The sequence below is a fragment of the Dasypus novemcinctus genome, chromosome 15, assembly GCF_030445035.2.
Source record: "Dasypus novemcinctus isolate mDasNov1 chromosome 15, mDasNov1.1.hap2, whole genome shotgun sequence".
NCBI classification, from domain to species: domain Eukaryota; kingdom Metazoa; phylum Chordata; class Mammalia; order Cingulata; family Dasypodidae; genus Dasypus; species Dasypus novemcinctus.
In genome coordinates, this window is record NC_080687.1 from 60,031,939 (window position 1) to 60,176,117 (window position 144,179).

The following is a 144,179-nucleotide window of genomic DNA, read 5'->3' on the forward strand; positions in this document are numbered from 1 at the left end:
GCATGTGAAGCTTAGTCTGTCACTTGTACTCTATTCTGGACAGAACATATTTAGAGTATTGTATTCATTTTAGGGCCTCCCATGTGGTGAAAGAGACTCCATCGTGCTGAATTCCAAACCTGGCTTTGCCGCTGACAAACTGGGTATGCAGGGAACTACCCAGGACCTCAGATCCCCAACTCTCTTAATTTCCAGAGCCTGTAAATTGAGAGCATCAGGCCAAAATTATACTCAAAGGACAAGACAGATCTAAAACCACGTGTTCAATAGGAAAAGACAATTTTTAAAAGACTAAAGGATCTAATCTCAATATCTTTGTAGGCAAAGATATATTTTATAGGAGATGGTGAGCCACTATCCACAGATTAGCTATCACAGGCCTGTGTCAGGGGCCCTAGCTCATAGGGCTCTGTGGTTGAGCTATAAGGTTTTCCCTCACCTTTGAGTGAGCACATGGCAGAGAGGCTCCACTTCACAACCTCTCTTGCAGTTAGGCAGGGCCAGTGGCACGTGAGTGGAAGGAATGAGTGCCGCTTCTGCTTCACATCCTTTCTTTTCTTCCTTCCTGAGGCTAGCATACCACTTATGGTGCTGGCGAGCCAGCTTTGACCTAAGATAATAGAGGATGCCATGGCAACAATATGCTTGGGACAATTTCTTAGAATAGAATATATTTCTGTTCTGCTATGTGAGAGAGAAAAAGTTTTCTATCTTGTTTGGACCAGTGTATTTTGATGTTTCTTTGTTACAGCAGCTTAGTTGTGCCCTTAAAAATGATAGAAACGGGTCCTGGAAATAGGGTGTTACCAAACAAACACCTAAACCACATGGTATTTTGGCTAAGTGGTTGTACATAAAAAAGGAGGAAATTTGTTGACTATTTTTATGCCATGGCAAAAATTTGGCAAGTTTGCTGCTTCTCTTCATTAGGGAGCCCATAGTTCTAGGGTAGTAGAGAAGCCAGGTATACGAGGTATCGAAGGCAAGGACACGAGAATTCTGAGAAGGAAGTTAATTTATTTTGACTGGCCGTACTCGGTGGACCCCTGTCCTAATAAAAACCGAGCCCCGAATAGAATTTTGCGTTTTCTTTTATACAGAAAAGATATAAGGGTGGGGAATTAAATGGTGCTTTTATGAAAGAAAATGACTTTCTTTGTTAGTTAAGTGTTAGAGTACTAGATAGGTTTTGAATTAAAGTACTCCCCACATTTCAGGTGAGCTTGAATTAGCATATTTTGCACATTTCAGGTGAGTTTGAATTAGCATATTTTCCACATTGCAGGTGAGCTAGAATTAAAATCTCCCCCACATTACATCTGGATGCAATTCTGAATACACATTTAGTCTTACATCATTTCTGAAAATTCAAAGATTGTAGGGCTTATATTACTTATTTGGAATTCTAGAAACTGGGTACACTTGGATAGAGAATTAGACAATTTTGAATTTATTCATAGGCTATATTACTAGGAGAAGAGATTGCAAAACAAACAAACAGAATATTCATATCTGTTGGCTATTCCTTATCACATTTAACGAGATAGTATGAGAAAGATGAAATATAAGGCAGAAATTAGCTGGTTTGCAAGCATAGATGCTTGGACATAGAGACCTGCTCTGTCTAAGGCCTATAATCTACACCGACTTTGGTTTCACTAATGGGGGCATAATGGCTAGAAAAACCAACAGCCACTTTGCCACAAAGAACAGATTTCAAAGTCTCTCAGGACTTCACCAGGGCCTCCCAATTAAGTATTATTCCTCAGACAATGGGAATCAACTCAGCTGCAAAGATCTTTTCATTGAGGGAGAAAGGGAGGATGGGCTTAATACAGAGGCCAGTATGTAAAAGAGGTGAATCTATAAACTGGAGAATTATGACCACTGAGAGCTTTGTTCAGATTAATTCACATGCCACTAACCAGAAGCAAATAGGTTGGAAACCTAACTTTTTTGAGAAAATTGTACTGCTGAAAAATAAAACTTAAAAAAAAAATATCACAGAAGCCCGTGAGATTTGCCACTCCCCCACCCCCATCCTAAGCAACTTCCTGGGCCCCAAACCCACCCCAGCAGGTAGCAGGCCATAAAAGCTTTACAGCCCCAAGGAGGCCAGACTCCTCCATGCCCACTTCAAAAAGGCCCAGGAAGATAGTGGAGAAGGGAGTCCTTCCTACAGAGCAGAACGGGGGCAAACCAAAGGGGACCTTTCACAATTGCTTCCTAGCAAAATGTGTTAACTGCTGCAGACCACTGATTGCCATACATTTCCCACTCTTCCCTTTTCTGACCTGGAGTTTTTATTGTAACTCCACTGTCCCTAAACCACAGTTGTTCATTGAATATGTGGAGGAACAGATAAGTGATCTTTTCAGTTTATAGGTCCCTGGGCTGGAAGGAGTCATATCAGGGCCTGATTGACAGAGGCACTGAGAATCAACTGGAATTCCTAGCCTTTTTGCCAGGTGAGTACCTGAATGGGACCTGGAGATATCTGACTTGAGGAGTTTTCTATGTGAGGGAAAAAAGGTACACATGGACCTTTGAGCAGGTGGACAGAGGAAAAGCTTTGTGATAGAGCCTGCTCTTTGTCCCCAGTAGCCGTTCATCTTCTTCCTTTAGTAATAAAAACCCCTCCAAATTTAATTGGAACTCATGGTTAAGACTACATTTCCCATCTTCCTGTGCAGCTACACCCGACCATGTATCCCAAGTTCTGCCAAATAGGATGTGAGTGGAAGTTTTGTGTGCAAATTCTGTGTCACATTCTTAACAAAGGAAGATGGCTGCCTTTCATTCTCCTGTGCTGGAAAGGGGATGAAGTGCCAGTGAGTCTGCTTTGAACGTGAAGTGAAAGCAGCTTCCTAAGGGATGGTGGAACAAGATAGAAGGAGCTTAGTTCCCTGGATGACGTCAGAAAGGAACCAGAGCTGGTTCCTTTCCTGGTCCACCACCTAACTCCAAGCTATTCTTGGAAAGAGAAATTTATCTTTTTTTAAAAGCTGTGCTATTTTGGATCTCTTTATTACAGCATCTTAGCCTATTTTCTAACTAATACATTATTATTTGACAATGTTTACATGCCCAACAACAATGACATGGAGTAGAAATTTTAATACTAACTCCACAATTAAATTTACTAACAAACTTATATTTTAAAGTAGTTTTAGATATATAGTAAAGATCCTACAGAGTTCCCTTATATACCATACCCAGTTTACCCTATAATTATTATCTCACATTGGTATGTGTGACTTTAGGCAAATCAGCTTAACTCTTTTTTCTTTTTTTTGGTCTTTATTTTTTTAATGTTACATTTAAAAAGTATTAGGTCCCCATATACCCCCCACCCCCCTCATCCCACTCCTCCCCTCGTAACAACAATCTCCTCCATCATCATGAGACATTCATTGCACTTGGTGAATACATCTCTGAGCACCGCTGTACCTCATGGTCAGTGGTCCACACCATAGCCCACACTCTCCCACAGTCCACCCAGTGGGCCATGGGAGGACCTACAATGTCTGGTAACTGTCCCTGCAGCACCACCTGGGACAACTGCAACCCCCAAAAATGCCCCCACATCTCATCTCTTCCTCCCACTCCCTACCCCCAGCAGCCACCATGGCCACTTTCTCCACACCAATGCCACATTTTCTTCGATTACTACTAATCACAATAGTTCATGAATAGAATATCAGTAAGTCCACTTTAATCCATACTCTATTCCTTCATCCTGTGGACCTTAGAATGGTTGTGTCCACTCCACATAAATATATCAAGAGGAGGCTTAGATTTTACATGGATGGTGGATGCAATCCTCCTGCTTTCAGTTGTAGACACTCTTGGATCCCTGGTGTAGTGGTTGACCTTCTTCACCTCCATGTTAGCTGAGTGGGGTAAGCCCAATAAACCAGAATGTAGGAGTTGCAAGTCTGTTGAGGCTCAGGGTCTGGCTATCACATGGTCAGTCCAGAGATTCAGGTCCCCTGAGTATACACTAAAACCCAGCACCAATTACAGTTCCGGTAAAAGTAACAGGAATCAGCTTGCTTAACTCTTAAAGCTAAGTTTCCTCAGCCATAAAATAAGATTTGGATTTAGATGATCTCTAAGGCCCCATTCAGCTTTAGATTTATATGATTACACAGGAACCACAAGTTGTCTTTTAAACCTTTTAATTTATATATGTTAAAAAGAAAAGTATGTATATGAAAAAATTTTGTTTTTACAATTAATGGACCAATTGTTAACTAAAGAATATTCTTATTCTGATTTCCTTCATTTTTACTTAATGTCATTTTTCTGTTCCAGGATCTTATTCAGAATACTGTATCACATTTAGTCCTCATGTCTCCTTGGCATCTTCTTGGCTGTGACAATTTCTCAAAATTTCCTTGTTTTTTAATGACCTTAACAGTTTTGAGGAATGCAGGTTAGGTATTATGTAGAATGTCCCTCGATTTGGATTTCTTGATGATTTCCTCATGATTAGACTGAGGTTATGGGACTTTGGGAGTTAGACCACAGAAGTAGAGGGCCATTCTTAGCACATGATATGATTTATTACTGCTAATGTTAAACTTGATTATCTGGCTGAGGTTATCTTTGTCAGGTTTCTCCAGTATAAAGTGACTTTTTTCCCCCTTTCTGCACTGTGCTGTTTGGAAGGAAGTTACTATGCACAGCCCACACTTTAAAAAGTAGGAAGTTATGCTCCATTCTCAAGGGTAGAATATCTACATAAACGGTTTGGCATTCTTCTACACAGGGACTTTGTATCTTCTCCTCCATTTATTAATTTATTCAATCATTTATTTATACTAGTTTGGACTCAGGGATATTTACTTTAAATTTTGGGTTATAATTCAATATGTTACTTATTTTGTTGTTCCAGATTATTCCAGTTTGTTCACTGGAAGCATTTTCAATTGGGACCCGTGATGCTTTGATGTATCTGCGCTACTGTATGTGTGTGTATGTGTGTGTTTATGACCTTCGTTACTTTCTCCAGGCTCATCTTATATATATCCTGCCCCAATCATTGAATCCACTATTTCTGCAGGGTGCCCTGGTTCCTTTCAGTGGAGAATGGTATTGGAAACCAAGAAATCAATGCTAAGTCTGCTCATTGCTACTGAAGTGTCATTGCTTCTAGGCACTTTCAGCTGACAGAGCAAGGAAATATATATGTGATTCTTAATGCATGTATAGATACATATCTGTAAATATTTCTGTATATAAACATCTGTATCCACAACAAATTAAATATGCATTCATACTGATGTCTCCAACTCTGATCGCTTACCACGTGGGTCATTATAACCTCCTACCCTTTCTTATCTGAACTCTCCCACTCCAACAGAGGGAATCCTGGATCCCATCTACCATATATTTACTTAATTGTTCAATTCTAATATACATAACCCCACAGGAAGCAAGTTTATCAACTAGAGTACAATGCTTATGTACAGTTGCTTTTGCCTTTAGTCTTACAGTCTCTACTCGCTTCCACATTTACTTAGGTTAGTGCCTTTCCCCCTGACTTCCTTCAGTCAGGCTTTTCCTACATTTATAACACATTTAGTCTTTTGTCGCATTCTGTATTCTATCCTGGTATCTCCCTCTCCTGCTCTCCTAAATAAGAGTTTAAATTTAATTTAGTAAGTAATTAAATTTGGCTAATTTAGCCAATTAATTTAATAATTTAATTTTTAATTTAATTTAGTAAGGCTCACTCTTTGTACTGTAGGTTCTACAGGTTTTGACAAATGCATGCATACACCACTACAGTATTATGCAGATTAGTTTTACCACACTAAAAATCCTTGGCTTTCAACTATTCAATTTCCACCCCAAACCCCTGGCAATCACTGGTTTGTTTACCATTTTTATAGTTTTGCCTTTATTCAGAAAATCATATAAATGGAATCATATATGTCATAGTCATTTCAGACTGGCTTTTTTCAATTAGCAACATGCATTTAAGGGAGCAAATGTGGCTCGAGAGGTTGAACTCCCACCTCCCACATGGGAAGTCCCTGGTTTGATTCCTAGTGCCTCCTGAAAAAAAAACAAAAACTAACAACAAACAAAACAAATGAAAAAACCAACTCAGGGAAGCTGATGCAACCTAGTGGTTGAGTGCCGGCTTCTCATACATGGGGTCCTAGGTTCAATCCCCGGCCCTCGATACCTAAAAAAAACACATTTACAGTCCATCGATGACTTTGACTGGATTGATAACTCCTTTTAAACTTCTTTAACAATGAATATTTTCCATTGTATGTATGTATCCACAGTTTGTTTACCCATTTACCTATTGAAGGACATCTTGGTTGCTTCCAGTTTTAGGCAATTAGAAAGAAAGCTACTATATATGTTCCCATGCAGGGTTTTTTTTGTGTGTGTGTACATGAGTTTTTAAATCTGCTGGGTAAATACCTAGGAGCATGATTGCCTGGATCAAATAAGACTATGCTTAGTTTTGCAAAGAAATTGCCAAACTGTCTTCCAAAGTAGATGCACCACTTTGCATTCCTACTAGGAATAAGTGAGAATTCCTATCGCTCTACGTCCTTGTTAGCAATTGGTGGTGTTGTCAGTTGTTTGGATTTTAGTCATTCTTTTTTTTTTTTTTTTTTGAGGACTGACTTTTTATTTAGAGCATCCTCTTGCTGAATGCTGGCCAGCAATAAAATTACTATCAAATTACATTTTATAAATTATCAAGTACTATATATTCATTATATAGAGTGTATACATAGTCAATATTCATATTCAATTAATAAACAATATCAGCACACTAAACATATGATTCATTTTAAGTGAATGCTGTTTCCAGATAAATTTAAAAAACACAAACTATATGGCAACAACTATAATATATGCATCGTTCTTTGAAAGATAGTTTTACAGTCACCCCAAAAACTTAATACTTGAATTCTCAAATGTTACAGGTAGTCAGTTTCTCACTTTAAGTAATTCTTCACTTTTCTGAGGAGGATTTTCTTCTTCATCAGGGTGTTTGGGAGGCTTGCTTTCAGACCAAGAGGTGGGGAATCTGCAGATACTTTGTTACTTGTGTTATCCTGTCCCACTTCACAAAAATAAACAGCAATAGGTCCTTTGACGCTCCGTATATGTACTGTTAGAGTCTTCTCTGGGAGCTGGAACATCCCATCTGGTTTCTGCTGGAGTTTTAACTGCAATAACAATCTGTTCAGGGAGGCTCGAATGCCATGAATATCTTGCAATGCACATATGCTAGTCTTTCATTTTCTTTGTCATCTGTTAATTCACACAACTGATGTGCACAATCTTTAATTAACTCATCCAAAGCGTCTTCCATTGCTGATAAGTCAGGAAGCTCCTTCTGTAGCTTCTTTTGCTGGGGTATTGCTCCAAAATTGCTTAGATCAGATCCTTTCCACCAAATATGATTCTTAGATTTTTTTTTTTCTCCCCACTATGTGGATTCTAAGGCATTCGTGATGTCATATACTCTTGGTTTTCCTGCACCCAGTTTTCTTGCAACCTAGTTTAAGTCAAGAATATCTCCAGGAGCAGATCAGACATGATCCACACATTTTTTATTTAAATAAACCAGTGATATATCAAAACGAGATGTCTTCACTTTGACAGTTCTTCTCCTGGACACATATTGCACATTATCTTCTAAATTAACCCTTAGTGTAGATAGCAGCAGGCTGTCCACATTGATGGGGTCTCCCACCGGCGACACCCCGCCTCTGCCAAGGGCACCTGTAGGCGGGGGAGGCCCTCGCCGCCGCTGCTGACTCACACTGCCCGGCCCCACGGCCCTGGCCCCTCGCACCGCGCGCAGCCGCCTTCTCCCTCAAGCCTCGGGGCCGCGCAACCCGCGGGTGTCCAGGGCTGGTCCCAAACCTCGTCCCCTGTGAGCACACGAGCACACGAGCACACGTGCACCCCCTGCCGCGCAAACCTGAGCAGCGCTGCGGCAGCGCCACCGTTTTCCCCAAGACGACATTTGGTAAGGTAATGATGTTTAGTTTCCTCTTTTATAGTAAAAGGACAGGGCACCATTACTTAACACATGCATTTGAAAATTCCAGTAATATCTTAGGAGCCAACATTCTAAACTCCGCATTTTATTTTATTTTTGAAGATTTATTTATTTTATTTTTCATTTTATTCCCCCCTGGCCCCAGTTTTCTGTTCTCTGTGTCTGTTTGCTGCTCGTCTTCTTTGTCCACCTCTGTTGTTGTCAGTGGCATGGGAATCTGTGCCTCTTTTTGTTGCATCATCTTGCTGTGTCAGCTCTCCGTGTGTGCAGCGCCATTCCTGGGCAGGCTGCACTTTCTTTCGCACTGGGTGGCTCTCCTTACGGGGTGCACTCCTTGCGCGTGGGGTGGCACTCCTTGCGCGTGGGGTGGCACTCCTTGCGCGCATCAGCACTGTGCATAGGACAACTCCACACAGGTCAAGGAGGCCCGGGGTTTGAACCCCCCGACCTCACATGTGGTAGGCGGATGCCCTAACCGCTGGGCCCCAAGTCCGCTTCCCAACTCCGCATTTTAAACAGGAGGGCAAATGCGTGAAAGTGACCTTTCCGAGTTAAGTTAAAGCAGGTCCGTCTGGAAACTGTTGAGTCTATGGATTAGGTGGGACTCTAAAAGCAATTTATTTACACTGTATACCAAAGTAATCAATAAAATTTAGTAATCCAAAGAGACACTAACACCATTGTTAGTTTGCCTAGATGTAGACCAGTCACTTGTTTTGATAAAGTTCTGAATCAAGCTGGTAGGAAACTGTGTTGCTCACTCACAGTGTTCTATCATAGTAATCAAGCCAAAGAAAGAAGACCATACCATCACTCCCTCCTAATGTGCAGATGATTGCAATCAAACAATTAAGGATGTACAGACTACTTCTCAAATAAATTCTTATTTCTTGGCCTTATTAAAAGAAAGAACACTCTTAATCGATTTCTGAGATTGTTTCATTTTAATTTTTTAGAAGAATATTGCCATGTTGCAGCAATTCATTCTCTTTCAGAGACATCTCTTAATTAGTAATAGAATTCAGGACCAGGTATTCCTCAATTTAGACAACTGTGTCCAGGAAAAGACTGCTAATCATAACATAATTACTTGGTTGGGGAAAAAACCCCACCACTACCACAACCAACAAAAACACACACACAAAAACCCACTGAGATCTTCCAGATAGCTTTAGGGGTATGTTACTCCTATGGTGTGAATTAAACCAGACATGATGAAGTGGTTTTGGTGAATCAGGAGCCTTTCCATTCCATATTTGTTCCATTTTGACAACCAGATTTTGTTTTAATTTAGTACATTATTGTAGAAAAGTGCATTAAGCAGCTATAGAAAAGTGAAAAATGTGTTCTTTTTAGGATCTTTTAATGAAGCATTAAAAGTAGAATACTTTTAAAATGATATTCAAATGATTTTTAATTACTATAAAGGCATTGAGATGTTAATATCATTTATATAAAAAGGACGGAACTATTCCATCCAACCTTCTCTGCAATGAATTTTGGCTCTTAGGAAATTATTTCTTTTGATCCACTCTGAGAGCATGTAATAAAAGAACAATAAAACATATGGCTCAATTACCACTGCATCTCATCAAGCATGAATTAATGAATATAAAATTATTATTAATTGTTTCTCTGACTCCCTCTTCATAGGACAAAAATTATACATTGCTGTATTTTGATAACCATTCTTTGTTTAATTCTTTGTGGACGAGTATCAAAAAGGAACAGATATTTGAAATCATCATACAGAAGAATAATTCTGAGAATTTATCATTATTTGGATAATAGATGGTCATTTTTAAATTTCCACAGTTTATGTCAGTTTTTTACAACTGCCTTACAACTTTTCTGGAATTTTCCCTTCCTTCAGTGTTTCATTCTTCTCCCTTTGAGAGACACTTGCAAGTTATATATAGAATAGTTTAAAAGTTCAATTTCTCAGTTTTAAATGGTAATACTAGTTCCTCACATATAATTATTAAATTTTCAATTCCCTAAGAAAAATCTGTTTAAAAATAAAACTAGAGTTTGTACACCTAAAAAAAAAGCTGGAGCGCAGATGTGGCTCAAGCAGTTGAGTGTCTGCTTCCCACATGGGAGGCCCTGGGTTCAGTTCCTGGTGCTTCCTAAAGAAGATAAAACAATCAACGAACAGACAATGAGCAAAAACAACAAGCAGATGAGCAAAAACAACGAACAAAAACAATGACTAGACAATGAGCGCAGACAACAAGTGAAAAAACAATGAGCAAACAGACCAGGGAACCATATGGGACCAGGGGGAATAAGTTAACCAAAATATCAGAGCGTATAATAAATTGTTTGCTATAATCGATACAATTGATGTTAGAAAATGATCTTTATAGGTACTCCACAAAAAGATTCTGTGTCGGTTATCATTCATTTTATTTTTATGTCTTCTGTAAACGTAAAGTGCTTTATAATATGAATATATTTAACATGCTAAAGGAAGTGCCTTTGTAGACCATAACCATTATTTCTCATTTATTACAGTATTCACAGATTTTTGAAATACATGCAAAGAAAATTTAACAAATCATAATATGTAAACTATATGTTGATCTGATTTTATCTGTCACCCATAAATCTGTTTCTGTTTTTTAAAACGCATTCTACAATAATTATAACTGTCACAAGCTAAAGTATAACAAAGGTTAAAAATCTCTAGATGTTCTGCCTAGTTCAATATGCTTAACACATATACAGATATGTTTCTAAAGAGCAAACTGAAACTTGCTTTTTTTTTATCCCCTCCCCTTTGCTGCTTTTTTGGTGTGTGCTGTCTGCTTCTGTGACCATTTGCTGTGCATTCTTCTGTGTCTGTATTTATTTATTCCCCCTCCCCTCCTTGCGGCTTGCTTGCTATCTGCTCTCTGTGTCCATTCGCTGCAGGCTCTTCTGTGTTCTTGCTTGTCTCCCTTCTTTTTTGGTTGCATCACCTTGCTAAGGTGGCTCTCCACAGCGTCTGTGGGCCAGGTGGCATTCCACAGTGTGCAGGTGGGCCTCCCTTCACAAGGCGGCATCGGGACGTGAACTGAAGCCCTCCCATATGGTAGACAGGAGCTCTTCTGATTGAGCCACAGCCACTTCCCTGAAACTTGCTTTTGAATCAGAGAATTTGGGTACAGAAAGGGACTATTAAAATAATTTTGTCCAAAGGCCCTCACGTTACCAGTAATGCCATACAAAGTCAGAAAGTTTATGTTAATAGCCAAGATTCATGCCACTCGATGTTAACATCCTTCTGTTTCACTGGAAAATTTTTATCAATATTTCTTTTTCATGTACTGGAAATGTATCTTGCTTCCTTGACAGTTTTTTAGTATGTTTAAAATGTCTGTGAATCCAAATTCTTAAGGAAATAACTATGAGAAAATGAGAAACTTGGTTATAATGGAAACCATGACCCACGACCTGAATATGTAGCATGAATGGACCTGGTTAGAGTTGACAACAGTGGACCTGGTTAACGTTGACAATACCCACTGTCATCAGAGGCAATGTTGTTTTGACACTGGTAACTGGAACCATTTGAATTTTTTATTTCTAAATCTAGCCAGTAACAAGATAGTTCCCCCTATGTATATGACTTATTAAAGATAATTAGATTATCGGCACAGTTGCAAAGTGTTATTTTTATATGAGCCAACTTCAGTGTAAAAGCTTTTATAGAATACATATTATTGAAATAAATTTTTACGCCTTTAATTCCTTATTGAATGAATACTTTTCATCTTGATCTCCATGTGTCAGATTTATTGAATCCACTTTGCTGAAAAATTTAAAGAGGAAAACAGTTAGATATACAAATTCAAGACAAAAATGAACCCATAAGTAAAATTTTAAAAAATAACCATTTATCAAGGGGACAGCAGTGGATTAAGCATACAACTCTTTCCTTCTATTCCTGAATTTATCACTATGGCTTTTGATCACACTGTATATGTACCAGATGCTTCGTATGCATATTTATGAGAAGCCTGATAGTCATGTCTTAACAATTTATACACTATATGCCAGCATGTACTTAAAAAAGGTAAGGCCTATAAGTGAATTTAGGCAGGGAGGAAAACACGAAGACTTCTGAATCTCTGGGTAACCACACTTCATAAGCCATATCATGGACTTCTAGGTGACTGGAAGTTTTAGAGCTGCCAGCATGCACATCAAGACCCTTGATATAATATTTGGATCATGATGAGGGCACTGAAATTAGGACAGAAACTGAATATGAGAACTGGCTGGGGAAAGCAGAAAATAGAAGGCAAAGCATGAATATAATTAGGCTTATTTTTGTAATTGATTCTGCAGCCTGATGGAACGTGGGTTTCTGAATATTTTTTGGAGCATTTTCCAGATGTAGCCTCTCAGTACCTCATTAGTATCAACATTTGTCATTAAATTCCATACTTTGGCTCCCACGCAGGAATTTCACATGTGCCTCTTCCATTCACTACACCGACAGGACATTAGGAAAAATGCCTTTTATATAGTGCTGCATAAAATGCCTTTTATATAGTGCCAACTACTCAATACCATTTTGGTTATTTTATCCACTTACTATTGAATTTTTAAAGAGAATGTTGATACTGGCTTTTAAAAATCAAGTTTCTTAGTATTTTATTTTGCTAATTTACTGTGCACTGTGCAGATCTTTTAAATCAACTTTTAAAATTTGCTTATTTTATAGAAGCAAAAATACAGATCCTTAATGTTTTCTTCTCATGTTATTTATGCTAACTGAGTCCTAATGATAGTAATGTTAGTCTTTTTTTAATATCTCTCCCCTCCCCCCCCACCCCCCCAGTTGTCTGCTCTCTGTGTCCATTCGCTGTGTGTTCTTCTGTGACCACCTCTATCCTTATCAGCAGCACCGGGAATCTGTTTTTTTTTTCCTTGCATCATCTTGTTGTGTCAGCTCTCCATGTGTGCGGTGCCATTCCTGGACAGACTGCACTTTCTTTCATGCTGGGCGGCTCTCCTTATGGGTGCACTCCTTGCGCGTGGGGCTCCCCTACAGGGGGGACACCCCTGCATGTCACAGTACCCTTGCACGCATCAGCACTGCGCATGGGCCAGCTCCACACGGGTCAAGGAGGCCCAGGGTTTGAACTGCGGACCTCCCATGTGGTAGGCAGATGCCCTATCCATTGGGCCAAGTCTGCTTCCCAGTAATGTTAGTCTTGAACTGATAAAATACTTAGATGCTCTATTTAGCATAAAATTACACAGAATTATTTTTCTTTTAAAAATAACATTAAAAGGCATTTAGCATAAAACAAAAAGTATATTCAAATGCATGTATAAAAGCTCATGAACAGAAATAGACTTTGATTGAGGGGGCATTGAACTATGTAAGCAACTATTTGAGCAGAGAAGATTTGTTTTTGTTTGGGAAGAAAATGGAAACTTTAAAAAATAAATCCTCTACTTGCTTAGGTGTATCTATGTCTGATCTGATATCCAAAGACAATATAAATGTTGGCTGATGTTATATAACATAAAATGAAATACTACCATAGTATAACTATTTGCATCTGAGTTCTTAACTAAACATAATTAATAAAATATCTCTACTTTATTGAAATACATCATTTTGAACAATACTAAATGCTCATTGACGTTAGCAAAAGTGATAGTTCCTTACAGAGCTACAGACTTACCCAAAACCTTAGAGTAACAGGGTTCACAGTGTATTGTCTGTCTATAAATCCAAATACTGTCACCTGCTTGTAAGTTTTCTAAAGGCTGTTTGCATATTTCACACTAAGGGAAAAGAAAACAATATATAAAGTTTGCATTATATACGAAGTCTAAATTCTTAGATTAATAGGATTGAAATTCCCTTTCAGTTCACTTAGTACCATCCTCCATGAATGGAATTTCAAGAGAAACCACTGGGAAAGTAAGCATACTTGTCTGTAATCCACGTGCCTAATTTTTCACGTAAATTCTCACAGCATCTCTCTCTACCATGAAAGTACATTTCAGGGTATATCTACTGCCTGAAAATTTGTACCTAACTCACAATGGAGTTGTTAAAAATTTTTTTAAAATTGGCTATAACAAGGACAAGCTCACCTCTAGATATCTGAAACAAAAACACAAAGCTGCATTTATTGTTCTCTTATGCAAGGGAGAAGTCTGCTGTCCAGGTAGATCCTCACTGAGCAAAACAAACTGCTGATATTAACATGGGGTTTGGAGAAGAGTTTGCTTTAGTTTGTGTTTGGTTACAGAAGTAGGAGAGGGTTGACATTTACTTTAGAGGTGTGTGCTCTTGGAGCAGATCCACAGTTGATTGGCTGACTTTGAAAGCATGAGGCTGCCACTGATTGGCTGGCATTGGAGGCATGTTCTCTGAAGCAAGTTGTCATTGATAAATTCAATATGTTTAAACCCATTTTGATGGTTCTCTATTACCATGACTATGTTAAGCTCATCATTCTTTTCCTAGGTGTATGGGGACATTTTTATTCTTAGTTCATTTGTATTTTGCAATTAAATTAAAAGTGGAAATGAATCCTCCAAAATCCAAGAAATGAAAATCATTTCTATTTGTTGAAAGCAATTATCAGGAGAATTTTCTTTTTTTAAAATGTTTTCTGCATGATAATTTTAAACAGAGCGCTACAGACTATCTTGTGTTTAATTGGGTAAATTTCATTAACTAAAAGAAATTTCATTTTCTCATAATTAATAGTTATTCAGGCTTCAGATTATATTTTTAATGAATTATATATATTTATATAGTCTATATATGTCTATATAGTATCTCTATAAAATTCTATATACAATGTCTTGAATAAAACTATTTAAAATTGGCACCATAAAAAAATTCTATATATTTATGTTTGCATTGAATTTTGTATAAAATAGAACCTTTCATTTTTGCTTAAAATGAGGCATTGTTTTCCTGACTGTTGTATGCCACTGTTTGAAGCTAATTGGATGAGAAACAATCAGGTGACAAAAGTATGACATTTACTTGGCTGAATTAGATCATTGCAATCAATCATAGAATGTCAAGCACTAGAAAGGACTCATAGATGTGGCAACTGGTTCTCAAACTGGCTGCAAATTAGAATGACCTATGGAGCTTTTAAAAATATCAATGTCCAGGAATCATCTTTGAGATCCTGATTTAAGTGATTTGGGATGGGCCTCAGCATCCATTTTTTTCTTATTGTTCCAGATGATTATAATGTTCAGTCAGAGTTGAGAACCACTGATGTAGTCAACTATCTCATTTTACAGATAAGGAAACTGAGGCCTAGGTAATTTAGATGATGGGCCAAGGCCACACAGCCACAGTTAGTGCAAGAGTCAGAATGAGAACTCAGGTCTTTGACTCCCAATTCAGTGCTCATTCAGTCACAACAAAAACTATGTTGTTGAACCACCCAGTTATACTGGGAGAATTAAAAGAGAGAGCACAAGAAAGCACAAACACTGAAGCACTCTACTAATGTAAGCTTTACTATTATTTTACTAGGCCACAATTAATTAGAGTTAAACATGCTTTCAAAAACAGACTGTTTCAACTATTGTTAAGCTCATCAGCACTAATTTCGTGATGAAAAGACCTGGTAGTTTTCTTCCCAACAATTCCCTTTTCTTTTTGGATTTTATTATATATTTTATGTAATAAATGATTCTTAAGATGTTACAAAAACTTTCATCAAGAGAGTAAGTGTTTATCTTTTTCACAGATTTAAATCTTGGGAGAAAGGGAATGTATGTCTTAGTAATTAGCTTGAAGCCTAAAGCCAAGATGGTAATGGCAAACTTTTGAGGTTCAGGCTGAAGAACTCTTGAGAAATATTGAAATGTACATTATTAATAAGGATGATAAGGCATCTGAAACCTCTAAATCTGTTGCATGTATTTCATTAATTACTTATTTTTATTTCAGTCATTATGAAGTTTTATATTGAGTTAAACAAAATAAACATATCCTTACCTTAAAGCAAGTGGAATGGCAGCAAATCTGTAATTCATCTAAAATCATTTTAGTTTCTGTGCCCAAAGGTTTCCGACAGTAAGTGCACATATCTCTTTCAATGACAGACCTATAGCGACACAAACAACTAAAATTAAATTTGTCATCATACAAAAGACAGATGTCATTCCCCTTAAAATCCTATGGAAATAAGTTAGTTTTGAAATTGTGTAAAATCAAGGAAAGTTCAGGGTTTACTTATTCTAGTAATAGGATTGACTTTTCTAGTAACCTTGAAATGATGTCAAAGAATTAACATGAGGGAAAGGCCCAACTCCTTTGTCAGCAATCAAGAGTGCATCTGGGTACCACAAAGATGCTCATAGTTTCCTAATTGGACTAGGTATTGAGTATCCCTTTAGGCTAGAAGGAACTTGTTTATTTATTTTTAGAAGGGTTTTTAATTATTCATTTACACATATCATTTTACAGATTATATGGAAAAATTTTTCTGCCAATTTATATAAATTTTATTTCTCGAAACATTCAGTAGACCAGAAATGGACATCCCTTCAAGACTGGGTTGGTAAATTCTTGGATGATGGGTCTATAACACTCCACACTCTAGGGTCATGAGTTATCAAATCACTCGACTAACACCTATCTTGTCATTATAAGACTTTGAATGTTGGACTGCCGATTATGACAAAATTTATAGTCTTCAAGAAAACATAACCCCACCATAAATTCAATGGTAGAAAAAAGTTTTGTTATTTATTTTTGGAAAAAAAATGAACAAGAATAAATGAATTATAGATGTAACTGGCAGAGTCCAAAATACCTTGAGTCACATCAGAGCCTTAAGAAAGGCCAGAAATGTTGAATTCTTTTCCTTCGGAAGTCCTGAGGTCTGTCCTAACTAGCACTTTGTGGAGTTTACTAGATTCAGGGCTTTAGCTTGTGGTTCTGAAATTTTCAGAGCAGGATACATGATGGGGTGGTGAAATAAAAAGAACCAGGACTTAAATACTGTGTTTAATGTGTGCCAAGCATTTTTCTATGCATTGTAACACATATACACTCATTTATCCTTCTCAACAGCCCTAGGAAGTGGGTGCTTTTGTTTTTATCATTTTACCAAAGAGGAAATGGAGCCACAGAAGGGTCAGTAACTTGTCCCTGTCATACAGGATTTGAAAGGAGGCAACCTGGCGCTACAGCTTGGTAAGAAAGAAAGGGAACTGGAAGGGAAGAGAAGGTAGGAGAGGAAAGGGATTTACAGTAGATAAACCTTATCAGGTTTTATCCTTTTAGTCATTTTAGTAACCTCTTCCTAACTCTTAGGTATATAAGTAAATATTCCCTCTTTCAATGAGCTCTATAGCTACTTTATAATAGATTCATGGCAAATATTTTCCTATAGATTCCTTGAATGTATACATTTGTATGTGCACACTTGCACACATACCTAATTTCCCACTGAAGACTGTAAGCCCTTCAAGAGTTAAAAACAGTTGCTCTATATCATTCATCCTTTCCACAGGCCCTTGGGCAGGAGCTGAGAATACAAAGAAAACTAAGACAGTCTCCTCCCATGAGAAGTTTCTTTCCACTGGGGAAGCCAGATGTGTGATCCTGTGATGGCAGAATGATTGGAATATGTGGAATGAGTTAGGAGAGCACAGCCAAGAGAGCAACCAATCCCTGGAGTGGAGTCAGGAAAGACTTCTCAGAAAAAGTGCCATACGAGTTAAATTTTGAAGAAAGCATTCTCCAGGTGGGCTTGTGGGGGGTGAATTGGGGCATGATGGAGGAATTGCAAGCAGAGCAAGTGGCATTTGGAGTGACTGGACATTAGTCGATATTCAGCAAGACCAGGCTCTGAAGGGCCGTAGCGGGAATTCAAAGGAATTTGGTCTTTATCCTGTAAGCAATGAGAAGCCACTTTATGTGGGTTTGGGGTGCTTAGAGAAGACCTATAGGGATATAGCTAATTTTGCACAACAATCCACAGCAAATTTGCTTGACTGCCTGGACTAACAGAGGACTTTTTTTTTTTAATAATTTTTTCCTTTAGATTTAAAGGAGCTTTAGATTACATAAATGTTATATAAAAAATATAGGGGATTCCCATATACTCCACCCCTCCCCCTCCCACACTTTCCCCCATTAACATCATCTTTCCTTGGCGTTGTACATTTGTTACAATTGATGAACACATATTGAAGCATCACTATTTATGGTCTATAGTTCACATTATGTTTTAAACTTTGCAATGAGCAATTTATAAGTTTTGACAAAATGTGTAATGGCTTACATTAACATGACCTGTGTAAGAATTCAAACTTATCTAATTCTATATCCAAGTTTGCCTAGTTTCTGGAAAGCCAATTAAAGGATATAGGCTCTATAGGCTTTGAATATTCAGGAAGGAGGCAGACTGAATGTGTATTCAAACTTACATCCAGATGGAATGTGGGCAATATGTTAATGCAAGCTTACCTGGTATGTGGGTGATATGTTAATCCAAACCTACCTGGTATCCAAACAAACCCCTTAAACTCTAAGAAACTAACAGAGAAAGTCCTTTTTGCATAAAAGTGCTGCTTGACAACCCCCTGCACCCCCCAACCCCCCCCCCCACACACACACACCCTGTATATAAGGGACCTATAAATCCTGTTCAGGGCTTGGTCTTTGGACAGAAGTCCTCTGGACCTGGCTAGCTGTTAATAAACCTTCCTTCTCAGAAGAGTTTTGCCTCCTGGCCCTCAATACCACAATCACCCGATTTCTCTCTGCTACATCACCTGTCATTGTAATACCATGCAAAACAATTTCAATGTTCTGAAAGTGCCCTGTGTTACACCTATTGTTTACAGAAGACTGACTTTTGCACTGATGCCTCAGAAAAGTTTCAAGAACTGCTTTAGGAAATACCTCATATTATCAGGAATACTTTTATTATGAAGAATATTTTCCTTCCTTCCTTTTTTTTTAAAGATTTATTTATTTATTTCTCTCCCCTCTCCCCCTCCCCCCCTCCCCACCCCAGTTGCCTGTTCTCTGTGTCTATTTGCTGCCTGCTTTCCTTTGTCCACTTCTGTTGTCAGTGGCACGGGAATCTGTGTTTCTTTTTGTTGTGTCATCTTGTTGTGTCAGCTCTCTGTGTGTGCAGCACCATTCCTGGGCAGGCTGAACTTTCTTTCGCGCTGGGCGCTCTCCTTATGGGGCGCACTCCTTGCATGTGGGGCACCCCTACACGGGAACACCCCTGTGTGGCACTGCACTCCTTGCGCGCATCAGCACTGTGCGTGGGCCAGCTCCACACGGGTCAAGGAGGCCTGGGGTTTGAACCGCGGACCTCCCATGTGGTAGACGGACACCCTAACCACTGGGCCAAGTCCACTTCCCATCCTTCCTTAATTTAATAATAAAAACACTAGCACAGGGAAAGCACTGATGCTGGCACTGTCCTTATTAAGGTCATACTGCTCATCAAGGTCTTTTCAAAGCAGTATGTCAAAACTAGGCCTGGGTTTTGGTGATCTAGGCTATATCTGTAGGTCTGTCTAGCACTTGTGTGTGTGACATTACTCCTCAAATGTTGTGGCTTAAAGGCACAATACTCAGCAGAGCACTGGTGACAAGTAAAAGTAACAGAGGGGCTATCATTTTGATGGCTGGTCTAGGTTTCCCTTAGAAAATGGGATATTGGTTCATTTTTACAGAAAATTTTATTGAGCACTTCTCAGTGCCAAGCACGGCATTAGAAACTGAGGCCATACACCCTCACCCTCAACAAACTGTGTTTCCAGGCCCTGCTATAGAGAAACACCATCAGTGGAATATCGGGCACTTCCATTACATCTGGTTTCCAGTGGCTGGGTTGAAATGTTAATTGTGTATTCTCATTTCCTCCATTGGAAAACTGCAGGCCACACTCATGATGTCATCTGTGTGCCCCGTGGAACATTAAATGGTAAAAGAGGATAGCCAACAGCAAAAGCCTGGAATGGGGCCAGTTTACCAGCACTCCGTCAATATTTATACTGACCCCACTCCTGGCAGCTGAGTGGGGGCAAGAGGAGGTCATTGCAGCTTATCCAAGCAGCTGTTGGTAAAGTGTGCTGGCTTTGGAAAACCACAAGGAGGGAGGGCTGAGACCACAGTTTAGTGATGCATGATGCCTACATGCTAGTAACATGACTATATTGGAGATTCCTGGGAATCACCAACAGCAGAGGGGATGGCCTGGGGGGCAATGGGAAAGCACAGAAAGTCTTTTGGAATAAAATGCATTAAAAGCAAGAAGGAAGGAAGCCAAGAAACAAATTCCTGGATGCAGAGGTTGTTAATGAGTTCTACTGTGCTTTGTTCTTACACATGTAGAACAATCACCTTTAGGACTGTTATCACCAAGTATGAAGAACAGCAAGAATACACACACACACACACACACACACACACACTCACACTTTTTATTTTTTTAGGAGATACTCAGGATTGAACCCAGGACCTTGTACATGGGAAGCAGGTGGTCAACCATTTGAGTTATATCCACTCCCTATATATATACTTTTCCGTACAAAAATATATACATACTCACCTATCAGAGGTCGAATAAACAGTTTGTATGACTTTTCCAGAGGTAGTCTCCTGATATCCATCCTTTGGTGATTTGCTAGAAATAAATATATTACGTGGACATGTGAGAATTCAGCCATGTTCCCTAATACTGCTGTACATGCTCATATGCATGGAAGGAAACACACTGACAGCCTCACATGGCCATGTTATTACTATTCATTGTGATGTTACATGCCAAGACAATGTACTGGCATCATTACTTTTTTTTAATCTGGAGACAGATTGATACACAAGCCATCTCCAACTTGACATATCCACCAAAGTAAATAGAGGAGGGACTAAGGAGAGCAGGAACAAGTTTGAACAGGAACAAACATCATGAAATTTATACTTGCACCGTAATTATTTACTAAAAGAAAGTTATATATACTCTCGACCCAATATACACACAAAACATGAGCCAGTGCAAGCACATTCCCACACAGACCATACCCAGGGAGAAAGAGAGACTCTTGGACTTTGAGAAAACTATACAAATATTCGTCTTTATCTGAAAACATCCTAGAAAGAATAATTTAAAATGATAGCAAAACTATTATTTTTAAAAGTCCCTTTTTTTCCATTTCTTATATTATTCCAGTTTGTAAATGTCTATTTCCTGGAGACAAATGAAATCTCGAATTCACTAACCAGTTGGCTGCACATAATTACTTCCCAAATACCCATGTGAACTGGGAGTATATTAGGGTTGGAAGAAATATGCTCCCATTATTTTAATGGTGAAATAATGTCTATAGCTCATTTGGGATTTTTGAAAGGGGAAATCTATCTCTCCTTTCAAACTATCCCTGGGCAGACTGCTTTCAGAACTGGAATCTACTTCATGGAACTTGTAACCCCCAAAATGCTAAATAAGAGTTTGCATGTATTTATGTGTGATCTATCAATACCCCTCTTGTACAGATGAAGAAACCAAGACTTGAAAAAAGGGACATAATTTTGCAAAGGCTACATGAAGATTTAATGACAAACAAGGACTCAAACACAATCTGATCCCAGGGCCTAAGGTCTCCAGATAGTATGGACTGTCATTGATCATATTTTTAGGGAAATGAAGGATGTTTGCAGGGAATTGCCATCCATGTTAGGTTAAGGTACAGGAAGGCAACCAATATTTCCAGAGTTTCCTGACTTACAGTCTATTAGCCTGATAGGGTGTAATATTCTGTCTTATATTAATGCTTCTCAAACTTGAATTTGAATTAGAATCACCTGGAGGGCTTGTTAAACCATACATTACTGGGTTCCACCTGCAGACATGATGATTCCAAAGGTCTGGAGCCAAACAATGTGTATTTCTAATAGGTTCCCAATTGATCCTGGTTCTCTTGAGCCAGGGACCACACTTGAGAATTATGTTTATGGTGGATTGAATTATTGTACCCCTGTTTGGAAATGTTCATCCACATTCTGATATGTGTGGACCAATTTGTGGCAGTCTGAGATTATTTTATGAATCCCAAAAAGAGAAAGATTATGTTTGTAAACTAGTCCTCTGGGTAGGATACCCATTGGTTGCATTGAATTCATTTGAGGGGCCTTTGATTAGATTACTTGATAAATGAGGTATGACTCAAGTTGAGCCCTCACCCTCTTGGTGAGCCTGATGTAAATGGATTCACTCAGACAGACAGGCAGAGGGAAAAGGGAGCCAGTATATCTGATTCTGCCATGTGGGAGAGAGGATTGCTTAAGCACGAAGCCCCCAAGAGACTGAGTCCACCTAGCAGCTCAAGAGGAGACTAGCCTTGCTATATGCCTGATAGCTTACAGTTGAACTTGAGAAAAATACGGAATAGCCGAGCCTGATATAGGAGGCCTGGAAAGAGACAAGCCTCATGCCTGGTTGCTCAAAGCTGAGCCCCAAGAGATGGTAGATTCTAGAAGGGAAAGCCGAGACCTCCACAGAGATTGGAGGCCATCTTGCTTTACCACGTAGCAATAATGCCAGTATCAACAGCGGCTGACTTGGGTAAGAAAGCACCTATTATGGTGCCTTAAGCTGTACTTTTCACAGCCTTGGAACTGTGAGCTTTTATCCCAAATAAATATCTTTCATAAAAGCCAACAAATTTCTGGTACTTTGCACTGGCAGCCCTTTGGCAAACTAAAACACTGTTGTAAATAGGATCTCTTGAAGCTGTTACTTCAGTTAAGGTGTGGCCCAACTGTATAAGGTTGGGCTTTAATCTGGATAACTGATTAAAAAGAATAACAGAATGAAATTCAGACAGACAGAGGAAGCCTTGGGAAGAAGCCAGGAGTCAAGAGAACCGAGAGGAGAAAGGAGAAGACATCACCATGTGCATTGCCTTGTGACAGAAAAGCCAAGAAGCCCCAAGGATCACCAGCAACCAGACCCGGACTGCCTCAGTTTTTGGGGAGAAAACATTGCCTTGCTGATGCTTGATTCTGGACTTCTCCTGGCCTCCAAACCATGAGCCAATAAATCCCTGTTGTTTAAGCCAACTTTCTGTATTGAATTTGGTTTAGCAGCCAGGAAACTAAGACACTGTTCTATGTGATTCTGTTTAACATGATGATGCCATTATTTTGGAGACTGTCGAATCACTTTAGTTTTACAAAACAAATAAGAACCACTATAGTTTAAAAAAAAAAAAGAATAAAATATAGTCACCATACTTAAATACTTTAGGCATTCTTTAGTTTTTGCATGTCCATGAATTAAGTTAATGTTCTTTTATCCATCTGTTCAGGAAATCAAAATTTAGACTATGATGCTTAATAGAATGTTTCTAATTCTAAAAAAAAAATCACTGTTTCTTAAGTAGCAATTTGGTTCCCATGAGACTTATTTCTTTAAAAAACAAAATAGATTGGTGTGATATCTCAGAGGGGTGGCAGGGTTTGAGAGAGATCATTATATAAATATAGAATAAATGTCTATGCTATTTTTATTCCATTAGCCAGTATTTGTGCTATTGCTTTCACTTTGTTATTTCAGTGCTACTTATCTACTTATTAATTTTTTCAGACTTAGTAATTACTTGCTACTTTAAAATTTTCTCTGAAATGTTTTATCTTTTAGAGTAATTGAATGACAGTGGAAATCACTGCTTTGATCACACCAGAGTGAGAAGTAGATTAAAGAGAAAAATCAATCTTTAGTTGGCATTTTTACAAAGTAAAATTGTACATGAGTGTGGACATTTGCTCACCTCATACTGAATGTCTTGGAGCCCCCACAGAGCCCCTCACCTCTTCTGTGGAATGCTCTGCTCCTTGGCTTCTTTGAAATGGGCTCTGATTAACATGTATCTTGTATATCTGCATGTGTATGCCCCACAATTGCATTTCCCCACAACTATGCTAATCTTTGTTATTATACTCCTTGAAAATCAAATGGATTGTGAATCCTTGACCTTGGTTGACATCTTCCTCAACATCCATCACTCCAGGCAGCAGTTTTTATGGGGACATCAGTTTTCTGTATTTAGAACTATGGTATATCTACTGAAACTTACATCCATTAATGGTAGGTGGAACCATGTAACTAGGGACTCCAAATTAGCACATTAGCAATATTTGTGTCATTGTATAAAGCCTATTATATAATCATATAAGTTTATGTGAGAACTTTTAAGTGGCTATCCTACTACACATATATGCATTATATTAAAATATTACTTAGTTCTTAGTTTCGTAGACTGCTTCTACAAATACCATGAAATGAGTTGGCTTTAACAGTGGGAATTTATTAGCTTATAGTTTTGAGGTTGGGGAAATGTCCAAACCAAGGTATCATCAAAGCAATGCTTTTTGCCGGAAGACCGAAGACTGGCTGCCAGCAATCCTTGGCTCTTCTGCCACATGGCAAGGCACATGGAGGCATCAGAGGGTCTCTTCCTTCTCTTCCAGATTTCATTGATTTCAGTTTCTTACTTCCATGGCTTTCTTTTTCTTTGTCTGAATTTCATTCTGTTATAAACTAAGAGGATTAAGACCCATCCTGGTTGAGGTTGGACATACCTTAACTGAAGTAACCTCATCAAAAGGTCCTACTTACAGTGGGTTTACACCCACAGGAATAAATTAAGTTTAAGAATATGGCTTTCTGGGGTTTAAAGAGCATCAAACCACCACAGTCCCTCCAATGATTATTATTTATTAGCTATGTAGCATTAGAAACAGTATAAAGACCTAAACACTTAGAATGCAATATACCCTTAACACATCTTCTACTTGAAAGAAGTAAACCTAAAAATAATAGCATCTCTTTTTAAGCACATTATTTCAAATTATCTATATATTTTATAATTATAAATTATATATGTATTTTATAATATATACAGCAAAATATTTGAAATAAATTTCTGATACCTGTTCTCCATATATGTCCTTGTGTATACAGCAGTATCCTTTGGTTCTGTATGTCTGGTTCCAGGATAGGAGCTGTAATAAAAAGCATTTTACTTCATGTTTAAAGTTCATTTGCAAAGATAGCAAAAACAACAAGGTTATTATTTCACTTAATGCAAGACAAGGAATGCTTTACTATTTCTTCTAAAATATAACTTTGAAATATAAATGTTAAAGTTGTATTAATCCACTTCTGCAAAATTTCTTTATTTTATATCTCTCATTTTGTTCTTAACTTCCACTATTTTGGCCTACTTCCAGAGTATTGTTATGAAAATTGGTCACTCAGGAAGTCTGTTGTAGAGCATGAGGATTATTTGGAATATTTGTGTCATATGTTTTAGTACCTGTTATCCTGATATCCCATTCGTATTTCCAAACCATAAATTTATCAACAAACCTCAAATCAAGAGTAGACCTTAAGTAACTATCATGACAACTTGTGATTTAAGGAAACCTTTAAATCTACCTAAACAATATCAAAATCAAGGTCCCAAGTGTATTCTGTATAAAAATAGTAAATGGAGGTTATCTTTTTTAAAGAATTACTTTTTTTTAAAGAGTTTTCTTTTAATAAGAACCCCATTCTTCCTCTTTGTACTCTTATCACCTTTAAGATGCTCCATTCCATTTTCTCCTTTTGAGGAGCTAGAATAATGCAAAATAGCTTATTTTTTAAAACTGTTTTTACCAAACAATGAAAAAGTCTACAAAGACTGGTTGCTAATGCAACACCTTTGTGTAAGGCTGTTTTTACCCAGCCCGTGATCGAATCTGACTTTTCTATATTTCAAAAGCAGGTCAGGTTGACTGTGGGGAGAAGAGTCCTGTCATTTATTTTGTAAGCTGTACCTGAGATTGTTTCTGGTTTTGTAAGAATAAGCAGTGGTTCCAGTAGATGAGCTGTCAAGAGCATTGGCAAGTCCACTGACTTGACCCCCTAGGCTGAAAGAGCAATGCAGATCTTGATACCAAGATCTTAATATCAAGTCACTTAGAGACTTTTTGTTTTATCAAAATTCTATTCAATCAATATTGTTGTGCATACAGTGAACCTTTTTTTTTTTTTTGGTCTGGTTTCTTCACATACACACACACGAATACCTGCACTGTTTTACTCTTTCCACAGAAATCACTATTTTACTAAGATTATTCCAGACACATGTACCACATTAGCTAACTCTAGGGTTAGAATACTTTTTATCATGGAAGGAAATCGTCTGAATTTGGTTCCAGTCACAGTTTCACATCAGTATTTTAGAAAGCTTTCCATGTGCAATATATCTGAGATGCTATCTATTTAATGAAAATGATTCGGAGGTTGTTTTGAGAAATGCCAGTTTCCATTTAGTCTTTGATGGAAAATAATACTTTAAAGATTGCGCAAGAATTCTGACCTAGATTTCTGCTCATCTAAAATGTCACTAAGATTAACAAATACAAGCATATTTAGCATTTTCCTATGAAATAGAGGAAATTCTTAATGTCGGAATAGTGAAAGTTTTAGCTCCTATTCTTCCTCCATGTGAGTAAACTTTGATATAGGAGAGGCATGAAAACCAGAGAGGCTTAGAACTTATCAACCCTTATCATTCTCAAACAGGCTTTTCCCTCTATTTCCACATAGCTCTTAAAGAAGAGGAAAACATTCATTTCCGTATTATCATCTCTGGAATAAAGAAAAATCATCTTCTGGTTTTAAAGACAGATATTTCACAAAACATATACAGCTGAGTTAAAATGATACTAAATAATGAGAAGATGGAAATAATCTGCAAACTGTACCATTTCCTAGTTGTGTTTATGAGAATTATTATAATGCCTCTGTGAAAGATTTAATTTTTATACTTTTGAATAAAATATCAAATACTAGTAAGTAAGTTTGGACTATGGTTCAACAAACTCTTTGATGTATTTGCCCCTTATGTAGGTTTTTAGGGTGACAGTTTTTTTTCTTTTTTTTTATTTTAAAAAAGCTTTAGATTACATAAATGTTACATCAAAAATATAGGGGATTCCTATATGCCCTACCCCTTACCTTTCCCCTACTTTCCCCCATTAACATCTTTCATTAGTGTGGCACAATTGTTACAACTGATGAACACATATTGAAGCATTGCTACTAACCATGGTCCATAGTTTACACTATGATTTACACTTTGCACCACACAATTTTATAGGTTTGACAAGATGTATAATGGCCTGTATCCATCATTGCAATGTCATGCAGAACAATTCCAGTGTTCCCAAAATGCCCGTTACATCAATTCTTCCTCTCCCTTCCCTCTCGTGGCCACTGACCCTTTATTACAATAATACAAGTTCTTCCATTGCTAGAAAAATAATGTCTACTTTAGTTCATAGCTGCATTTCCCCCTTATGTTTGTTCATTCCTCAATGTTGAGGATTTTGGGATGGTGATGACTTTTCTGTTTCTTATTGAAAGGGGGTTTAGATTCCGTGGGGCAGATGAGTGGAACTGTCTTGCTTGCAGTTGTAGATACTCTCTCTTTTTAGGATGGACTTTGTCCATTACCATCCTTTTTTTAGTTGTCCTAGATGAGTCCAATGAACTGTGGAGTAGGTATTGAACTCTACTGAGATTCAGGTCTCAACCAACATGTGAACAGCCAGAAGATTTACGTCTTTAGGACTCATATTTAATGAGTATAGTGCTATTTACAGGTTCAAATAAAAGAGGCAGAAGAGCCATGTGTAGGGAAATTATGAATGAGTCTAACTCTGATACACTGGAGAGCAAATATTCCAAAGTAAGGCAGGGTATATGGGAATCCCTTATATTTTTGATGTAATAATCTAAAGCTTCTTTAATAATAAAAAATTTAAAATAATGCTGCCTGGATGCCACGTCCAGATATACTGGTTTAAACAGTTTGAGGTACAGCTTGGACACTGGGATTCTCTAAACATGTTGAGAGTGAGAACCACTGCAATCCAGTGTCAACAATAAAGCAGGGGCTCTCAAAGTGTGATATCTGGGACAGCAGCAGCAGTACTTGGGAATTTGTTAGAAATGCTAGTGTTAGAAATACTAATTCTCAGGGTTCCACCTCAAACATACTGATCAGAAACTCAGGGAAGAGGCCCTGAAATTGGTGTTTTAACAAGCCCTCCAGATGATTATGATGCACACCAAAGTTTGAGAACCAGTGCAATAGGGGAGCTCTGCCCCAGTTTTCCTCCCAGATGCCTTGAATAATCCTTGGGATGGAGAACTCATGCTTCACAACACAGCTTATTTGTTGCCTGCCAGCTTTATTGTGAGGAAGTTATCATCATTGAATCAAACTACTGACTAGTAGTGTCCAATCCATGATTTTATTTCCTAATTAAATTGCTACAAAATATAAATTCAAACATATTCTTATTCTTATAGAATTTCAAATGGAATTACATTTGAGAAATGTTTCCTGCAGTGGAAATCCACCTGGAAAATTTATCTATCTGAAGATAATAAGGTTATGCCTAGAGAAGTTATTAAAACAGTCCTCTTATCTGTCATTCAATATAAACTGAGACTTTCTTTCAAAATTGCATGGCTACCATGTCTTTATGTGATTAAAATGTATTACACAACCCTTATAATCTCTGAAGTGCCTCTGCGAAATTTATTTCACTCAGGATCACTCATTTTGTTTAGGGAAAGACTTCATTACTGCAAATGTGGTAAAAAGTTAAAATTGAAAATAAAACAGAAAAAAAAAACAAAGAAAAAAAGAATAAAAACAAAAAAGAAAAGAAAACAAAAAAAGTTATAATTGGTAGATCTGGGTATCTGGGGGTGGGTGGGGAGTAGTATACTGGAGTTCTCTGTGTGGATACTGTATTACTTTTTGCAACTGTCCTGTAAGTTGAAATTACTTCAAGATAAAAAGTTTAAGAAACCATGAAAAAAACCTTGAAGATTTAAAATTCAAATAAAAACACAGTTATTCCTAATAAATCAAATTGGAAAATAGATACTTACTTGGGCATACAAGTGGCCTATAAAGTGAACACATTCATAAAGTGAATCATCTTACTTTAGCAGATTTACTTAGGACTTTTTTTTATTACTAATTTATACTGTCTTTTTATCTTAACCTGAGCAATCTGAAAATAAATAGCATAGGGGTATTTCAGCATATCCATTTCACCGCAAAACCTTATAAATCTCTTTTACATGAATAATGAAGACATAAAAGCTTGCTATCTTGAACACTTGTATATATTAGGGTTTACTTCTAGAAAATTCTAAAGGTCTTGAGTTCTTGTAAAAATTACAAATTTCAAATGTGAAAAATTACTCTATTTTAGAAAAATAAAAATAAACAGGGAACACCTGGCAGAACACCTGGATTCATTCTATCTCATGAATTTACTAACTTTCAGAACCTGATAACGTCTCTTAATCTCTGATCTTCAGGGCTTTCTTCTATAAATATCTCCCTATTTTGAGAAATGAAGTAAAATTTCCTTTCTGTAGCCAGAATGCAGGTGTCCAGAAATTAGGCCAGAGATTTCTTTCTTTTCTACTCTTTCTCAAATGAGAATTTTATTGCAGTTGTTTTACTGGTGCTGGAGTGGCAGTTATACTTATTTAATTTGTAGATAGCAGAACAACAAGAAATCACAATTATATGGGATTTAATGAAACTGAGGTAGAACTGAATGCCTCCTAGAATTGGAGCTGAGGGCTGTTATGGATAGAATTATGCCCGCCACGAAGACACATTCAAGTCCTAACTCCATGTCCTGTGAATGTGACCTTCTTTGGAAACAGGGTTTTTGAAGATGCAATTAGTTAAAACTGGTCAGGGTGGGCCTTAATCGAGCATGCCTGGAGTCTTTATAAGCAGAGAAAATTTGGACACAGGACTAGGAGACAGGAACCAGCCAGGTGACGGTGGTAGAGATTGATTTACGGACAGCTGGCAAGCCACCACGAAAACACTGCAGACTTCACTGAAACCGTGATCCTGCTGACACTTTGAATTTGGCCATCTGGCTTTCAAAACTATGAGACAGTAAGTTCTTGCTGTTGAAGCCAAAAAGTCTATTTGTTATAGCAGCCCTGGTAAAGTAAGGCAGGGGTCAACAAATGGTTTTGTGAGGCTGCTAGTTAACATTTCTGGAGATAATAACTGAATGTGGTGTTGATCACCATCCCACCGGGGAAAGAGTGGCTGCATTTGTGATTATAATCGTTGGATGATGTCAGGCAGGAGGCATGGATTGAAATTGCAGGAAAGGAAAGGAGAATGAGTGTGCCTTACAGTCAAGCATGGTGTTCTCCATGTACACATGCTCTTCTATGCAGCCTGCTGCACCTACACTGCCTTGCTGAAGGCGGCCAAAGAGATCGTGAAAGCTAGAGTAGCTGAAGTTATGAGTTAGCAGACACTGGGAGGAAGCACGACTCTTGTTTATCAAACTGATAAAGAGTAGAGAATAAGAAAGCTGATAGGTAGAGGGAAGAGCAGGAGAAAGATGAGCAGACATGTCTCAGAGTGATCATGTTAGTGTCGGGGATTACTGGTGCTATGGATTCTAGAACTGCTGGTCAAGAAGGGACAACTTAATTCCCAGGCCTTGATGAGGCCTGGCCATGCCACCATTCCTGCTCCTGAATTTCCAGGAACTTCCATCTTCTCATTAATCCTTTGATTAAAACACCCTTTCATAAACATTTTGTCATTTACTTGCAATTTTTGACCTTGATAACACTCAAAAACAATTTGAATCAGGTTGGTTATTCGTAAGCCCTGTCATAGTCCCAATATTGTGAATTTTTTTCCAAGATAATTAGACCTTACTGAAAATTTAGTCTCCCTCATTCTATCAATGGCTCTTTTGGGATCAGAAGGAAGAGGGCAGGGGATGATGTGGGGAATTAAGAGAACAGAAACTATCCACCTATTAGAGGCAAGAGTCTTTTGCAGGCATTATGAAAAACATAAATGAGTCAGTTCCTTTCCTAGCTTTTCCATTATCTGCATGCAATATCAACAAAATAATTTCTTTACATAAAAAGGCATTAAGAAAACAAAAGGCAGTTCACCTTAGTAAGAAAAAAAACAGGAAACTTAGGGGAAAAAATAGGAAACTATTGTTTGTAGAGTTCCTTCATATTAGGGGAAAGAATTGTTAATCATGGAAAATTTATTAGTTTCTTCCTAATTTAAACAATATGTAAAACAATGACATAGAGCTTCTATTCTAACTCCCTTGTACAAGCAAATAAAGTGCAACATTTTAAAAGCCACTATATTCTGTGGTGTAAAGAATTTTCAAAATCCTGTTTTGTGCCTGTGATGAATTTGTGCACTCCTTTAGCACTTGGTATCCAAGGAAGAGATTTCCAGAGTTCTTTTTGCACTGCTGAAAACCTACCATGCAAAAGTAAAAAACAAAACAAAACACCAACTTTCTAGCCCAAGTGAAGAGCTTTGAATTTCTGTGATGCTCATTACACTAAGCTATAGAGCAGCAGGTCCTGAGTCAGGAATTCTAAAAGTAGTCAAATTTTGTTAATTTTTTTCAATATCAGCTATTCGGTATGCTATACATAGTTCTTTGTATTTGGATGGTATTAAACTCTGTAATACAATCCAACTCTTCAGAAAATCTGATAATATATAATTTATGAAAGTGCATATGGAATTCATAAGAAAGAAAATATATTAGAGTAAACCTTACCTTCCATTCTTTTTAGAAGACACACTAGAATTTACTTCCACTAAGTTTTCTAGGTTCTGGTCTCTATAAGAAAAAAATATATATCTTAATATTGTTACAAAATAATTTTAGGAAATAATAAATATGAGATTAAAAATAAAAAGTATCAACCCATAATCTTAGACGAGTCATTTATGGTCTGTAAGCTATGGGACATTGGAAATCTGGCATTGAGCTATTTGATCCATACAGCTACATCGTGAGAGAAAGAAGTAAGTCATTGGAAGGTTTGGGAAACCTGATAAGAAAAAAACATTTATATCCACATTCAGCAAATGAGTATTTAATGAGTATTAACTTTGTGTTGCAACATGCTAACTTTGGGTATTTTCACATGGATTATCTCATTCAGATCCACAAAATTCTGCTGGCAACAGCTGAAGCTCAGAAAGGAGAAGTGACTCTTTCAAGGTTAATTAACCACTTTGTAGCAGAGTGAAGATTTGAGTCTAAGCCACCAACCCCTGAGGATATCGGTTCTTAGATCTTTCATTAGAGACTTCATTGAGGCTTTTTGGGTCAGAAACATGAGAAGTTAAACCAAAACTTGAATAAACTATTCATGAGGAGGAGGAGAAATGGAGCTATTAGGTTCTTAAATCTTGGGCTGCATTAATGATTTGACACCCTTACATGAGATACAATGTCCTCTGGAATGTTATTTATGGATGTGATACAATACTGATAGCTCTAGTTTTTTGGTTTTGGCTTTGTTTCTGTTGTTTGTTTTCTGTGAGTTTGGAAAAGTCTTTGGCATGCACCGCATTGGTTAGAAGCATTGTTTAGGAGTCAAAAGAAAGTTTCATCTTTCCTTTTCCTTTCCTTGGGCAAGTTATTAAATCTTTCTTACCTTTGATTTGTAAGGAAGTATAAATCTAATTTCATAATGTTGCAGTGATAATGAATGGGTTAATGTAAATACAATTCATAGCTCAATATGGGTTAACTGAAAAAGCAAGTATTAAATGACAGCAACTAGACGTGTGGTCATGCAGCAGAAAAGTCGGTGTCAGCACTGGCAGCAGTAGCAGCAGCATGGGCCACGAGCACTGAGTCCCCAGTTTTAGGGGACTACTTGTCCATTTTCACTTCTGTCCTTACTTTCATTTCTTTGAAATTGACTCCAGTTCTTATAAATCTCCCTTCTCATAGTCTGGAATAGTGGATCTAAAAAAGTTTTAGGCTCACCTAATACATTAATTTATTATACATGGAATCAGAATATGGAGTCCTACACAAAAACTAATATTGTAAAGGATAAAAAATACTGTAAAAGTCTGCATAATTATGTAGAATGAAATTTAATACCTTTTAATGTAACAGCCAAACCATCAATAATTGATAAAATCTGCAAATTAGGCAGTATTCCATAGGTATGTTTAAACCTCATGTTTAAATACTGGCTTCATACTTTCAAAACTGCAGAAATTAGGGTAAATTATTTTTTAACATGAGTTACAGCAGAAAATATGCCACTTAATGTGTCTATGTAAATAGTACAGGATTTCAGAAGTAGCTCAACAGTATCAAAATCACTTGATTTTGCAATCTGAATGATGTAAAATTCAAAACTGAATTTCTAAACATAACTGCTAGTACTTGTGTAAGAAATCCTCACTGTTTGCATCCTTCAGGTTTAGACAAAGGACAGAGAGTTTTGGATTTGCCTAATCCCTGACAGTCTGTCACTAGAGCCAATTTTTTGGCCTTGGGGGTCATCATACTGTCTTAATGGCCTAACAAAATTAGGTGTTCCTACCTTTAATGTTTTAAATAATACTTTACTAAATACTTGGGGATGATGGAATAATATTAAATGGAGTCTCATAGTATTCCATAATCCAGTTTCCTGGGAATGCCAAACTGGGATGTTTTGGCAGTGATAAATAGTGAGAAATTAGCGAAAATTGTAACTTTTGGCAGAACTAGAATCTTATCACATAGGGTTATTCTCCCTCCATTGCTGACTTTGGGGGCACTGAATTCCATTTTTTAAGGAAGTTGGTACTTGAAAAAAAAATCAATTTTATTGAGACATATTAATAAAGCATGCAATTCATCTAAAGGGAAAGCTGGTAGTTTAATTACAGCTTTAGAGTAGGGTCATATCAGAGCCTAACATGGCTTTGCTCATAGTAGCTGCTCAATAAATACTTATGGAATTAAATCTAACTTTTTCTTCTTTGGGTAGATCAGTTACTACCTTAACTGGCTCTGGAACAGGGGCCCCAAAGGGAAGATGTCAGCCTAAAGACTCCAAACCTCTAAGGCAGTCAGTTCCCTCCCCATCGAGGATGAAGAAAAAGTCATCAAAGCCAATCATGGAATCTTCACCTCCTTTTGTGGCAATCAGCCAGAGCCTTCCTCACTTCACCCTGGATTGTGCATATTTTTCTTTCTCACACAGTTTCCAAGCCTGGCTTTCTTTCCTATTTTTGGATCTGCTCTTGCCCTCACAAAAGGGTAACAGTTTCTCAGCTGATGGTGGACTGCCCCACTTCTGGCACTTTCCACTTCTGGCTGCTGTAGAAACCACATCTTTGCTTTGTTTATACCTATTTCCCCTCCCCACGGATCCAAGTCCTTTTTGACCCTTTAGTTATGGTGAGGAGGAACAAGAAAATGTTCAGACCTGAGGAAAGAGAAGTGAGAATCTCAAAAATCCAACAACTACAGCTAGATAATTTAACTTATGTCTGTCTTCAAAGAAGCATACTACAAAAGGGGTACAACTACAAATCAATGAATAAACTATAATACCAGTGGTTTCATAGAATTTTTCTTGTTTTCATTAAATAGTATCACTTATAAAGTTTGGCAGTATGAATTTTAAGATCTTAATCTGAATAATCTATACTAATACATAAAGAAGGTTATGAAGTTCCAAATTATGAAAAGTAAAAAACATGTATTTGTTTTGGTTGTTCACCCTGACTAATTTCATCAGCTAGACTTGAAGATCTAATAAAAGTAGTTCAGACTGCCAATTAAATTTCCAAGTTAAAGGACATAAAAGTAATTTTTTATTCTTTAATTAAGACCAGAACAATCACATGGTGTCTTTAACACTCTGGTAGAAAATGAAGAACTGTGAGTCAAAGTGTGAAAATGGATTTTTATAGAAGCCCAGCCAAATGCTGCCGGGTTGAGCAAAGGTTTGAAAACCCTTTCCATGGCAGTGGTATATTTATGAGGAGTTGGAATTAGTTCCAATGACACCACTAATTCTCTGTAGATACAGTGAGACATGCCAAAGAACAAATTGTTGTTAAATGTTGCAACCAAAAAAAGTTTTTTGTATATTTCAATGCTTCGGAGAGAAAATATGGTTATCTGTGGACTAAAACCACAACTGTTGCAACTAAACTATGTTTTGTTATATTGATTTCAAAATGTTGGAGGGAACAATGTGTTATTTATAGACTAAAGCCATAGCACAATTTTTTAATATAAACATTTACCCATGTTTAATTTAATTTATTTCCCTTATTTATTTAAGAAAAAAGGAGAGATACTAGGGACCAAGGAATAATGTCTCTTACCATATAAATTTTCCTGGGATAAGCTCTGCATATGAGAAAGTTATCAGTTCACTCCTGTGATTCCTCTCTACTGTGAAGGTGGGAGGTATGTATTAATAAAGCAGCAATATGTTTCTCTCTCCACAGCTTACTTAAATTGCTTTTGTAGAGTACTGAACACATTTACAAAATTAAGAGCCTCCAGATGAAAAGTTCTGATACCTTTTTTATACTTACAACTAAATCTCAGGCATGAAGCTTTAGTCCAAAAGGATTATCTGTCTCTCTGAAAGGAGTATAGAGTACAATGAGATAACTGGTATAATTCTTTATCTCTACTGATGTGGGAAAATTGGCCCAGTTTTACTATTTTTATAATTCTTTTCAATGTGGGCATCTTAAAGATTTTACATTAAGGAAATTAACAGTTCAATAGAGAATTTGTACAATTTAAGTATTTTAAATATAAGATATAATGAAGAATTTCAGTGTCTCTAATTCACCCAGTCAATGCGATTGTCATGAACAAATGACTTTGATTGGTCTAAGCAGGAGACCAGTCATAAAAAATTAGATTCCTTAGTCTGGTTTCCTCTGGAAACCACTCATTCACCTTGTTAGAGCTGGAAGGCAATGGGCTTTATTTAGGTGGACGATCATTAGAGCCTTATTAGCTTTGATATGGGCTGGATGTGTATTCAAGCTTACCTAGTTCCCAGAAAGCCTCCAAGCCCTGAGAAACTGAAACTTAAACTTTTCATGCCAAATGTTTTTTAACCCCACCCCTCCCATGCTCTCTGTATAAAAGCAACCTAAAAGACTGGCTCAGGCTCGATTTTTGGACTCAAGTCTGCCAGGCCCAGCTGGCTGTAATAAACTTCTTTCCCACAAAGGTTTTGAGTCCTGACTTTCAATACTGCGATCATAGAATCCTCCTTGATGCCACAACATTTCTGGGGGCTCATCCGGAATTGCTGAACAAGTCAGAGGTAGTAACATTTAGTTGCCCCTTTCAGATCCCCTGTGGAGACTGGGAGGGTCCTGGCAAATCCCCTGCCTGAGGCACCTCTGGACTCTTAGTCTAGTATAAGGTAGCGGACCCCACTGAGGCCCTCCCAGGGAAACAGAGGTGAAAGGTCCGGGGAAGACTCTGGGAACAAAGTAGAGGAACTCTGAGCATTGGGCAGGTAAGTCCCCCAGGGGCATAGGGAAAGCCTGACTCTGAAAGCCAGAACGGGAGCCTGATCACCTCCCAAGAAGACTCAAGTACTCCCAAGAGAGGAGGAAACCATCTTCTCCAGGTCTGAGAAAGAAAGGGAAGGAGGGTGGTTGTGTGCATGTGACTGAGAAGTGAGAATTTGTGAGATGCAAAGAACACTTGTGGGGTGAATGAGAAGTCCCAATCCTTGGCTCCATGGTGACCCTCTACGGTGAAAGGCAGTGGAGTGGCTCTGATAAGGGTCCTTCATCTGAGACAGGGGTTTTTACCATCCTGACATACTAAGAGGTGCTCTAAGTCCCTGCGAGGGGAGCAGCCAGAGATGGACAAAGCAAGAGGCTGAACATGTGTTGCACAACACCAACACACGGTGGGAACATGGGAAACACACAAAGTAGGACCCCACTAGGTTGCATGCTGAAAACGTTTACCCATGTTTTTACCTTCCTACTTCTTGACACTGAATTTCCCTTTACAGATTTGTGTTAGAATGCGTTGGAATGTTTTAAAAACATTTAATAAAAATAGTAACACCACGAGTTAGTGTTTGGTTTATTTTTGTAAGGTAGTGAAGTTTTGGTGGTAGTGGGAGAGGTTTCATGGATTAGAGTCCTACTCCCTCACTCCCTTTAAGGGGAAGCCTGCTGCTTTTGCCTTTATTTTGGCTGTTCTCTCTCTCCCTCTTTTTCTGCCATCATGGGGAATGAGGCAATGGTACCCCAGTTCTCCCCACTAGGATGCATCCTGAAAAATTGATCTAAATTTGGGGGATCTTGGTTACAGAAAAATAAATGAATTTTTGTAGTGAAGCTTAGTCTATATATAGATTAGGTGACAGAAAAATTTGGCCAGAAATAGGTCTTTGAATTTTAATACTATATTGCAATTAAACTTGTTTTGTAAACAGCAAAAAAAAAAAAAAAAAAGCAAAAGGTCCCATATGTTCAAATATTCTTTGAGTTGTAGAAAAATAAAGAAACCAAAAAGTTGTGAGTAGATGCTGTGAGAGTTCCCTTTAGCCCAAGTCAAAGATCTTAAAAGCAATAAAAATTAAAAATGTGAAATGATGAAAGCTTGGAAACAACCATACCAAAAGAGTAAAAATTATGAATCAAATTAGTGAACTTTATGTTTCTGTATTGTATTTTAACTCTTTTGTGTTTGCTTATTTGTTCAGTGTATCAGTGTATATTTTCATACCTCTGGATGGTAATATTAAATTATGTGGAGTGGTGAACTTTAGTCAGATGAAGACTCTGGGATGCCATATCAGTCAACTAAAAAAGTGTTTTTTCATTTTTCCTAAAGCAATGGGCATGGCCTCTAGCATACCAGCAAACTCCCCATAGGAGTCTCTTCTCAGGAATCAGGAAATTCTGCCTACTGCTGGTCCATGTGGCCACAGTATAGCCAAAACAGTCTCTGTATAAAATGCTGAATTCCAGTTAAACCAGTGTAAGAAAAGAAGACAGATAAATCCAAGGCCCAGAAACCTCAGGTCATGTCTCCTTAAAAAAAAATAAGGAAATATTCCTCAGACTTCTCAGTTTAAACTCAGTTGTGCCTATAAAAGGTGTGAATAGTGATCAAGATAAAGAAAGCTCATATGCCATCAATTAAAATCGAAGGGTTCCTAAAAAGGCTAAAGGTATAAAATTCTCTCTTCAGTTTTAATCTGTGCTTAACTCTTTGTTCAGTTTTGAAATCTGCATTTAGCTTTGTCAGTTTGCTTATGCCTAGGAAATCAGATTTAGGATTCACCTATTAGGAACCATATAATGGTGAAATGTAACCTAAAAATGAATCTTTAAATGTCAGTACTGTCTTGCTAGGGGATTTAATGCATAAATCACAAGTAGAATTTACTTAATTGCTGAAAAAGCAGAGAAACTTCACAAAGTTGGTACTGATAAAATTCTTGTGGCTTAGTTAATGAGAGTACCCAATTCACTTTGAGACTGTAACTAAATTCTAAACTGACCTTACCTTTGTTTATGGTCACTTCAAGCTTGACCTCACCCCTTGTCTTTGCTTATGGTTATTTCAGAGTTAAGATTATTTATAGATGCCTTTATATTATAAAACAACAGAAGGATAATAACTAAAATTATATTTGGGTAAATTTAGCCTAATAGCCTCTGCCTCTACAGCTCAGGAGAAAGCAAACTTAAGACATCCCTGTCTCCTGTCCTACTGGTCCCTGAGGCTTTAATAGCCTCAGTGAGTATATATATAATTAGTCTTGCTCATCCAAAGTCTGCTAAAGTCAAAGTAAAATATAAGGTTAGAAAGCAAAAGAAAATTGTAAGAAGGCATTGGGGACATTTTGATTATAATCCATTAATTAAGAAACAAAATTCTTGTGCAAAACTGCATGGTCATAGTGCAAATTAAAGGAAAGCCTTCACTCTCAAGTGAACTCTCGTAGAAGCACCAAGCCTTGGGTTCCCGGACCTCAGCAAACCATTCTACCACCTTTTATAGGAAGCCACAAAGACGGGAAACCGTGAACCCCTAGTCTGGGGAAGTCTGCAAAGAAAAGCCTTCAAGGAGATCTTCCAAATATTGTTTTACAGTTAAACTTTTTTTGTAAAAATGAAAGTTTTAAGTAACTTTAAGTTGTATTTCCATGTCAAACTATTCATGTCTGCCTATTTGCTTAGTGTATATCTTCATATATCAGGATGGTAATATCAAATTGACAAATAATTCATAAAAGAGCATTATTCAAATTGTTCATATAAAAATCTAAATATTGCAACTGTTGAGAAAAGGAAAAGGATTTTCCTGAGCTGTTTGACCTACCCAGCCCCCACGGCCCTCTCTTTGTAAGAGCTCTGAAGGATAAGCCAGGTGTAGCAGATTAAAACTCTTCTAAGCAGAACTAATTAAAAATCAGTTTGTCCTTGTAAATTCATGTTTAAAGAGATAAAGCTAAAAAAGGAAAATGTAAATCTGCCCTCTCTTAAATGCATAAAGTAAATTCCATCAGTTGCTAATTATAATCTAAGGTAAATCAACCAGTGTATATGGTTGTGGTCAATTATAAAGAGTTTGTAAAAGCATCTTCTAAACTAAAGCATTTAAGTGGCTAGTTCTAAGGAGCCATTATTAACTAGAAACCTAGATTAATGTTAACGGCAAAAAGTAACTTCAATAAAATCTGTCTGAAAGTCACTTCAATGTGCATATTCAAGTGGTGGTAATGAAAAATTACCCTGATTCCTTTGAAAATCTCCAGTTTTCATTTAAAAATAAATAAATAAAAAGTTTTTCCTCTACTGCTAAAATAAGAAGCAAAATACTAAAAAGTTCATTTGATATATTACACATTGCATTGGAAGTGTTTAAAAGGTATATATAAAAATCAAGAAATAAAATTCAGCATTGTCAAACTCTCTTGTGCATTCAGACCAGGCCTTCAATACACTGTAGGCTGCCTCTCCATTTAAGTCATTGGCTAGGTTGTTCACTGACCCCTAAAACAATAAAAGTATCTACTACAGCTCTGGTTGTGTTCCTGAAGTCAATGAAGAAAATGTCGACTCCTGCAGCAGCCAATGATGGCTCAATACAGCCAAATGGATATTGCCTCCAGACTGGCACTGTTTCTTAGTGCCAAAGGGCACTGTGCACCAGGCCAATGGAATACTGAAAACTACTTTCCTTGCTTCTCTCTAGAATCAGTGGTGCTGCAGCTTCTGTGAAGAACATACCAAGTGGAGCAATGAATACCAGAGTACTGTGAGTAGAACTTAAACACAATTGGCATTATAGTCTGCTTCCGTGGAGAGATAACATGTAAGGTATTGCAAACCTGAAACTTAAATCTATTAATTGCAGCTCAAAGAGAAACTTATGCATTGAGAAGTATGTTAATTAGTATTAAGTTCTGTACCTATATCCTATTCCCCCAATCTTCTAATAATTATGGTGATATTCCTATTAGATCATACACAGAAGGACATTGAACTTGTTAAAAGTCCTGGTAAACTTCATCTTCTGAGTAGTTAATGAACATGTCTATAAAATAAAGAAATGGCCACCTTGCCTGAAAGCAGTGGGGCCAATAGCCCTTTTAATTGAAAAAGTCACCAAACTGACTTGGGAGCAACCTCTCACAGTCTTCACCCCACACCAGGTAAAGAAGGTGCTTGAGGCCAGGGGCTGCCAGTGGCTTACAAGTAACTGGTTAATTAAATACCTTGCTCAATTACTAGAGACCCCAGAGGTGCAAATAAGGGTGTGTCAAACTCTCATCCAAGCCTCCCTATGACTGGTAGAGGGCCCAAAGCCAGATCCTGAGGGACCCCTTCTCCACTCCTGCCTTGAGACTCTTAATCAGCTTAACCAAATGAGTTTTCAAAAGACAAAGCCTGGTAAAAACAGTCAAAAAAAATTACCAGGAGTTACTCAATTAAAGCCAAAAAAGTAAAGAACTTTACTCTGTAGATCTAATTACTCCCACAGCTATTAAAGTTAAAGGAATGTCCAGCTTGGTGCACTAATCCTAAATAAAGCCAGCTGCCCAAGAAAGAACCAGTTCACCAAAAGCACCTGACAGGAAGCACAAATACCAGTCATTGGACAACTTGAAAAACCTCCTCAAGAGACAAAGCTAAGTAGTGTCTATGTCAAAGTCACCTATTCCCTCTAACCCTAGCCCAAAAGCCTATTGCTAAGGGGAATACAAACCAAACATCTCATTTAAAAAAAACTTATCTGTTTTCATCTATAGCTTAACTGAAAAGGGAAATGCTTGGCAATTTATACCTAACTCCATTGTCTATTACAATTTCTAGAGTTAACTAACAGCATAAAATAACTCTAGGAAAAATACTATTTTCCATCAACTTTGGGAAAATGCAGCCTTTGCAAGTACCTGGCCTTTTCTACTTCTGTAGTCCAGTGTCCTCTTAGTGAAATCATCTATTCTCAAAATTCTAACTAAGTTTATTTCTTCCAGAATCAACATCTTGTTAGTCATATGGGAACTGCATCCAGCTTTGCCCAGGATGCCAGATCCATCTTCCTCCAGCCAAGATAGAATAGCAGGAGGGTTTTATACCTTGTTAGGCAGGGCCTCCTGCCCCTAACCAGCAGGAAGTAGCCAGAAAAAAAAGATTATCTCCTTTCAGCACCCATTCAAGATTAAAGGTGTAAACTGTCTGAGGGGGAAATGAAACAAGCTAGTAAGATAGGGAATCAATAGATGGATCTGGAACCTTGCCAGAAGTCCATGCGGACATCAATAACCCCCAAGATGGCTGCCAGAAGACTCTCTCCAAAATTCTGCCACTTGGAAAAAGACTTCCTCCAGAAGCCAAGAGAAGCCCCAGATATTCCCCAAGAACTTTATCATTGGGCCCTTCTGGGAAATTGATGAAAAAAATAAAGAGTCAAAGCAGCAAGCAGCTAGAACTCCTCCCATGCTCTCATCATACTTCCCTGCTTCCTCCCCTTAATAAAAGCTAGGGTATGCACTTTGATAAATAATGCAATAAGAACACAGACAACCATGCACCTCATGACTCCAACAATAGTGATGCCGAAGCTTAATGAATTTAATCGTGCATCAAAGGGGGAATGATATGGGCTGTGTGTATACTCAAGAACAATATGGGCCATGTGTATATTCAAGCTTACCTAGTTCCCAGAAAGCCCCCAAGTCCTGAGAAACTGAAACTGAAACTTTTTGTGCCAAATGTTTCTTATTCCCATCACTCCCATGCTTTCTGTATAAAAGCACCCTAAAAGACTGGTTCAGGGCTTGGTTTTTGCATTCAAGTCTGCCAGGCCTGGCCAGCTGTAATAAACTTCCTTCCCTTGAAGGTCTCGAGTCCTGGCTTTCAATACCACGATCATAGAATCTTCCTCAGTACCACATTTTGAAATTTAGCTTTAATTCACTGAATATTTGTTAAGCACCCGTTATATGCTAGGTACTGCAGATGAAGTAATGAATTAGACTCTTGCCCTTAAAGATCTTATGGTCAGTTCCTTCTAAGAAGGAAAGTTCTAAGAAGAGAATGTTGTGGGAGGGGAAGTGCAGAGAGATTGAGAACACCTAGAAGAATTGTTTTATGTAGACATGGTGGATCAGGTAGGGTGTCCCAGAGCCTACATGAGAAACACCTGAGCTGACACCTAACAGAGAAGTAGAAATAGCAGTAAAGGAAGAGAGAAGAAGTTGCAATTCAGAGGGTATGGGGGGTGGGGCTTGCTTGTGGGTCAAGAGTGAAAGGAGATGGAGGAGGTAGGAAAGCAGATAGGGCCTGATCATGGAAGGCTTGGGAAACCAGGATAAGGGGTATGGCTGCTAGCCAATAGTAATTTGGATTTTAATCAGAAGAATGACATGATCAGGTCACTCTGTCTATTGTGTGATAGATGGTTTGGAAAGGCAGAGGGCAAGACTGGCAGCAGAGAGACAGTTTGGAGATTGCAATAGTAATCTTAGACTTATGGCAATAGAAGGGGATGGTGAAGTTTCATGGACCAATTCCTGAAATAACTAGGAGAAGCATCAAAATACTGATTATGGAGATTGAAGCAAAGGAAAGAGTCATGGTTACCAACAGGTTTATGTCTTGAGCAGAAATCTGAGAAATACAGAATAGGAAGAAAAGGAACTCTTCTCTTTTTGGAATACAAATAAACTAGAAAGAAAGTATCTAAAGAACTTAAAATGATGGAAGCACAATGCTACAAATAATTGAGAATTTTTTTTTCTATTTTGGAAGAAAAATGGCTTTTATGTCATTAGTGCTTTCTAGTCTTCATTTGGGTGCAGTAACTTATGAGTTTTAGTAATTATTATAACAAAAGTTTATAGGCTACAGACAATTGAGTATCTCTTTGTAATGTTGGTTCATGAAAATGTGAAACTGTAACTGCTAGAGGTCATGCAATTTTTCCCTAATAAATGAAAATTCTATGTATCTCTGCATTTGTTCAGGTTTATACATTCCTAGAAGGAGCTCAGGGATGTCTGCTTACATTCTGATAGATGCCTGAGGTTTATTCAGCCGCTAGCTGTGAGTTAAATATACAGCTTCAGGAAATGTCAACCAAGTCACATAAAAGAGCTCTGATTCACTGCTGTTATACTATTAAATAACTAGCACTTGTGTCACAGTGAATTGGATGTAAAATTGTCTTGTGGCTGTTACTCCTACTGGGAGGCACTTTAAAATGTTCCTCTCTTTACCTACATTAAAATCAAATGGGCAGCATGGATGCATTATAGAATCAGATGGCAGAAAAAATTGAATGGAGTCACATTTTTTTCCAATTGACAACTCAGTCTTTCCTATTCGTCTGTTCCATGGTAATTCTTGAACAGCCTGGCTGATTATCATCAAATTTAGGATACTGCTAATGAATATTTAGACATAGCTCATTACACTGGTGGATCAAGCTGCCATGATCCACCAGTGGCTAATAGTGGCTAATACTATTTGAATTTTTTCTTGATATAGTGATCATATCTGTATAATAATTATCTTATTTTTATAGATATTTGATTAGGAGTTACTGAAAGACAAACTACCTTTTTTAAAATGTTAGCATTTTCTAATGCAGCAAAATGTAAAACTCTTTTATGAGAAAGTTATCATTGTCAACAGGACAAGAGGAAGAGAGTCCAGGAGTCAGAGAGAATGAATCAGCCTGTTGGAATCAGCCACCAAAGAGGTGGCTAGAGCAGCTATTGCTAGCTATTTTGCAGTATGGTAATGGAACCTAACCACTTTCAACATGATTAGGAGCCTCCAAACTGTTACTGATAAAAAGTAAAATCTACACCCCCAACAAATACCACTATAAAGAGATAATCCTACTTAAAGATATTTCTACACTGTAATTGATGGCATGTTCCATACCAAAAGCTAGCTGTAATTTCAGCTTTTTTAGGAAATCTCTATGTAAATAAATACTTTCTCACCTTCTGGTCATTTTAATAACATGTCTCTAGAATAAATGTGTCTCGTTTTAAACCTTTTACGTTGTGTGTAGGGAGTGGAATAGAGAGTAATGGGCTGTACACAGTATGAAGGACAGAAAGAGGAGGAAAGTCTGTGCTGATTTATTCACAAATATTTTGTTTTTCCTCTAGGCAGTGATGTTAGAAGGACCTAAATCCAGATACTTGAACTCTAGTTTTCCTCTCTATAAAACAGTGTGTATGAATGTATTTCTATGGGGTTGTTGTAAGGATTAAATGTATACATATTGCCAGTCACACAATAGATACTCAATAAATGCTATTCTCTAAGTAGAAATTGCTCTTCAATTGCCGTGGTGACTTTCTGCTTCAAAGACCTCAACACCTCAGTGATAAAAACATATAAACAGAAAAAGCAAATTAAAGCACTAATATAAAAAGCAAGCAAGGAGACAGAAAAGCTAGGTCCATGAGTGTAATTAAACTGTTCTTTCTCCTAGTGAATTCAATGCACTTTTCATATATGTTACTTTGCTTTCTTCATCTCAGAATATTGTGACTATGATTCCCAGCAAAATATTTATTAGGATAAGAGTCCAGGTCAGCAAAGCAATTTGAACACAACACATTCTGGTATGTTTTATCTATTAACAAAGTCCAATAGGTGAAAAAATATCACATATAGTTAATTTTAATATATTTTGTAGAAACTAAAATGGAAATTCAGGGTTAAAATCTGCTATACATTTTTCTGAACCCACACTTGCTGTGGACCTGAGATTGTGAAGAGCCTGAATAGTCTTTCCTCTGCTCTGCAGGCATCTATTTTAAACCATCTAAACCACTAGTTTGATTCAACTTTCCCAAAATATTTTATCACTTAATTTAATAATTTTCTTATAATTTACTTATTAATAATGAGTAAAAGTCATTTTCCATTTCAGATCTGAAAATCTGTTTCCTATAGAAAACAAACAAGAACTCATTTTAGTGCAAATAAGAAGCACAGAACCGATTCCAAAATAACACAATTGATTCCAGAAGAGTGCAACATGTTTCCTTATTGACTGGAGATACAAGAGTTATAAATGTGTCCTCATTTGAAACACTAAAGGAAAATAAAAAGCTTTTTTTATAAAAAGAAGGAGGAGGAGAAAGGAAAAAGGAAACAAAATTCTACCCTAGAACTGTGGGGACATGGCAAGATAGTCAAGCAAGGTCATTTACCGCTTAGTGTTTCTGAGAGCTGAAGGTTTCACTTCAATAAAATTGTCCAAGTCTTGGCTGTTTAAAAGATTAAAAATAAACAAACAAACTTCAGATTAGTGATAGGACTTTTTGGTTGGTGCTAGTTCATTAATGCAAAATATTAAAACCCCACTTCTCTAGGAGCAACGGATAGATGAACATATGAAATGGCTGCTTTTATTTGATTACCTCTGATGGCTTCTGACTCCTGCAAGGTTCACTTTGATGAGGTTATTGAGATCTTGGCTCCTTTAAAGAGAAAAAGAAAAGAGCAGATTATTTATGAATTTGGCAAAATCATTAAGGTTAAAAATCAAATAGAAATAATAATAAAACAATATTCTTCCTGAACAAAGCACATAAAAAACATAGTTTCTATTACCTTTGGTTGTTTTTGAGAGTTTCAGAATTCACTTTGATGAGCTTATCAAGATCTTGGTTGCTTTAAGTGGAAAAAAATTAAAGCAGCTTGGGTTAGAGATGATAAAGTTTTAAGGTCATTGGAAACGGGGAAGAAAGGATTGGTTATCTTATCATTTGGTATGAAACATATTTGCTTGGCACAGAATAACCTTGAAATGAGTTTTTTAATCAATCCAGGGAGGATGAATGATGCTGGATCAGAAGAAAAGTTACTCTGACCTGCCCTTTTGGACTTTAGTCTGTCTGCAAGGTCACACTGGTTAAGTGTCACACACAAACAATTTTTCACTCTTTAAAGTTTTAACTAAGGAAGATACAAACTGATTCTAATGTCCTTGTCATTTTTTAAAACCACATCCACTGACTAAGGATTTTGATTTTTAAAAAAAGCTCTAAAACTGGAATTATTCCCAACGTGTCTTGACAAGAGAGTACCACCTATCCATTAATATTGTGGCTTTTCTTTCCTCTGTTGACTAAAAAAAACCTGACTTTGCAGTCACCTGCATATTTGTATTTTCATCATCTATATAGTAAAATCCTCGGAGTGATCTGTGAGAATATAAAAGACACCTCCATGCCATCCCACGCAAGGGTTACAATACTAGCCAGGAGCCTCATTTATTTTAAGATCAAAGTTTGTGTGCTGTGGTGCAAAGACCAGGAGATCAGTTGGGAGTCAGAAGACCTTACAGAAGACTGTGACTCTCTTGCCTCTGGCCTCAGTATTCTCATCTGTAAAATGAAGAGGTTGGATTGGATAATCCTCAAGGCTCTGTCCATTTCTAACTTTGTGAACTTCCAGGAATCTATGAATATGAATTTTACCGCTTGCCATGGTTATTAAATTAGTTATTCAAAGGGTCTTTTTCTTTTAAATGTGATTCAGAGACAATACATTCTCTATTCAGTAAGCAGTGCATAAGTATTCCAAAATGTAATATTTTAAATTGACAACCTATTATTGTCTTGGAGTAACATCTCTAGCCCCTGGTACATAATTAGCTTTAATCTATGATAATTGCCTGCTGTTAATAAGATTGAGTATGTCTACTGAATTCTCTTTTTAGTGTTCACGGCCTATAATTATACCAAATGTGCAACTAATGATACCTAGTTGTAAGCGGTGAACCCAGTAGGTGCTCGGTAATTAGTCACTGCCTAAGAGATCACAGAATTACTATCAGTCTTCCCCTGATTTTCTCTGTGACCCTGGTCAAATCACTTAACCTTTTTGAATCTTAATTTCCTCTTCTGCAAAATGAGTAGGTTCAGCTGGAACATGTTTTCAAAATGTGTTTCAACTACTGAGCTGAGTGTTCTCTGAGGTCCCTTCCATCTCTAAAACTTTATGATTTTTTAATGTGCTAACAAACCTTAAAAATGAGAAATCATAAAACATTCTTAAGATATATGAAACAGTAATGTGTAATCATATAAAAATCTTCAGATAACCAGGGAGAAAAAGTGAGATTCATTATCTGACAGATGCTACTTAAAGAATTATGCAAAATTTTCCCTTAACTTTGCTGGGAATAGCAAATGTTTTAAGGAATAACAACGTCACTCAGTTTCCACTTGCTGCCAGAAAACCCAATATACCAAAATGAGGTGAAGGATATAGCTCATGATGCGTAGCAAGATGTGTGAGTCTTTTTCTTTAATTAGCTATTATTGATAAATTTTAATAAAAATTTTAACAAATCCCAGAGGCAAAGTATTAACATCAATACTGTAAAACAAAACACAAACAATGAATGGAGTAGCAACGTTCCTACTCCCAATTTCCCAATTACTCCTTTCCACTGCCTCTCTCGCTTACTATTCACAGGTTGGATATCTAAGTTTCTGGGGAAATATAAAAATTGTGATGATTTTTCAAGATGCTTTCAATTTACCTATAAGATGAGTAGATATATTAATAAGTCATTCATGTTCACATTGGGATTAGTTAAGAAGAAACAGAGCAAAATTAGTAAATAACATCCTTCCCTTCCCTAGCAGTGTTTTTGACAGCTTTGGGGCTTCCAGTAATAAGTTCATCAAGACCTTGTTCACTGCTAAAACAAAATAAAATAAAGAATCAAATTCAGTGAGAACTGAGCAAGTTTGATGACTGATTTTTATGTGAACACTTTGAATCATTCAATGGGATTCTAAAGTAAAAGTAATGTTTCCTGAGTTTCTACTTTATATACATTATTTACCTTGTTTGGCCCCATACCCCCGTTATAAATAAATTGAGCTTCAGAGAGATTAAACTACTCACCAGACCACAAACATACATAGTGGCTGAGGGTGAACCAGGAGTGAAACCACAGCAAATGGGTCCCAAACCCCACATTCTTTCCCGAGAACAGGCTGCCTGTCTCTCAGGTTCACAGTCGTTCCTTAACGCTGCACAATGCTCTTACCAACATTACCTTCACAATAATTGAAAGGTCACTTACACCTATCTTGGAGTTTCTCTGCCACACTTTTCTTAACTCTCACTTCATGTACAAATGGGTCTTAACTTTTCAGAAAGACAGAAATAAATTCAGTGTTATGCAAAAATATTCCAATTTAGTATAAGAATGTTATCTGTTGCCAATTTTTTCAGAAGTCATTTAAGATTTGATCCTTGGGTTTGTGAGAGAGCAGAGAACCAGTATTCTCTGGTTTATTCAGTTTAATCAACTTACAATTTATTAATGATAAATTTGTATTTCTAATCTACTTATGCTATTATTGTGTTGAAATGAATCTCTCAAGTAGTAATTACACATAATTAGCCTTGATACGAACATCTTCAACAATAATATAATCATATAAATGGAATTCATGAAAAGAAAAACCTTTATAATGTTTTTACACATCAACAAATAAACTTGTTCTCATTTTCTTACATGTCCCCTTTCAAAATTTCAAAGAACGATTAATCTTATTTGTTAGCATAAACTGGGTACTTGCTCAGGAGTCCTTGATATTCTTACCTTTTGTTTGCTGAGGGGATCACTTTGATAAGATTGTCTAGGTCTTGGTTTCTAAAAAAAATACTAGTTTCAATGACTGATAAAGTCAACTAAAAGCAATAATAATTTTTTCAACATTAGTATCAAACCAAATGGCAGATGCTTAGTAAGACTCCATCATTACTTAGATTTTCTTTTAGCTCTCTATAAAAGCAGTGGTTATGATCAATTAATTTCTTCTACAACTATGTATATATGAGAATTTAATTACTTTTATTCTTGTTTGTTTTCTCATCACCCTTAAAACAGAGTTACTCTTAAACTCTTCTTTCTTGAATATTATGTAGTCCAGGGGTCAGCAAAACAATTGTCCCCAAGCCAAATCTGGTCTGTCACCAATTTTACAAATAAAATTTTACTGGAACATAGTCATACCCATTCATTTACAACATATTTCCTATATGCCTGCTTTTGTACTCTGCAGAGTAGTTGAAACAGAGATGGTTTGGCCCCCAAGACCTATTAATTATCTAGTGCATTAAGAAAAAGTTTGCTAACCCCTGATCTAGTCTAAAAAAATTGTGCATGGTAGCTATACAAAGTAAAAGTAGAAAGCATATGCATATGCCAAGTAAAAAAGGAATATGTCAGAAAGAAGAACTATGTCTCAGTATTTTTTATACCTAAATCGGGTTCAAACTAGCATAACAATTTATGTTTTCAGCTTCATGATTTTATATCTGATTGTTTACTTAACACTACATGCCTTAGAGAAAATTGTCTCTATGAAAGACAAATGTCACTCTGTGCATTCCTTATTATTTCAATAAATTAAGTATAATTTTTAAAAATGACCCCTCAACTTAGGGAATGATTTGGATGATAGAGAATAAGAAAAGAGGGAATGAATGATGGAAGCAGAAGAAAAGAAAAGCTTTCCTTCACATGAAGACCTTTCTGTAGAATGCTGTGCTAAGCTGAATTGTGGCTCCCCAAAAGATATGTCCACCTAGAACCTCAGAGTGTGACTTTGCCTGGAATAGGTCTTGATGGATGTAATTAAGTAAAGGATCTGAAGATGAGATCACCTTGGATTTATGATGGTCCCCAAGCCAATAGCAGAAGTTCTTAGAAGAGGAGGAAGAAGACACAGACAATCAGGGGAAAGGACCATGTGAAGACAGAGGCAAGGATTGGAATGATGCTGCCGAAAGTCAAGGAAGGCACGAGCCAGCACAAGTTTGAAGAGGCAAGGAAAGAAGGGCTCGTTTCTGTATTTTAAGGAATGCTTTCTTTTCCTTAAGCCCACAGTTAGGGAGATCAGAGGAGGGACTTAAACATAAAGTTTCTGACACCAGAGCTGTTGGTCTTGGGTTCCGTTAGTGGATACCTCTATGGTGGGTCAATATATTTCATCCTATTTTTAGAGTTGAATAGCTTGATGGTTAGTCTGTTATGTCAACTCAGCCAGGTAATTGTGCCCAGTTGTTTTGTCAAGCAAGCACTGGACTAACTGTAATACAAGGGCATTTAATCACTATTGACTTTACTGCAATGTAAATCATAGATAGCTGATTACAATTACATCAATCAGGGAGATTGCCATCAGCAATGAGTGACACTTCATCCAAACAACTGAATGCCTTAAAAGGGGAAGTGATTCCAGCATTGAGTGAGAATTTCCCAGCTCGTCTTTGGACAGACAACATCCCCCAGAACTCATCAAGAACCTTCACTGGACTTTCATTGGAGCCTCTGGTTGCAGCCTGCCTGAGGAACCTGAACTTGTGCATCCCCATGGTCACATGAGAGACTCTTATAAAATCGCATACTATTGACAGATATCTTTTATTGATTCTGTTTCCCTAGAGAATCCTGACTAATACAAATAGATAAAAGGAAGAGATAGAAGAGTTCCATAAACCTTACCCTTGGTTATTTCTGTTTGTTTCAGGAGCCACTTTGATGAGGCTGTCAAGACTTTGGCCACTTTAAAACATACAAGAAATGATCAGGTTGGTGGTAGAGTTATATCAAGTGGTTACAATATACTTATTTTAAATGAAAAAAATTTATTATAACAATATTATTTTATAAGATATTTATTGAGATAGAAATCATTTCAAAGAGTTGGAAGTTTTTCAATGATGACTACACATATATGTATTTGGACCAAACTATATTAGCATTGATAAGGAACAATAGCTAATGTTTTTAGAAACTTTATAGTGTGCCAGGCACTACTCTGAGGGATTTGCATTGGTTTATCATAGCAATCCTATGACCTAGGAAGCATTATTATCTCAATTTCACAGAGGGAAAAATTGAAATATAGAAAGATTAAGTAATTTTCCCACATTGCTAATAGTGGCAGGGCTGGAAATTAAATCTAGGCAATCTAGCTCTGGAGTACATGGGCCTAATTAGAACATCGAATGTCTTATTCAAACTTAGTAACTGGAATCGTGTTGGAAGTGACTTCAAAGCACTTTCTCCATTTTCCTCAGACAAGTTATGTAACTAGTCTGAGGTCAATGAGGGCAGAGTCAGCTCCAGTCTAGTTCTCTTTCTCCTCTATTGTGCCATCACTTCTGCTTAAAATAAACAAATCAAAATACGTTGTCCATTCTGAAAAACAGCAGTAGACCTAATTAATCAAAGGATGTCTCCATTATATCAGAAATTAATTCTCTGACGTCTTTAACATTTTGGATGTAAGTGATCAAGGTTACATTGCTTTTCTTGAACTATCACTATGCTCAGCATCACTATGTAAAATGATTTTCCAGTGCTAGTGTTATACCTTGGCTAGCATGGAATGAAAAAGGGACACTTATTAAATCTTACTCTTGGACACTTTTTTCTGTTCGTGGGTTCACTTTGATGAACTCATCAAGGTCTTTGGAGCTTTAAACAAACAAGGAAACAAAAACACTTTAAGTAAAAATATAATTAAATTAATTGCTTTTTAGGTTTAAGAAATGCATGTACTCAAGATTGATTTTGTTTATAAGTCCTAAGAGAAATAAATACCAGTCTATGGCCTTAATTTAAAGAATAAAATGTGTGACCTCCATACAAATCATTGATAAACTGGCTCAGTTTCCTATTTACCCTCAAATAAAACCATAAAATTATGACAAAGATTGACTTTAAAAAATAATTCAGTAACAATGTTATAACTTGCCAAAGCTCTTACCTGGCCCCTCTAAATATTCCATCTAATGTGATAGCCATGACTAAACTGCACTTTGTCAATAGTTTTCATTTGTAGTACATTTTTAAAAAAGAGATTTTATATCCATTATTTCACTTGATCCTTATAACAATTAAGTGATAACGGTGGAACAGACATTTATGATCTTCATTTTATAACCAAAGACGCTGCAGCTCTGAATGGTCAAAAGACTTTCTTAATGGCACCCAGCTGGAAGGCAATGGCACTCAGACTTTCTGATTCCAATCCAAAGGTTTTTTGACACACCTTCTCTGATGAGTGACACGAATAAGGGAGTAGGAAGGGAATTGATGGGAAAAGGAAAGGAATAAAGATAAGACATAACCTTTACCCACGGTTACTTCTATTTACTGCAGGGGTCACTTTGATGAGATTGTCAAGGCTCCGGCCCCTTTAAAACATTGAAGAAGTGATGAAGTTAATGGTAGATTAACATCAGGTAGCGCAAACTATTCATTAAAACTCAAAATCACTATAAAAACTCTTTTAGATCATGCCAAAGTGTTGACGATTGTTAAAGATGACTATACAGAAATGTGTAGGGATCATACATCTCTGAAACTCATTGAGATTCAGTAAAACAATGTTTTAATCTTAGAGCCATTAGGCCACTAGAACATACTGGGCTGGGGTTCTGCCTCTATTTTGATTCATTTAAGACTATGTTCTTAGCCTTTGTCAGGCACACAAAACATTTTTGAAATAGTCTATCTGCATGTCTCATGCCATGTTCCAGAAGGTACACACTCTTATCACTAACCTCCAAAATGCAATGGGACTTTAAATCCAGCCTTGAAGAATCTGTGTCTCATAAAATTGACATTCATTAACAGGTTTTTTAAATCACAAAATTGGATTCAGATAAGTATACCAATTTGTTAAAATCCACAATATGCCACCTGGTATCTACTTCTGGCACTTACAACTGTGTTTTGAAACTACATATTTTGACCAGTTGCATTGGCAATAAACAATGGGAAGATAAAAACCTATAGAGTTCTAAAATGATGAAATGTAAGACATTTATTATAATAGAAAACTCCTCTGATGTCACTGAAAACACATCAGGATTTTATTGTTACCCTTTAGTGGACTTCTGCCTCTGATCTTAATGGAAGTCTGATTTTCTTATTGCAGCTACATGTGTTTTCCACATATACAGCACCAGCACACACTCCTCTGATCTACTTAGGATGCCACATGGGAAAAAGAAAATACACAGGAAGGTGCTTTTATATCCTGTTTCTCCAAACTCTGGGACCCTCCTAAGATCACAAAGTCTTTGAGGCTGCATCTATACAACGTCGAAGATCCAGGTATTTGGGAACAACCAGATATTGTCTAAAGTTTTAAAAATTTGTATCCAGATGTCTATGAATGTGTATACCCAGGTTTAAAAAAAGCAATTAAAAATTTGGATCTATTATATAAATAAGGAGCAATTTACCTAATAGGAATAACCACCTGACCCAAGATTACCCCTTGTTGATTTTTCCCTAAATTCCCAGGATTCTATTTCTAAATTTAAGTATTAATCAGAGAAATGATGGTAGAGTAAGCATTGAAACTCCTACCTTGTAATATTTTTACTGGTTGTGGAGTTTGCTTTGATTATATGTCAAGACTTTGATCTCTTTAAACATATTAAAGAAAGCACATAGTAGAGGATTATTTAAATTTAAAAGTACCTAAATGAAGTACTCAATGAAGAAGAGTGTGGTAATTAATAATCTGATTACTTTATTCTATTTTGAGTTTAACTGTATGAAGCAATGCCTAATAGTATATATAACTTCAGTATTTATAGCATTCTTTCACTCCATTATGTTAATGGAAATCCCACTATGGGATTTCTGTCCCAGTTGCTGGCACGAAAGTGAACAATGTAGACACAGGCTTAGCCATGAGGCTTGCATTCTAAATTGGGGATAGGAGGAGGAAGGCAATGTATAATTAAACATATAAGTGAATGCCACAATTCCAGAAAATAATATATGCTGTGAAGAAAATAAAAAGAATGCTTGGCGGCGGACTTGACCCAGTGGTTAGGGCATCCATCTACCACATGCTGGGTCCGTGGTTCAAATCCCGGGCCTCCTTGACCCATGTGGAGTTGGCCCATGTGCACAAGGAGTGCCATGCCACGCAGGGGTGTCCCCCGTGTAGGGGAGCCCCACGCGCAAGGAGTGTGCCCCGTAAGGAGAGCCACCCAGCACAAAAGAAAGTGCAGCCTGCCCAGGAATGGTGCTGCTCACATGGAGAGCTGACACAACAAGATGATGCAACAAAAAGAAACACAGATTCCCGTGCCACTGACAACAACATAAGGGGACAAAAGAAGAACACACAGTAAATAGACACAGAGAACAGACAACTGGGGTGGGAGGAGGAAGGGGAGAGCAATAAATAAATAAACCTTTAAAAAAAAAAAAAAGAATGCTTGTGGACCTGGCGTTGGGGGTGGTAATGATTAGCTATATTCAGTGGTCGGGAACAACCTCTTTGAGAAGATGACAGTATGGGGCACAGCATTCCAGGAAGTGGGAACAGCATTTCCAAATGCTGGAAGGCAGGAATGAACTTGAAATAGAAAAAAATCATTGTGACTCGAGTTTATTGAGTAAATAAAAGGCCAACTGTTAGAATTTTACTTTACCTGAAATGAAAGAGCAATGAAAGATCTTAATAAGGGAAGGAGCGAGATCTATTTATTTGTTTAAAAGATCTGCAGAACTTAATTATGTGTAGAAAAAGAAAATGAAAACTTCTGTCCTCAAAAGGCCCAAAGAAGCACAAACATATGAATGGAGACACACATACATACACACACACACACACTGCAATACTCTCACATACATGCATACGGGCACACACACCTCCACATCCATGTATACATATACTCACATACCCACATGCATACATATGTTACATATACACTCATGCACATTACCATGTGTGATATTGCACAAGTGTGCAATCACACTAACACAAAACATATGCAAGCACATAGGCACACACATCCATGCACATATGCACTCATGAACACACTTAGGCACACACACATAGACATATGATCATGAACACACACGTGTACACACAAACACATTGCACACACATATTAGCACATACACATTTGTGTATACATGCACTCATATAAAAGCATACACATGCCCTTACAAATATACCAATGAACACACAAGCATGTGCACACATGTGTGCTCACATGCATGCATGTATGTGTGCAGGTGCATACCCTGTGCAGATGGGCACTCATATACACAATAAGGTACAAAACCCACAAATGGATAAACATATAAATGCACATGTGCACACAAACATGCATTTGTGTACACAGATATGTGCACACATTGGCAGGCATGCACATACACGCATCAACATGTGAAGAGCAATGCATCACAATCTGAAATAGTCTCTTTAATAAAAATTAGAAAGGAAAACATGGATTTCTCTTGGGGAGTTGAAGTAAATCAAATATTTGAACACTATCTAAATAATAAAGAAAAAAATCCACCTAAATCTTTATTATTGCTAGTAATTACATGTATCTGTTTTATGCCAGGCATGGCAGTTTTATGATCCCCATTTTTGTAGATGAGTAAATTGAGGCACAGAAGTGGTGAGTAACCTTCCCTAAGGGACACAACTAGCAAGTGGGAGAGCCAGAATTTGAACACAGAGCTTTCTGGCTCCCTGCTCTATCTCTACCTCAGTTTATCTCCCTAAACCACCCAGATAACCAAGGAAAACAATGCTAATGGAAACAGTGATCTTACATTGTATTTGTTGGCTGCAAAACTGGGCAATTTTCTAATTCATTTGGTTTCTTTAAGCCTTCAAGGTCATACCACCCAAAGCAGGGCCGCTTGACAGTGTGCACAGCATGTTTCTCTGCTAGCTGAAGTCTTGCTCCACTTACTGGGCCCACAGGCAATAGTGACATATTTTAGGATGAATAAATAATAGCATGTACTGAGTTAACTGAATGGAAAGGAGTTCAAAGGAAACCACATGGAATTATTTGGTGCCCTGTTTTCAGCAACATGCCAACAAGCTCAGTTTCAAATATACCCCATCTGCTTCCTAAAAAACAAAAAGCAAAAGGAATAAGCACCCCAGGCATACTTGACAGTTTGTGGATAAGGGAACTCTTTTAACAAAGTACACTTAGTTAAGCTTTTCATCTTTAAACACACACCATACACACACAAACATACTACACATAAACGCTCTGCTCAAATACATGCAGCACACACTTCCATGCACCCACTGCTTATGCAGTGTGCTTATAAGTGCCAAACAAAGGAGGGGGAACAGAGCTCTAAATGTTTTCCCTCACCTCTTGATATTTTTATTTATTTTGGGATTTACTTTAATAAGCCCATTGAGGGCTTGTTTTCTTCAAATAAGGAAAGGGGTTTCAATGAATATCATTAGACTAACACACTAATCAAGTTAACAATGATCGGAAAATTAAGAAGTGGTAAATATACAAGTTCTCTAAATTAATGTAAATTTGTAAGTGCTCTAAAAGCAAATGGAAATTCTCTAACGGTTTGAGCTAAAGACCATTTAAGGTTCCTTGTTTGTTAACAAAAAACATTTGATTTTCTCTTGTGTCTTCAGAGCACATAAGAACACATGAAAGCTCTTATTTAACAAAAATCAACTTTGCCTTCAGGCACCCCGAGTTAGAATACCCCAAATGGACAGCGTTTAAGTCATGTAAGTTAAAATTCTGTACAGGATATTGACAGACTATAAGTTTCTACTCAACAAATTGGATTTAATTGCCTATTCTGTTTTTAATTAATAAGAATGATGCTTTCTTCATATAAATGCAACCACCCCCCACCCCCAAATTTTTAAATATCATTTGTTCCAGAAGAGATTATGGTGAGCTACAAAGAGCAAGAAAAAGTACATTTCATGGTGTAAAAAATAATGACTCCTTCTCAGGTGGACACAGGCCACTCCATTAAAATGCAAAAGGGGTATAATCAGAACACAAAGAGGACAGTAGAGGATGGCAGAAGTATCTTGACTGGGTAATGTTGCCAAGTCCAGATAGCTCTGAATAGAAGAAAAAGGGTGTGATTTGTCCTTACTCCCAATGCATATACCTGTCCAACCTCTCCACTGAGTTGCCTTCTAAGACTGCTATTTATATGGAAGTTGATTTACAAGAGTTTTTATTAAGCCTTATTCTTGGATCTTTTTCATTTTGGAGATCCACTTTGAAAATGTTGTCAAGACTGTGCTTTCTATGAACACAAAGAAATTCAATTGAGAAGCTCATTCCTAAAAATAAATCATAGCCTAACAATATGGAGACTGAATCAATAATAAAAATGTCCCAGCAAAGAAAAGTCCAGCACCAGAGGGCTTCACTGGTGAATTCTAAGAAATATTTAAAGAGAATTAATGACAATCCTTCTCAAACTTCCAAAAAATTGAAGAGAAGGGAATACTTCCTAACTCATTCAGTGAGACTAATATTACCCTGATACTGAAGCTAGTTAAAGAACAGCACAAGAAAAGAGAATTATAGACCAATTTTCATCATGAATATAGATGCAGAAGTCCTCAACAAAACACTTATCAGCTGAATCCAACAGCACATTAAAAAGGATTATACACTGTAACCAAGTGGGATTCACCCCAGGAATGCAAGGGTGGTTTTACGTAAGAAAACCAATGTAAGACATAACAATAAAAGAATGAAGGTGGGCACATGATCATCTCAATTAATGCAGAAAAAGAATTTGACAAAATTCAACACCATTTCATAATAAAAACACTCAACAAACTAAGAAGAGAAGGAAACTTTTCAACAGAATAAAGACCATTTATGAAAAACCCACAGTTAACATCATACTGAAAGACTGAAAACTTGCCTTAAGATCAGGAACAAGACAAAGATGCCTACTTTCACCACTTCTATTCAACCTAATACTGGAAGCTCTAGCCAGAACAATTGGGGGAAAAAGAAAAAAGAAAAAACAAGGCTCCCATTTTGGAAAGGAAGAAGTAAAACTATCTGTAGTCACAGGCAACATGACCTTATATGTAGAAAACCCTGAAGAATCTGTAAACAAACTATTAGAGCTAATAAATGAATTCAGCAGTTGCATGACACAAAATCAACATTCAAAGTACAGTTTATTTCTAAATGCTACTAATGAACAATCCAAAATGGAAATTAAGATAATTCCATTTAAAATAGCATAAAAAATAATTAAATTCTTTGGAATAAATTTAACAGAGACACAGATTTATATGTTCAAATCTACAAAATGTTGCTGAAATTTTAAAAAAAACCTAAATAAATGGAAAGACATCACATATTCATAGACTGGAAGACTTAACATTGTTTAATAAGACAATACTACCTAAGATGATATACAGATTCAATGTAATCTGTATCAAAATCCCAACGGCATCTTTTGCAAAAATGCAAAAATGTGTCTCAAAATTCATATGGAATTCAAGGGACCCAGAATAGCCAAAACAATCTTGGAAAGGAAGAACAAAATTGGAGCACTCAACATTTCTCAATTTCAAAACTTACTACAAAGCTATAGTAATCCAAACAGTGTGCTACTGGCATAAGGATAGGCATATTGACAAATGAAATAGAACTGAGCTCCTGGAAATCAGCCCTCACATCTATGGTCAATTGATTTTTGACAAGTGTGCCAAGCCATTCAATGGACAAAGAAGAGTCTCTTCAACAAGCTGTGGTGTTGGGAAAACTGGATATCCACAAGCAAAATAGTGAAATTTGACCCTAACCATAAATAATATAAAAAATTAACTCAAAACAGATCAAAGGCCTACATTTAAGAGCTAAAACAATAAAACTTTTAGAAGAAAGCATAAAGGAAAATTCAGGCAATGGTTTCTGAAATATGACACTGAAAACAAAGGCAACAAAAGAAAAAACAGATAAATTTGACTTCATTTAAATTTTAAATTTTTGTGCATCAAAGCACACTATCGAAAGAGTAAAAAGACAGCCCATAGAATGGGAGAAAATATTGCAGATCATATATATATATATAAAATAAGGGTTTAATATCTAAACTATATAAAGAACATTTACAACTCAGTAACAAAAAGACAAACAATCAAATTTAAAAATGGGCAAAAGACTTGATAGATATTTCTCCAAAAAATTTAGGCAAATGGGCAACAAGCCTATGAAAAGATGCTCAGTGTCATTAGTTATTAGGGAAATGCAAATCAGAACCAATGTAGGATCCCACCTCACACCTACTAGATTGATTATAATTTATTATTTTTTTTTAAGGGGAAAATAACAAGTGTCAGTGAGGATGTCATGAAATTAGAACCCTCGTATATTGCTGGTGGGATTATAAAATGATGTAGCCAGTGTGTAAAACAGTTTGGTGTTTACTTAAAAAGCTAATGAAACATATCACTCAGCAATTCCTCTTCTAGGTTATAAGCAAAGGAACTGAAAACAGGAAATTAGATACTTGTATATCAATGCCCATAGCAGCATTATTCACAATAGCCAAAAGATGTAAACAACAAGTATTCATCAACAGATGAATGGATAAGCAAAAGGAGGTATATATGCACAATGGAAGATTTTTCAGCCCTAGAAAGGACTGAAGTTCTGATACATGCTCCAAAATGGATGAACACTAAAAAATTTATGCTAAGTGAAATAAGTTAGACATAAAAGGACAAATATTATATGATTCTACTTATATGAACTATCTAGAATAGGCAAATTCAGAAAATAAACTGAAGGTTACCGGGGACCAGAGGTAAAGTGAAATGTGGAGTTATTGCTTAATTGGTAGAAAGTATCTATTTGGAGTGATGAAAATTTTTGGAAATAGGGATGACAGATGTACAACATTCTGAATGTAATTAATGCCACTTAAGAATAGTTAAAATGACAAATTTTATGATAAAAATGTGTATATCGTGGCCAGTCTCGAAGCCAAACTCAGCATGTAAATGCAATGCCTTCCCCCCAGCGTGGGACATGACACCCGGGGATGAGCCTCCCTGGCACCGAGGGATCACTACCAAGTACCAACTGATGATGCAACTAGAAAATGACCTTGAATTAAAGGTTCAATGAGGATCAGCAGAATATCCCTGTTTACATATAATAACATGACTTTAAAATGCTGTTTGACCTAATGTAAGGGGGAAATGGAAAGGAGAAATGAGTTTATATGGCTACGAGTCTCTAAAAAAGAGTCTGGAGGTTGTCAGAAGGATTGCCCTTATGCACAACTGAGCAGAGTCTAAGAGACAGATAAAGTAGATACAACCCCAGGTATTGGTTCCTTTGAGGGCTAAAGAGACCCACGGGTTCTATGGTCATGGCAGATGGGGTTCACTGCCATGTCAGATGGCCCTTCTTTGGAGCTGTTGTTTCTGCATGATGGAACTGGACTCAGATGGGATCTCTTTTCACAAGACTTTCATGCTACTTTACTGGAAATGTACTTGGTGTTGGGGTTTAAGATATATTTAGGGGATTTGAATCTCTGGACTGACAATATGATAGCCAGGCCCTGAGCCTCAACAGACTTCAGCTCCTACACTCTGATTTATTGGACTCACCCCACTCAGCTAAGATGGAGTTGAAGAAGGACAACCACCACACCATGGAGCCTAGAGTGCCTACAATTGAAAGTAGGAGGATTGCATCCAGTATCCATGTGGAATCTGAGCCTCCTCTTGACATAGAGGTGCAACGGACGCAACCAATCCAAGGTCCACAGAGAAAAGGTGGCATTGGTGTGGGAAAAGAGGCCATGGTGGCTGATGGGTATGGGGAATGGGAGGAAGAGATGAGATGTGGAGGCATTTTTGGGACTTGGAGTTGCCCTGGATGGTGCTTCAGGGGCAATCACCGGGCATTGTAAACCCTCCCAGGGCCCACTGGATGGAACGAGGGAGAGTATGGGCTATGATGTGGACCATTTACCATGAGGTGCAGAGATGCCCAGAGGTGTACTTACCAAATGCAATGGATGTGTCATGATGATGGGAGTGAGTGTTGCTGTGGGGGGAGTGGTGGGGTGGGGGTGGTGGGGTTGAATGGGACCTCATATTTTTTGAATGTAATATTTTTACAAAATGAATAAAATTTTTTTAAAAAAGTATATATATATACATATATATATGTGTATATATATATATATATATTTTTTTTTTTACCTCAAATCAAAAACATAAAAAAATAAAAGCCCCAAACTTGGGAGATAAGGCAATTCACCATCAAACACTGGGGCAACTCTTAAAAAAATCAAAAAACAAAAAAGGTTTTGTTAGGGCAAAAAGGGAAGGTCATTTCACCCATATTTATTTTCCAATCCCATGCTAATAAAATACGTTTGTGAAGCTAAAAAGTCAAATCATTTTATTTTCTGAATTATCATCACTTATAGAAATCAGATTAAACAACACTAATAAGTTTTACCTAGTGATGTTTTCGCTTTCTTTGGAATTCACTCTGATAACGTTATCAAGGCCTTCAGGTCTTAAAAGAAAAAACAAAACAAAAGCATAGATCATTTTCAGAGTATTCCCACAGTATTAGGTACTTATATATTCCATATGCTTGATGATTAATTCAAGCCTTTGGGGAAAATTATACTGATATTAAAATCACTTTTAATATAAAAATGCTTATAAATAATATAATTAATCTTTAGGATTTTATTGTATTAAATGTAAATTCAGATAGTATGTATGGTGAAATCTCCAAAGTGAAGATCATGGGCACTGATCAGAGACAGAAGAGAAAACACATACTTAAAGACGTGATGCCCCTCATAGCACTGAGAAGGCAATTATTCTATGAGAAAATATCCAAGTTTCAAAAGCATTCAAGCAGTTCTCACCCTCTGCTGGGTTTATCTGTCCTAGTGTTCTCTTTGATACAAGTTTCAAGGTTTAGGCTTCTTTGGAAAAAAAAAAATCAACATCTTATGTCAGTTAGGTTGCATACAATTTTCTTTAAAATGTGTTTAAACAAGAATGTCCCTGAAAATAGTGTCAGATGTTTCCAGGGCCAAATGACCAGGAAGGCCTTTGACTTAATTATCCGTAGCTTACCTTATCAATTTCCACAGTAGTGCTTGATTTAAACCATGAAATTAGAGTGGGATATGTCTCTCACTTTGCAATTTTGTCCTTTTAATTTCTTCATTTGAAAAAAATGTGAAATTTATGAATTGCTTAAGAAAATATCAAATATGAGCTTATATGGCAGGTTTTCCTGCGCTTACTTTAAAGGCAACTGAAATATGTGGCCCATGGGAAGAGGATGTGGCTCAAGCAATTGAACTCCCGCCTACCACATGGGAGGTCCCGGGTTCAGTTCCCGGTGCCTTCTGCAGAAGACAAGCAAGACAGCAAACTGGTGTGATGGACAGGTACAGCGAGATGACACAACAAGATGATGCAACAAGGAGCCACAAAGAGGAAAGACAATGACAGACAGAAAAAGCTGGGAGCTGAGGTGGCTTAAGAGATTAAGCACCTCTCTCCCACATGGGAGGTCCCAGGTTCGGTTCCTGGTGCCTCCTAAAGAGAAGACGAGCAGACACAGAGAGCACACAGCAAATGGACACAGAAAGCAGAAAGCAAGCGTAAAAATGGAGGGGGGGATTGAGTAAATAAAATGAATCTTTAAAAAAAAAAAAGAAAATATAATGCGGTTAGAGAATCGAAAGCTGAGGGTTAACTTGTAAAAAAAAAATTGTGGTCCTAGAAAAAAAACAAACATTCCTTTTCCTACTATCTCTGATAGGCCTAAAGAGTACAACAGTTCACCTGGACCTGAAGAAACATAACACTCCCATTTCTTATAAGGTATAAAAATGTAACCTGAAAAAAAAGCTGAGTACCACCAAGGTGGGAGCTGTACTTACCCTTCCTCATTTTTGTGAGTCCTTTGATTATCTTTAATAAGACTTCCAAAGCCTTGGTTTCTTTATGCATTGAGAAAAGAGAGAGAGAAAGCAACTCAAACATATATTCAGAATTTCTTCTGTCGATAGCAGATTTCCGGCAACAGTAGTAACATGTTATCAGTACCTAAAAGATCAGGGGCTCTTTGAAATATTTAATTCAAGTGGCTCTACTCACCGAGTAGAAGGGTGGAGACACACCAATTATCCTGACATTACATTTGGGAATGAAATGACTGAATCGCTTAAAAAGCAAAAGTTCCCACCAGGTCTCAGCTTTGGTTTTCTTTGTCCTTTAAGTGTGGGGTGGCAAGGGGCTGACTTTAATAAATTTATTGAGATATTGTTTTCTCTAAGCATAAAAATCACATCAGGGTGGAAATTCAATGATCAACCTTTTCAACCTAAGTATCCTGAGGTTTCAGGCAAAGTCATTTCTCATAAATGGCTCACGGGTAATTTAAATGGTACAAAAATAACCTTGGAAAAGTAGAAAAAATTCTATTATGACTCCAGTACTTTTACATATAAAAAGTAGGAAAATTTCTAATACAACTATACCCACTAAAATTTTCACATGTCAATGGCTAAAAGTCTATTAGGGAAGTTAATGAAAGATAATATCCCTAAATTTTGCCAACTGACTAAATGTTACCCTTTGCCATTTTTATCTGCTCCTGGTTTCACTGTGGTAAGACAGTTGACATTTTAGGCTTTTACAAAATAAGCCAGAAAGAAGGGAGGAATGGAGGGACAAAAGAAGGAAACAGAAAGATCACATTAAATTTTCTGTGACAAGCCTTGCCTGATCGGATGGCTGATGTCACAGCTCCTGCACATCCCATGGACTCTTTCCCTACCACACTGACAAGATCAGAGTCCTTCCTGCAGCCAACCCTGGCTGTAATCAAGTTATTCCACATTACAAATCACTTCTCCTTTCTCCTACGTTCTAGCCCACAAAGTACTTTCCTTGTGATGATCAGCCTAGTTTCCTATGTTCTACTGTTTTTGTGGAACTTTACAAAGTCTATCTTTTAAATAAATTCCCAACTTTTCCTATAAAGCTTATTTAATCACACATAGAGGATTGACTGTTTCCCCCCTTTATCTGTTCTCCATTTGTAAAAAATCACTTGTAATACTATGTGCATTTTTACATTACAATATGTTGTTACTAAGTATCCAATGTCTGTGTGATTTTTTCTGCCAACACTTCTCATCATATAGATTTTGTTAAATGTTCTAAATCAGAGAGAGTAGAGAACACATCTGCCAAAATGAATTGGAAAGCTATAGTACCATTCTGTGCACAGATTGACACAAATAAAAAGTCTTTTTTAAAGACAACCATGACAATAGAAATAATTATCATATTTAGGAAGGCAAATGCAATGACTAAGGAAATACAAGGTAAACAGCCAATCTGGGGGAACACATTAGTAGAGAAATGTCGAAAATCCTCACCCTTTGTCTTTCTTGACTGCCCTGGGATTTTCTTTGATGAAACTGTCAAGAGTTTGATTTCTTTCAACATGAAAAATAAAATCAGTAATCTAAGTCTCTCTCAACATGAAAGATGAAATCAATAACATAAGTTAATTTTGTAGTATATCGGTTATCAGTCTAGAACCATCAGTTAATCTTTCAAATGCAAGCAGTTCAGTTAGGAATAATTAATTAATCATTTTATGATTCAGAATAAATAAAAGGATGGCTCTTGACCTTGAGATATACCACTATTTCTGAGCTATATGTGTGAAATGACTCTAGTAAGATTTCAATCAAAGAGTGCCTTAGTACCTGCTAAAGACTTCAGTGGTGAGTGGCTATGCGCGCAGCATCAAAATGTCTTAGAGTAAAAGAGTAAATACATTTAGTTCATAAAACCAGCCCATGTCCACTACTTGTAACTGCCAGTTGGATTCCTTTGATTTTTAGCTATAAAAAGGAATGGATATCATCTAGGCCATCCCCTTCATTTATGGGATCAGGAAAAAGAGGTCTCTCAAGGTTAAGAGACTTGCCCAGAGCAAGTCACCTAGAGCCAGGGCCAAGACAGTAACCCACCTCCTGGCCGATCCAGGCCTGCTCCACCAGCCTGCTGACCCCACTCTAAGCAGGGGCTATCACTCAGAGACTGGAGTATGGTTTGGACTCAACCAATTTGGCCTGTAAGAGTTGTGTTTGAATCTTACCCTTTGCCATCTCTGTCTGTCCGAGCGTTCACACAGATGAGGTTTTCAAGGCTTTTGGCTCTTTAAACATAAAGAAATTCAAGTAAAAGACTGTATATTGAAATGAAAGTGTGTGGTATCTAGAAAGGTCAGATACAATAAACATTCTTCACGAATTGCTCATTTACTCATATTGAATGGAAGAGCAGAAATCCTTCTGGGCAATTATGTCTGAACTGAATGTACAAAACGGAAAGCACTACCCCATCTGCTAGTACATTTCCATGCCAGAGGATGAAACTCCCTTCCAGTTAATGTCTAAAAGAAAAAGACAAGCAATCTGGGAGATATTTTCAGACTAGAGATGGCTGCACTTACCTTTTCTCTGTTTGCTCTGCCTTAAGATTTCCTCTGAAGAGACCATCAAGACCTTGATTTCTTTAAATGAATTAAAAAGCAACAACAAAAAACTCATCAGTGGTAATAACAGATACTTAACTCAATAGAAACATAGATTGGTTTATATCCAAAATAGGAAATAGAAGCTGGTTGGGAAAGGTGAGCTAAAATTTTTTTAATTGCTTCATTGCAAACAGGAATTTTCATGAACTAAAAATTTAGATTGTAATGGACCTTAGAAAAAAATAGAAGTAGGAGAGACAAACGGGTCCACAAGTTTTAATCAGTCTCCAGATGTGCTGTTTGGGTTCACGTGGTGTTTCTATTTTTATTGTGAGCCAGTGTTTACAAGATGGCTGTTACACATAGACACCTGGAAGTTTAGAATCTCCTGAAAATGTCCTACAACACTAGGACACGTGGCAACTGTCAGCTGAAGCTGAGAACCAGCTGGCACTTCAGACGGGGTGTGTTCTCCTTTTGTCTCAATTCCTGCACTCCTGTGTTTCTCACAGTCAGCCCCTTTTACTCCTTTTTACCTGCCCAGCCTTAGCAGGTGTAGAGTCTGTGACTGCTGGTCTAGAAACCAAAACCAGCAAATTTAAGTGGCCTGCAAAAAGTCACTTAGATAGATCATTCCATTCAGTCAAGTGGAGTGTGAAAATCACATCTCTTGATCCTCAATCAATCAATTCATTCTACATTTTCTTTATTTTTTTCCCCTCTCTTCGGAAATTGCCCATTTAATGTGTCACTATGCAAAGTAAAACAGATAACTAAAATTGTGCATAGTTTTAAAATAGACTCCAACTATTCATTTTTCTCTCAGCACATTTTAAATTATGCAATTATAAATGATTCAAAATAAGGGGATAGGCGGCGGACTTGGCCCAGTGCTTAAGGCGTCCTTCTACCACATGGGAGGTCCGCGGTTCAAACCCCGGGCCTCCTTGACCCGTGTGGAGCTGGCCCATGCGCAGTGCTGATGCGCGCAAGGAGTGCCCTGCCACGCAGGGGTGTCCCCCGCGTAGGGGAGCCCCACGCGCAAGGAGTGTGCCCCATACGGAGAGCCACCCAGCGTGAAAGAAAGTGCAGCCTGCCTAAGAATGGTGCCGCACACACAGAGAGCTGACACAACAAGATGACGCAACAAGAAAAGAGACACAGATTCCCATGTCGCTGACAACAATAGAAGCAGACAAAGAAACAAGACACAGCAAATAGACACAGAACAGACAACCGGAGTGGGGGGGAGGGGAGACAGACAAATAAATAAATAAATAAATAAATCTTTTTTAAAAAATAAGGGGATGATGTTAACTAAGATAATATGTGGTGTTTGTGATGGTCTAATAAACTTAAAATAGTCAGTAATAAAACCAAGTTATATTTTTGTACTAGTGTATTCATGTTTAAGTATATGTGATTATTTATATAACAACCTTAATAAATATATAGAATTTTAAAAATTAGACACCTTAATATTAGTATCTTTAGACTTTAATAACCATTCATAACAATGATTAGATATTTCTGGTTCCCATAGACTTTGTTCAAGATTTTTAAGATACTCAGAGTTTCTATTTGGATTGGTTGTACAGTTTTGGTAATGGAAGATGGTGATGGAGGCACAATATTGTGAATATAACTAACAGCACTGAATTATATATGTGAATGTGGTTGAAAATGTGGTTAGGTCATATATACGTTACTAGAATAAAAATGTAAAAAACAACAAATGTAAGACTGTACAACACAGTGAACCCTATTGTAAACAATGTATTCTACTTAATAGTACAATTATAAAAATGTTCTTTCATGAATGATGACAAATGTACCACACTAATGATAGGATGAGAACACTGTATTTTATGCATTTTATGCATGATATTGCTGTAAACCTACAACTTCTCTAATTAAAAAATTAATTATAAAAAAAGATTTGTAAGATATTTTTTTCTCATCTGGCGATACAGGGGATCAGTGTCTCTTTTTGTTGCGTCATCTTTCTGTGTCAGCTCTCCGTGTATGTGGCACCACTCCTGGTTGGGCTGAGATTTCACACAGGGCAGCTCTCCTTGCACAGGGGCCACTCCTTATGCAGGGGGCACCCTTAGGTGGGGGTATCCCTGCGTGGGTCGGCGCTCCTTGTGCACAGCAGCACTGCGCATCAGCCAGCTCACCACACGAAGCAGGAGGCCCTGGGTATCGAACCCTTGAACCTCCTATATGGTAAGCAGACTCTATCTGTTGAGCCACATCCGCTTCCCTGTAAGATACTTTTGACTAACCTGGTATGCGAGTCCTTATGTTCCCATACAGAGAAGACATTGCGATAGGCAGTTCGGTGATAGAGTAAAACAGATGCTTTTAAATCTTACCTACTCAGGCTTTTGTTCATTTTGATGAGATTTTCCAATTCTTCACTTTTGCAAGAAAAAAATATGTCTCATCAGTAAAAGTCTATTAAGAGTCAAAGGGCAGTTTCACACTTAAAACAATTAATACTGAATTCCCTGAAATACAGCATACATCTAACCTTTATCATCTGTGAAAGCCTCCATTTCTCCTTCAAGGATTTCCTCCAAGAAGTCTTTCCCATCCTCCAACTGTAAAGAGCCCCTACATTTTTGAACACTTAGAGCATTTTTCCTTTTTTCATTTCCTTTACGGGACTTATCTTAGTATACTTTGTAATGTAGCAATTGTACACTTGTCTCAGTATTAAACATCTTGCCCCTACACACATACAACACCAATAAAATTTAGACCTCTGTTTTACATTGTATCCCTTGCAGTCTTTAGCAGTGTCTTTTATACAGTGGATGCTTAATACAAGTTTTTAACTGAAACTATAAATACAGGTATGTTGTATAATTATAGATTCTAGCTTTGGACAACATTTTTGCACAAAGTAGCTATTGGAAAATACATATACATCAGTAAGTCTGGCTTCCTTCTTGAATTCAACCTCCACCTCACTCCAGGTGAGCTGAAATTGCTCTGCTATTTCCATGTTTAAGAACTGCAAAACTTTTTGGCTGCTCTTTCAGGAGTAAGCATATTTAACCTAAACCCCTGCGTTCCAGAATATCCCTCAGGATCACATGGGCTCAGCTCCACCCCAAGCCTGCAGCCCAGGAGTGTTCCTCAAGCCAGCAGAGCATTCTCTGTTTCTTGCTTTTTGTCTCTTCACAGCATGTCTTCTTCCAACCCCCAATTCTCTGACCTTCCTCGTCTGGTTTTCAATTCACGTTTTCTGAGGGTTCTCAATGTGTCTGCATCTTCTTGAGTCCTCTTTGTGGGAACAGAAGCTGCGAGGCTCTGAAGTGAGGGTTCTAGTCGAGATTTACCAGTTATTAACTGGTGGCACTGGGCAAATCACCTACCCTCTTGTTGCCTCAATTGTCCCTAAATTTACTTAAAATGAAATAATAATAATATCCACCTCAGAATCAACAGACTAATGAATATAAATTGCTTGGCATGATGTCTCACAAATCATGAACTCTCAATTAATTTTGGACATTTTAATAAATAGTGCCCTGTCAGTACTAAATTTTTCATTTAACAAACATGTGTTCTATTAATTGTAACTAATTAGCTAATGAATTACATTTTTTATTAGCAAAATTGTGAGCTTATGAAACAATCTTGCATAATGTGCAGGGTCCCCATACATGACCCATCCATGCACACATTATATTGTTATGGCACATTTATATCAGATTATGATATAACACGATCAGACTATTACCACTAACTATGGTCCATAACTATACTAATAATCTATTAATTTTTAAAACTGCATTTAGAACAACTAAGACTTTGGCTAAGTCTTGGACAGGTGTAGTTACTGAATCAGGTGGGTATTTTGAAGATGCCTAGCACAACATATTGCCAGAACTAGCAACCGAGTCAGTCATCTTAGAGTAACTGACACTATATTAAATTAATAGTCATCACAGAGATGAATCCTTTAAAGTAATATTACCTATTGGAATGGTGGGATCGAAGGCTGAGAATAAGTGCTGAAACACAAAAGTTGCTGCCTGTGACAAAATTGGTTAACATGCTATCCTTCTGTAGGGCAAATGCTGTGGCAGTGCCCCATAATTGTTTCTTTGTTTGAAATTCTACTATCCAACTCTTAAACTAAGAACCTATCTGCCTCCCCGAGGGAAAGAGCAAACCTAAGAAACCTGTCAATTTCAGCCCCAGACCTTTTTCTGTGTGTGAGTCACAATGATGAGCTTATCAGGATTTTGGGCTGCTCAAGTTTAGCACAACAAACAGCATAAATCATGGCAAGACTCTCTATGGTGAACCAAATTAAATGGAGACTATATTCTGGGTAAAGAGGTTGAGCTTTTAAAATGACTTTAAATTGATGAAAGGTTTGGATATTAAGTTTCACCATTGCATTTGCAACAAATTAAATGCTCTTAATCAAAGAGCAGTAATGCGCCCTTTCACAAAGGAGTATCACAAAGAGCAGCTTGGCTAAAGAAGCTATTTCTAGTCCCTGTGGACAGCCCATAGTAATACTCTGAAATGAATATGTGTACACAACAGACATTTTCCCTGGTCCCTGTCTAAGCAACCACTTCTCCCTGCGATGCTTGCCTCAGGCTATGGGAAGTGTGGGTTGTGGATAGGGAGAAAGGCCAGGGAAGTTAAACTAACTGCACCTCTCACTGTTTTTGTTTGATTTAAGTCAAAGCATCACTTACCTTTAACCTCACTCACTTATCCCTCAAACAGCCCAACTGCCCACCAGAATATCACCAAATATCTACTAAAACCAAAATTTTAACCACACACATACATACAAATAAAATTAAAGATCTAGGCCTTTGGACTAGAGAAAGAAATGGAAAAGACACATTCATGATGCTTTCTATAGTCCCCCGTAGGTTCAGAGCTCCCAGTATGGTTATGAATTTGTACAGAAAGCAATTTTGGGGAAACGGACTTTGGCCCAGTGGTTAGGGCGTCCGTCTACCATATGGGAGGTCCGCGGTTCATATCCCGGGCCTCCTAGACCCGTGTGGAGCTGGCCATGCGCAGCGCTGATGCGCGCAAGGAGTGCCGTGCCACGCAAGGGTGTCCCCCGCGTGGGGGAGCCCCACGCGCAAGGAGTGCGCCCGTGAGAAAAGCCGCCCAGCGTGAAAAGAGAGAGCAGCCTGCCCAGGAATGGCACCGCCCACACTTCCCGAGCTGCTGACGACAACAGAAGCGGACAAAGAAACAAGACGCAGCAAATAAACACCAAGAACAGACAACCAGGGGAGGGGGGGAAATTAAATAAATAAATAAATCTTTAAAAAAAAAAAAAAGAAAGCAATTTTGTTTCTTCTTGTTAGTTCTTTTCACTGAGACTGCAATACCTAGCAACATTCTGAGCATTTCTAAATTCCATGAAACAAGGAGATTTTTTGCATGTGTTTGGGATTTAAACTATGAAATATTGATACTCAAGGTGTTTTTCACTACTTTTTTTTAAACCATAATCTATTATATAAACACCTACTTTGTACAATGTATCATGTCAGACACTGGCAGGGACATACAGTGAATCAGACACAATCTCTTCCCTCAGAGATTTTAAAGATAAGACATTTACACAAGTAACATGAGACAGAACTGAATCTGATTTAGTGCTGTAAAGATATGAATGGTGGGTCTCTAACAGCTGAAAGAGGCAGAAGTCACAATTCACTGGGTCACTCAGGGAAGACTTCATAGAGCAGGTGATCTTTGACCTGGATCTTAAAAAGTAGGTAGGGTTTGGACAGATTGAGATGGTAGCTTTGAGGCTAGAAAAGGCCTCCAGATGTGGAATGGCACAAACAAAGACAGAGTGTCTGGAAACTGTAGGAAGAAGTGGCTTTAGTTTGGTTTGAATGTAGGAAAAGATGAGGGTGAAGTCAGAAATCACTCTGGAATGTTAGGTTGGAGCCTAGATAAGCACAGGTCTTGAATGAGTTTACATGCAATAGGGTAGACAATGTGGCTGCCACGGGAGTGCCACGGTTAGTAGGAGGAGAGATTGGAGGACGGTAAGTAAACCTGGATAGCTACTCTAATAACTTACGCTGGAACTGTGAGGGATTGAACTGAGGAGGCCGTGTGGGCATGAGGGGAATTTCACAACTTAATCCATAGACGCCTGATCCTACCTAGAGGGGAAAAGAACAGGGAATCAAGAATGGTTCCAGAAAGTTAAGACTGCAAGAACAGAAGAGCAGAAGAGTAGTCTGGAGAAACAGCACAGTTTGGGAAGGAGTTGACTATGATGTATGACCCCAAATGGGGAATGCCGGGGAGAAAAGTTGTAGAAATGTGGTCTAGTAATGCAAATACAGGACTGGAGGTTTGGGACGAATTCAGAACGGGAGGCAGCTGGGGTCACTGGGACGAGTGAATTCACAGGAGGAGGAGGCAGAGGAAGAAGAGTGGACATGAACGTCGTTTCCACCCACTATTCAGGGGCACTGGTTTATAGACCCGGATTCTATCTTCTTTTAAATTATAATTAATTAACAGCATGGGGATTCTGTTCACATTTGAAACTTTTAAGGATACCAGTTACACATTTTGAAAAGTCGATAAAAGAAAACGAGCTCAAAAGCTCTGAGAGCTCACCCCTTATCTGTTTTCTGAGGTGAAGTGGCCACTTTAACAATGTTGTCGCCATCCAGACTCCTTCAAACAATGGAAAATAAATATAAATCAAGAGCAGTAGAGCTATACCTGCAGTTGTCAAACATTTTCATTCATTTTCAGTGAAGAAAGGGATCATGTATGTGTTGTTCGGGGATTTTTAAGATTAATAAAACGGCTCTATCCTATTCGCTCGTGGCACACACAAACGCACACTCGGCCGTTGACACACAAACCCTCGCATCCTTTCGTCATTCCTCCTGGGCATCTGCTCTGCCACCTAGTGCTCGCTGGAATAATTACAGTTTCTCCTAAGGGTTTGTACTAGCTGCTGACAAGTTCTCCACTTTAAACCTTGGTTGCGTCTTGGGATTAAAAGATTTAGCCATAATGTAAACTGTCTCAAATGGGACTTGGTCTCTTGTTGTTTGTTTTTTCTTTAACAGATTTGTATTTAATAATTGTTTTTTTAAAAAAATCCTAGAAGTTTACCCAATTTTCCTGGGTAAGTGTGCCCATTAAATGTAAATAACAAAACATTTATAGCTGTCATACAAGATTTCAAACCATGTATTATAAAGCACAATTTTAAAATTTAAGTACATTTTCCTCTTTAAAGTCGATTTTTTTCCTATTGTTTTTAGAAAAACTTAATATCTGGCAAGTACATAATCTATATCAAAAAAAGATGCAGAAAATAGCTCTGCAAATAAACACGGATTTATCTACCAGAGCTAAGGAGGATTGAGCTACATATCTAGACACTTAATTAGTCTGTCACATGGGGTGAGATGCCTCTTTCCTAGGCTTCCAAAAGGAAAGAAAGGAAACTTTTAAACTATAGAATAGATTAAAGCACCTGGCATATTAATAGGCTTGAATTCAGGTTAGTCTCCCTGGATGAAGGAAAGGAATGATTAGGAAACCCCTTACAGGTTTTCCTGCAATTAAAACCCTTACTTCACAAACAGTGTCTCATAAAAAATTAATATGGTTACATGAGGGAAGGATTTGTAGTCAAGATTGGGAAATGGAACCTACCTTTGGAAATTCAGAATATATTATGCATACTGAAGGTATGAGCAGAGAGCTCTACTTTAATTGTGCTTTTTAAACGTATTGGCCCATTATGCCCTTCTTTCACAACGCGCATTAACATCCTGTGGCACAGTTTGGGAAATGCTGAGTTAGAATTGCATTTTAAATTACTCTGTACAAGGGAAACGTGATTTTCCCCAAAGGCAGGTGTTCGTGTGGTTTATGTTTCAAACTGAGACTCTTCTGAGACTCAAAGGAGATGATAAAAAAAATTGGAAGTATTCAAGTCTTTTTCAATTCTGAATTAAACAGTTTATATTCTAAAATACACTATAAAATCTATACCAATTAAATGCAACAAAGTTGAAAAGGAAATAAATTAGTTTTTTCTTCTTTTTAAATAGACAATAGTAAAATACTAGAGACAGCTTACTAGACACAAAAATCATGAACAGCAGCTAGCCATTAAAGTCTCTAATATTTTGCTTATTTACTGATCCTAAGAATGTAAGGGAAAAGGTTCAGCAGGCTGTACCCATTCTCTCTCTCACTCTCACAACACATTTACAGCTGTCCATCCAGACCAATTGTACAGGCATCTACAGAATAGACACATAAAGAGAAGTATTTAAGTATTCAGGTATTTTCAAACTATTTATTTGACTGGCAAGTTGTTTTATTATTTTGATAGACCTATAAAATAGCATTGTTTAAAAACTATTTTCAAAATCAGTATTTTCTCCAATAAAATAAAAACAAGATAGATCCAGAACAAATACTAACTCAGATGAGATATGCAAGATAACAGGCATAAACCAGAACTGGCCTGGAGAAACCCAAACTCAATGTCACCCTACCCAAAGGCTTCCACACAATTTGTGAGTATCTTCCTGATTATGATGTAGGGTAGCCAAACATGACTGTACACAGCCAATTCTAGGCAACGCTTTTGTACAGCAGGCTTAAGTGTATGCCTATATTTCCACCTATTCATCTATACATTAACACCACCCATGGATTGCCCTTGGGGCAAGATCTGGAAATAAAAAGGTGAACAAAAACCTTTTTGCCTTTAAGAGGTTTGATCTTACTCTGTTTTCATGTTAGGAAATTTTTGGTTGTTAATGTTAAATGTAGATTAAAAATAAAAGCAAAACAATTCTATGAGTACATATAAAAATATTTCTTATCCACTATATTGAAGGCAATTTGAAAAACTGATATATCTATTTTATTATTGTTTTGTACTTTAAAGTGTTATAATAAAGCCTACTATATTGTTTCTGAAATAACATAGATAGCAGATCAGCATACCTTGCATTTCTTTCAGAAGGTCTGTTGGTTTCTGCATATACACCTGACTTAGGTGCATATATCTGCCTACTTTTTAAAGATAAAGATAATGTCTGTTAGGTAAGAAAACACTTTTCTGTTAAATTTAAATTAAAAAGAAAGCACATTCAAGAAGATCAAAGTGTGTTAGAACCATAGCACTACTTGAGATAACAAACTTTACTTTAGCTCTTTTAGTTGGCTGGAACTCAGTCATCTCCTATTTGAAATTCCAATGACTCCAATATACTTATTTTTTAAAAATTTAGTCTATCAGTTTAAATGTTTTTAAATCACTGGATATATCTAGAAATATTTGTCCTAAATATGCTCATGTTCGTATTTTTTAGTCTCCAGACATCTGTAAAATATTTTCATACTTACCCCTACTAGGGAATATTTAAATATGTTAAGACTCCTTTTCTTTGTTATTAGGTATCAAAGGAATGATTTTTTTCTTAAACACGTATCGTATTTAAATATTATCAAGTGTGTCTCACTCTGCAGCATGCCCATGGTCCATTCCTCAGACTGTGTACTTTTCTGATTTTCTTATTTCTTAATAAATTCTTTACTCCCTTGCCTACCCTAAAAAGAAAATACTGTCAAGTATTATTTGCTCAAATAAAATGGGAAATATAACTATCAAGTACACACTGAGAATGAACAGTAGCTGTCAGAATTAAATTCTATGACTTTAAGTTCTGTCACGATTTGTAATATAAAGCTTTTCTCTGCTCTTTGTATATGCATCTGACTGACCTTCTACATTCTTGCTTGTTCTCAAGAAACTATATTCAACTATTTTTTTGTACTCCTGAGGACATGTATTAATTACAAAGGAAACGATTCCCTTTTACGTTCTTTCATTAAAATCATCTTGCTGTGATTAAAGTAATCAGGATTTAAAACATGCAAGCTGTCCTAGTTTTATTTTTAAACACTGGCAGAAGAACAAAGTCATAGTAAAAATGAATTACACCAATACCCGTGAAATTTAGCAACTTTTGATTCTAAATAAATTTACCTATTTTAGATTAGAATTTAGACAGCATCAAAACCACTTCAGCCCCTTTTAAAAAATCCTTTTCAAATTACGATTTATTACTAATTACTATAATGTAAAAGGAAAATAACATAAGAAAATAAACTTGAGAAGTTATTTCTAAGAATATGATTATAACCATCTTACAAATAAAAAGCTAAATTTGTTCTATATTTTTCATTAATTTAATGAAGGAATATTGTCTAGACTCTTTAAAAAAATTCACCCTCTCATCCTAAAGACAAAACTTCACAGATCCTATGATTTTTCACTGAAGAGAAATTTGGATCTGTTTTTTAACCCAACGGAATGAATACCTAATGCTACAGAATCTTGCTGCCCAGTCAGCACTTTTTAGCTGAAGTTACCTGCTGACTGAAGAATAGTTTTATAATTGTGTCTTACATGTGTCAAAAAATCACCACTGAAAATACAAAAGAATCAAAGGCAGGCAATCATGGAGATTTAATGTATTCAGTCTTCATTGAGATGCTCTTTTTAAAAAGTTCATAATAATAATGGTCTGAGATTAACCAGTTTTAACAGAAACACATAGGAAGATTTTTAAATCTCTGAATTTGTTTCTAAGTGTTAATTATGGAGTGACAGAGATTCAAAGCTGAAAAGCAAGTTGTTTTTTTTCTGATTGAGACAAGTTAATTAGAACATTTTTTTTCAAAATCTGTGATAGTTTTGAAATAAATTACAAATTCAGGAGTCCAAACAAGATTAAAGAATTACCCTAAGGTATTTCTAACATAAATGTAGGTTTAAGCAGTAACACAAAGTTTCAAGAATATCTTTCATCATTAGATAAGAAAATGTAACTATTAAAGGGAAACTTAATTAGTAGCAAATAGAATCCATATATGTTTTAAAATTTTATTTCATATATATACATGTTAGATTAAGCCTGAGCAAAAACACTTCCTGCACATGAATAATATTCAGTTTCTATCTTGAAGGCATATTTCTATAGGACAAGTTATAGCCCTCAGTATTCAAAGGCAAATACACCTATGGGTTGGCAAATAAAATTAGAAAAAGCTTTACAAGTGCTTCTTTAGTGAATGTGCACACAGAGCATAATCATGCTTTGCACAAACCAGGTAAATAATTCATTTATTTTCATTTTCCTTGAACATTTTCATTTTGATAAATTCTGGAGTGCTAGCTTTTACCTATTATCCCGCCTCAGCTGGTTAGAAGAAACAGGAGATCTGGGTTTTGGAGGTATTGGAGGGTGGACAGTTGGTTCCCTTCAAAACAGAAAACAGTAGATCCTTTCACCATGGAAACATGGTAAATTTTAGCATTTATTAACCAATTGTATTTACTGCCTACATGGAAATATCCCATGCATCTCACAACCCCTGTGCATGAAGAGCCTGAAAGGTAAGAATCCATGAAGAAGCAAACTTTAAAGAGGTCAGACATTCAAATTATGAGTATTTTAAAAATGCATTTAATCAGGTTTTAAAAAAATATCTTTTTTGCTATAGCTTAAAATATAATGTGTTCTTTAAACAGCTTAATTTTTGCTAGAATATCTAGCTCAAGTTGTGGCATTCTGGGTTAGCAGCACAAGAGCAAAATAAATGGTCCTTGGCATTAACATATAAGCTTCTTTAGGAATTATGTCAACTATCAGGATGCTATGGAAAGACGAAGTAATGCTTTCAATTCCACAGATCTCAAGGTGAAGTTGATTTAAAGCTCTTAACTAAATCTACCATAAATATTTTCAGCATAGGTTGATTGGATGTGCTAGTAAAGTAGATGTACTGTCAGTCTAAACTTGCCAACAAAGTACCAACTGTCATGATTTAATGTCCCAGGTCCTGGAGATAGGCCATTACGTGGATATTTTTGATGAGTTGGCACCTTTCCAAAGGATGTCACAGTCCCTACCTCCCTCTACCGCCCCCCTATTTCACTCAAGATAAATTCCATTCTACCTAGTGGAAGGTTCCTTGTGTTCTAGGCTCCATGCACCTTGTGGCTTCTGTAGCACACTAGGGAAGAGTATGGACTCTGGGATCAGTCTGCCTGAGTTGCCAGCTGTGTGACAATGGGCTAACCTGGTTCCATTTCTTCATCTATAATAAATTAACTAATAGGACTGTTGGGGTGTTGTCAGCCTAACTGAGATCATGCTTTCATTCAACAGACATCTCTAGGTTGGTTTCTGTGGGCAAAGTACTCTTCCAGGTGCTGGGAACACAACAGTGAGTAAAATCCTTATTCTCAAAAGGTTTACAATAAACAAACGTATGCTAGATGGAGAAAAGTGCTATGAAGAAAAATAAAGGAGGAAAAATAAAGAGCAATGGGGGGTAGGGGAAGCACTATTTTATTTGGAATGGCCCGGGAAAGCCTCTCTGTGAAGTAAAATTTGAGGCGAGACCTGAAGTAAGTAATAGCATGGGTCAACCAGGGGAAGAGCGTATAAATACGGGCATCATCACCTTAGAGATAGTACTTAGCACTTAAAACTGGAGGAGAATCCCAAGGGAATCAGTGCAGGTAGAGACTAAAAGAGTGCCAAGGGTTGAACTCTGGGGCCCTCTGATATTTAGAGGTCAGGTATATGAGATGGCAACAGAAGAAGAGTCTGAAGCAGAGTAGCCAGGGAGAAAAGCATAGAAACAGGAGGGCCTGATGTCCTGGAAGCCAAGTGGAGAAAGTGTTTAAAGGAGTAATCAACTGTGTCAAATACTCCTAATAGATGAAATTTAAAAAGCACTGGGAAATTACCATGAATTTTAGCATAGTGGCCTTTGATGAGAACAGTTTTGATGGTGCAGTGGACTTAAGAGAAAATGGGTGGTACAGAGTTAAAGCCATTTATGTAGAGATTTCATTTGAGGTGTTTTTCAGGGAAGAGGAAGAGTGAGATGAGTAGACACCTGGAAGTTGATGGGTTAAGTATGTAGGTATGATGATCAGAAGAATCCAGTGGAGAGGTTAAATTAGGTAATGCGGAGACTGAAGGGAAACGTGCTGAAGATACATCCTTGAGAAAGGACAGGACCTAAGGCACAAGTGGGGCAGTTGGTCTTAGATAAAAGCACAGAGAGCTCATCCACAGTAGCAAGAGAGAAGGGAACTATATGGGTACAGGTGAGATTCATTGGTGGACTCAGGGTAGAGAAAGTTCTCTTCTGTTTTGCTTCTGTTTTCTTAGTGAAATGGGAATCAAGATCATTAGCTCAATGTGAAAAGGGGGAGCAGGAGTTAGAGATTCGATGTGAAAGGGTTTTCTAGGGGAGTGGGATTCAGGAAATGTAAGACAATGATAATAATAACAGTATGCCCTTATATTTTAATTATTATGTGCCAGAAATTTTCTAAGCACTTCACATATATTAACTTATTTAATCATTTCAACAAACCTAGAGGTAAGCATTGTTCTTCCCATTTTACAGATTAAAAAACTGAGGCACAGAAAGTTAAAACGAATATCCCAAGGTAACAAAGCAAGTGAGGGGCAGAGTGGGGACTCTGAACCAGGACCTGTAACTTCATAAGCCCTTGCATGTTTTGCTGCCTCTCAAGGGGTCCTTGGGCAGCACCAAAGGCTCAGTCGAGGTTAATGCTCATGGAACTAAAATAGAGCCAATTGGCATTGTTTTCTCTTGCCATATTCAGTTGCTCCAGGAGCAGGAACAGAATAAACAGAAAGTTGGATTTAACCAAGTTTATGATTTAGCCACGTGAGTGCAACAAAGGGAATGATGGCAAGGGAGTGGACAGGGGTGTGTAAGGAAATGATTACAGTAGAACCATGGGCTCTAAAATGGGTATAGAGGGAGAGGAGGATGTGAGGGGTGGAGTGTGCAAAGATGGTAAAGTCAATGGATTGTTGGGGTGGGCCCTGAGGAATTGTTGGATTCAAAGACTTGGGAGAGTAAGCAGGAAAGATAGGAAGGCGGGAGTCAGAGAGGGAAAGCCTTGAAATGGAAATTTTGTCAGGGACATGGTTTTAAAGGTATGGCCTTAAAAGTACATGGTTGAGGTAAAGGAGAGGACAAGATTCCTGGAGAGGCCAGGAAAGAGAGAGGCCAGGGTGGGGAAGGAGCCTCTGAATGATCTTGAAATCATCCAAGACCTTCAGCTGATTTCAATAAGAGGGGAACGCTCACGATAGCACGGTCCAAGGAGAAAAGCAGGGTGTTAAGAAGGTGGGAGTTACAATTGACGGGAAGCAACAATGAGGAATAACCAGAACCCTACTCTTCCTCCAGGCTCTCAGGTTCTTGGGGTCAGGAGAAACATCCCTCATTGAGAGGAAGGCTTTGGGGGAGGCAGGTTTCCTTGGGAGAGACCCTTAAAACATGAGCGATTATTCAGAGATGAGGCTTTGATGATAATGGCAGACACAAAGGCACAGTGGAAGAATTTGAGAGGTCATGAAGACATTAGATTGGGTCAGGTTTCAGAATATACAGGGTTCTGTGGGGATGGTCCAGGTGATAATGACCTAAGAGGAATCCTTTGGGGAGCCAATTTAAATAGGAATGGAGGACATGATGGGACTAGTCCTACAGATTTCTCTACAAAGTGTGGTAGGGGGCACTAGTGTGCTGAGTGGGGCCAGCAGTGGAGCACAAAGCAGTGTGGGCCTCTAGCTTTTGTGTTGATGGCAGCACTGAACCAGCAGAAAGGTATGCAAATCCATTATAACACTGCCTGGCTCATAGTAGGTGCTCAATAAATGTCTATTGCTGTGGTTCTTGTTGCTTTCACTCCATAAAGAGCCAAGATTACAGTCATGCTCTTCCTGAACCCACTTGTTCTTCTGAAGTCACCCTACTATGTTGTCCCTCTCCTCTGGAATACCTGCCTCTCCTTTTCTTCTAGATACTTCCTCTTTGCCTTTCAGACTTGAGCTGCAGTGCTACTGCCTCCAGTAAAACCCAAAGCAGTGTTGGGTACTTTCCTATGCATCCCCACAGCACATCCTCTTCATAACACATGTCACAGTATTCTGAATCACCATAATTTTCCATCTCCACACTAAATTGGAAACTCCTAAAAAGGATAGCTATATTGCAAGTACTAGGATAGTGTATGACATAGGCACCCAAGAAATAAGCATTGAATGAATTAATAAGGGAGTGATTGGTTGAATTTCTGTTTGGTGATGTGGGAAATAGGTGCTGAAGAGGGGCCTGGAGCATTTCCAATCTGGGCAAGTTAGCCATTTGCCAGGCACTCTATAGCATGCTTGCATTGTATGACACGCCAGAAAGAACGATATGCATTGAAACAATCTCCCTAACCTGGCTTAGTGTCCAATTCCACAATTAGATATTATATCTACTATATCTATTATAACCTCCTTTTCTTTTAAAAAAAAAATTCCTGTGTTGGGTATATGTATTGAGCCATACTGAGTCTTTACTGTCTATCTGTGAATTAGCTGATAACATGCTTTCCTCACGGAGGTAGAGGGAAGGGGATGCGGTTGTTCATTCCTGGGTGATAAGGGGGCTGCAGAGGGCACCAGGTATCTGCGGACAGACAGGAGAGAGGTCATCAGATGGGATGGAGGTTTACAAAAGGTAGAAATGGGATGATGCCAAACTTTGCTTATGCCAGGATTTTGTTAATGACCTTTTTTTTTTTTTTTTTTTTTTTCCATTTTGACTGTCTTAAGCCCTCAAAGAAGTGGGGAAATACAGATTGGGTAGGGTCAGGAGGCAGAAGAGGGTAGAGAAAAAGGGAGATCTGGGTACACAGTGCTGAGATGGTTTGGAGAGGCCCAGTAAAGCAAAGGCAGGCATAAGATTATGAGTGCCAAGAAAAGCAGAGGAAGCATATTCAATCCCGAGGATGGGGCATTTACACCCCTGTCAGGCCAGAGGCCAGGCAATGCTATTATTTCACCTCAAGGCACTTTTATTTACAGCTCTGCAGTGACAGCCACAGATGACAGAACCCAAGCCCTCTGAGGGCAATGAGGGAAGTTATTCATGTTGTGCCAAGAGACAATGTAATGCTTAGCTGGGGTGCTAAGCAAGAAATAGACAGGAAGCTGTAGCCAGGAATATTAGAAGAGAAGGAAACAAGAGACATTCATGTGGAAAGAACCTGCCAGACTGCGGCTCTGAGACCCTAATGTTGCAGATGGTTGCACTGACCCAGGCTCTACCCCCAGCCTTACCGCCACTCCACAAGACCTTTGCAGGATCCATGCCACCATATTATAGAATAATAAAGAATAATGTCCAGGAACGAAAAGACAGCTCTCAAGAGAAATGTGGGAACTTACAGCAAGGAACTTAAAGACCTTAGCTAATAGAAATAACACTGTAAAGAAAGGAGGTTCTATTACTTCATTTTTGCTTGCCACTGAAAGGACCACTTGCTTTGGTCATGGCTCTCTGCATAACTTGCTTGGCTTTGTGACTTCCACCAAAGACCTACTTTGGGAAGAACATTTCCATATATACTTCCTAAGGCATGGGTCTAAGTGGGGCCAACAATAATTGACTAATACTTAACTGAGAGTTTAGTTTTCGTTTTCCATTGTGCTTAGCTTTTGAAGTCTACAAATAGAAATTTTATTCCAACAATGGGAAGGGAGATAGAACTTAAACTTATGAATCTCAATAATGTGTCGGACACTTTGCCAGGCTCTCACACACATTACTTTATTTAATTCATATATTTTCCCCATGTGTTGCATTTTTCTTTTCATATTTTGCTGTGGTTCAGAAAAGTTGAGTAATTTGACCTGTGTCACTCTGCTAGTAAGTGGCTCTGCCAGGATTTTTTTTTTTTTTGGCTTTTTTTTTTTGGCTTTATCTTTTTAATGTTACATTAAAAAAATATGAGGTCCCCATATACCTCCCACCCCCCTCACCCGACTCCTCCCCCCATAACAACAACCTCCTCCATCATCATGAGACATTCATTGCATTTGGTAAATACATCTCTGAGCACTGCTGCACCTCATGGGCAATGGTCCACATCATAGCCCACACTCTCCCACAGTCTACCCAGTGGGCCATGGGAGGACATACAATGTCTGGTAACTGTCCCTGCAGCACTACCCAGGACAACTCCAACCCCTGAAAATGCCCCACATCACATCTCTTCCTCCCACTCCCTACCCCCAGCAGCCACCATGGCCACTTTCTCCACACCAATGCCACATTTTCTTCGATTACTACTAATCACAATAGTTCATGAATAGAAAATCAGTAAGTCCACTCTAATCCATATTCTATTCCTCCATCCTATGGACCTTAGAGTGGTTGTGTCCACTCCACGTCTATATCACGAGGGGTAGATCAGGATTTTAACCTAGTTTTTGCCCACACCTTTTCCTTTATACTCCTTTTATCTAGTCAGTGCTCTTCTGGGTATTTCCACTAGCAAGTCTAATGACAATGGATTGCTCTGCAATATATCTTTGCCCCAAGAAGTTTATACATATAATTTACTGGGGCCATTAGCACAATAAGCACTTATTCCACAATTGCCAAATTATAATGTTAGGGCATATAGCAGTGTATGAGGCAAAATGAGGCATTCAAAACAAGAAAAAGTGTAGGCCATGCTCACAAATAGCTTATAGAATACAAGATAAATGCTTAAATGTGGTGATGATGTGCTTTCTAGCAACCAGTGACAATTTCAATAAAATCATATTACAGTAATGGAACATGCTTTGGACTAGTGCTCAGGAGATCCATGTTCTACACCTGATCCTGGAAAGAGCACTTATTCTCTCAGAGAGTTTATCTACATTATGAAACAATTGGTCTAGATTTGTGAATGGTGAACCACTAGGTGGTGATGAAGATGTGTTATTTCAAGGAATCGTCAAATCCTCAAGTCTCCAAGCACTTGGTATTTATTTGCACATATATATACTACACTTCTCAAATTCAAATTCATATTTTATGTATTTCTAGATTCATAGCAACTTTTTTTCATTATATATTTTCTCAAAGACATACGAATAATGCAACTATTATTAGTTATTAGAAAAAAGGAGATCTGAGTACACAGATGCTGAAATTTTTCAGCATCAAAAATTTACCCAAATGGATCATTGACGTCCCATGTAAAATGTAAAACTGTAAAACTTTTAGGATATAACAAAGAAGCAAATCTTTATAACCAAGGGTTAAACAAAGAGTTTAACATAAAAGATGCTAAACATAAAAGAAAATATGATAAATTTGACTCCATTGAATTAAAAAGTCTTTTTTCTGCAAAATACAATACTAAGAGAATGAATAAACAAGTCATACATTGGAAAAAATATTTGCAAATCACATAACTGACAAAGAATTTGTAAGCAGAACCTATTTTTTAAAAAGGGCCTTTCAAACTTCAACAGGAAAACAAACAACCTAACCAAAAAAAAAAAAAAAGTCAAAAGATCTGAAAAGATAACTCACCAAAGAAGATGTACTGATGGCAAATAAGCATAAGAAAAGACTCTCAACATCATTAGTCTCTAGGCAAAGGTAAATTAAAGCCACAATGAGATATACTATGCACCCGTTAGAATGGGTAAAATATTTTTTAGCTGACAATATTAAGTGGTAGCAAGGAAATGGAGCAACTGGAATTCTCATACATTGCGGGTGGGAATGCAAAATGGTACTGCCACTTTGAAAAGAATTTGGTAGTTTCCTATAAAGTCGAACACACTCTTAGATATATGACCTAGCAAATCCACCCATAGGTATTTACCCAAGAGAAACAAGTACATATGTTCACACAAAAACCTGCGTGCAACTTTGGAAATAACCCAAATGTCCTGCAAGTGGTGAATAGATAAATGAACTGTGGCACATCCTTACAATGAATTACTACTCAGCAATTAAAAAAAGCAATAAACTCTTGATATATTCAAGAGCATGGATGAATCCCACATGCATTGTGCTAAGTGAAAGAAGCTAGATTCAAAAGGCTGTGTATGTATGACTCCATTTTCCTCCAGAGAGAAAAGGGAAAGAGATGAGAGGAGGGAGAAGTGGAGCCTGTTCCTTGGGTATGAGGACACTCCTAAGCAGCGTGCCTGTACCCACCTCCTTCCTGTTCCCACTGCTCTCCTCAGGGTCTTGCACAGCCTCTGTGCCAGGGTCTGCTCCCTGCACCCACAACACCCCCCACCCAGGCCCTCCCCCCTCCCAGAGCCTTCCTACTCCAAAGCCATCTTCCACTCTTCCTCACAAAATCCAACTCTCCATTCCCTCAGTGTGTGCAAATTCTGCACAGTTTCAGCAGGAAAGAAATTTGATTTATGTAATTGAAGAGCCAGAAAACAGCTCTTTTAACCTGTCAGAATGTTCAATGTTTTAATTGAGGTAAGCAAACTTATGACACTCATTGGTGGAGTTCCAGGCAAAAAAATGAAATAGTTAAATAAATTTAAAAATATATCAGACTGGTATGTATGGTTGGGCAGAAGGAGTTGTCACTTAAAAATAATTCGGGCTGGCAGGTTGACCCTAGATATCCTGATTCTCATAGCTGCTGCTTTTCCTTTACTTCTCTACATGGAAGCTTCCTGGGGGATGAGAATATGGACCAGAGAAAGCAGGGATTCTTTTCACTTGTTTTTTCAATGTATGTGTTACTTAAAACTACTGTTAGGAAGTCAGGGACTGTCTATTTTGTCTCCATGGAACGGAGGAAAAAGCAACTCACTGCTAAATGTTAAAACCTTCATTTACACATTCTGAATTATCTTTCTCCAAGTGCTATTCAAACAACAGGTTTTAAAAATAATGAACGTTAACTCGAGCTAATGTTTTCATTATTTTGCATGTTGAGAATGAGTAATGTAGACATTCAGGTATGATTTAAAAATCACTGCACTTTGACATATTACTGAGTGTTTTAGAATCTTAAGATTTTCAAAGCAGATTCTAGTTAATACAAAGAATATTTTTGTTGAAATAAAAATGAAATTGCTTGTTTTTATTTAGCATGCTGTCAAATCTTGTAGAGGTTTTGGTACCAAGAGAGTTAAAAAGAAATGTTGAAGCATAATGAGAAAGGTTACATTTTACCATTTATAATTACTGACACAGAAAAAAATAAATGCGGTGCCAGGTTGCTATGGTAACTCACTTATCAATCAGGGTTTCTCTCTCCCCCTCCCCCATGTCTACCAATCAGCTAATTGAATATGAAACTCACTGAAGGAGAAGAGGATGAAACGAATAATGATGAGAAATTATGATGGCATGTAACAAACATTTAGTTACAGAATAACATTCCTAGATGTGTTTTTACCTTTTAAATTTTATCAAATATTCCAGTTTCTCATCCATTTTTGACAATGATTCCAGAAAAATTTTTGTTATTGTTGTCGTTAGTGGCAGTTTCAGTGATGTTCCTCAATCATTAAACTGGTAACATTAACAAATGTTCATATTGTCGGTTAAGCAGGCACTTGAATTCATTTTCAGTAAGGTTCCTAAAATGTTTGCATGACATTTAACTGCTGAATCTCTAAATCACCTAGTCAGAAGCATTTGAATGACCATAAACAGAATACTGAGATTTTAATACTGAGTTCTGAAACCAAAAGTCACTTCAATCTCAACTTCCCAGAAATATTATTTCCGCATATCATGGTAATGCAACTGCATATTTCTCATGAAATGCACCTATTATCCGCTCCATTATCCACTCAAGCTTGGTGAATGTTGTAACTCTTTTAAAGAGTTTGAAGATGAGAAAGAGTTGAAGAACTTGAAAAATGAAGGCATATACTAGGAATTGTTAGCAACTTGCTTTGCGTCAGCCTTTCTGATAGATGTTAAAATGGAAGAAGTAGGAAGGGGAAATATGCACTAGCTGACTTTTTATGGATTTTCCATATTGATGACATCTATACTTTCCTTTATATACTTCACGATCCACCCAAATTGCATAACAGTTGAAATTGCATTAACTCTTAAAATATAAGCACATAAATTTATGTAAAGGCATTTAAGTTTACCACAAATTATGAATGGATGTCTACCCATAATGTCTTACCTGAAAAGAGGTTTTTCCACATGACATCGGATTTGCAATTACTGAATCATTCCCTGCTGCCACCAAACATAACTATAAAGGGTGAATCAGTGAATGTCCCTTGGGTGGAAAGCCCATAGTTCTACACACACACACACACACACACACACACACACACACACACACCATGTCCCTTAGTGTCAGAACCTTTGCTTCTCCCTCTCTTTTCTACCTGGAATGGCTCCATCCTCACTCTCCCCCCGACATCTGACTTACTCTTATGCATTCTTTAAGATTTACCTCTTTTGAGCCCACTATAGCCCAAACACACTTTCATTGTTTCTTCTTCTTTGCTTCCATATATTTGTGGCTATGTCTATCTTTGTGCTTCTCATAGTCCCATGGGTCCACTCTCAGTCAGGGCTCGCCTTCATGTGTTGCCCTTCCAGCTCAAAATGACACCCCTGGTGGACTTTGAGCTTCTTGTCTTATACATCTTGGCTTATATTGCTCTGTATTCCTAGCATGTAGCAAACTGTGCTCTTAGCACACAGTGCAACACATGTTTGAAGTGAGAGAGAGAGAGACAGGGAGAGACAGAGAGACAGAGTGAGACAAGAAAATGTGTTTATGTAGTCACCATCGCCTAACAACATAGAATAAGATCTAACTACAAAGAGACAAACAGAATATTGGCTCAAGGGAAATTCATTCTCTTTTCTTGTAGATAATAAGAAAAATTGAAACCAATCTATCAGTATGAACTTGTTGACAAATTACTATGGATAAATCTACTTTATGATTCAGAGTTGTAAGACAATGCTTTCTAGTTGATGAGCATATTGCAGAAGTAAGTGATGTTTAAGGTCATTCCTAATTAATTGCAAAATGAGGGTTGTAGACAATACACTTATTGGATTCAGATGGCAAGAGCAATTCCTTAGCTGAGAAAGTTGTATGGAGGGTATAAGATCCATGCCAGACTTGGCTTCTACCCTACCAACTTCTCATTACTACTCATCCTTACCATGGTAATGGTGGTAGAGATGGTCTCATTTCCTAAAAATGGCCAAAGATCTTATAAATAGGGATTTCTAATAGTCTTAACTAGTTTGCTCTGGTCTTTTACAAGGGTAACATTACCACTCTTCCCAGTCACATCTTTATTAAAAACCTTTGCAAGTTGTATTTGGACATATCAAGAAAAAAGTTTTCAAGAACTATGGCTGTGAAGAGAAAGAGATAGGGTACCACATGAATAGGTTGTAAAAGTAAAGAAGGCTGTTAGGGTTTTTTTTATATTAGGTTTTAGGAGGTAATTTTTGAAGATGAAAGAGATTTGAACGTGAAAAGTTGAGGAGCGAGCTAGTGAAAGAAGAGTGTGATCAGAGAGGTAGGAGAAGAGATTGATGACCCTATAATGGGGAATAACAATTATAAAGCTAAAATTTTTATTTGGTTTTTATTAAAATTAAAATAAATTATAGTTTCCAATAGTATTTGATAAAACTTAGAAGAAAATAATCTTTGTTGATATATCTTGATAAGTCAAAACACCATGCTGTGGTTATTTCCTTTTTCATCAAGAAAAGGAAGAAGAGGTCAGAGAATGTTTACATTCCAATGACCAGAAGCAGAATGAATAAAAAGTAACCCTAGAAGTTCAGAACTTTACACATTATGTCTAATCATGAATTATAGCATCTCTCCTTAAGGTTTTTCAAAGAAGGGTCCAAGAAACTTTTAAAGATATTCAATTCTTAAGTCCAAAATTTTCTTTGGTCACCCAGGTCTGAACCTTCTCATTGCAAGACTAATGTATCTCATATAAAAAATAATACTTGTTTTAGGAAACTGTATTTTTCACTTTAAAATATGGTTATTTCACAAAATACACTTTTCTTATTTAAGCTTTAACTGAACTCACCAGCCTTATGCTAATTTATATGTATATATATATATATAATTATTTCTAGATATATCATTATACATGCAGATAAAGGTAAAGACCTAAATATAGATCTATATAGACATAGGCATGGATAAACACAGGCATAGGTACCTATAGATACAGCTACATATATAGACAAAGGTATGCATGCCGTGGGCCTTCTGTTGGTAAGAGAGATTCAGACTCTCTGAGCAAAGCTTACCTTTTGCAGACTGTTTTTAATAAAGACTGTAACAGATTTAAACCCGAGCACTGACCCAAGGTTTTACTCCGCAAACAATTATATTTTATTTCTTACACGGGATATATTTCAAGAAAGAAAAAACTGAGGGATGGGGTGATCCACAGTGTCAAAGGCAACACAGACATCAAAGAAAAAAGGAGAGAAAAGATAGGAAATGGGTTACTTGTTTGTTTATTTATTTGTCTTTTTTAAATTTATTTTTCTTGTAGTTGGTGCTGGGGTTTAATATATACCCAGGGGATCTGAATCTCTGGACTGACCATATGATAGCCAGGCCCTGAGCCTCAACAGACTTCAGCTCCTACACTCTGGTTTATTGGACTTACCCCACTGAGCTAACATGGAGGTGAAGAAGGTCAACCACCACACCATGGAGCCAAGAGTGCCTACAACTGAAAGCAGGAGGATTGCATCCAGCATCCATGTGGATTCTAAGTCTCCTCTTGACATAGATGTGGAGTGGGCACAACCAATCCAAGGTCCACAGGATGGAGGAATAGAATATGGATTAGGGTGAACTTACTGATATTCTATTCATGAACTATTGTGATTAGTAATCGAAGAAAATGTGGCATTGGTGTGGAGAAAGTGGCCATAGTTGCTGCTGGGTGTGGGGAATGGGAGGAAGAGATGAGATGTGGAGGCGTTTCCGGACTTGGAGTTGTCCTGGGTGGTGCTGCAGGGACAATTACTGGACATTGTAGGTCCTCCCATGGCCCATTGGATGGAACGTGGGAGAGTGTGGGCTATGATGTGGACCATTGACCATGAGGTGCAGCGATGCTCAGAGATGTATTCACCAAATGCAATGAATGTCTCATGATGATGGAGGAGAATGTTGCTATGGGGGGAGTAGTGGGGTGAAGGGGGGTGGGGGGTATAAGGGGACCTCATATTTTTTGAATGTAATATTTTAAAAAATGAATTAAAAGTATTAAAAAAATAATAAAATTTATTTTTCCGGAAGCCTGATGATCTTTTTAATGTGCTGCACAGAGAGGGATGCATGGGAGGAAATCCAATTTGAGGGAATGATAATGTGGTAAGGAAAGTAAGGTTCACCGAATGAGGAACAGAAAAGAGAGTGAGGGTGTCAGGGTTAAGATTATTTTGAAGAAGATGGGAAGAAGAATGAAGGGATGAGGGAGAGCCTATTAGCAAAGAGTGAAGAGAAACAAGTTTAGCACTGAACTCTTGGTGTTAAAAACCATGGTCTCCCATTTTTACCTGTTTTTGACCTATTTTCATTTTCTTTGGGCTCTTACAAGGACAAAAATCTCTTTCTGAAGCTTTTATTCCCTTTAGTCATTTAATAATTGTTTCTGCCTGTCAAAATTTACTAGAAAGGCTATTTCTCAGCTCTGGGAATGCAATGGCATTAAAACTGAGAATCTGAAGGTGTACTTTGAGCTCTTCCAAATAAAAGCACTTTAGAAATCAAAAGCATGGCGATATTGTTATTATTCCATCCTTCTCCTGAAAGCATGGCGTGATGTTATCTCTGATCCTCAAAGAGACCTCCTTTATCTTAGCCATTACATTAATCATCTGTGACTTTAAAAAGGAATGGATATCAAAATTGATCAACCAAGTCTAATAATTTTCTCTTTTCCTTAGTTCTGGTGTTAAAGATCTGAGCCAGGGTTCAGAAATAGGGGCACTGTAACTCACTTCATCTTCCACGTAAATTACAGACAGCACTGCATGAATTGTCTGGGCATATAGCCAAGCACTGTCAGTCCTGAACAAGCAGAGATCCACAAGCTCAATGGGCATTGAAAGCATGGATGCCAGCTCATCAATAATCCTTCCATATTTTTACACAGCTACAGAACCAGTAACTCATTATAATGATAATTTACATTAATAATGAATAGAGCCCAAAAATAAGTAATTTTGAAATAAGTTATCAATATTTCTAAGAAAATTAAGTTATTATCTATCAGGAGAAAATTGGATGGCTCTTAGAAAACTTGGGAGACAATAGTAAAGCAGAACTTCTAGTTTATATTTCTTCCACTTAGGTAGCATCATGACAGATAGCGCCCATAGGGAACTAGCTAATAACGGTCTGAGGAGAAGGAAAGTTTTAAGTTAGAAATATAATCATCTACTTTGGCAGTTCATATCATTAGAAGTCACCAATAGATAATTATATTAAAAAAAAAAACATTTTAACAGAAGGTAATGTGATTCCAACTTGTGATTGTTCAGTACTTTCAATAATTTAATTTAGTCAGATTAAAAAAAAAACAGATGCAACGACAGGTGTGAAAAAAAGCAACTTGAGCTCTTTGTGTCTAATTACTGACTTAATTTTATTTAGCTCTTATATGACAATCTAAATTATAACAAAGGGCATGAGCTCATTTGGAGACAAAAGAAACATTAAAAGAATGCGCCATAAATGAAAACTTTAGGAATTAAACCAATCTAATATTAAACAAGCACACAGGTTAATTATACCCCCCTTCCCAATTGTTGGAGGTGAGAAAATAGATCCTATTGAAACATGTAGATATTTGGTGAATGCATTCTAGGGGTTGATGACATAAAAATATTTCTGGATTTCTTAAGTCGAAACCTAATTGCAGGCTATTTTCTTCCAGTGTTAGTGATGACAGAGTTACAGGAGTTCTACAGATACGGCTGCTGCTTTGAACGCTGGATTGTAAACTCCATGTATCGCACACTGATGGAAATTGCAGAAGACCAAGACACCCTTCGCATGACATACAATTTTAGTACAACTATTCCTCTCCACAAAAATAAAACTAGAAAACACTTACCTGTCACTTATAGTTTACAAGGAACTAGTCATGTGTATCTCCACCCAGACTTCTGTCTTCATCGCAGCACAGAAATAGCTGCACACCAGGAGGCCCCATCAGCTCCTGGACTTGGCGCTTGCCTCTATCCTCGACTTTGGGCTCCTCCTTACTCCTCAGAGCCTGTGGGTTCCCACCCGGGCCGCTTACACCCAGGACCCCATTTCCATGAGGCACCATCTAGTGCAGGGCCCAGAGTCCACAGAATTGCCTCCCGTTTACTCCAAAGCATCCACCATTACAGCTTGTCAGTATCTGATACCTTCTTCCACCAAATGACATAGGAAAATTGCATCTGAGACTGTGCCCTTACCTTCTGCTTACTCCCGTGCTTGGGGTGGCATTGTAACCTGGTGGGGGCGGTGGAAACCAGGACTGTCTACCAAGAAACGACAGCAGTTATAAACAAGGGGTTTGAAAGGCCTGATCCGACACACGTCCATCAGAAAACGCTGAAAATAATTTGACTGTTAAGAAGGCAGTATCATTACTTTTATACTAGGCCTCGGAAATAAAAACTCTTTCATAAATAAAATAGTAAGTGAGCTATACTCCAGACTCTCTGCTCCCCCAGGTAAACTCCTTTTCCCATTTCTTAACAATGTAAACATTTCTTTAAAAATAAATCTGAAGCAAATCTGGAACATAATAGCATTTATTAAATCCAGATTGCATGTATGTGGGTGTTTATCATATTATTCTATTTTTAGGCATTTCTGAAATATTTCCAAATTGACACAATAATAATTTGATACTCTGTTAAAAATGTGGTTTAAAAGAACTGATAGAAAATCTTGACAGGTAAGAATATTAAAAGCATAAATGAACACTACAGGAATGTTAACCTCAACTTCATATATATATATATAATATATGTATACACACATACATATATATATATGATACCTTCAACATACCTCCAATTAGAAAGATGTCCTCACATTGCTAGGACATAAGGACATAATTTTAATTCACAGAGATAGCTAAGAGTCCTCTAGAAAATACTAATAGATGGAGCAAAAATGAAGACGTTTGTTGGAGAGTGATGCAGCCTGGATAAGGAACTGCTGGGATAAGAAGGACAGGAGAGCAAGCTTTAAATTCTTGAAGTAAAGGTATTTTCTGAAGAACTGTAAGCCAGAACCATGACCAGGTGGGAGGTAAATCAAGGCAGATTTCAGCTGAATTAAGGAGACATCTATCCTTGAGGGCTAGTCAAGGGGCATCACAAAATGGCGAGAGTCTTATACTGGTTGACATTGTCGTGAATTGTGCCTACCCTTGTCAGAGGAAAGATTCTTGCCCTGAGTGGGAGGTTGGATTAACTGACCTTAATTTTTCTTCCAATCTGAGGAATATATTTTTTAACAGAGAAAGAGTCAGGGGGTGTGAAATTTGGGCCCCAGAGAAAGGTGAATAACATTTTTGAAGACTCTGGAGATATAACCAGAACCCTGACTTCAGGAAAAGTAGAATCAGTCCCTTCTCCCCCGGAGGACTATGTCAGTGCCCTGGCAAAGGCAATAAGAAGATGGAAAACGCACTGAGGCCCGCAAGGGCTGGTTTCTATTTACACCATGATTCACTAGCCCTGGGTTCCTTTAAGACGTAGATGTCTCTTCCACCGTCACTTTCTGTCTCGTGAAGACTACTGCCACCGCAGGTCTAGCTATCCCTCTGAGCCTACTAGATAGATGGAATGCAGCAAGAGCAGAGTGTGGAAGTCCACGCAGAGGAAATCAGAGGAGGAGGCAACAAACACACAGACATAGACGCCTTCATATAGTGCCTTTGACTCTGCTTGGAAGTAGGGCAGAGAAGGCGGCCACCACGCAGGCTGTGCCAGGAGCAAGGCAACACGGCTCCACCTCAGGCCTTATTTAGGTTACGGCTTTCCCGGCAGTGGGGTGCTGATGAGATCCATTACCTGAGATCTAGCATCCAAGATATTGCCTAGAAATTCCAGGCCCTCATTTAGGGGGCCTGGAAAGGAGACTGAAAACTTTAAGAAGATTTAAGGAAACAGAGGGACTGAAGTTTTAAGGAGAGTAAAATGTAGGTGCTGGCTCCCTGGGAAGTGGAGCAAGGAAAAAGGAGGAAGGGCAGAGCAACTTCTCCTCACTGCCTGAAGCCTTGGAGGATGATTTGATTCAGGAATATAACAAAGAGCAATCATTTACAAACTATCGACAAGTAAATGCAATCGGCCCATCCTACCTCTTTTTCTTCACAGGAGTAGCAGCAGTGGTGGAAGCTGTGGCATTCGTGGTGCTCATACTGAACAAACTGCCAGGCTGCCTGTTTAATCACAAGAACAAAAATAATCACATTCCTGAGGTTTTTCATTCTACCCTAACTTTGAAAGGGCTTATAATCCACTCATATTCACTGTCTGCTCTCTACCTCCAAAAAAATTTCATTTGAGGATAAAACACGCAAAAAAAGTTTTTCCTTTGTTTGACCTATTTTGTAAATTACCAGGCTCTCATAATACTGAACTAAAATGAAAGGAATTGAGTGAAGAAGTCATTAATCATATGATATTAATTTTGCATCCAAAATCCAGACCAATCAACTGCAGTGTGTTATAGATCCACATATTTTTTTAATCCTTAGATTAAATTGTGACTAACACAATTATATTGCACCTGTTTTTCATTAAAAGCGTTAGTTTAGGACAACATTTAAAAATCACACAATTTTTGTATCTCTGCTTAGCGTTTATCAATATACCTAGACACTTAAAAATTTAAGTGACCCCATCCTGTTTCAGTCACTGAGAGGAGTTTTCCAGTGGGAAAATTACTTTGATATGTAAATAGAAATAAAAAACAAATAAAATTCAAAAATCTACTTAATTGGGGCTGCATATACATACCAGTAGTGTATTCCGGGAAAAGTATTTCATCTAAATAGATCGTTAGCAAACCCATGATTTCAAAACTCAAATAGTCTCTGAAGGAGGAGCTGTAGAACATGTCTTGCAAGGTGTCTTAGGAAGAAAATTAAGTGTAGGGGAAGGAAGAGTTGATTGCCATAGGAGAAGAAATGAATGACCTAGATTTTTGTGACTGGTTAGAACAGTGATCAGAAAATCCTTGCTGCAAAAGTCCAGACAGTAAATATTTTAGACTTCATAGGCATTTCAGTGTCTGTCCTCAACTATGCAATTCTGCACAGAGAAACAATACTTAAGCTAATAGGAATGACTATGTTTCAGTGAAATTTTGGCAAAAGGTCTGTAGACCCTGGTCTAGAGCATGATCTCTTTCACATACAAAGTAAAATGTAACTTCAATTAAAAAGTACATACGGTTTTTTTGCTTCTGATGATCTAAAGGTGGATATGCTTCTGGTAAGAAAAAAAGCACAATTGGAGCAGCAGAGAATTAATACTTGCATCTATTTGCAACTATTCTTGAATTTTGAGCTATTACTATTTAAAAAGTAGACATTATTTGAGAGAGGAAGAAAAGAGAGCATGAGCATTTGAATTAAATTGATAAGGTGATGTTATGATCTTTTAATCTCTTATACCAGATTCCAAAGGAATTACTTTTCTTTATAAAATTCAGTATCCTTTAAGTCTAATGTTTTATTTCTTGGCTTGGTAATTTTCTTTAGCAATGAGAATGTGAAATTTGCATTTACATATATTTCTTAATATTTTGCCACCAGGACAACTGAAACAGAAAGACAAAGGGAAAAATGACAAACTGAAGTGGTGAACTTGCTTGATTTAAGCAGAACAAGATTCTATTTTTCTCTATCCATGTAGCAAGAATAAAGGCTTTTATTCCAGAACTTTAGGACAAAAAACATGAAGTTTACAGAAGGATATTAAACAGGATTGAAGCATAGAAAGTAAGTAATGCTTAGAAAAATATTATACTAAAGCCTTTCCCAACTTTAGTAGATACTGATACCTATTCGTTAGTCGGTTATCCAAGGTATTGGCTTTATATATTTTAGCGGCATCACTTCTGTCTGAGATCCTTTACAGAGAAACAAGACAAACGTATGCATAAATATTTAGTTTATTAGACTCCTTTCAGACCTCTTTGATGATAGAATTACTTTAAAAAATAACTTTAATAAAGAGTATTGTTTTTCAAGTGTCACAGTTTAGAAAAATTGTACAGTAAAAAGATACTTCTGACAAAAAGGCCATTTTGATATAGTGTGGACTTTGAAAAGTATTATGCTTTTCTGTTTGCCTTTCTAAATCACTGAGCATTTACATCATTAACTATTTTTGTATTCATTATTATTTAATAATATCTCTAATCAATGACAGTACTTCCTATGTCAGTAAAAGGCATCAATGGAATACTGAAGAAATTTTTGGCATTTTGTGGCATAAGCAATACTTTGTGTTTGCCTAAGGCATTTTATTTCCTCACGAGCATACAAGAAAACCACATTTCCTAACCTCCCTTGCAATTAGGTAGGAACCATACAATTCTAGACTAAAGAATGTGGGATGAAGTATGGTATGCCACTTCTAGACCCATCATAAAGAGCCCTGCATGCTCCTCCTTGCTCCTTCTCGGCCTTCCATGATGACTTCAGTGGCAGTGGGTTGAAGACGGGTGCATTAAAACTTGGAAGGACTTAGGGCCCCAAGTGACTGCGTGGAGCAGAGACACTCCGACTCCTACAGCCAACCCCACTTGACTGAAATGAGAAGGAGCAGTAATCAATTGTATTAAGCCTCTGTGATTTGGAAGAAAGGGAGACTTGTTAAAACATTTATCTTACCCTTACTAAGTAGTTTATTTTGAATAATACATTGAGTTAGTAGGCCCTAATATCCATCAGAAGTTTTAATCCCTCCAATTTTAGGTCTCAACTAAGTGAGCTCTCTTACTGCAGCCCCTTTTCCTCCCTGCTTTTCCCTCACCCAGATAAAAATGTTCTTCCTGAGACCTGGGCTATTCTCAGGAGCGTTCCGTAGACAAACAAAAGGTTGGCAAGCCCCTTCTGCTGATCCCTCATTGTGGACCTTCAACAACCTTCCCGAAACTTCCACTTCTGCCATCTAGTTTAGTACAGGGTTTTATAAAACCTTTCCTGCTAAGATGGATGCTGACTTTGAGTCTCTTTAAAGTAAAAAGTATTTGGGGAAAATATGACAATTATCATAAGATAAAGAAAATGTGAATTCCTACATGTAACTCTTTTGTCCATGGAACTAAAACATTGAGTAAATAGCTCTAACAAGTGAAATGTCTATAAGCCAATCCCCAAAACAGAGTTTCTGCTTATGGTATAAAACGCCACAAACCGTAACTCTTGAATGCAAAAAGGAAGGGTGGATAACTGTGACAATCCAAAACTCCATATTCTCAACAGACTTTCACAATATAATCGAATCTATATTGGTTGTATTACCAAAAGAACCAAAGAAAAGTTATCTCTCCACTAAAGAGCACTAGGGGTCTACCTATCCAAGGTATTCCAAATTCAGTCATTAACCCACCTTCAGGATTGGACCATATCTGCAGGGTTATATTATATTGTCATTTACTTACGACTCTTTAACATGCCTCCTACTTTTACCTACATGTTTAAAAAAGGAGTTCTTCAAATGTAAACTCAGCATTTTTCTTTTACTCATTAAAATAATCACATTATTGTTACAATACATACACACACACCAGGTGTGTTTTGTATTTGGCCATTTTCCTACTAAACTCTTTCATGTCTCACATTTTGGGATGGTCTACCTTGTGGAAATCACTTAACAAGGCTTGCATTTCTTTACCAACCCCTATGGAGTTTCCTCCTTGCATCTATTTCCACATGTACAGAGATGTAGCTTAGTGTTGGGAGAGAGAAGTGCCTTAGGAATCAGCTGACCTGGGTTCTTCTAAACCTGACTCTAAACCTCTGTGTAAATGAATCACTTAATCTCTGGCCCTGTTTTCTAGTATATAAAATGAAAAATTTTGGCTACATCAGTGGTTCTAAATCTTGGCTGCACATTAAAATCACTTTATAGGCTTTTAAAAATGCCCAATTCAAACTAATTAAGTCATAATTGGGGGATGATGGGACCAAGTCATCAGTAAAGTTGAAAAGCTCCCTCAATGACTCTAACACACAGCTAAGAGTAAGGGTGACTCAACTAGGAAGCTTGTGACTTCTCGATGACTTCAAAATTCCAAGGCTTAGATGTGAGTGCTGATAGAAACTTCCAGACTCACTACTTACAAAAAAGCTTAGATTTCTCAGGTATCTACCTTTTTGAGGCTTAATTACACCACTTTTAAATCCATTCCTAGGAATAGGATTTCCTTTTACAGTTAAGGATAAAATAAGACAACCTGAAAATTCAGAATAAATGTACAGAGATTTCTGATTTCTCTCCTGCATGTGCTGTCATGGAGGAGGTAGAGATATTGTGCATATACTTTCACAAACAATGTTACTTTTTTCATGGCTGATAATTAGAAAAAGAGAAAGGCTGGCCCTTCAGAAATATCAGAGTTCATTATCTTCTGTTAGAGAGACTGGCTTGAAAGCCTATGAGTAGTGCAGTATTGTATGCACTTGCTGTATAAATGAACACTGGCATAGTGTGAATCTAGAGTTCAATAGACACTTACATTTCAGCATATCTGCTTAAAATCCAGCAGGTGTCATTTTTATCTACAATAGCTGCAGATCTTTAGCTATAGTTAGTGAACTCAAGTATCACTGTCCTCAGGGCATTTATTATGTCTAGAATCCAATTAAAGATAACTTTGCTCTTTATACTCACAAAGCATCACTGCCAAATCTAAAATGAAAATGTGGTTTATGGCAGTTACACATCAACCTGAATAGAAATTTCTCCATTATTTTCTATGAAGATGATACCTAACCCTCTGACTCAGAGGGAACCAATAATAAGCACAACATAATGAACTCATTCTATAAGTCATATGGTAACTCCAATGCTAAAATAGTTTCACTTTTTTAAGTAAAGAGCTAAGGTCTTTATTCAATAGGTCAAAATTATTGTATTATTAAAGTTTTCTTTATTATTTTAAATTTATTTATTTATTATTAAAATGTATTGTATGATTAAAAGTGTATCCATAAAATGGTTGGACAGAAACTTTTCTCCACCATCAGGATGGAAGAGTGCAAAACTGAAATAAGGACTATAAATATTCACAGAATAGCTATACATTTCATTTTAGATTGAACTAACAGGTTCAACACAGTTTATAGCAAATCAAACCAGTTTCCTTCAGTATGTTTTGTATCAATCTACTATATTGCATGATTTTAGGAAAACAGTGTAGTGAGTCAAGATTTTGTGAGTTTTGAAGAATGAAATAATCCAATCCTTATATCCATTCTATACTTGGGAACAGAATATCAATAGTTCAAGGGTTACTTTGGCAATTACTTCATAGATTTATACAAAACAGGATTTAACATATGTCATGCATTCCACTTACATAGTTCAAAAACACCTTACCTGTCCAAAGTGTCATCAGATCTGTACCGACTAATTGTGACTTTTGGCTCATCTCTCTCATTTGTTTTCCTGTAGCAAAAAAAAATTTAATAAATAATTTCTAAAACCTACCATGCATGTGGCAAAATTTTGGTATATCTAGGTAGAAGAGGTCAGGTACCAAGAAAAGAAAGATACAGACTATCCAAATGTTTCAAGCTCTGACTTGGATAGAGTAAATTTCAGCAAATCCAGTTCCCCATGCTAATAAATGATTCTTCTCTGGCTCCAGTTATTCCTAATTACAATATGACACATTAAAATTGGGGATAAAGATATGTAAACCAAACAACATAACATGAAAAGTGATGATAATTAATATGTACATTTGTTGACATCTATGAAATAGGAACTCAGCCCCTTATAATCAGCTATGATGAATTTGCAGAGTTTTAGCAGTGCCTAAGCCAGCACAATGAACTAAATACTTAAATTGCTCTATTTAAAATTCAGCACCGTGGACAGGGTTGAAAGAAGAGGACTTTCTGGCAGAAGAGAGGAAAGAAGGAAACAAGAAAAACCTGCAAAGAAATTAAAAAAGCGAAGCTGGGAGGAGAGAAAGGATAGTGGTAGGAAGAAGAGGAGAAGAGACACAAGAGAGGGGGAAGCTAGGACAGGACAGAGAGGGAAAGGGAGAAGAAAACAAATGAGCAGATGGAATGGGGAGAGGGACAAAAAAGAAGAGAGGGAAGGAGACAAGAAAATAGTGGAAGAGAAGATAAGACTCTCAATCGTAGGAACCATAATAATCCATGCAGTGGGAATACCTTGATCAGACATAACAAACAGGAAATAAAAGCCTTTTAATGCTTCATAGAACCCTGTGATACTGGAAAGGCAAGTTATTTGGGAAATTACTCCATGATTCACTGTGTTTACATTTCAAAACTTCATTAGCCGCAGACAGATCAAAGGTACTGAATCAACATAAGTACTAAAAGGGATACTCGAGATTTAATGTTAAAGCTTGATAGAGTATATTTCCATTGAGTAAAGTGAGGTGATGACTATGGGGAAGTCAGAAATGAAATAACTATAGACACTAACCTCAGAGAGTTTACCATTTAGAGATTTAGAGGGATAAATAAGAAACATGCATCCAAAGGGAGAAAGTGGGCAGGGCCTTAAAAGGGGATCAAGTAAAGTATGCAGGTAAGTTCTGAGTTGAGAAATCTTACTTCCTGGTGTAAGAAGGAGGGAAGGCTTCATGGAGGAGGTGCAGTTTGAGCTGGGTCTTGGAGGATAAATAGATAAGAACATTTTCAAACAGAGGTAGAGGGAACAGCATCACTTAAAGCAATAAAAAAGTAAAGAAAACGCTGAGTTCAATCCCCCAGATTACAAAGAAACCCCAGGGTGAAACCATGGTAGGTTTCATCATCATGTGGCGTGTGTGAAGGCAAATGGGTGTGCTTCAGGATCATCTGACAGCCTTCTATAAAACAACCCCTCTCCGCAGACCCTCAGTACCTCTTTAGCTGGCTTTATTCTTCCTAGTGCTTATCTAAACACAGCATATAACCTTGCATCCGTTTATTTTCATTGTCTCCCGAACCCCACCTTCAACTAGCATGCACGTTCTAGGACAGCAGTCACTTTGTTTTGTCCCCAGTCCTTAGAAGAGGGTCAGACACACACTAGGCTATAGATTAATGCTTGTGGACTGAATGGATCTGTCAGATAACTGAGCACTTAAGTAGGTAAGATCCTGTTGGGAGAAAGGCATCATGGTTTCTGGAAGAAGAAAGGCATACAGCCATAAATGATGCAACCTTTGAACAGGTAACTAAGCATATGGATACATGTAAAATAGTAGCCATACTTTTTATAAGCTTTATGAAAGTTCATTAATTTTTTTTTTTTTTTTTGAGATACGGGGGCCAGGGCTTGAACTGGGACCTCATATAGGGGAAGCCGGTGCTCAACCACTGAGCCACATTGACTCCCCTGAGCTGAACTGAGATTTTTTTTGTTTATTTGCTTGTTGTTTGTTTTTTTTGTTTTTAGGAGACACCAGGGACTGAACCCAGGACCTCCCATGTGGGAAGTAGGCAGTCAACCACTTGAGCCACATCCCCTCTCTCCCCAGTTTGACTAAATTTAATGTAGATGTTATATTAAACATTGAATCACCAGAGGTTGGAATGCAATGTTTTATTCTGAATGGAAAAGTCAGCACACCTCTGAGTCCTAAAGTATTAATGTGGCATCCCGCAGACACTATATATAGTACCAGCCTTATTAAACATGTTTAAATGATCTGGTAGATGCAGTACCCAGTAAAATTTCCTAGTTTGTCCAGATGAAGCTGAGAGCTAAGGTGATGGGGATATATTATTTATTTTCCTTTTCCATTTACTTTATGGGGATAAATTATTAAATTATTTATGATTACCCTCCTCTCTAGCATCTAATTTTATTTTACCTTACTTTTTTTTACAATCACAGATCTGATTATGTTCCTTCTCTGCTTAAAGAATTCTGATGGCTGCCCATGGCATTCGAATCCCATCCAGACTCCTCACACCACGTAATAGCCCCCCAACATACCTCTATCCTGTTTTCCCTGTGTCACCTCCTGCTGCTCTTGGTCTTTCTGGCTTCATGGTGCTATTTTCAGTCCCTTTCTTTGCCTACCTTACGGAAGTGCTTCTTACCCTGCCTCCTCCCCACTGGCCAGCCTTGGGAGAGCTTTTCCTCCTCATCCTTCAAGCAGCCAGGTGACCTTGGTGACACCTTCTCTCATTTATTCAGAGTTTGACTCACCCTCCTCTCTGCTCTCATAGCCCTCACATGCACCTCTACAACAGAACTTTTCATAGTAAATTTTAGTATTTGCATTGATGGAATAATCGTTCCTCACAAATGTGACAGCTCCTAAGTCAAGGATATCTTATGCATCCTTGCATGCCCAGCACTGGCACTATGGCATGTTCCAAAGTGGCCATAGCGTGAACACCAACAAGATTATGACCTCTGCAAAAGGATGCAAAACGGGCAAGTGGGTATCTTTTTGAGTAAGTACAAGGGGAAAAAATAATCTATACTACCTGGTCAGGAAGATTTATTCTGAGATATTATTACAGGTCAAGGGAAAAGTCTAGGGCTTACTGATTTTGTTACTGAAGAAAAAAGCTTGGTATGCTGCTTTGGCCAAAATGCTGCCACCAAGAGGGAGGATTCAGGAAGCTGATATAATTTAAAATATAAATAAGCATGGAAACTATTAGGGTCCCATTATACTGAAATACATTGTGTGTTCACTAAGAATATTTACTTAGTTGTCATTGCCACATTTCAAAACAAGTATGTATGTTTATAAAAAGTTTCAGAGAAAGGAAAATAAAATAAAGGGAACAAATTCCATTGGCGGCTGGACTAAAGTAATCGGCTATGTTTGTTTTGGTAAGATCAAGGCCAACTGATAACAAGACTGTAATCTTCAAAATCATGAAGACCAAGGAGAGAGCACAGGTAGGGTGTCTGCCAGATCGCAGAATAGCTCATGGAATGAATGAAGGCTGGACATCAGGAAAACAAATGGCTGCTTTGTATAGAGGGTCTTAAACTCACTACCCCCTAGAACAGGTCAAAACTGTGCATAAGCTTTAAAAGGTTTGGAGAAATTCACAGAAAATGGTTCCAAAATGCATATAGAAAGGTATCTACTTAACTTTTTAAAGTCTAAACCCTGAAAGACAATCACACTCTCCTTCTAATAATTATTAGTGTAAACAGAGAAAGTTTACCAGATGAGATACAACTTGTGTCTCATAATTAATTAGGTTCTTCCAGTGGGTATGGTTGTTTATATATGGGAGTGTAGACGTGTTTTAATAGTAATATTATCTGTTTACTTGATCAGTCTTAGATTACTTTTAACATTGTGATTACTAGTTTTGGATTTTTTTCTATTCATATTGCCCAATCTATTTACCATGAAGTATCATTTAGTGTTTTTGCACAAACCCAGGAGTTTTTAAAAAGAAGGGTCTGCTCTCACAAAGCCTCTGTAGTTGTGATTTCTGCATTTTGGAGTTCCTTTCTCTAAGATTCAGAGGTGTCTTATCTGGCCATGTTTCTATGAGAGCCTCTCCCCTGCCTGTCAGGAGAACTAGCTGAGTGAGGTAGGCAGAGAATTGATTATGCTCCGCCTCCAAGTCATAGTTCTGGGAGCATGGCGCTAAGGCAGCACAGAGTTTTCCTGTGGGAACTGCTGATGCCACAGGCCCTTTTTTGTGTGTCCAGAACACGAGGGAAAACCTTAAGCTAGCCACAAATGAAATTCAACTGTCTTGAACACATGTCCTCTCAAGATTACCATCTTCGTCTGAGTTTCTGCTAACAAACCCGCTTGTCTGAAACACCCACCTGTCCAAGGCATCATGGGAGTTATGTCGGGTGAGCACCACCCTACCGTAATTTTCCTCTCTGCAGAGAGAGAACAAAATTATGTCACATAAAAGGTTATCACAGTATGTAGTAAATGCAAAACAAGGGAGAAGGAAAAGCGTCCATAATTTGGGGCAAGGTGAATTCATATTTTCCTGCAGCTATAAGAAAGGTATCTATTTTAACCAGTCACCACTTGAAGAGCACAGCAGAAAGAAGCAAGTTTTTCAGTACAGATGATCATCATTTTTCTAATTTACCCCATGAGATTTCCACACGGTTTTTTAAAATCAGAGTGTGGGAACATGAGGTCATCTACTTTGTATATATTAGAGGAGGCTTTTCATGTAGGAAAGAAAATACAAAAGCTTTATACAAACGTAAGTTAAATTTGATAAAGCCCATTATGTCTGATATTTTTTTAACAGTTTTCCCTGACAATATTTGTGGTAGATATCAATCATTCACAGGAATCATAGCCCATTCTGAACTATGAGAATACACAGGTCGCCCTGTTTGATCCTTAAAATAACTCCATGAAGTAGGTATATCTTCATACTAACATTAATAGAAGTTAGTACATCAAATTTCAAAGCCATGTCTTTTTTTAAGATTGTACAGTGGACCTGAAGGCACAAGTAATTTTAGGAAATGTCAAAACTTGTAGTAGAGCCTTTGGAGTTAAGCCAAGGCAGAGAGTAAGCTTCTGAACCTATGTCATGTCAACCCAACCAAACCTGAAATACCACATTTTCCCTGGTTCTTCTCCACTAACATTACTCAACAAAACCTGGAACTATTTTTTAATAAAGCTATAAAAGAACTGTAGTGGACTGTTTAGGAAAAAAAAAAAAAAAGATGAGCAATGAAACTGAAATGATGCCAGCAAATATACAAGATACTAAGAGCCCATTTTGCCTTCTTGGGTATTCCTTCCCACAACTTGTGAGCAAGCGGCACCACCAGGCAGCATTCCCACCAGAAGAAGAATCACAACACATGCCCAGAAATGGGCCATCGGGAGACAGGGAAGCCCCAGAGCCCATTTCCCCCTCACTCAGCAGCCACCATGCCATCCACACTGGCTTCCCTGGGCCATGTGAAGGAGGCATGCCTGGCATAAAATCATCATGCCTGACAGCTCTGATTTGTCTTAGATGCCTCTATCTTCACCCGCCTGGGTAAATATTTCCAATCCAAAATTTCTTGTCTACATTTGACATCACTCTACCATTATGGAAAAACAGACATGCCCTATTAGGCTCTGACAGAAAACAGTGTTGTTTCATGTAAGGAAATGATTATTGTCTAGTCCTGTTAACTCCGAAAGTTAGAGTGAGTCTCTAGACATCCTCTAATCCTTAAAATAATAAGATTTTAAACCATTTTTATTTAACCTTCATAAGTATGTTCCTCAAATAACTACATATGGACAATTTTGTACAAAGTTTGTAAGTGCCATGCAATGCAGGATTTCCCAACCTCGGCGCTGTTACTATTATTTTAGGCTGGATAATTCTTAGTCATGGACGCTTGTCTTGTGCATTGTAGGATATTAAGCAGCCTGGCCTCTACCTACTAGATGCCAGTAGCACTCATTCCCCAGTTGTGGCAACCAAAAATGTCTCCAAATATTGCCAAATGTCTCTTGGGGAGGGTGGGGAAGCATCCTTCTTAACATCCACTGGTATAATGGAAAAAGAATGGGTCATATTAAAATCTCAACTTCACCATGCATAACTATCATCACTAGACAAATTACTTACTTTCTCTGAGTCTCAGATTCCTCTTCTGCAATATTACCTCCCTTGTGTGGTTGTTCTGATATGTAGTGATGCTTTATATGTAACATACCTAGCATCAAGCCTGATGTATAACACAGGAAATCAGAAAATGTATGCATATGTATATATATAATCTGAGTTGGACAATGTGTATTGTAAATTTATATGGGCAATGAGGTTATATGCCAATGGTCAGAGTTTTCAGGATCTTTAAGTATGTGGCTAGTAGAACCAATGCTCAAATCCTGCAACAAATCTTTTTGGTGGAAGAGTTTTCCCTCCCAAAGTAATATCACAACAATCACCACCCTTCCAATACCTAGTGGTATGTGGCTACTAGGAACTAGAGGACTTAGTAACTTATATTCATGCCCTGCTTTCAACTTGACTTTTGAATATAGAAATTTTAGATAAATTATTCTTAAGTTTGTAAATTAGAAATTATATTATTAAGTGTCAGTTTCAACTGACGTGTTTCACATGTGCTAGTAATCTTACCATGGTTTAAATGGTACCTTTTTGGAAACTTGAAATTCATGTTTTCTTTTCAGTTTACGAAGTGAGTGCAAATGCCAGTTCTAGTTGATTACTATGAAACCTCGATGTCTCTGGCTAATGGCCCACATTTTCTTAGATACATAGCTATTAAAAATGGTAGCAAGGTTATTGAAATCTGATAAAATCAGTACATGCTTACTAAATATGATTTTAAAATTTAGATCAAGTAACAAAGTATTTTAGAGGGAAATTATTTGTTTTTCAGGTGTCGACGGTGAGCTTCCCCAACAGAGAACGCCCCCTCTACTCACCCACCCAGCCACACTCTCTACGCCACCTTACTTTTCTTCTTCAGGAAGTTTCTTTATCCAGCTGCTATCCTGTAAAAAAGTCCTTCTTTTGTTCACCTCATGAAAATCCTGTTGCCTCGGCGTGGTCCCCCGAGAGGTACTCTTCAGAGCTATCAAAAAAAGTATGCAAGATGGGGAGCTGTTAAACATGGAGGGAGCGTGGGTTTGTGAGCCTGCAAATCTTGAGAGGTACCTCTGATCAGCCAGCATCAATCTTCTAGGTGGGCAAGCCCACTACTGCTTCAGAGTAGGATTTACTGCTAAAAAGAACAAATCCCATACCCCACCATCAAATATAATATATCAAACTGCTCAGGTGCCAACTTAAACTGCCAGTGATTATCATGAGGCCTCATCTGACTCCTGGGAAATATCAAGCCAAGGCTTTGTAGGTTGGCCTTTTTATTCAATAAGAAATATGCATCAGAAATATACACAGGACTGTTTTTAAAGCATCTTCTGAATAGCCAGCAATATTCCTGGTGTATTTGATTACTAGTAACTTAATTTTTGGGCCCTGTAGGAGCCTGAAGCACAGAAGTTCACATGCACAAAAGACATTTTTTATTGATTAAAACATTAAGGTTGAATTACAAAACTACAAAACTAAAAGCTGTTGTACTCTTACTTTTCTCTTTTGTCTAACATTAACAATGCTAATTAAATTAGACAATTGTTTCTAAAAATAAAATATCTATATAAGAGAATTAGGACCTATGCTTTGTTCTTAAGTTTTCTGAGGAAGAGAAATATCATCTACATTACCATTTCCTGCGGGAGATATTTTATTCAAGGTAAGATTAGACATGTCGCCTTTCAGTAAGGATCTGAAAGAAAAATGGGGATGGAGGAAGAACATAATGAATCCAAGATTTTACAAGTGATTAGTTCATTGTTAAATGAGACATTTTTCGATGACATTGACAAAGTCATATGATCTGGTATACAAATACATGACATTAAGTGTCCCAAAGAACCCAAGAGTTCAACTACTCCAATCTATTTATTGTACAACAATTGGCTGAATCAGGCCATCAGTTATTTCATTTATTTGATCAATAAGATATGTACTGAGTGCCTACAATTTGCCAGTCAATGAACCAGGAGCTGGGATCAAAAAGATGAGTAAGACAAAATTTCCGTTCATGGTCAGTGGGGGGGAGAGAGAGAGAAATGGAACTCACAGCACAGTGTGAAGGCCACCTAGGAAGGCTGTGGATGCGCCTAGGTCAAGCCTGGGACCAGAAACTGGGGTCCCTTAGACCCTGCCGTCGCTTCTTCATGGAACCCCACTGTCTTAAAGGGCCCTGTCTCAGGCAGGCAAGAAGTCAGGGACCATTTCCCTTCTCAGGGCCATTGTTTAATTCCTTTAAGTTATTCTAAAATCAGGTTGAAGCTTTTCAGATTCCTGGGCCCTATTGTGAATAACCAATGTTTTTCTTTCCTCACATCTTTTTCTCAGCTTGTAAAGTACTTGCCTATGCACAGTAAGCAAAGCCTGTATAACATCATCATTAAATTTATTAAACATTTGCATTGGAACATTTCCTGTTTTCAAATCAGTAGAATTGGCTCTTTGTTTCTGAATTACTGAAGTGATAAGCAAACAAGACTCAACTAAATGATAATAATGATTACTGATATTTTCTAATATTTTTTATGAACACTGTCAATGGAAACAGGTCTTTAAAAATATCTCTTGCCATTTAAAAGTGATTGTTATGGCCAATGGTTAAATCTTGAGGGTTATAACATATCCATTGCATTCAATCTGCTTCTCTGATACTATGTACCCATGAATCTTTACAGTACGTAGCATGCAAACTGAGGGTGAAGGCAGGATCCTACTCCCACCTCCCAAAATGTGCCAGTGATATCCGAGGTAACATCAGGAGACAGATTTGACCAACAGTCTTTCAGGCTGTTTTGTTGTTTTTTTCTGTTGTTTTCTTTTTTAAAGATTTATTTATTTAATTAATTCCTCCCCCCCCCCCCCATTGTCTGTTCTCTGTGTCTATTTGCTGCGTCTTGTTTCTTTGTCAGCTTCTGTTGTCAGCGGCACGGGAAGTGTGGGCGGCACCATTCCTGGGCAGGCTGCACTTTCTTTCACGCTGGGCGGCTCTCCTTACGGGGTGCACTCCTTGTGCATGGGACTCCCCTATGCGGGGACACCCCTGCGTGGCAGGGCACTCCTTGCGCGCATCAGCACTGCGCATGGGCCAGCTCCACACGGGTCAAGGAGGCCCGGGGTTTGAACCGTGTACCTCGCATGTGGTAGACGGACGCCCTAACCACTGGGTCAAAGTCCGTTTCCCCTTTCAGGCTGTTGATCAGCCATTATTAATGATCATTGTTTTCCATGAAGTCCACCCCAAAGTTGTCACCATACTTCTGAATTCTTCCATCCTAGGACATATCATATAGCTTTGTAATTGTCTGCATGATTATTTTTTTAATGGACTAAGAGTTGCCAAAGGCAAAACATTTAGTTTTCATCCTTATATTCTCTGAACCTAAAATAGAAAGTGACATATTTGTTGAATGAATATTTTTTACTGAAATGGGAGTCCTAATAAGAGGAACATTGAAAGGAAAAGAAGTAGGACGAATCACCATCTGGAAAAAGATTGAGCAGCATTTCTCAATATTCCAGAAAGGATTTATTTTGCCTATAGAGGTATATAGGGATTTTTTTAAATTGTAAAGATGTTGATTAAATATATTCCCTTTTCTTGTATCTCTGTTCTTAGTTATTTCACAAATTCCTGGTTTCTGCTTTGCTCTCAAGAGACATGGTGTAACTTCCTTGGACACTTTTTGAGGTTAAGGCCTGAGTGAACATCTATAGCTGTGCTTAACTGGGTGGAAAATTCTGGTGGGGCCTTGAGATCTTGAGAGGTGGTGGTTCTAGCTCTGCCACTTTCAGAGACAGAACTTGAATAACTCTTATTATTGTTTGAGTTCAACCCAAGAGTAATGACTTCACCAAGATTACTTTGCTTTTCCCAAGAGGGGCGTTTTGCTTCACCACAGATCTGCTACTCAGCTCCTGCTCAGGGGAAGCCAAAGTGAACACAACAAACTGATGTATAAACAGATTGTGGGAAATACTGGTTCTTTTAGTCAACCACTAGATGGGAAAGCCCAGAGTTCCTTAGCCATGACCAACCACTCTTGTTAAAGTGTTAAGGGGTTAAGGTAACCTGCTGTCCTAATTTGCCTGGGACTTAGCAATTTCCCTGGGACTGGCAGTTTTGCCTTTGTGGGCCTTTTCCTCCTCATGCACATTACACACACAAATTAAAAGTTATATTTTATGCCCTGATCAAGATGGCAGAATGAGATTCTCTATCCCCCTGTAGAAGTTCTGAATAACCAGCAAGAACTGCAGAAGCACCATTCTTTTTTATTTTCATCATTCTTGAATCTCCAGAAAAGTTAAATGAATGCAGTCACAGGGTGAATACCAAGTCAAGAGAAAGTCTTCTCTTTCCAGAAAGAGGGATTCATCTGCCCCTTGAGATCTAAGCTTCCTGTCAAGCAGAAGCAGAGTAGGCATCACCTCCCCAAATCCTCAAGACTGAGGAATGAACTAACTTTAGGGGGGATGCAACTATGGACTAAAGTAGACCTAATATTATCCCAGTAATGGAAGAACATGTAGCATTGATATAAAGGCAGTGGTAACCAGAGGTTCTGAGGGGAAAAAGAGGGAAGAATAGGTATAACATGGGGCATTTGGGGGATATCAGAATTGTTCTGTATGATATTGCAATAATGGATACAGGTCATCATAAATTTTACTGATGCTAAGTTGGTATCAAAGCAAAGAAGTTTGTTATAAATTTAGGATATTAAATGTACCTCCCATTGTAACTTCAAAGAAAATAATCAGGCTTATAGAGACAGAATGAGAGTACAGATTGCAAGGGTCAGGGTACAGGGAAAATGGGGAGTTAATGTGTAATGGGTTTGGAAAGATGAGAAGTTTTAGTAATGAAAGGTGGTGAGGGTACCACACGACTGTGAATGTAATTAATCTCATTGAATGGTATGTTTTGGAGTGTTTGAGATGGGAAAGTTTATGTTTTATATATGTTCCCACAATTTAAAAAAAGAGGAGAAAGAGCAACTTAAGTGACAATGAAAATTAAAAGCAATACATGATCCTGGAAGAGTATTAGCAAGGGAGGAGAAAAAGATCAAAAGGACATTAGTGGGCCATATTTAAATAATGGAAAAATAAAGGTTAAATTTCTTGAACATGGTAACTGCATGTAAGGTGGCTATATACATGAATATCCTTGTACTTAGGAAATGTGCATGGCAGTATTAAGCATTCAAGAAGCATGATGTAAACAACCTACATTCAAGTGGTTCAGAAAATGGATTGACAGAGAGACAGATATACAGATATATGGATAAATAGAATGATACAGCAAATGTGGCAAAATGTTAAAATTTGTGGATCTGGGTATTAGGGGGCTGGGAGTAGGGTTATGTTGGAGTTCTCTCTAAGTGGTTTGTATTATTTTTGTACTGTCCTGTCAGTTTGAAAGTTTTTTTCTTAAGGTAAAAAAATTATATTTTATGAATTTGTTACATAAAAATGAATGTAATTCAGGCTGGATTCATTATTGTATATTCACTATTATTATTATATTCATCATTTTTCTTCTGATGTTAAAAGGAAGCAAAATTAGAAAACTGTATTGGCCACTGAAACAATCAGGGGCAGACACTGAGTCTACTTTGTCTAATGAGTAAGTCAGCACTGGGTGTCAATAGATGTGGGAATTTCAGTTTTAAATCCAGAGCAGTCCTGGGCAGATAAGGATGGTTGGTGATTCCAGGTGGGCTCTTACTTCTTTTGCAGGGTGCATTCAGTCAGTACATGGATCACTGGGAAAGGTATTGGGTCTCAAGGCAGAAGCGGCAAGTTCTAAGCCCAGCTTTACCACATTCAAATTCTGTAATCAATAAAACTCTTTCCAACTTGCCTAGAATATAAAGCAAAGTATTTTTTTACATATGGGTATTTCTTGTACTGTTAGTAAAAATATATCAACAATTTCATCCTTGTAAATAACTGTTAACGATATTCTTTTTGTAGAATGGACTAGAAATCACAGGCCATCTGAAATGGTAGTGTTAAAAAAAAAGTAGCAAAATCTCATTTTTATATAATTCTTTAAAGGAATTATTTATTTCAGAGACTGAGGTCATCTGAGTTTCAAACATACTCAACAACCAAATGACAACACTTCAGTAGCCTAAATCTAGTCAATTGGATTTATTTCACAGTGCCATCCTTCAGTTTCATTCCTATTAAGTTTTTAACTTCCATAAGAAAGATGAAACTCTAATCTGGATTCCTCCTAAAGCTGTTTCCAGAATGTATGCTTGCAAAGACAGACACCAGTGGCTAAATTTTAAATATGGAAAATTACAGGAAGAGATATATGAAAACTGCTGGGAAATATAAAAAATCATTTACCTTCAAAGTATTGAATGCATAATCCAAAACCTCTCACATGAAATCATAGTGTCAAAATCTATATAAGGATAGAGGGAAAAATGCCTTTCCAACCACTGGCCCATCTTTCATTTCCTTTTCGTGGTCAAACACCAGAGAGGGCTCATTTTACCCACTTCCTAAAGCCCTCTGTCCAAACATCTTCTTTAGGCTAAGGGGGAAATCACTCTCCTAAATTTCTGAATCCCCAAATCAGTACACTCTCTTAGTTTTCTTTGGATGCATTTGAAACTATCTGACATCCCCTATTTCTTAAATTTGTCTTCTTTCAGCTCCTCCTCATCTCCCTATGGTCTTTCTCAATTTCCTTTAGAATAGTACTTTTTAATTATGGCACTTGTCCTGGGAGTATTTAGGTTCATTAAGTAACTTCTCCTCTAGCACAATCCAAGCCCTAACTCCTGTTCCAAAGAATTTCTTGGGCCCCTCCCAGCTAACCCAAGATGTTACAAATTGCCTTGTGGTTTAACTAATGGTACCTTTACCACTTCCTGCTAACTTTGCTAAAGACAGACTGTGTGAGCAAAGAAATTGGAATGGGGTGGAGCATGAAGAAAAGGAATAGGAAAAATTAAAGAAAAAAAGAAAGAAAAAAAGAAAAGACATGGAGCAAGCAGTAGAGTAAGAATACAGGGGATGAGAGAAGAAAGGAGAAAAAGGCAAGAAAAAGAATTTAATGCTGATCACTGATATTTGGGATGTGTGATAATTGTAGCTAATATTAACTGAGCTTAGATTTTATATGTATTATTTAATTTAAGCCAGAGTCCAAGCAAAAAAGGGTCAACAAATGGAAAATTAGTGGACCAGATTCCATGATGGACTTCAACCAAGAAAGAAAGACTGAACTTTCTGAACATTTTGCCAAAGTATCATGAGATCTACATAGAGTGAACATTGCATATTTTGTTCCAAAATCCTCCGGTCAATTTTCAAACTTCTAATAAATGGATGTAAATTAATATCTTTATTTGAAAAGACCGAATGTGAATAGTTACTTAGAGCAAATCTCTATAGTAATACAAAGCATAAGAAAACAAAACAGAATATGGAAATAAATACTGCAAAAACTACCTAAATAAAGGTATATGTGCATGCCTTGGTAGAATTCACCTTTGTGAGTGAAAATGTTCTGAGACTTTTATAGGCCCCAAATCATGCCATATCTACTAATGCTTATTTCCCAGAAATCACTAGAAACAAGGAAAACCCCTAGAAAGTGCAAAAGGGTAATTGTTATAAAACTATTTTCAACAGAGAAAAAAGAAGTGCCCAAAAATTATGAACCAATAAACAGAAGCATTATCTTCAGGAAGATAAATAGAACAAACCCTCAAACAACTAATTTTCACCTGAAAAGACATGAAATTTATTATTCAAAGAGAAAACTAACAGGGCTTCATGAAATGAAAACGTTAAATCAGTTTAAATTAACTTTTAAGTGGATCTACCAGACACAAATAACTTAGCCTGAAAATGCAGTGTAGAAGGAAATCCAAAAATTATCAGGTTGGTAAAGACTCATTTACCCTGCTAATTGATCATTTCTTTAGTCACATGACCTTAACAATGGGGAACTGGGTTCAGGATACAGAATAAATAAGATCTTGCAACTACCCAGATGTCTGCATGCTACCAATTTTCTGAGTCTCATAATCCCCCATGATTAAAGTTCATTTCTGCTTGTTATGGTTTTCAGCATGCAACTGTCACTGCCCGTATTTCCACCACCTATGTTTTTCTGCAGAATGATGACATCAAGTTTTAGCATGAATAAAGTCCTGCACACTGGGACTTTTTTCATTTTACGAAATACACTGGTCTAATATTCAGTAATGAAAATGCTGTCCAAAAACAATTATCTGTCACTTGAATACACCATGGGCTCTCTCCAGTTCTATCTGAAAAAACTATTGAATGAGTGAAGACCAAAATTTTAACCTCTAACTATGAGCCAAACACCATGTTAGTTACCTTAAATACTTTATCATACGCTATATTCATAAGAACTCTGTCATATGGTAATTCTTATTCTAATTTTACACAGCATTTATTAGCCTTTCTCGTATATTAGTAATGCATGTTCATTATAGAAACTTTGGAAATACAAGAATGAAAAAAATCGAACACCCTTTTTCTTATTAGATTCTACTGATATGCATTGTGCAATGCCATTTAAAACATTTTCCATACCATGGACTTCTTTATCTCTATAATAAAATTCTCCTGTTATTTCTAATAACACCATACAAAAATATTTTCCCAAATTTCTGATTATATTTTTTTAGGATGGATCCTTACAAGGGAAATTATTTGCCAAGGAGTGTAATTTCTAAGAAGTTCTTGATCCCCATTTTCAAATATATTTTCATTGATCTTATACCAATTTATATTCCAGCAATAGCATATGTGTTCATACATATGCCAGTACTTAGAATGATCATTCATCTCATTAATAATTTAATAGCTGACAGTGGAATAATTTTGCTATAATTTACATATTTTTCATATTTTATTGGTTATTTAATTACCTCTTTTATAAATTGTTTATTGATTTTTATTGTTTGTTTTTTCATTAGTGTATTGTGTTTTTCATATTGTTTCCTTATTTTCTTTATATATCACTTACATTCATCCTTACTTTCCCAGTTTTTAATTTACCTTTTAATTCCCCTTTTTTCTGGAGCAGCAGCTTTCAATTTTTTATTCCCTATCTTTCTTATTATGCTTTTTTCTACCCTTTAAAAATCTCTGCACACCATCCATGAAGTTTCTCTCAGATCCTGAAATCTTAACTCTACTCCTTAAATATCTCTTGATTATCTTTCTTTCCATTCCCAATTCCCTAATTCAAACTACACGAATCTCCTGACTGTTTTAACAGCTGTTTTCCCAATATCTAGATTCATTCTCTTCTAACCCATTCTCCTCCTCTGCACCAACACAGTCACATCTTGGTCTGTTTCTGACAGCGTAATACCCAAACTGTCATCAAGGCTCTAGGGCCCAGACTCTCCATCCTCACTTCTCCCCAAACCACACTCCTTCCTCTAACTCTGGTCTCAGACATAGAGAAACATTCCAGTTCCTTAATGGATCCATCCTCTTTATCACCTTTAAGTCATTGCCTATTCTATGCCCTATACCAGAACATTCTTCTGTTTGGGTTTCCCACTATCCTTCCCTCTCTTTTTAGAAAAAACTTCTATTCATCCTTCAGGCCACACATTAGGTGGTATATTCTCCTGGTAGCATCTGTGACAGCATTACAACCAGTCCTTCACCTCCCCGGGCTGAGTTAGGGACCCTTCTAGTTGCTCAAATAGCAAAGAATATTTCTCCATAGCAACATTTTCCATACAGAGTGTCTGTTTGTCTGACGTTACTCTTCCCCTACCCCATCACCGCACGCACGCATAAACACACACGCATTGTAAATCTTGAGGGCAGTGACCAACCCCATCTTCTCCACAGTTGTTTTTCCAGAATTTAACACAGTATCTGACATATACTCTAGTTCTAGAGGAATATTTGTTGAATAAAGTTGAGTTTAATTAATAGTTACACATGCTTTGTTTTAATTTAAAAATATTATGTTGTTACATGGAAACTCTAATCTGTATGGATTTACTATAGTAATGATGGAATGAGTCCTTTGTTGCATATTAAATTCTTATATATTCTAGGATGTGTTTCATGGCTCTATATTTTGGTGTCAAAATCTGTCTTCAGTTTCTTGTAACAGAAAAGAAAACATTTTAATTACTGTCTTCTAAACATACATTTTATTATCTAGCATTAATTCACTATTTAAAAATCCCATCAGTTATGCTATTCATTTCTTTAAGAAGAACTTTAGGGTTATATCCTCAGGGGGAGCCAATGTGGCTCAAGCAGTTGGATGTCTACTTCCCACATGGGGTACCCTGGGTTTGGTTCCCAGTGCCTCCTAAACAACAAAAAACAGACGACAAGCAATACCAACTCAGCGGGGCTGACGTGGCTCAGTGGTTGAGTGCCAGCTTCCCATATATAAGGTCCCAGGTTCAATCCCCGGCCTCCGGTAACTCAAAAAAATAAATTAAATTAAATTAAATTAAATTCTCAGGTTCCAAAATAATTATCCTATTGAAATTTTTGGCTGGATTACATGGAATCTTTAAATCATTTGGGAAGAGCTGCAATTATATTTAATCTGTGCATCCAGAAAAAGTACTCAAAGGAGCTTTTGCTCAAGAAAGCTTTTATGACTTAAAATAAAATTTGGTGGTTTTTTTTAAACCTGGGTCAGCATTTTTCTTGTGGCAGTTTCCCCTAGATGTTTACATTTCTTTGTGTTATTGTGAAAAAATGGCCATATGCTATGTACTTCACATAATGTCATAATATTTGTTATTTAATATTTTTAAAATATGTAATTATATAGGTATGCATATATAATTTAACAAGACTCCTATATTTTCTTTTAATCTTCTGGTCCATGATGTGAAATAGGTATTCTCACACAGTGTAAAGAGACCTGAGGCTCACAAATGTTAAGAAACCTGCCCTTGGTCAAAAATGAGATCATCCTTTTCCTCTTCCAGGCATGGTTCCCAGAGGCATTCAAAATAGTCCAGCATTCGACATACCTGTTGTAGTCTATTCTACAATCTGTTTTTAATAAAACTAGGTTGCCTGCATCCATCTGAATGGAATTGTTCACCTTTATACCAAGAAGCTTAGGGAAGCACCAAAATCTGCATTGGCATCTGCCCAGGCCTACTCTGAGGGGTTATGCTGTGAGACCTAAACTTCTTATGAGGTTATCTACAACAAAACAACAAAACAAAATGTCAGCAGAGCCTGTGGTGGTTCCATGTGTGCCAAGTGTGTCTGTGACAGGATCAAGCATGCTTTCCTGACTGAGGAGCAGAAAATCATTGGGAAAGTGTGGAAAGCACAAGCACAGACTCAGGAAGCTACATTTTTTAAAAATGAAGCTTTTTGAATATTGAAAATCAACAGTCTTGTTTAAAAAAAAAAAGTGGGGTCATGATACAAATCCATATCTACCTGCCCTGCACTTTTTTCTAAATGAATGCTTTTCACACTTGTACACACAGTATCTCTAATGACAGAAGGGAACATGCTAGAGAGGGGTGGAGAGAGGCCAGGGTTGTGGTGGCACTTTTCTTCAAAATCTTTTAACTAAAATTAGCTCTCTGTACAGATGTCCATGTTTATCCACACTTTTGTGAATTTCTGGAATACCAACCCAGGGTGTGTGTATACCAGTAGGTATCAGATAAAGGAGACTTAATGACATTTTTGAACTAGGGAAACCTGGGTCTAGAGACATGGAATAAATTATTTAGATTCTTAGAGTTCTCCAGTACACAATCATAAAAAGTATCCAGAACTACTGGCTGTCATGTCTAGAAGTAAGCCAGTTGTTTAATGGCTATTAAATTGCACTATTCCAATTGATGATGACAATAAAAGGATGATTCATAGCCTAAAAAAAGTTTAGCAATTAACATAAAATGCAAGTCCAAGAAATGTAGCTGTCATTTGCTTCCAAATTCTAATGTCACATGGATTTGTACAATGGTGGACTGGAAACTCTTAAGGAACAGAGTTGACAAAGACTTGATTAAAAAGCAAACTCTGAACAACTGCAGACAGGTGCACAGCAATTAGTAAGTGAAACTCTTATTCCAATGTCCTCAGCATGAGAAAACAGAAAATGATTAACAAATGACCTGGCAGCAGGAAAACAACAGAAAAGAAACTGCGTGGGACCAGCAGATGTCCCTTGACTGCTCGACCAAGGATTTCATCACTTCCCTCTTAAGGAATGCTTGAAGTCAATACCCGGATCACATGGGGTATTATCAGATAAATAATGTTTGTTTTAAATAAACTTCTCAGTGAAGTATCTGGAGTTCATTTCCCCGCATGAATTCAGTCATTCAAAACATATACTCTTGTTCTCTTTACAGAGTCCCCAGGAAAAAAGAATCTCTCAGGTATTGGTCAGGAAGGCAGCATTGAGGGGAGGGATGTTCCCACTGGCAGCACCACACCCTACACCCACATGCTAGATTCCCTTCTTCCCAAGGCCAACTGCTCCTGAGAGTAAAACCCCATGGATATAAATAACAAGACTGGCTCCACAAGCCACAAATTAAAAATGCGTCCCATTATGTGGTAACTATACCACATACACACTGTGGTAACATTTGCAAGCCTTCCTAAGGAACTTCACATTTCAATAACCATTCATGGTATTTTAATGGAGCTGGAATGTAGCTCATTTATTGTTATGAGGTGTTTTGCATAGAAGAAATTAAATTTGAAAAATCATTGAGAAAATTCAGTAAGACAAAAGTCAGGTCTTCCGGCTCCTTTTCTGATTCTGTTACTCTGATCCTGGCAAGTTGCTTAAGACTTCTGGGCTTTGTCTTCCTATCTATAAAATTCAAAATCGTCTGCTACATTTCAGTTCAAAAATTGTAAATTAGATCTAAGATTTACATGAAACTAAAATTTCAACAAAAATCACAGCCTGTTTATCTGCATCATCTGTATATCCTGACACTTAGGATGTCCAGAAGTTTTACAAAAATTTTTACTGATATCTTATCTCAGGTCTCTTAAATTGATGTTTCTGATACTTAAAATGCTAGAGTATGGCACATATGAGAAAGACCATACCAGTATTATAAACTGCATTAAAAACATAACAACTCCAAGGTGGGGAAACACACCCCCTGATGCTACCTTTATATACCGTAGATCTCATTTAATGAAAAGTAAAATTGGGAAACGGACTTGGCCCAGTGGTTACAGCATCCGTCTACCACATGCGAGGTACGCAGTTCAAACCCCAGGCCTCCTTGACCCGTGTGGAGCTGGCCCATGCGCAGTGCTGATGCGCGCAAGGAGTGCCCTGCCACGCAGGGGTGTCACCCTCGTAGGGGAGCCCCACGCGCAAGGAGTGCGCCCGTAAGGAGAAGCCGCCCAGCGCGAAAGAAAGTGCAGCCTGCCCAGGAATGGCATCGCCCACACTTCCCGTGCCGCTGATGACAACAGAAGCGGACAAAGAAACAAGATGCAGCAAATAGACACAGAGAACAGACAACTGGGGGGGGGGGGGGGGGGAAATTAAATAAATAAATAAATATTTTTTTTTAAAATTTAAAAAAATTTAAAAAAAAGAAAAGTAAAATTATAGTCCACAAATGTTACGCTTTGGCAATTATAATAAATATTTAAGAAGTGGATTACAAAATTCTTCAGTAAGCCATTGCAGTTTGGGCACTGTCACATCCAGCCTCTGAAATTGCGATGAATTAGTTGGCAATAGGAAACAAGGAAAGCTATTGCCGACTAATTCATTCTAGAATTTAAGGCAGAGCCAGGAACACTGCAGGGCTGCCCCGCTGGATGACATGGAGCTGCTGGTTGCAGACTTTGAGTGACCGCCTCCTGCATTTGATTCTCACAGCCCCGTGTCAAAAATGGAAGTGGAGGGGGAAAAAAAGCATAAGTCAGACAGGTCAGCTTAGCAATTAATTGTAAAAGAAAACCTGGTTATAATAACTTCTTTATTTTTATCCAAGGGCTTCCAAAACTAGTTTTTCCAGACTAAGAAATGAAGAGAACTTGAAAATTGCCCTCATATTAGTTAATCGCTTCTTATATTAGAACTCTAGAAAAGACATAAAGAAGTTGGAAAAACACAAATGCATGCCCATGGGGAAGGACACACCCTCAGACAGCTATCCTGTCATTACTTCTTGGTACATCCATGAAAGAAATGGTGATTTTCCTCATTTGGGGGCATAGGGTGAAAGGGCAACTGTTTGGCATCTCTCACAAATCAGTGACATGCAATGTTTTTAGCAATCAAGGAAAAACAAATATGACTTGTTATTGCAAAACAGTATAGATGAATAAATAATTTCACTGAAACAATCATCTGTGAAAACAGTGGTCCTTTTAAAAAAAAGTTTTCATATTCACTTGAAAAAACAGAGCAGTAGATGATGGTCCCTTGCCTTAGAGAATTTACTACCTTCTGCGTGACAGGATTCACCAGCTGATAACTTCCACACAGAAATTCAAAGAGCCTCTCATCGCTGAGAGACTGTGAATGTGCAAGACCAAGAAGTAGAAAGCAGTATGATCTAAAAGCACAAAAAGGGAGAGCAGAGCTGTTGATGAATAGAACAGCTTTTTTGGAGGCTAAGTTTAACTAGAAAAAAAGACAAAGATATATAGTAAATTCTAATTCTAATCATTTGGAAAAGAAACAGGGAGGCTATGTAAGTAAAGTAGATGTATTTACATTTGCAAATATAAATTCAACTTACCTCTCTTGAGCAGAAAAGCAGGACTTTGGGGGCAAGCAGCCTGCAATGCTTCCCCCGGTGGATCCAGCTGAAACTAATGTGTAACTGGAGTTGACTTAGTGTAGTTTCAATCTCTACCTGACTATTAATGAACTGTTCAGAGGCTTCTCTCTCAGCGGCTGAGTCACTCAGGGAGGAGGTGGGTGGTATGAAACAGGGTGGCACCTTGTACAAATACCAGTTCAATCCAAATAGTCTCACTCACAGACCTACTGACTTTGTTGAGTCCTTCATAAAATTTACAGTCTTGATATGTCAAAAAAAGATGTGCCTCTGTTATCAGCCTTTCAACTGCTATCAACACACAAGCAACTATATTCTGACAAGGTGCCACAGTACCCAATCTATTGTGGATTCGAAAAAAAAAACTCAAGGAAGAAGAATCTCTATCTACTCATAGTACCTTGAAGGCTGGGGCACACACACACAGGAAGTTCACCGCTTGAAAGAACCAAGTTCCTTTAGGAAAGAAAAGTCCCTGGTAGGCTGGAATTAGGAAATGTCATGAAGTAGAACCTGTTACACAAAGTTTACACAAGGAATATTTTTAATAAGAGGAAAATTACCCTGAGAATTAAAAATTCTGATCCTTATAGTATGTCACCGTACATAGAAATGTGAAGAGGATTCTTGATACTTCTGTCATATCCGAGGGCAGCAGTAGACGCCAATGTCAAGCCCATTTCCCCTGAGAGGAAGGGACAATGCACAAGAGTCACCCAAGATGGAGATTCCTAATATAGGTTCTGAAACGCAACTTCCATGATAGTCAGGAAGGCTCTAAAGAAGCTTAGAAAATTTAGAACATCGCTGAGAGAAGCCAGACCATTAGAATTTCCAGGGTCATCATTATTCATCTGTTACTTCAACAATTAACTAGTAAGACGGCTCCAGGAAGTACAGTCTAGCTGAGCTATGTGCGCATAAATGGTTATGATGAAGAAGTAGAAACATTCAGAGTGGAAGGCCCAGGCAACTGCAGTCATTAAGAACTGGGAGATCACATTCTTTATCCTGGGCTAAAGAGTTTGAAAATCTGAAGTGGAAAATGTTTACAAGTACAGCATGTACACACTTCTTTTTAGCTCTTCTATGGAGTTATGTATGCAAAAAAATTTTTTTAATGTTTCAGTGGTTCTACCATGAGGTTGGATGTTAATATTACAAATAAGAAAGTTGAAAAAACAATTATGCGTCTCAGATGAGCTCAAAAAATAACTTATAAGATATATATTCAGCATTAGAATTTAGCCACCATGAAGGGCTAAAGCAGATTAAGAGCCACCTTGTAAGGACAAGTAGTAACTTATATTAGAGAACATTTAAAGGTACATTTTATCCTTTATAAAACATTAAATCAGAAAAATAAGGTTTCACCTAGTAATGAAGTAAAAGCTGCATTAAATACATTTAAGGCATTTGAGCTTCCCAGCAATTATTTCTGCCTGTCACAGAGAGTTTCTCTTGCATCTTAAACTAGTACGTCTTTACCAGAAAGCCCCAATAGTGTCTTTTCATTTAGCACCAAATCCCTGATAAAGGGCTAATTCTAAACACCTGGATATATTCAGACCTCTTCATGCTAACCAGACACTCAATAAAAAGACTGCCTAGAATTAAGAACCTCAAAGTCTGAAGCAGTAGAATCAAGAATGTATCAGGGTGTGGAGGTGGCCTTAGAGGTTTGGCCTCGGTTTCACCCAGGACTTGAACTGGAAAGCCTTGAACATGCTTAGAATAACTTTGGCTTCACCACGCCTATTTCACTGTGAGTTCTTGATCTCTTTAGAATATCAGCTTTTTGTCTGGAATGGCAAATGAGCTTTATCTCAGGTGGCAATTCCAACTGATCGATGGTAGCTGCGAGGAGGTGTATGATGAGGTTTAGTAAAGCAACTTGGGACTCACCAGGAGAGATAGACACGGTTCATTAGCAACATTATCACACGTTTCCAAAGGGGGAATGTTTGCTCACCCTATCTCATAAAATAGAGACATTGCTTTGTATACACATGTTGCATCCAGTGGAGCAATCAGCCAAAATGAGCACTTACTGCTACATAATAAGGAAAATAGCAAACACTCATATAGCACTTTCCATGTGCCAGGCTTTGTTCACGGCACTTTTCATACACTGACTAATTTAATAATTGTTATTAAATGACTGTCACCTCCACATCACCAATAGACTCCAAGGCTGATATTGAAAATGCAATGACTACTAATAAGATAAGTCAACATTTTCAAAGCTTTCTGATCTATTATGCTGGGACTTTGAGGGTTTGAAAGATAGAAGGCTCCCATTTTCCTTCAAGATGGAGAAAATAAATTTTATATGAATGTTCAAACAAAAGATACATAAGTTTCTCTTTGATGAGAGTGGACAGAAGCCAGAATCAATGGATTACCCCCTGTGCTTCAGGTGCCAGTGCATTGCTAATAGCCCTCAAAGCACCAGCGTGATGTGGGTAGATGGAGAGCTCAGTGGAGAGCCTGCGGAAGCCCTGGGTTCTCTTACATTTCTGTAAAGACTCCCTGTTCACTGTGGGCAAATCACTTGACCTTGCGCTTGTGACCTTCTTGGTACAGTGAGACTGATGATGCTACTATGACTAGCTCTTTACCAGCTGGACGGGTCACGATGAGGATATCAGCATTTTGTTTTGTTTTTGATTTATTGTAGTAACACTTACAAAACATAAAATTTTCCTTTTTAACCATTTTAGATGTGCTGTTCAGTAGCACTAATTACATTCCCAATGTTGTGCTACCATTACCATCACATCTATTACCACAACTTCTCTGTCACCGCAAACAGAAACTACCAATTAAAAAACAACTCCCCATATACCCATCTCCCTCATATCCCCTGGAAACCTCTAATCCACTGTGTGTCTCTATGAATTTGCTTATTCTAGCTGTTTCATAATAAGTAGAACCATATGCCATTTCTCCTTACATTTCTTATTTACTTCACTCAGCATGATGTTTTCCAGGTTCATCCATGCTCTAACATGTATCAGAACTGCATTCCTTTTTACTGCTGAATAACATTCCACTGTATGTATACACCATATTTTGCTGATCTATTCATCTGTTGTTGGACGTTTTTTGTTGTTGCCTTCTTTTGGCTATTATAAACAACACTACTGTGACCATAGGTGGGCAAATATCTGTTTGAGTTCTTATTTTCGATTCTTTTCAGTATATACCCAAGAGTGGAATTGCCAGGTCATATGGTGATTCTGTTTTTAACTTTTTGAAGAACTACCATACTGAGAATATCAGGTTTTTAACCAGGCTTCCAAGCCTGTGTTCTACAGTTAGCGTCAAGAGGAGGTAGGCGGGCTCAGTCCTTCATTCCAACCAGGGAGCTATCTTTGCTCAAGGAAACAAGCAACAATTAGGTATGATTGATGATATGATTATAAAAATAACAATAGCAACAGCAAGAACAACAATAGTTTAAATATGTGACAATCACTGCAAAGTTCTTTACGTGCATCATTTCATTTGATCCTCACAGAAACCCCAGCTAATGGGAACTATATATGCACATACTACAGATGAGAAAACAAAAACCCAAGATCACATGCTAGAAATTAGATGTGACCAGAATTCCAATCTGGGGACTCTGACCATAGAGTCCACATTCTGAACTGTGAAGCTCCATCATCTCTCCAAAATTCCAGAATGGAGCATGGGCATAACCAAAAGATGATAGCTAGACTGAAGTGTGAGTAAATGGCAGGCCTGAATGCCTTCTAAGAGTTGACAAAAGAATATAATAGCTCTTAGCAGGAAATGTATGTATGCATGTATGTATGTATTTATCTTTCACATAGTATCAAAAATAATATACCAGGGAAGTGGACTTGACTCAACGGATAGAGCGTCTGCCTACCACATGGGAGGTCCTCGGTTCAAACCCAAGACCTCCTTGACCCGTGTGGAGCTGCCCCACTCACAGTGCTGATGTGCACAAGTAGTACCCTGCCACGCAGGGGTGTCCCCTGTGTAAGAGAGCCCCATGTGCAAGGAGTGTGCCCCGTAAAAAGAGCCGCCCAGCACGAAAGAAAGTCCAGCCTGCCCAGGAATGGCGCCACACATACGGAGAGCTGATGCAGCAAGATGACACAACAAAAAGAGACACATATTCTCAGGCTGCTGACAAGAATAGAAGCGGACACAGAAGAACACACAGTGAATGGACACAGAGAGCAGACAACTGTGGGGGGGGGCGGGTGTGGGTAGGGAAGGGGAGAGAAAAAAAAAAATAATAATATGCCATAGGCCATATTAGTCAAATTACAGGATCAAGGACTAGAGAATAGCCAGGAATAACTTCAGAATCTAGCGTTCTTTAATGATAGCACAAATCTAGCTCATCTGTTTTATCTTTTAAATAAATTATTTATACAATGTTTTGAACCAGTAATATATGTATGTTGTTCAGAAATTCAAAAAGTATAAAAAAGTACTACAGTAAAAAGTCTTCCTCTTCCTCCAAACTTCCTTCTTCAATGGAAAATTACTATTATTAGTTTCTTCTGGGTCCTTCTAATGACTTTTATGCAAATGTAAGCTATAGATATTTCCTACAATTTTTACGTAAGTCCTTGCATATTACACTGATCTGAATCTCACTTTTTTCCTTAAATATATCCTGAAGATTTTTTCATGTTTGTGTTTTTCCACAGCTGCTTGGTATTCCATTGTTTCCCTAACCTATGTCATCAATCCACTATTGATGGACATTTATGTTTTTCTGAACTACTGCTAACAAACTGCTCCAGTGAATACCACTGTACATAAATCAATTGGCAACATGTATAAATATGTAAGATAAATTCTTAGCTATGTGATTGCTGGTTCCAAGGGTTTATACATTTTAGCTTGATAGATAAGCATTGCCAAATTGTCTTCTGTAATTAATTTACCCATTTATCCCTCTTATTCTCATTTATATCTTCTTTCAATCATTTGTTTATTTAGCAGACATTAAGTACTTACTATGCTCCTAGTATTGTTTCAAGCCCAAGGGACAGGAAAGTCAATGAGAGCCAAGAATGCACAATTTGTTTGGGAAGACAGGCATTGGATTAAAAAGGTATAATTCCCCATGAAAAAGTAACAGCAATTTTCAAGGTCAGGCATCACATAGTGGAGAGAATGGAGAACTCTACAGGGACCTGAGATGTGATGCTGAGGCCAAGTTTTGAAGTTTCAATGGATGATTATTAGATGCTCAGGAGGGAGAAGAGTTAGCCATCCCCACTGCCATCCAAGATCTCCTTCTTAATGTCTTCTAAATGTCTGTTTAACAGTGAATCAAGTTCATGGTTTGACAATCTGAAGCATGGCACTTACACTGCTGGTCCCACTAATGAGAGAAGGAGGAACAGAGATACAACTGGGAAAGCAGGACATGCAACCAGCTTTCCTTGACAAGCTGTCCTTGGAAACTGAAGAAAGACAACATGGCAGTTAGACTTCCAAATTCTAGGACAAGGTGCTACATCACACGGGAAGATGAAACGTTAAAAAGAAAAATGAAGGATTCCTCCAATTTTCCTGGACATCTAACTCTGAGTCAGTTCCTCTAAGCAATGGTTCCCCAGAGGATGTGATTTTATTAATAATCCCCTCCTCCCACCCCAGGGACATTTGGCCACATCTGGAGACATTTTTGACCATCACAGTTGAGAAGGGTGCCACGGGCATCTGGTGGGTAGAGGCCAGAGGTGCTGCTAAACACCCTACAAGGTACAAGACAGCCCCCACAACAAAGAATTGTTCAGACCAAAATGTCAGTAGTTCCTAGATTGAGAAACTCTGTCCAAAAATTTTGCTATTTTCCTCCCTTCATTTCTGGCCCCATCAAAACCAGCAATTTTGCAGCCCCAGAAAGACAAGCTCCTCTGGGAGTTATAGGCTCACATTCTCCTAATCTTATTGTCTTCTGTAGGCAAACATGACCTGTGCTACAAATTACCCTCCTGACCACAAGATGAAATAGCTAATTCCACAGAGATTGGGAGGAAGAATTATTTTTCTAAAGTCCACTGAAAAGCTTAGAATAATAAGCCCATTCTTCATCATTAAAATCTTACCTTTAAACCTAGATTGCGGGCTCGTTATTTTGTGATCATCATTTCTTATTTTCCTTAGTTCACAATTGATTATTTTACATCACATCAGTCTCTCCACTGTCAAATATTTAATGGTATTACATCATCAACCCCTTGAGATCATAGACCAGGCCTTCATATTTGTCTTTATTCTTAACACCTAGCACAGTTTTTGACTCATAGCAGCACTCAGTGATTGTTGAATGAAAGAATAAATGAACATAAATACTAAATGTGCATAAACCTAGTTGATCTGCTGTGCAAATCAGATTTTCTTATCAGGTTTTTCTAGCCTTGTTTGGAAAACTATAATATTAGTTCTTCACCTCACCTGTTCACTCAGAGTGAACAAACCCTAGGTTAACACTCCCTGTTCTCTTAGAACAAGGGATGATTTCTCTGTATAGAGAGCTCAAACAGTGATTATCATTGCCCATGGTGGAAACCTCGGTCCTCATTGCCTCCCCCTCACCATCATACCCCCATCCCACTACTCTAAGGTATATCCCATTAATCGACCCCTGAACCATCATTGTCAACTCTAGCCCTTAATTCAATCTAACCCTCCCCTTCCACTTGAGTCCCACTGTCCCTGCCTTAGATGATGCCCTCATCATCTTGAGGGAATACTACTTCCATCACACACTTTCTGGTCTCCTCCCTATTAAAATCCATTACAAGCTTCAGTTAGGATCTTTTAGGTTGTAAGGATCAGAGATAAATTCCAGAAAACTTAGGAATTGGGAGCGAACAACAGTGGCAGTTAAGTAGAAAATACTGACAGAACCCAAAATGATAGTACTTAGGAACCTATAGTTTATTACAGGAAAAATGATACAATATAGAAAGATCATTAAACTATAGATAAACCTCAGAGCCAAAATTGGTTTCACAATAAGGAGTCCAAGAGACCACATTTGCGCTCCTTCTGGAAGTATATCAGCAGGATCCACTTTCTCTTTCAGAACAAGAATCACTGTTGTAGAAACAGAACATCTAAGAACCAGGGAAACATAAATGGAATTTCAGTTGGGATTTCTTATACCCTGCTGGTCACTTAGATGTATTCCTGCCATGTAATCAATCCTTTTGGGGTCTCAAGACCAAGTGCAAATCACCGTTGTCCTTGTTATAAATAAAAAATATTGTCAGGATGGTACAAACAGTCCTGAAAGGCTTAAAGTTATAAAGCAACACTATTTATCAGTATGTATTGGGCCAGTATAAGGCAGGGTAATTTCCTTTATTAATAGAACAACTCGGGCTAATTCCAGACCTGCTGGAATTAACCCTCAAAGCACAGGGGGTTTAGTATAAAGATTTATGGGACTGTAAGGAAGATAAGATACAGTCTCAGCAGCCTTTCCTAGAAATGAATATTATTCTCCAATCTGGGGACCCAGTAGCAACTCTGTGAGTTTTCCTTGCTTATAACTCAGTTCCCCTATCTCTGATTATCTATATGCTTCTTCTATCTACTTCTTGCTACCAATTTGTGATTATCTCTGTATGTTACAAGTTCAAATCCCTTGAGAAAACATCTGATTGCGTCATTGAGCCACTTTCTTACAGTGGGTTCCTGTAGGGTAGCTCTTACACCAGGCCATTCCATGGACCTCTGTCTAGCCATAAAAGGACGGCTATGGTCAGACACCTGTGCCTGTCTCCATCCACAGTGACCAGGGCAACAGCACTTGATGGTTCTCATCAGAGTGACCCTAAGCCTCAAAACTGATCAGGAGTGGGCTATAGGCATAGCAGGCATCCAGAAAGTTGTAAGTTTCTCCTCAGTAAGGGCATCACCTCCTAAAGTTGTTATTCCAAAACACAGATGAAATCATGTCACTCCCCCTCTTCAAAATCTTCATAAATTCCCTATGTCCTATAATATAAAATCTGAACACCTTAGTATCCTATTGGACTATGCTGTCCAATTAACAACCAGCACATGTTTTGATCTAAATCTAAATTAGGAGCAGATGTGGTTCATGCAGTTGGGTGCCTGCCTACCACATGGGAGGGCCCAGGTTCAGTTCTCATTGCCTCCTAAAGAAGACAAGCAGATGCTGCAACAAGAAGACATTGCAACAAGCAGATGCTGCAACTAGCAAGACACTGCAATCAGAAGATGCCACAGACACCGTAACCAATAGATGCCACAATAAGCAGATGCTGCATCTGCCACAACCAGCAGACAATGCAATCAGCAGATGACACAACCAACAGGAAGCAGAAGTGGCTCATGTGGTTGGGCCCCTGCCTCCCACATGGGAGGTCTCAGGTTCAGTTCCCAGTGCCTCCTAAAGAAGACGAGTAGACAAAGGGCAGACAGATGAGGGTGTCATTTTGGGGGTTAGGGGAGGGAATAAAAAAATAAATCTAAATTAAAATGAAATAGGTTAAAATTAAGTTCCTCATTTGCACTAGTCACATTTCAAATGCCATATTGAACAGGTCAGGCAGGACACTTCTGTCACTGCAGAAAGTTGGTCCAGTATGCCCTTTTCAAGCCAATTCCAACTACATCCAGCTCCTCTTTTACCACTTCCTCCCATGCACCTTAAGCTCTAGCCACGTCTTTGTGGTTGCCCAAACACACCATATACTTTATGCCTTTCATATTTGTTTTATGCCATTCCTGTGACCTGAAATAGCCTTGCTTCTTGTGTCTCTGGTTATCTGCAACTCAGTCTGAAAAGCCTAGCAAACACGTAATCTACTCTGAAGATTTTCCCACTCCCCAAACACAGGTAGACACACCCTTTCTCTCTGCTCCAAGAGCATTCTGTATGTTCCTCTATTATAGTACTTATGAACTATACACTAGCTGTATCCATCATTCCATACACCATTCCAGAAGACCTCAATAGTGGAGGCAGTGTGGCCAGGGCTTTAGAGCACAGACTCAGGTGACAGATTTCTCCTGCCAATGACTACTTGTATAACTTTGTGCTAGTTATTTAGCTCCTCTTGTCTTCATTTCCTCATCTGTGAAACGAGGATAAATAAATAGAACTTCCATCATAGGGTCATTGTGAGGAACAAGTGTTTCGATATATCATAAGCACTTACAATAGTACCTGAAACTTGGTAAGCTGCTACATTAGAGTTAGCAATTATTAAAATATTCATTCACACATGAATGTAAGTACAATTAACAAGCCCACTCTTTGGAGATACACTTACTGCATCCACCGGGCAAACTCTCCAATAAACAATGTATAGTTGGTTGTCCAGGACTAAACACAGGTTTCATAAGATGTACAGAGATTCTGGTAAGAGTCACTCCTTGGGACTTACTGAGAGTTTTGTAAAAAGCTAATCATGCAGAAACTCCCTTCTTTTGACCAAGAATTGTTTATTTATAAATAGAATAAGCGGTCCCCACGTGCATGGCAACATACATCATAGTATTCCATATCTTTCTCTTGGAGAACAACTGCTTGTTATTCACATTCTCTTTTTCTATTTGATTGACTTGGTATTTCACTCTTCTTAGTACCAATCAGTCTCATTAGGCTAAAGTCAAAGAGTCAGCAGGGCTGGTTCCTTCTGGAAGTTCCGAGGGGAGACTGTTTCCTTTTCTTTTCAGCTCCAGAAGCCACCTGCATTCTTTGGTTCGTGACCCCCTTTCTTGCATCCCTCCAACCTGTTGCTTCTGTTATCCCATCTCTTACCGCTGACTCTGATCCTCCTGCACCATCTTATAAGGACCCTTGTGATTCCAACAGGCTCACCCAAATAATCCAGGACAATCTTCCCCTCTCAAGATCCTAAATGTAATCATATTGCAAAGTCCCTTTTACCAAGTAAGGTAACATATTCATAGGTTGCAGGGGTTAGGACATGGGGAGGAGTGGGGGGACAGTTATTCAGCTTACCACAACTATCATATTCTTACAGTTTCTCAGAATTCTCTATCACTTCATTTATTTGTACACTTTAAAGAAAACTAAACATTTAAAGTAAAAAGTTCAAAATGCACACAATTATTTGATTTAGTAAGTAAATACTAATAATTTTTATACTTTCATGACTCTGTTAAGCTAAAAGTAGTCAACATATTTATTATTGCATATTGTTGTTATTCTAATATTTATATTAAAAATCATGTGAACAAATGCTAACACATGCAATTTTTATAAAATCTTTCTCTACCTTCCTCTTGTGCATGCTATAAACAGCATTAATTTGACAGGCATGTTTTCAAATGATCAATGGATGCTTGAGTAGTGGTTGCAATGATCTTGTGGGAACTATACCTAAACTGTATATGCATCTATGCACACACATACACATAAATAAGTGCATATATATATTAGATTTAGACACATATAACACATATATATTAAATTTACACATTTTATTAACATATATACACACACATACACACACACACACTTTGACAGTTTTACCTGTGTCTGTTTACCCTACTAGAATGTAAGTATCTTGAAGGCAGGGACCTGAGCTTATTTATTCTTGAATCCCCATTGTCTTCACTGGGCTTGACCTAGCCAGTTCTCTGTTTCTTGGTTGAATACATTTGCAATACTGTGTGACATCAGGGAAACTGTAATAGAGAAAATGGAATAGAAACCATCAGTTTTTCATCCACTTCTTCCTTCTCATTATCTCAACCTTCAATAGACAGAAGTAGGAGAATGTGGTCAAAACCGACCTCCTCATCCATGTTTCATGTTTCTATTGCAATTTTCCTTTACTTCTTACACATTCTGATTGACTGAAGCTCTCAAACCTTCCCAGTTGTAGCAGTTTGATATTGTTTATGAATTCAAAAAATAGATATTGGATTGTGTTTGTGGACTGGTTTGTTCCTCTGGGGGTATTAGATTGTATTCATTCAGAAGTTTCACTTTTACTTGATTAAATTATGATCAAGGCTTTGATTCCTCTATGTCAGTAGGACGTTGAGTCCCTACCCACTTAGTGGATGGTGACGCACAGAGAAAATTACATGGCAGATGAGAGAGTTTGAGTTTTGATACTGGAGCCCTGGGAAGTAAATACACAGGAGAAGAACACAAAGGAATAGAGACCGTCCCATAGACACAACAGAGGCCCCAGGAAAAGAGAGAGCCTGATAGCTACAGTTGAGCCCAGAGATAAACGAGCCCCAGGAGAGAGACAACACTTATCCCAGCCTACAGCTGATATAGGAAGAAATTGGCACCAAAGAGCCTGAAGAGAAAGAGGAAGGCTGAACCCTCACAGACTCACCTGCCATCTTGCTCAACAAATCGCAAATGACTTTGGGTGAGAAAATATCTCTTATGGTACCTCGAGTTGGATTCTTTAGGGTCTGGTAGCTGTGAACTTCTACCCCAAATAAATACTCTTTATAAAACCCAACAGATTTCTGGAACTTTGTATCAGCAACCCTGTGGCTGGGTAATGGTTTTCCCAAAATTCTGTCCTTGCTCCCCACTCACACACCATATCCAATAGCCTCCCACATACTTTCTACCTCTTTCACTTACTTCCACCTCCACCCATTAAGGTCTCTGCAGTCACTTTTTCCTTCTTTCATATCTTTGCCATTCCTTCTCCTTCAAACCTGTCCCATTTCCCTCACTTTCTATAATAAAAAGATAATTCTCCAAAACAGAGTGGAGAAATCTAGAAAAATTTTAATTTCCAGGTATATCATAAACTAATGTACTATCTTTTACTGAAACACAATTTGTGGTCATTTGGCGTCCATAGAAAATAGTGATTTCCAAATATTTTGAAATTGTTACACCTGACTATTGCTTTAATTATACAAGAGTCTTCCTTAACAAAACCCCAGTCCTCTCCTAATCAAGTCATTTTAATTACCTTATTAAAAATAGCTGGCCTCAATAATTACTTGAAAGAGAGAGATCATTGAGAATGCTATGAGGTAATTAGTTATTTTGTGCACTTCATTATTTAAATTTTTGATACGTTGTTTATTCTTGTTGGTGGTGGTTTGCTTTTTGTTTTCCATTTTCTTTACTTAATATGCAGTTCTTTTAGGAATAAAAAATATATATGGTTATGCATTAATATGCCTCCTATAAGAACAATTTTGTCTTTTACTAGATTTTCTACTAACATCTGATATAAAGAAGGTAAGAAAATTTAATTAATTCACCAATCAAATTCCCCAGTCCAAACATTAAAGAGAAATGTAAAGACTTGATTAATTTTGTTTTTATACATGAGAGGCACAATACTGACCTGTACTTCCTAAGTCATTGTTTTAATATGACAATCACAAAATATAAGCTCATCTTATAGAATAGTTCCTCCCAATAGGGAAATTCCTAAGCAACAATCAAGATCCTTGCTCATAAATTCTATATCAGCAAATCAAATATGACAGCACTTGGCTATGATCACAGATAAAGACAAAGGGTTGATATGAAAGCATCATACAGAACTAAAAAGTATGGTAGCTCTCCCTATTAGCATAACTGATACAAGTTCAGTATCAACCCTCTGTTTTGTTTTTTTGTCTATGCAGGTTGGTAATCTTTTTCTTAAAGGGATTGGTAGTAAATATTTCAGGCTTTGTAAGCTGTAAGTCTCTGTTGCAGTTACTCAACTCAGCTGTTGTAGTAGAAAGTAGCCGTGGACAACGCACAGAGGAATGGACATTTGGGCAGATTTGGTACTCAGCTAGCTGGATTTGACAATAATTAGCTGACTCTTGATCTATGCTAAACAATGCTACCGAAAAACATAATGTGTTGTTTTAACTACTAAGTTTTATGGTAATTTTATAGGCAACTCTTCCTTTCACCTCTTCTCCGTAGACAGAGAAGTTAAATGAGAAGATAATACATATCTAATCGAAACCTCATTTTCTAGATAAGAGTATTGAGGTTCTGAGCAGTCAGTTGACTTGCCAAAGATCCAGTAATTTAGTGTGTGAGGCTAGAGCCCATTCAAAATTGTACACCATATCTTGTCCCCTAAGTGTGTCAGGCAAGCCTCTAAGCACTCACATACCTTATCTGATTTAATCCTTACAACAACTTTCTAGAGCACAATTATCATCTTCATTTCACAGATAAAAACACTGAGATTCAAAAAGGTTAAGTTATATCCTCAGAGTTTCACAGCAGGCACAGGGTACAGGCAACAGCCTGCTGCTGCTGCTGCAACGGTCCCACCGCCCCACTTTCATGGAACTCCGTGATCCTCTGGAGAAGAAGCCTTTTCATTCTGTGTTTGGAAGCGGATACTGGACTTCCCACCATTGCACTTAACCTAAGTTCTCATAGTTAGGTTGTTTATTTTCCCCCTTCTGAAGGACTCACATAACCTGACTTGTCCATCCAGTCTAACTATATTTCTGCAACACGGAAACAGGGAGTGGCCCATGATTTTGCACACCCATCACAACCCCACGTAGAGAGGCTGAGAAACTGAAGTGTTAAATCAAAGCTTACACAGTAAAACCCACTGGATATGATGAAGCACCACACAGCCTAAAGAAGTTATTTTATTCCATGCTCCTTCCTACTCTGTCCAGAAGCCTGGAGATCTGAAGCTCTTCCAGGGTCTACAACCACCAGAGTTCCAGGGAAGATCCCCAGAAAACCTGGACTAGACTTCCCTTTTCACATCCTGCAGAAATGCATAATTCTTTTAGAAAGTCTGACCTGCCCAGCTTCCCTAACATTGTACCACATTAGCATCCACCCACCTCATTTTTCCAAAAACCCGTAGGAACAGGTAGGTGTAGAAAATGCAGGAAGGAATAAAGATTCAGTACATGTTTCCTCTCAGAATAAATTTATTTCCTTAAGAAGTTTTGGCAAGTGACACATCTAAAGCTTCTACCATTCAAAGGAAAAGCCTAAATGGGAAACTATGAACCGAAAATAAAAAAGTTTATTTTTTCAAGTTGTTGGGTTCATTTTGCAGAATCAGATATTTTTATTCATGTACCCTGTGCATGGTGTAAGCTACTTTTGCTTGTGCATTCACTTAAGTTTTGTTGTCTACCCACTCTTAATTTCATCTCAGACTCTAGAAAAGGGCAGTATAAAGCACATTATCCTTAGGTTACTAAACCCTATAAATGTATGTTCCCTCACTGCCTATCCTTTCCCATCCCCCTCCCCACTCCTCTTGCCACTGTTAAAGTAGATAGGTTCAAATGAAAAATTTTAAAATGGGATCAAACTTCTGTCTTAAAGCAAAAATATTCCCAGTGGGTTTCTAATTACGCAACTTTATAAAGCCTATTATCCTTTGCTCTTTATGCCAGACCATTACTTCTCCAACAGTAAGAAAAAAAAATTCTGGAGTCAAGTTGGCAGCCCATAGGAGTCTCCAGTAGAATAAGACAAGACTTGCAGGTGAAGCAATGGTCCATATCATCAGAAAAAAGCAGTTTTAAACCCTCTCCTCTCCCTGTTATTCACTCAGCATAGCCCATAGATGGAGAAACAGGACTGTGCTCTTTGTTGTGCTCCCTGAGTTGACTGTGAAATTTAGAAGGAAAGAGTGCCAACATATTTCTCATAACAGTGATTTGCCAAGATAGAGGCAAAGCAAAAAATGTTAAAAATTATGTCGTTGAAGTCAATTGTGTTCTAAAGCCAAACAAACATTCATAACTAAAAGCAACAAAAATACCATTTAAAGGATGTCATTGAAGCAAATACCTAACCATAGTAAACAACAAATCCTAAGGCCCCACCTGACGCTCTCACTGCCATCTGAGTGGTCAGGGCAGTTTCCTGGTCTCCCAGCCTAGCTATGCAGCGGCCCGCCCAGTGGTCTGACCCACCTTTTACAGCCTAATCTGAGGAGGCCTAGCAAGTCACTGTCAAAGGCAGAGGCACTCTTCAGGGATCGGGCAGAGAAGTTTGGCAGCAGCGTCTTCTTCCCGAGATGTGGCATAAAGAACCGGTTCCTCAGCCAGGGGCGTGGGATTATCTATAGCCCCTCTAGAGGAAATTGCTATTAAATTTTATTTATTCAGAAATCCACTTTTACATTAAAATGCCTGTAACATTCCTCTGCTACTGGTATCTTGAAGCACTTCAAAAAAAAATAATCTTACTTGGCAAATATTTACTACTGATTCAAGTGAAGGATGGAACTATGCAGAACACTTTGCATAAATATCATTTCTACTTCTCCTTTTTTTCCCTCCTCCCCTGCACAGAACAAAATGCAATAGATCCTGACACTCACATAGTATTTTGGGAACTCAGTGACGAAGACACAAGCATTTTTACATGTCAGTAAGGAAGATAGGTCCCAGATCAATCCCTCCAGGGGGCTGTTTCTCAATCCAGAATGGCATTTTATGTGCAGAGAGATACCAATGTCATCCTCAACTATAACCTTGTTTTTGGAGACCACAACAGTCATGGGAAAAGCCAAAGGCTTAAGAGGATCTTGGTTCCAGCCCCACCTTTTTCTCACCATGATTCCTACATGACACAATCTGAGGTCACCACCTTTCCACTACATGTGTGTTTTTGCCTACATTTTGCAGTACATATTGTTGTATGACAAAAGTGCTTATTACTCTGTTGGCCTGCAAATGGGTAAAATTCCTTCCCTATTGAAGGGGAGAGGCTCATGCTGAGTGAGTGAATCATGGGAGACTCCAGAGATACGGTGAGCTGTCACCCTGGGCTAAGGGCGCAGTCATTTGTTTGATACTATATGGGTGTCAATTGCCATGGCCCTGAGAACCTTTTTATAAAAAAGTATTTTAAAAACAATTTATTGAAGTATATCATTCATACAGTGTAACAGTTTGATATTATTTGATGAATTCCAAAATGAAATATTGGATTATGTTTGTAAACTGATCTTTTCCTCTGGGCATATTAGATTATATTGGATTCATAGGTTTGCTTGATTAAGTAATTATGTAAACTTCTTATGCCAGTAGGGTGTTGAGTCCCCACCCTTTGGTGTATGGGAACATGGCAAAAGACAGAGTTAGGGACTCTTAATGTTGGAGTTTTGATGTTGGAACATGATGCTGAAGCTGGAGCCCTGGGAAGAAAGGAACCCTGAACCCATAGAGAAGCAAGACCCTGGAAGGGAGGAACCCAGGAAGTCTGAACCCTCACAAACGTTGGCAGCCATCTTGCTCCAACACAAGAAAGTAGACTTTGGTGAGGGAAGTAACTTATGCTTTATGGCCTGGTATCTGTAAGCTCCTATCCCAAATACCCTTTATAAAAACCAACTTGGGAAGTGGATTTGGCTCAACTGATAGAGCATCTGCCTACCAGATGGGAGGTCCAGATTTCAAAGCCAGGGCCTCCTGACCCATATGGTGAGCAGACCCACATGCAGTGCTGATGCGCACAAGGAGTGCCGTGCCACGCAGGGGTGTTCCCCATGTAGGGGAACCCATGTGCAAGGAGTGCACCCTGTAAGGAGAGCCGCCCTGCATGAAAAAAGTGCAGCCTGCCAAGGGGTGGTGCCACACACATGGAGAGTTGATGCAGTAAGATGATACAACAAAAAGAGACACAGATTCCTGATGCCGCCAGGTAATGCAAATGGACACAGAACACAGAGTGAATGGACACAGAGAGCAGACAACAGGGCAGGGGGGGAGTGCAGAGGATGGGGAGATAAATAAAATAAAATAAAATAAAATAAAATAAAATAAAATAAAATAAAATAAAATAAAATAAAATAAAATGGATTTTTTAAAAAGCAACCAATTTCTGATATTTTGCATCAGCATCCCTTTAGCTGACTAATACATACATGAACATAGACAAACAAGAAGTGTATAGTAAAAGTTGTGAACTTACAAAACAAACATGCATAACATCATACAGGGTTCCCATCTAACACCCCACCACAAGTGCCTTGCATTGTTGTAAAACATTTGTGACAAAATGTGAAAAAGCATCCTCAAAGTATTATTATTAACCATAGTCCATCACTATATGGGCTATACACCAAATACACATTTGGTCTATTTACCCCTCACCCACTCTTTAATTTTTTTGTTCATACCCATATAAGTTATCAGTCAATGGTATTTGCTATAACCACTGAGGTGCACATTCATCACTTGAGCATTTTCGTCACTCAAAAAAAAACAACAAAAAAAACCCCCACTATCGTACCCATATGTTAGCACTACTAATTACAAATCCTCTGACATGCTTTTACCATTTCTATTCATTTACAAACAAATTTTTACCAATTCTGCACAGATTAGGCCTCAGCTTTCTAGTCTCTAAACACATTCTATTCTCTGGTATCTTATATTCTAGCTATTAACTCTGTGAGTTTGCTCACTATACTTAGTTCATAACAGCAAAATCCTACAGTATTTGTCCTTTTGTGCCTGACTTGCTTCACTCAACTTAATGTCCTCCAATTCATTCACATTGTCATATGCTTCACGACTTCATTTTTTCTTACAGCTCAATAATATTCCATCATATGTATATATCACAGTTTGTTTATCCATTCATCAGTTGATGGACACCAGGGTTGTTTCCATCTTTTAACAACTGTGAATAATGTTGCTATGACCATTGGTGTGCAGATGTCACTGCTTTCAGTTCTTCTGGGTTTATACCTAGTAATGGTATTGCCAGATTACATGGTAGATCTATATCTAACTTCCTTAAGAACTGCCAAACAGACTTTCGCAGTGGTTGTACTATTATACATTCCGACTAAGAGGGATATGTGTTCCTATCTCTTTACATCCTCTCCAACACTTGCAGTTTTCTATTTTGTTAATAGTGGCCATTCTAGTAGTTATTAAATGAAATCTCATTGTAGATTTGATTTGCATTTCCCTAACAGCCAGTGATGTTGATCATTTTTCCTCGTGTTTTTTTGTTTGTTTGTTTGTTTTTTGGTTTTTTGCCATTTGTACTTCTTCTTTAGAAAAATATCTCTTCAGGTCTTTTCCCCATTTTTTAATTGGGTCATTTGTCTTTTTATTTTTGAGTTGTGGGATCTCTTTATACAGCATGGGTATTAGACTTTTGTCAGATGTGTTTTTCCAAATATTTTTCCCACTGAGTAGGCTGCTTTTTACCATCTTCATGAAGTCTTTGAGGTGCAGAAGTGTTTAATTTTGAGGAGGTCCCATTTATCTTTATTTTCTTTTGCTACTCATGTTTTGGGTACAAGGTTTAAGAGACCCCCACCTACTACAAGTTTTTGTAGATGTTTTCCTACATTATATTCTGGGAGTTTTATGGTCCTCGCTTTCATGTTTAGATCTCTGATTCATTTTGAGTTGATTCTTGTATAGGGAATGAGATAGATGTCCTCTTTCATACTTTTGGGTATGGATATCCAGTTCTCCCACCATCATTTGTTGAAGAAACTGTTCTGTCCCAGAAAAATAGAATTGGTAGGCTTATCAAAAATCAATTGACCATAGAGGTGAGGGTCTATTTCTGAACTCTTAATTCGATTCCATTGATCAGTATGTCTGTCTTTATACCAATACCATCCTGTTTTGACCACTGTAGCTTTTAATACAATTTAAGATCAGGAAGCATGTGTCCTCCAACTTCATCCTTCTTTTTAAGGATGTTTTTGACTATTTGGGTCCCATTTCTCTTCCAAATAAATTTGGTAATTGGCTTTTCTATTTCTTTAAAGTAGGCTGTTGAAATTTTTATTGATTCAGTCTATAAATCAATTGGATCTATAAATCACTGGATCTGTAAGTCATTTTGGGTAGAATTGACATCCTCATGATGTTTAGTCTTCCAATCCATGCACACAGAATGCCCTTCCATTTGCTTAGGTCTTCTTTATTTCGTTTAGTAGTGTTTTATAGTTTTCTGAATATAGATCCTTTACATTCCTGCTTAAGTTGATTACTAGATATTTGAGTCTTTTTGTTGCTATTGTAAATGGAATTTTTTTCTTGATTTCCTCCTCAGCTTGCTCATTAATAGTGTACAAAAATGCTACTGATTTTTGGATGTTGATCTGGTATCCTGCCACTCTGTTGAACTTATTAGCTCAAATAGCATTATTGTATTTGAAATTTTCTAAATATAGGATCATGTTATATGCAGAAAGTAAGAGTTTCATTTCCTCTTTTCCAATTTCGATGCCTTTTATTTCTATTTCTTTGCTAATTGCTCTAGCCAGAACTTCTAACACAATATTGAATAATAGTGGTGAGAATGGGCATCTTTGTTTTGTTCCTGATCTTAGAGTGAAATCTTTTAATCTATCCCCAATGAGTACAATGTTGGCTGTAGGATTTTCATATATGCCCTTTATTATGTTGAGGAATTTTCCTCCTATACCTATCTTTTGACGAGTTTTTAAGAAAGGATGCTGGATTTTGTCACATACCTTTTCTGCATCAATCAAGAAGATCATGTGTTTTTTACCATTTGGTTTGTTAATGTGGTGTATTATGTTAATTGATTTTCTTATGTTAAACCACCCTTGCATACCAGGAATAAAACCCACTTGATCATGGTGTATAATTCATTTAATATGCTGTTGGATTCAGTTTGCAAGTATTTTGTTGAGAATTTTTGCATATACATTCATTAGAGAGATTGGTGTTATTGGCTTCATAAAATGTGTTGGGTAATTTTTTCTCCTCTTCAATTTTTTGGAATAGTTTAAGCAGGATTGGTGTTCATTCTTCTCAAAATATTTCATAGAATTCACCTGTGAAGCCATCTGCTTGTGGACATTTCTTTGTTGAAAGATTTTTGATGACTGATCCAATCTCTTTGTTTGTGATTAGTTTGTTGAGTTCCTGTATTCTTGTTGAGTCAGTGTAGGTTCTTAGTGTATTTCTAGGAATTTTTCCATTTCATCTAGGTTGTCTAATTTGTTGGCAAAAAGTTATTCATAATATCCTCTTAACAGCCCTTTTTATTTCTGTGAGGTCTGTCATAATGTCCCCCCTTTCATTCCTGATTTTATTTGCATCTTCTCTCTTTTTTTCTTTTTTTTTTTTTTTGTTAGGCTTGCTAAGGGCTTGTTGATTTATTGATTTCTCAAAGAGCTAGCTCTTCTGCCCTGGATGGTGCTTCAGGGGCAATCACCGGACATTGTAAATCCTCACAGGGCCCACTGGATGGAATGGGGGAGAGTATGGGCCATGATGTGGACCATTGACCATGAGGTGCAGCGGTGCCCAAAGATGTACTAACCAAATGCAATGGATGTGTCATGATGATGGGAATGAGTGTTGCTGCGGGGGGGGAGAGGTGGGGTGGGGGTGGTGGGGTTGAATGGGACCTCATATATATATATATATTTTTAATGTAATATTATTACAAAGTCAATTAAAAATTTTAAAAAAAGAGCTAGCTCTTGGTTTTGTTGATTTTCTCTATTGTTTTTTGCTCTCAATTTCATTTATTTCGGCTCTAACTTTATTATTTCTTTCTTTCTGCTTGCTTCTGGCTTGGTTTGCTGTTCTTTCCTGGTTTCTCCATTGTTCACTTAGATTTTTGGTTTTAGTTCTTTCTTCTTTTTTAATATATACATTTAGGGCTATAAATTTCCCTTTCAGCACTGCCTTAATTGTACACCATAATTTTTGGTAAATTGTGTTCTTATTTTCATTTGCCTCAAGATATCTACCAATTTCTCTTGCAACTTCTTCTCTGACCCACTGATTCTTTAGGAGTGTGTTGCAAATATTTGCAAATTTTCCACCTTTGTCCTATTACTGATTTCCAGGTTCACTCCATTATGATCAGGGAAGGTGCTTTGTATAATTTCAATCTTCTTAAATTTATTGAAAGCTGTGTTGTGACCCAACATGTGGTCTATCTTGAAAAAAAGATCTGGGAGCACTTGAGAAAAATGTATAACTTGCTGATTTGGGGTGCAGTGGTCTGTATATGTTGGTCAGGCCCAGTTCATTTACCATATTGTTCAAGTCCTCTGTTACCTTGTTGATCTTCAGTCTAGTTGTTCTATCTATTGATGTTAGTGGCATGTTGAAGTTTCCAACTATTATTGTAGAGACATCTATGTTTCCTTTCAGTTTTGCCAGAGTTTCCATCATGCATCTTGGGACACCCTGATTAGGTTCATAGATAATTATGACTGTGCTCCTTCCTGGTGGATTGTCTCTTTTATTAACATATAATGGCCTTCTGCATCTCATCATTTTTTTTTGCATTTAAAGTCTGTTTTATCTGACACCAGATAGTTACTCCTACTTTCTTTTGGTTACTGTTTGTGTGAACTATCTTTTTATAACCTTTCACTTTAAGTCTATTTGAATCCTTAGGTCTAAGGTGAGTCTCCTGCAGATACCATATGGATGGCTCATGTTTTCTTATCCATTCTGTCAGGCTATGTCTTTTGATTGTGGAGTTTAATCCATTAGTAGTCCATGTTATTACTATAAAGGTATTACTTACTTCAGTCATTTTACTTGGCGCTCATATTTTATATCTCATTTTTGTTCATCTTTTTACCTTTTTGGTTACCTTTTCTGATAGTCTTCACTACTGCACTCTCCTCCAACCTTCTCTCTCTCTTGCTTTTCTTTTCTGGCTGCAGAACTCCCTTTAATGTTTCCTGCAGAACTGGATTCTTGTTTATAAACTCTCTTATTTATGTTTATCTGTGGATATTTTAAGCTCACAATTATATTTGAAAGACAGTTTTGCTGAATAAAGAATTCTTGGTTGACAGTTTTTCTCTTTTAGACCTTAATTATACCAACCTCTGCCTTCTTGCCTCTATGATTTCTGAAGAGAAAGGCACACTAAGACTTATTGGATGCCCCTTACATGTGATGTTTCACTTTTCCTTTCCTGCAGTCAGAATTTTCTCTTTATCTTTGGCATTTGGCATTCTGTATATTATGTCTCTTTGGGCAGATTTATTCGGATTTATTCTAATTGGAGTATACCATGCTTCCTGGACACATATATTCATGTCTTTCATAAGAGTTGGAAATTTTGGGGCCATTATTTACTCAAATATTCTTTCTTCCCCTTTTCCCTTCTCTTCCCCTTCTGGAACTCCCATAACATGTATGTTGGTGTGCCTCATGCTATCATTCAACTGCCTGAGCACCTGCTCAATTTTTTGCATTCTTTTTTCTCTCTGTTTTTTTCTCTTTCAATTTTAGTTGGCCTTTCCTTACCTTACTGCTTCTTTCTTCCATGATTTCAAATCTGCTGTTGTTTGTCTCTATTGTATTTTAAATTTCATTTATTGTGTCTTTCATTCTCATAATCTGTTATTTTTCTCTCCAAGATTTCAAATTTTTCTTGATGCTTACCTGGGTCTTTTATTTTTTTTATCCCTCGATCTCCCAGGTGGGAAACAGACACTCAACTGCTTAAGCCACAAAGGCTCCCAACCCCTTGGCTTCTTAATTTCTTTTATTTCTTCAGTCATGTTGTCCTTCAACTCCATGATTTGTTTTAGGAGATTTTTATGAACCTCAGTCATTAGCTGTTTCAAATTCTGTGTCTCATCTGGAGCTTTGATTTATTCCTTTGCATGAGTTACATCTTTTTTTTTAAAAATATGACTTGGTTTTTTTTTTGCTGATGCCTAAGCATCTGCTTCTGGTGCTGAGTTCACTCTGACGTTCAGTTCTCTCTCTTTTCGAGGAATTTGCTGCTACGTTGCTGTGTGCTACCACTGTTCTTTGACTGTTGGTTCAATTTGTTCTAGTTATTTAGATTGCCTCTGTTTAACCTGTCAAACCAGGGCTAAGGACCCAGTAATGGGTGCAAATCAGTTTACAAGGGCTTTCGAGAGGGGGGCAGTAAAAGCACCCAATTTCTTCTTTTATTTGTTATTACTTTTCCTTTTTCATGCACTTTTCTGGTCTGCCCCCAAATGGTCGTCTCTGGCACACCTGTCAGGTGCTAGGGCAGAGTGCATTCAGTGTAACAACTCAGATGTATGGATGGTGCTGAAGCAATGTCCTCAGGGCTGACCAAGCCTTAGAAACAAACTTTCTCAGAAGCGGTTGTCCTCCCTTGACAGTTTACACACTCCCTCCCTCTGCCTCCTCAGCAACCAGCTGAGGTAGTAGTAAGGGTGCTTGAGAAGGCAAATTATCTTTAGCTACTTGCTAGCTCTCACACTTGCCAGGCCTGGAAGTGTGGACTCCTCCAATGCAGCAGACTAAGTTCTCTGGCCAAAATCTAAATTTGCTATAGGCTCTGTCCCTCCTTCTTCCCTTTTTTGGGGAAGAGGACCCTGCAACCCCCTCATCTGTAGCCACTGCAGTCCACAGCCACTGTAGTCTGCAGACTGTTGTTTACTCCGAGGGTTGAAGGGTGGGAGCCAGCTGCTGCTTCTGTAGCTTTACTCATGGGATTTTTCAGTTAACTGAGACTCCTTTCCTTCAACCCTCAGTCTTCCAGGTGTTGTCTTACCTTCCTTAAGCTCCAGAGCAGCACTCCTGACAGTCTCCATCTGTCCTCTAGTTATTTTTTCTGGGAGATAAGTGACCCCTCTGCCTCTATAATCCTCCATCTTATAGGAATTTCTCCCTGAGAACCATTTTTGAAGTACGCATAACCTATATGGATATCGGAATTGAGTAGGTAGAACATTGAAGGCTTTGTATTGATTTTTTTCACTTTTTTAA

At 37.7% G+C, this 144,179-nt stretch overlaps 1 protein-coding gene and 1 pseudogene across 12 annotated transcripts; both read right to left on the reverse strand.

The window, feature by feature from the left end:
• Positions 1-6,675: 6,675 nt before the first annotated feature.
• LOC139436531 (transcription factor E2F6 pseudogene) lies at positions 6,676-10,449 on the reverse strand (annotated as a pseudogene).
• A 94-nt stretch (positions 10,450-10,543) lies between these two features.
• SCEL (sciellin) lies at positions 10,544-120,899 on the reverse strand. Of its 12 annotated transcripts, none has more exons than XM_058276517.2 (32): positions 120,432-120,899; positions 107,301-107,362; positions 106,528-106,645; positions 103,883-103,942; positions 99,473-99,541; positions 95,925-95,993; positions 95,312-95,347; positions 94,216-94,296; positions 92,312-92,377; positions 77,159-77,236; positions 74,915-74,983; positions 72,545-72,604; positions 68,278-68,322; positions 65,876-65,935; positions 65,519-65,578; positions 64,788-64,847; positions 63,282-63,341; positions 62,250-62,309; positions 61,826-61,885; positions 52,664-52,723; positions 51,942-52,001; positions 51,024-51,083; positions 49,116-49,166; positions 46,100-46,159; positions 45,907-45,966; positions 45,697-45,753; positions 31,746-31,808; positions 25,008-25,079; positions 20,626-20,700; positions 16,038-16,146; positions 13,738-13,840; positions 10,544-11,846 (listed from the first exon to the last, which is right to left on the reverse strand). In XM_058276517.2, the coding sequence occupies exons 2-32, from the start codon at positions 107,341-107,343 to the stop codon at positions 11,830-11,832; spliced, it is 2,001 nt and encodes a 666-aa protein (XP_058132500.1). In that variant the 5' UTR covers positions 107,344-107,362; positions 120,432-120,899; the 3' UTR covers positions 10,544-11,829. The 12 variants fall into 12 exon arrangements, with proteins under 12 accessions (XP_058132500.1, XP_058132499.1, XP_058132501.1 ...); XM_058276516.2 differs by having other exon boundaries at positions 95,312-95,350; positions 120,432-120,898; XM_058276518.2 differs by lacking the exon at positions 68,278-68,322 and having other exon boundaries at positions 95,312-95,350.
• Between the last annotated feature and the right edge of the window lie 23,280 nt (positions 120,900-144,179).

Excerpts from the sequence above, each read along its gene's own strand:
- SCEL (XM_058276516.2), bottom strand. The coding sequence starts at position 107,343 with ATGTCTAATCTTACCTTGAATAAAATATCTCCCGCAGGAAATG. Across the intron at positions 77,237-92,311 it reads AGCACGGGAGTAAGCAGAAG|GGAACCAACTGTCCACCCTC; the intron begins GTAAGGGCACAG and ends TCTGTTTTGAAG. Across the intron at positions 25,080-31,745 it reads TCTTCTAAAAAGAATGGAAG|CTCCTATCCTGGAACCAGAC; the intron begins GTAAGGTTTACT and ends TTTTTATTACAG.